General features: G+C 28.8%; 3 protein-coding genes across 6 annotated transcripts; 1 reads left to right on the forward strand and 2 right to left on the reverse strand.

Annotated features, from left to right (window-relative positions):
• Positions 1–2,614: 2,614 nt before the first annotated feature.
• On the reverse strand, positions 2,615–59,232 carry LOC129975107 (organic cation transporter protein-like). 3 transcript variants are annotated; one of them, XM_056088040.1, is made up of 11 exons: positions 59,129–59,232; positions 21,951–22,239; positions 16,427–16,639; positions 15,779–15,882; positions 14,751–14,905; positions 11,338–11,506; positions 9,667–9,814; positions 9,266–9,363; positions 7,650–7,864; positions 6,415–6,596; positions 2,615–4,965 (listed from the first exon to the last, which is right to left on the reverse strand). In XM_056088040.1, exons 2-11 carry the CDS (start codon positions 22,113–22,115, stop codon positions 4,798–4,800), a joined length of 1,617 nt encoding a protein of 538 aa, XP_055944015.1. In that variant the 5' UTR covers positions 22,116–22,239; positions 59,129–59,232; the 3' UTR covers positions 2,615–4,797. The 3 variants fall into 3 exon arrangements, with proteins under 3 accessions (XP_055944015.1, XP_055944016.1, XP_055944014.1); XM_056088041.1 differs by lacking the exon at positions 59,129–59,232 and adding an exon at positions 33,988–34,007; XM_056088039.1 differs by lacking the exon at positions 59,129–59,232 and adding an exon at positions 27,020–27,235.
• Positions 45,251–97,014, forward strand: LOC129975106 (organic anion transporter 3-like). 2 transcript variants are annotated; one of them, XM_056088036.1, is made up of 11 exons: positions 45,251–45,388; positions 74,407–74,648; positions 75,636–75,769; positions 77,157–77,260; positions 80,260–80,414; positions 82,740–82,908; positions 85,036–85,183; positions 86,140–86,213; positions 90,833–91,053; positions 92,691–92,875; positions 94,805–97,014. In XM_056088036.1, exons 1-11 carry the CDS (start codon positions 45,306–45,308, stop codon positions 94,907–94,909), a joined length of 1,620 nt encoding a protein of 539 aa, XP_055944011.1. In that variant the 5' UTR covers positions 45,251–45,305; the 3' UTR covers positions 94,910–97,014. The 2 variants fall into 2 exon arrangements, with proteins under 2 accessions (XP_055944011.1, XP_055944012.1); XM_056088037.1 differs by lacking the exon at positions 45,251–45,388 and adding an exon at positions 55,512–55,697.
• A 1,154-nt stretch (positions 97,015–98,168) lies between these two features.
• LOC129975108 (iron-sulfur cluster assembly enzyme ISCU-like) lies at positions 98,169–121,301 on the reverse strand. Its single transcript, XM_056088042.1, has 6 exons — positions 121,153–121,301; positions 106,538–106,646; positions 104,714–104,827; positions 102,824–102,934; positions 101,436–101,514; positions 98,169–98,384 (listed from the first exon to the last, which is right to left on the reverse strand). The coding sequence occupies exons 2-6, from the start codon at positions 106,634–106,636 to the stop codon at positions 98,314–98,316; spliced, it is 474 nt and encodes a 157-aa protein (XP_055944017.1). The 5' UTR covers positions 106,637–106,646; positions 121,153–121,301; the 3' UTR covers positions 98,169–98,313.
• Between the last annotated feature and the right edge of the window lie 595 nt (positions 121,302–121,896).

The following is a 121,896-nucleotide window of genomic DNA, read 5'->3' on the forward strand; positions in this document are numbered from 1 at the left end:
TACTAAAGTTTTGGAGGAAAGTTCATAGACAATTTTGTAGAAAAGCTTCGAAACTGGTATGGAATAGTCAAAATAAACAAAACAAATAACATAAACTTAAATTCATTGAAAAACTCTGAATAGATTGCATTTTTCATGCGTTTTCTCTTATAAATCTGAATCAATACCTGGTACTGTCAAAAGCAAAAATATAAAGATAAACTCAAAAGTTACCAAAAATCATAATGTATATATCAAAGATTGTATAGATCTAGTTATTTACATGATTGCGAGTTTTAAATTTTTGTTTATATTCAAATTGAATAAAAAATTACAACGAAGTTTTCAATGGACTCATTTGAAATTCCGAATAAAAGGTTTGTGAAATTGCAAATTCAGAAACTGTGCAATTGTAAATTTATAAAATAGCAATTACACAGTTTTAAGAGGCTTTAGTGGATTTAAAACTTTAATTTCAGTGTCAAATAAATAAAAAAACTGCTAGTGAGTGTATTGTTCTTTATCAGACGAGAGTGAATGAATAGAAGAGTCCTTTCATTTCCTGCGATAAAATTGCTCGGGAAAAAAATAAGTAAACTAAAAAGAGTAAAATTAAACAAAGGAGAATGAAGAGAGTGAAATGTATAAACATGATGAATTTTAAATGAATCGTTCCATAACTTTATAGTAAAAAAATTGGTTTTTGTACTTTAAATGCATTTTTTCTCAAAGTCGATAATTTCATAAAAGCTCCATACCGGTGACGGGATTTTTCAAATTCTTTCTGTACTGCAATGTCAAAACTTGATAAGTAGATTTTGCATATCATTCCCTAAAGAATGCTCTAGAATAACTGCAACTTAATCACAATTTGGAATTTTATAGCAGTTATTGTGTTAAATATTAAGGAAACTCTATGGCATTAACTTCAAAAATTTATAAAATATTTACTTTTGAGAATTTTTATTAGATTCTAGTACATCCTCTAGACAAACGTATTTAAAATATTTCAATTTTCTCTATTTATAGTTTTATCCTTTTAGTTTTTTTAATATATTTGTGAATTTTTTTCAAATTTTATCATAAAATTTATCTATATAAAAAAGTTTTTAATAGTTAAAAAGTTTGTATTGCTTAAATTGAAATTTTTATAAAATAATTATCACAAAATGCAATTAAAATGTTTATTTGAATGATATTTCTCAAAATGGTCTTTGAATGTATGCGGATAGTTTAAAGATTAGATAAATTTTCATGTAATTACCAGAACAAATATTTTAACTTCAATTACCTTCTAATTATTAGTTTCAATGGAATTTTTGTGAAATTTTTCTGATAATTTTTATTAAACATCTTTATTTAACTTTATTTGATTCATATCTGTATGTAAAAGTAAACTTCGTAATCGGTTTTTAACTCACTTGCTGATGCGCAGAAATCTAAAATTCTACACATCTAAGTGTTCACAATGACATCATATTTTAATGTATCAAGAACATAATTATCATTTTATTTCTTATTTTATTTTGTCCTAATTCAATATAGTATGTGTCATCTGGCGGTGAATATGAGAATACCAATATCCATAATATTTTTAGTAATGAATTATGAGATAAATGTTGAAAACTATAAAATTATAGAAATATGGAAATTTTTAAAACGTGCACATTATTGTTACACTAAAATGTACAAAATACTCTTGTATCAAATAATTCGAAGACTAAGCAAAAGTTACATAGACGAAAGACGCTCCTTTATGATAATACAAGGATGATTGAATTCTTCAAAGGCGCTTAATTCTTGAGGTTTTAATTTCTCAAATCGGAATTTTTGTGTTTATGAAATAAGAATTTTCGTGTTTATAAAATCGGAATTTTTGTATTTATGAAACCGGATTTTTTATGTTATAGTTCCATTATCACTTTTAAATTTCGTCTCAAAAGTCATGTAGATATTATAATTGAAAATCAAAATTCTTTAGGCATTAATAGCTTAGAAGCTCTGCAGAACATAATTAATTTTTATTAAACAAAAAATATTAATTTTTCGGACTAAAACTTTTTCCCCAAAGGCCAAAGAAATAATTTATTATGATTGGGCATCTTTATGAAAATTCTTTGTATTTCACAAACCGCTGTTTTCTTGGTATCTGTTGATCGATAGTAAAATCTTTTAATACATATAGTATAGGTCATAATCCAGTACTTAATTGTGAAAATCTATTATCCATATCAAAATGACTTGCTATAACATTGAAACTTTATTATCAAAGGTTAATACTAATCCAGGTGTTTCTAAAAATTTAACCTCGCACCTAAGTTAAGGTAAATTTTTGTAGTATTTTTGAAAATTTCAAAAAATTAAAAGTAACAAAGCTTACGAGAATACCTAGAAAAAATAAGCTATTTCTTATTTTTTGAAAAATGAAAGAGAATGACGCTTAAGAGAATACCTAGAAATATTAAATTATTTTTTTTTAATTTAACAAAAAAAATTAATTCGCTACTGTGTGTGCGTGCATGCGTGCGTGTGTGCACGCGCGCGCGCGTGTATCTGTTTGTAGGTAAATTTATACTTATGTAAAAAACAAAATATAACGATATAGTAATTTATAATTTTTTTATTACAAAGCACATGCTTCAAATATAAATACAGTCGTTCCTATATACATAATTACAAACATTTTGCTGTTATTTAATAAAATATGTTGGCACCTCAGTCACATCTTATATCAATAGTCTTTACAGAAAGAGAAATATTGTCTCTTCTATTTAAGACAAGAATAAAAATTACAGAAATTTAGAACATTGAATAACACAGAATCTGTGAAATGAACTATAAATTGCTTAATTATTACAATTATTTTGAATAAAATATCCTGATAATATTTCAGATTTCCGAATTCAGTACATAGCAAATATTTAAACAAAGTATTCCATGGTTGAATTTAACATCTATATTTATGATAAAGATCCAAAAATCAAAGTAGTCGGAGAAAGTTAATCAAGTCATCCTCATGTTAATTAGACAACGTGCTGATTAACTATTATGTCTTAAAAAGTTCACGATGCGTAAACTCGCTTCTCGCGACTTCCATAAAAAAAACATTAAAATGCAATTGTTTCATTTATCATTATAATATATAAAGTGACCTTATAATATAATATAGTATAATATAATATAATATAACATAATATGGTATAGTATAATATAAAATAGTATAGTATAGTATTATATTATATAATATAATATAGTATAATATAATTGTTTTAATGTTAATTTTGATATAGGATGAGTCATACATTTTTGAAAATTTCAGAAATTCATAAAAAATCCATTTTAAGAAAAAAAAAAAGTAGGTATGCACGAATATGATCAGCAGGACTTTTGATAATGATTCCAAAAGCAATCGAAAGAGGACATTCATGCACCATCCTGAGACCTTTTATGCAAATTAGGCAGGCAATAAAACACCTGGCCGAAATGGATTCGTCATTCCATCCCAGCAGCATTTTATCGTTGATAGACTGAGCATTCGTGTTACACTTTTATACAAAAATGGTGAATCCACAATTATCATATAACATTGCGAAAGTTACGGACGGAAAAAATAGACTAAGGAGAAAGAAATCTCTATTTCATTGAAATACTAAAATTACAACAAACTCTTTGAGGAAACGCAGAATTTGAGGCACATGGTAGACCATCCTTAAGAGAAAACCGCATTTATGTTGTTAAAAGTGTCATGGAAGAATTGGCAGCTGAAATCAATGAGGAGTCGTAGTGCTCATGAAATTGGAAGAGCAATAAGTATTTCGAAATCGTCGATTTCCATCAAGCCTGATTCGCATGAAACGTCTCAGTATGAAGTGCAAGTGTCCTCTTGTGGTTGCTTTTGGAATAATTTTTTTACATATAGAAAAAATTAAGTATCCCACTGATTATATATGCGCAAATATAATTTTTTTTCAAACTTAGATTTGGGAGAATCGAGATTTAATTCCAGCATTAATTCTTTTATTTTGAGTTTAAACGAACTATGTACATATTCGATAATCGCAAGAGGTCGAAGTTTCTGTCTTTGAAATATTTATCGCATTCTGAACAAGTAGTTGTTTGGGACTATTGATTTAGAAACTATTTATGAGCGATTTGTTGCCTACTAGTGTATTGATGATTTCTAGAAATGCTGTTTTTGAAACCAAGCACTATCGTTTTCAATAATTCAACATTTTGCATCATACACCCACCTGATGATTTTTCCTCACAATCATTTCTGAAATATATTTTCAAACCCTATGACTATTTTGTAATCAACTTGTTCGTAATATTGTCATTCGACTGATTATCGGTGCACGAATGAAGAAGAATTCAATAGTCTGCAATTTCATATTATTTTAAAATACAATAGAATCTGAGAATTCAAACAGCTTAATATTGAAGCTTTGTTAAAAAGATAATATCAAACTTCACACATAGGATTGAAAACAGGTGCGGTATAATACTTCTGTTAAAATCGTAATAGATTTTATCTTTTTTTTTTTTATTAAAAGAGATAGATCTCAAAAAGTTTTATGCTTTTAATATAGCCTAGCCAAGTGGAGTGCAAAAGACTTATCTGCTATATAATAACTCATTATGGCTTTGGAAAACATCCAGGTAATGCTGATGCCGATATATTATTTGTTACTTAAGAATAAAAATGGAGACCTCTTGCGTTTCTAAGGAAATTCTAAGGTAGTTTCTAAGAAAATTCGTAACATTTAAAAGGTATTTTTTTCATTTCGAATTGTGTGAAAATGTCCTTCTTTTTTTTTTTTATTTCAAGGGATAAGAAATTTTCTGGAGTTCTTCTTCTTCTTCTTCTTTCAATGTGTCTGAAAGCGGCTTTCCCTTTGTTTCCGGAAGTAGAACCACCAAGAGGCCACTCAGAATAGACAAGGCTCCGGGAACCGCTTTGGGTACCCAAAAATACGTCACATCCGCCTGGAAACGAAATTTAAAAAACCCAGTAAATAACAAAATATCTATATAGGAATTAAAAATTTGAATTTAAATCAATTTTAATGTTTTATTTTTATTTATTGTTGATTCCAAATTATGATTAGAAACGACCTACAAGACATTTGTAAGCAAAAGGGCATTTAATTACCTTATTTTAAAATCAGCTTAATCAAATATAAACGTTTAATTTTGAATTTAATAATCAGATTTTTAATATTATCATTACTGTCATATACTAATTATCTATAATCAAAGTCAGGTCATAACTTTACTGAATTTCACTTTCAAATAAGAATTGTGATCGTTACTCTCGATTGTTGTTGTTGCTTCTGACACGTCACAGACTTCGTTACTGCCGAGTGTTAGCTTCTCTTGTTTCAGTAGCGTCTTCTAAGGACAAGAATGCCTCTTAGCTACTCATGCGTCACAGCTCTTTTCACGAGGCGGACTTCATTCAAACGTTTCATTCCCAGATCATAATTTGGACCTGAATAAGAGAATTATCCCCTCTGATACAGTACCCCCCTCCCCAGTGATATTGTCTTGACTTGGAAGTATTTGTGACTACAACCGATTTATACGTGCACCAGCCACCATGTACACGGAGAGTTCTCGGTCGACGGGGTTGAAACTCTGAACTGAAGGGGTGCGAATCCAACGTCCTACCAAATAGACTATCCCGTCTTTGCTCGTTTTTTTTTCTAAGTGCCTCTTATTAGATAACGAATATTTCTTTTTTAATTTTTAGTTACTCCATTCATATTTCTGTTATATAACAAATGAATCATTTATATTGTAATATTAATGAGGTCAAAAAATAAATCGGAAAATTATGAAATTATTCAGAACAGAACTAGCAATACAAATCAGAAAAATTCATAAAAATCTAGAAATTGATTAAGTAAGCTGCCCCGTTAGCCTCCGTTCGAATTGTCACATCTAAAGGCTAAACTACAATTTGTTATAAAATTATTACAAATTTACTACCAAATATTCATCAATTCTTTTATGTTTATAGATTTCTTCAATTAAGATATATCTTCCAGGAAACATTTCACGTTATAAGATTTTGAACTGATTATTTACATAACAAAAGTTTTGTAAAACGCTCCCAGAAAACCGCCAGAGAGGGTCAAGTGGGGAAAGTGTGTCCCGTCTGAAGATTCACTAATCGTTGGAACACGGCTTTACAGGCTAATTCTATGGCCCTGCTAAACATTCAGTCTCAAAGTAACGTTTTTGAAAAGGCAATTATAAATTCTTTTGGTATAAGTTTATAATCAAAATTCAAATTCGTGAAACACCATTATGATACTTCTTTAGGCAAGAATACAATTTTTCCCCCATACTTCGTCCAGTTTTCATTTATAATGGAACTAATATTTAAAATAAAACATTCTGCAATCCAAACTGAATAAAAAGCTACATTACCAGTTGATGTACGAAAGGAGCGAGAAGAGCACCAGCTCTCGCCACAGTGGAGCTAGACCCCAAAGCTACGTTTCTCATGACTGTGGGGAATATTTCAGGAGTGTAGACGAATCCTGTGTCGAAAGATGCAGAGGTGAAGAACTTGCCAAACACGGAGAAAAGGATGGTTAACCAGACCATATCTGAAATGATATATTTTCCATAATTTCTTAAATAAATAATTCAGTATGACAATTAAAAAACGTGAAATACGAAAATAGCTACATTGTTAGCTGCCCAGATTGTAATTAGATAGACTGTCTCTATGAATACAAGTTGTATCATTTTGTAAAATCTGCAAAAGGCAACGATTCTTATGTGCACCGTGAATTAATAATAATCATTAACCCTTTCGTGACGGGGCTGTCATATATGCATCACCTATAAACCTCTCTCGCAGACGGACGTACCACCCACGCATTTCGGAAAATAAGACTCATGGGACGGTAGTGTATATGTATATTTTAAACTGGAATAATTTTTAATAGCCACTAGATGACTCCCTGTGTCCATTACTTTTGAAATAAATATAGTTTTAGTATCTTAACTTTCAGTTTATTGATATTCAACCTGACTTTTTTTTTATTTATTCATCAGCTGTTACGGGGAAGGAGGGGTAAGAGTAATAGAAATAGATCTGGGTTGTGTAACTTTCCACTTGATAGAATTTTGTGTTTCTTATTCTTCTTTCTTCTTTTCTGCGCTATTACTGAACTGTAGCATTTCGGGTTTTACCGTCAATTCTGTTGTATTCTGCGTTCGTATTATGAATGAATAATCTAAAAAGGTAGCAAAAATGACGACGTTAGGACTTCAACTTTATATTTTGTGACTTTTTTTTCCAAGTTAGGCTTAGCACCGCGATATCCCCGTCCTGTGCGATGATTCTTTTCGCGTACACCCCGTCCCGTGTGCTGCGTCTAGAATAGAGGCCTTCCGTCACGAAAGAGCTAAAAAAATTTAGTAACAAGACATATTTAAATATATTTCTTTTAAGTTCTAAGTAATTCAAAATATATTAAAACAATATAAATTTCCACATTAGTTTTATAGTTTAAAAGTAATGAGTATACGTAATTTTTCAAATTGTGTGTCGTCAGTCAGTAATGACTGACGAACTCTGTTATATAAAGAGACTCTGTTGTATAGAGATCTCAAATGATCAAACGATTTTGAAAATATAAAATTTTTCTCACCAGCGGGAATGCACACCAGAACAATCAGGCATATGCCAGACATGACATTAGCTATAGCCAGACCGCGACGATTTCCGATGCGCCTGCAGAGGAATATGTATATGATTACTTCCGGAACTTCCACTGCACCGACGAAGAAGAAATTCCAGTAAGGATCCCCACCGAGATCATTTGTATTCCATACTAAGACATAAAAGATGTATGAATTGATGAACCTGCAAGCAGTAAAGATAATTACTTCAAAAAACAAACAGACTTTAAATTAAGTTCAGGTATAAGTAAAATAAAATAGAAGCATTCTCGTAGTTATAATATTGTACTGATACAAAAGCTTCTAATTTTTTATTAGAAGCACTAAGTGTATTGTAAATAAATTGGTCGTTGTATAGCATCAGGTTCCAATTGATTAAAGAAAAAATCAAGCACTAACATTTATGAAGAATTTTGCATTCTAAGACTGGGGCAAATGAAGTATTTACTTCTTATGAGATGAAAAAAAAAATGCTAAAATTTAGTGGGTTAAAATTTAAATACGCTGGAGAGTTAGTTCAAAGTGAAAAATATTGCGACTGCTGTAATAAAAATCAATATTAAAACATTCTGTAAGAAAACTACAAATATAAGATCTGCTTTTTGTTCAACATACAATGAAGACTCTTTTCCTATTTTCTTTTGCACATTATTCATAACAAATTAAAGTATTCAATCGATTATATATTTTAAAGTCGTTTCATAGCATTTAGCAATTTTTAGAGAAAGTAGAAAATATCGACAAGTGGATGCCACACAAAATGAAAGGTGAAAGCAAAATGCCGCATTTTGGAAACTGTAAGAACTATCTCTTTCTATCTGAGAAAAACGCTTCAGAAAAGCATTGTGTTGATTTTCTGAATGAAGCTTATGAGTTTCTCATACCGCCGTCAATTGAATTTAAAAGAAAAATAGCATACAGTTTATAGAAATAATTTAAATTTGTAAGCTAAAATAAAAACTATTGAGATTATTGTAGTGTCAAATACGCAATAACATTCGAAAAATTCAATAAAAATTCCATTATTTGGTAATATTAGACATTCTAATAATTTATAGATCAGCATTTGCACCACTATAAAAACTTTTCTTAATTATTTCAAGACATGTATCGATAAAAATGAATCAATCGATAAAAAATGTGCCATGAATCAATCGATAAAAATACTAATCTTCAAATATTCTTAAAGTTAAATTGATACTTTTTTGTGAATTATATTAAATTAATTACTCTTTAGATTTTTTCCACTTCATGACTTTTGCTTACAGATGAATAAGAATAACAGGCAATTATTTTATAAAATTTAATTTACTCAGTATTTGTGAAATTAAATTTTACAAAGAAAAAAATTACGCAAATATGTGAATTCTCCACTTACTGACTTATAAGTTGCTTACTAAATCAAGGATTTTATTAAAAAAAATTGCACATTTTTCATAATGATTTCAATTTTTAGTTTTATTTGAAAGTTATGTTGATAGTATATGTTTAGATAAGCGTATCATAGCATACATCGCAAATACACCAAAATAATCTCATACAGTATAATCTAAATAATGCGAATTCTGAAAATTTTTCAATTTACCAAGAAAGAAAGATGATGAGAGAGTTTTTAATCAATTTTGGCCGTACAAGATCTAGCACTGTCGCTTTCTCCTCTTTTTCCACTTTTTTCAACCTTTCCTAAAAATAAAAAAGAACAAGAAAATTAAATGAGTAATTATTGAGTTAGCCTTTTCAATAAAAATTCGTAAATATTGTTCAACTTTGCATTAATCCGAAAATCCAGAAAAACGAACACTTTTCTGAATGTTTCTCAGGTAATAAAAAAATATCAGAGATTTCTGGCATCCGGCCAATAAATGCATCGACCCATCTTTGCTGTAATGTGATCATCAATCCAAAATCCCTCGGTTCAGAGGCCGATATTCTGTCAGCATCACGCGTTGACTTTTGAAAAGAAAAATAAATAATGAATAGCAATACCTGTGAATGATAAGCGATGAAGTCCCTAATTTCAACCGTCGCTTTCTTCATATCCTTGCCGTTCTTTTTAGCTGCATATAACAGAAGTTCTTCAAGTTCTTGGAATTTGCCATTGACCAATAACCATCGAGGAGTTTCTGGCAGAACCCTTGAAAAAGAAATACGAATCTAAACCTTTCTCAAAATGAAACGATGATGATTTAAAATAGTTTTCGCGCACAAATTGTTCTTAGAAAATCTTTTCAAAACATTGTCAGTATGCTTAATAATGTTATGACTTCTATAAAATTTTAGCTATTTATTTAGTCTACAAAAACTTTAAAAAAAATAGGAAAATTAATTTCAGCTGAAACCAAAATTCTGTGACTTCAGTTTACATGCAATGAGCTGTAATTTCAAATTTTAAAAGGATAAGGAAAATATTACAATGCATAAAAAGGACACAAAAAGCGAGTTACAATTATTCCAATATACTAAGTGAACTTATATAGCCATCATATTTCAAATAACATATACAATATGTTTCGAAATTCTATCCACGAGCTTAAAAGCGTTGAAATGTTAAAACAGTCCCAAATCACCAAATGGTTCAAAAGCACGACTCTTAATCGTTGTATTTTCGTAAAGCAGAAGATAGAAAGTATATAATTCGACCTATAAGGCTTTATGCGAAACTTTTCAGAAACTTCTTAAGAGTACAAGTACCAATAATGACACAGGTATTATACACGGCGCAGGTATTTCTCGTATGGCAGCTGTAGGCATTTAAGGAACTGGACTCTTATCAGAATTTACAGAACTATTGAATTTTAAGGGGGGAAAAGTTTAGGAATTAGTTAATTCAAACAAGCTTTTCGAATGAATGAACTGTTTTTATTTGGTAGGGCTATTAACTTTCTCCTTTTGTGTTACGTATGCCTTGCAACATAAAATGATTTCCCCAATTTATTTTCGTGTTTAAAATGTGTTCTATCTCATATTATTGTATTTTTAGATTCCGGACATACCAGGTTCATCAAGCTGATATTCGGCTCTACCATTTATTTAATACGTTATATTATATTTATATACGTGTAATTATTGTTTCGTTTGGCACTTGTCACAGAAAGCTCGCTGACGACAGCAATTTTAAGCCGAGTTTTAGCTCTCTTGTTTCAGTACTGCCATCTAACGCCAAGAGTGTGTCTTAGTTACTCATGCGTCACAGCTCTTTTCACGGGTCGGACTCCATTCATACATTTTATTCATCCATAGATCGTAATTTAAACCTGAATCAGAGAGCGATCACTACTGATCCGGCACCTCCAGTGGTATTGTTTCGACTTAAGCACTTAGTGGCTACGAGTGCACCAGCTACCATGTACATGGAGGGCCTTCGGCAAGTGGTGTTCGAACTCACCACCCGAGGGATTCGAGTCCAACGCCCTTCCAACCTGGCTATCATGGCCTATATGTAACATTATATTAATATATTATAAAAGTTATATTAAATATCTAATCATTGATATTGAAGTAATCGTAACGATTGGGTTTTTAGTTTCTTATTTTAATCAAGTCTTCGTCCATTTCATACGAATAATAATAGCTGTTAAAAAAGCAATATATTATAAGTACCTTTAAATCATGCAAAAGAATTATTATTTTTGTATAATATAAAGCACCAACTCTTACCAGAAAACGCAAAGGAGTGCAACAAATGGAAGAGTAAAGATGAGGTGCAACCAGAACCAATCAGGTATTAACCACGCTATCAAGGGCGACAACATGAAGGCAGATGTGAAGCCGTACTTGTAAGTGAAGCAATAAACGGATCGATATTCAAAGCCTACTGTTTCAGCAACTAAGGAGAAAAAAGGAATAAGTTTTAATTAGTAATAAATCATGTATCCTATGGAAGTAATTTAAAGTGTAAATAGTGAAAATTAGCTGAATTAATTTTGTATCCGGGAAACTTTTGGATATACTGAATACAGCTAGATCTAATCACAAGACTAATTTCATACTTCGGCGACTGATGACAACATAATAAGAGAAAAACTGCAACAAAAACGGAAAAAGTAGTTCCAAAAGAGTCCTATAGGATAATTGTGTTTTTATAACTTATATTGTGAAGAATTTGAATCGAGTGAATATAAGGATTCCAAATACAAATAAAGCTCTTAGGCCATAAAATTGGTTGCTATTCAGATATAAATATCCTTAAAATCTTCGGAAGAATTTCCAAAGCCTAGATGAACCTCAAAGTGCGTTACGTTATGATAGGGTGACTTCGTGTGTTTATAGCTTTACATTGGCACTGAAACCATATAAACTTTTATCATCTCGAACTTCATCGTCTTAAAGAACATTGTATCAACAACTGCGATGTGCAGTTTTTATTATACGCTGCATTTGGTAGTAGAGAAGACTATTTGAGAATATTAAATTAGAATTAGAAAAATTAAATTTGAATTAAAATTAGAAAAATAGGTTACACTTAGGGATTGCAATACCGGTATACCGGGATACCGAATACCGGTATTTTGAGCCATTTGAACAATTTTGTGATACCGGTATTCACAAATTTAAATACCGGTTTTTCGGTATTTACAAGAAATTTTTAAAATTGTCTCCCCTATATGTTCAGGGATCGCTAACACAGCAAAATAGTTTACGTTTTTGTTTTTATGTCTCCCTAACAGGCGAAATTAATTAGCTAATTAAAGGCTTTATTAATTGCTTAAATCTAAATTAGCGAAACATGGATTATCCCTGAAAGAAAATATTGTATCCATAACGACGGATGGAGCAACAATTATGAAAAAAGTTGGAAAGTTGATTGGTGCAAATCAGCAGTTGCGCTGTGCACATGGAATTCAATTAGGAGAAATAGATGTATTATACCAAAAAAATAAAGAACAGAAGAATCCAAATACTGTGGATATAGAAACTTCAGATTCCGACTTTGAAGAGAGTAAGAGGGAGAGTGATATTGACAATGAAGATAATGACAATGTATTTGTTGAAGAAGATATTACTAATGACGATGAAATATTAACCTATCAAGAATTGCTTCCTATAATTTATAAAGTTCAAAAAATTGTTAAGATATTTAAAAGTTCCCCTATAAAAAAGGATATATTACTAAAATATATAATAACTGAAAATAAAACAGAATATATGTTAATGTTAGATTCTAAAACACGTTGGAACAGTTTATTCCTAATGATGGAACGATTTTTGAAACTGGAAAATTCAATCCAAAAAGCAATAATCGACTTAAACCTGTAAATTAATTTTTCAGATAGTGAATTCGACTTAATATCCAGAACTATATCATCTCTAATTCCAATAAAACTGATTATTGAGGCATTATGTCGGAGAGATTCTAATTTATTAACAGCTAATGCAACAATAAATTTCATGTTGCACTCACTGAAAGAACAGCACACATCACTATCTGAAGAATTATATACAGAAGAAAGGCATACCGAAATAGAAAATATCTTATGGTATTTACATAATTAAATGATATTAAAAATGGAAATGAAAAAGAAGAAAAGAAAATAACCAATTCAAATCTGATTAAGTTTAGAGTAAATTTTCTTAAAATTCTTTACCCACAAATCTATCCACATTCAGAAGAATTCGGTTCAGTTATCGAAGATTATGATGTCACTACTGTCGATAGTGAAAAGGAATTGCATCTTGAACAAAAATTAGAATTAGCGATAAATAAAAAAATTTCAACAAACCAAAATACAATACAGAAATCAGCTATATCCAAAACCATCCGAGGAGGAATCGATTTATTTGAAGATGAGGGATTTCGAGGTAAATACTTCGAAAAAGTATATCGCGCATTGCTAACAGTATCACCAACTAGCGTAGATGCCGAAAGAGCGTTTTCGACAGCTGGTCATTTTTACACAAAATTACTTTTCAGGCTTAATGACAATACAATTGATGCATTATGTTTTTTACGACCACGTTTCAAAAATGTGTAATAGTACCACAGACTGAATAGTGATATTTACACTTTTTTTGTGATTTAAATAAATAAGATGTTCCTTTACTTTTTTGTGATTATATACTGTTATAATTTATAAGTTACAAATTATTTTTTGTGATATTTGCACTCTCTAACGAAACTGGCAAATAAAACAAAGAAACACCTGTGTTTTCTTTCTTTTTCTAAAATTTCTAATACCGGTATTAATACCGGTATCCCGATATTAAGATTTAAAAAATACCGAATACCGGTATTGAAATTTTGATCCGGTATTGCAATCCCTAGTTACACTGAATACGGCATGATGCTTTTCTATATTTCACTCTTTACCATTGCCATAAGCATGTTTATGATTTAAAATTCTCCGCTGTTTTAATTAGAAGAAAAAAGACAAATAAAGATTATGTTGTGGATTAATTCTACGTTGTTGTAGAAGAGAGAAAACGGGTCAATTGATCTTGTAGTTGTAGCTGGAGGTCAACTGCACTGATAAAAAGGGGTCGCCTAAACAAGTGATAACAATGGGCACGGGACTCTTTCGACGTATTGTGTCCTCAGCCTAGTGAGAGGGGTAAAAAGTCTAAATGAGACTGCTCGTCAGCGAAAATACCTATAAAATGGCTGTATAGAAAGATATACAATGGTCACAACATCAAATCCTGTCTTATAGTTTGGTGGGATTGTGACTAAAACACCTATTCTTGTCCCAATAAGAAACATATGGATTTTGAGTTGATTGAGTGCGAAGTTAATTGAATCAATTTCATATGAAAATATATCACAAAATGAAAGAAAAGAATTCTGGAAGACTGAAAAGAATATTCTCTATAATGAACATAACATAATAATAGTCATTAATGGGCATGCTGAAAAAAGCTGAAGCTTATTATAAATATTAAATTTAATTATTATACTTAGACTGTTTCAAAACCATAACAGCACTGAAGTTTTACTTTGCTTAATTCTATAACTGTAAACGTTATATGTATACATATGAATTTTTTTGTTAAGATTTTATGCTTGGAGATTATCATCACACATGTCAAATTCCCTCCCCCCTCCTTTAATGTAATAATAAGAAAACAGTACTTACGAATGACTGGAGAGTTGACGAAGGCAGAAGTTATTCCGAAGGCCAAGCCGAATCGGCATATGAGAAACATGATGATGTTTGGAGAAAGAAGAGTAAGAAAACCAAATATGAGGAACTCGATTAAACAAAAAATAAGTACTTTTCGTCGACCAAACCTGAAACAGGAAAGTAGAAAAGAAATTGTAATGAAAATAATCAATCAGACGTAAATTTAAAATACGCAACAAAAGAATACCGAAAGTTCGAATGCTATAAATACTGTACAAATAATAAAAGTCACACTAATTTATATGCTTTCTGAATTTCATAGAATCATTTAATGTAATTACTTTTTTTGCATTTCTTAGAATAATTAAAAGCTCAATAAAAATTCAGTAAGTCAGTGTGAACTGTTTATCAATTCTTTAAATCAAACATTTGTTGATTCCATTCAACTTAGTAGTAATTCGAAAAAGTAAATCATCAAGGGAAAGGTTTTTCTATTAATGGACTTCTGAATTTTCCATGGAAATGCAGATTTATTCAATTTGATTATAAGCTAAAAAGCAGAAAATGTTGCAGTTGAAACTAATTATATTTTAATTAGAAACATTGAAGAAAGCAGCAATATTATTTAGGTTCATATATCTAACATAAGATACATTTATATGCATGCATATATCAATATTTTCAAACATTTTCATTATTGAGCTTTATTTTGTTATATAGCATAATAATGTTTACAGATTTATAGATTGGTTATATGGTACGCATGAATCAAAAATCGTTCACAAAGCTCTGCAAGCCGCATAGTAGAATCTGGAACTATAAAATCCGACAGATTCATGGGTAGCAAGCGTTCCTAAAGGAAAGGGTTTTTCAAAATCTTATTTAGATCTTTAATTAAATGTTAAGTTCAAAATATTTCATTTGCTTAAAACTCTTAATGGAAATAAATAGCATTTGAAAAATAATCTTCTAAAAGAACTTTCATTCAAAATGTTACGCATCGTACAAATGATAAAAAAATGTATATTGAGTGGCCATACCTGTCTGAAAGCTGTCCGTTAATGACAGATCCAAAAAGGAAGCCCAACATGTAAACTTGTTTGGCCATAGAAACCAACCACTCACGGTCGCACACAAGATCCCACTGTAAAGAAAAACAGCAGCCGTTTAGAAATTGCCAAAATTTCAGCTTTAAATTACAAATTTTATTAAATAAATTAATAAATGTTTATAATGTATATTTTTTGTTGACAATGATTTAATAAACCATTTTCCATCCCCATTTTATTTTAAAGCAAGAAAATATTTAAACATATTAGCAGAAAACAAAGCTAAATACTCAGTAAGATTAAGGTAAACTTACATACAATCAAATATAAATTTTCAAACTGTCTAAGAATTTATTATAGAGTCAACTCGATTTTCCGCTAAATTGGTTTGTGCTATAGCTAAAGATTACCGAATTCTATGGATAAATTTATGGATAATAGTAGGAGGACAGAAGTCAATACAAATTTTTTTAAATAATTATTATTTCCCGAAGGAAATTTAAGCAAGAATTTATGTTTTAAATAAATAATAGATTTCTGTATTATCCCGAACAATATCACATACTTTAACTTGTACTACATGCGTTTCCCATCAGGTTAGGTGAAAATATTAATATTAGCAAAACAGAAATTAATTACTTCATCTATGATTGTTCTCTTATATGATGAATGATCGTATTCCCAAGAATTGCACCTGATGGCATCGGAATCGTTCCGGTGGTACAGAGAGCCATTCACAATGGAACTATTATAAAAGGTGCAATGATTATATTCATCAAAGCCTCTGCGACTTTTCGTTATGGGTATGCTTGAATTTTTCCATTTTTCAGCAGAAATGTTAGATTTAAGAACCTAGAAAAATTGAAAAGAAAAGAAATATGAAAAAAAAATTATATTTCGGCAAGAAAGTACACTGGTGTAAGAAATTAAGAGAATTTTCATGTTTGATCTACGATATCCAGAACTACTGTACAGATTTTAATAAAATTTGGTTTGAACAAAAGTTGATATAATGCAAACAAAATAAACATTCAACAGCTATAATAAACACGCATGTTTTTGCGTAAACTCATGGAAATCTGAAGATCTGAAGCAGCGGTTCCAGAATACACAAAAGAAATGGGTTAATAGAGGGTATGGTCCCCTCTTACAGCTATACACGCCTTACAACGTGATGTCATACTGGAAATAAGGCAGTTTATCAGTGCATGTGGCAATTGGTCCCACTCATTCACCAATGCTGTTTTCAGTTCCTAGATGGTTGTCGGAGGGGGGTTGCGAGTTGCAATTGCCCTCCCCAGAGAGTCCCAGACATGCTCTATAGGGTTGAGGTCTGGAGATCTGTCTGGCCAATCCCTCCAGCGAATATTCTCACTCTCGAGAAATTCGTCGACTAGAAGAGCTCTATGTGGCCTCGCGTTATCGTCCATAAGATGAACTCGGGGCCTACTGCACCCCGGAAAAGCCTTATCCCTATACTTCACACCAGTCACAGAGCCTCTGTCAAAGACGTGGAGAGGTGTGCGGCCATCTAATATGATACCTGCCCAGACCCACCGCCATAACTGTCGATTTCGTGGACATTACAGGGTATGTAGTGGGTCCTTGGAGCTCTTCATATGAAAGTATGGCGAGAATCGGTGTTTAGGCTAAAACGGGACTCGTTGGTGAACAGAACGGTTGCCCATTGCTCCATACTCCAATCACTATGTTGCCTGCACCATGCTAATCGGACTCTCCTGTTCGTAGATGTGAGCGGGACGCAAACAGCCGGTCTTCTGGCAAACAATTCTCTCTCATTCAGTCTCTTCGAACAAGTCACCCTTGATACACGAGTTCCTGTGGCTGCATCCCGACAGAGCTGAGAAGCTTAGCCCCTCTGTTACGCCTTGCTAAAATGGACAAATGGCGATCTTCTCTGCCCGTCGTGGCTCTTTGACGACCTTGCCCAGGCTTTCTCTCGATGAATTCAGTATCCTGGAACTGTTTCCATAGGTTACACACGACGCCGGGCATTAAATGAAACTCTCTGTATATCTGGACTTGCGATTGGCCTGCCTCTAACATGCTCACAATTTGCCACCTCATTTCAACATCAAAACGTTGGTGGTTTCTCATTTTTACTGTTCCGATGTGAATTTCACCGATTGCTGCAAGATAACACCAAGAAATTCACCGATGTGTGCTAGCGAACGAAATCCGTCTTACCCTCCACGCGCTTATAAAGCCTGTTTTTCTGCTGGCTCCACCTGCACACACGTGTTCGCTTACATATTAGTGGTACAACATTTGCATTTTTATCTAGAAGCAGTGGTTTTTCCTTTAGTTCAGTTCTTTTCATGCAATTTGATAAAATATGCAAATTCTCTTAATTTCTTACACCAGTGTATTTCATGTATGTAAATTCATATTATGGTCAATGTAATCAATCGATTATTATTAGTAACCAGCTGGTTTTGGCAACCTTCCCGGTCGCCGGGAATAATGCTAGCTAAAATTTTCAATTAGATATTTTATGTAACTTGATCTCTAAATAGCTCCTTCAGTAAAATATTTTTATGCCTTATACTTTGATAATCATATAACTCGTATTATTATTATAAAAGCCTTACGCCGTACTGTTCATTGTACTATGTACTTTCTAATTATCTGAGAGCTCTCATAAAATTTAACTTCACATTGAAGCATAAGAGATTAAACTTCAATTAAAACTAAAACATTTTTAGCTGAAAATATGCATGAGTATAGTAAACAATATCGTTCAGCATTGACGTCTTATGTTTATTACAATACATTTTTTATTATTAATTTATACAATATCTGAAAGAATTATTTAATAAAAATTTCTTTATTCATCATAAACATCAATTTTTAATTGTATTTTCAAAAAAATTAAACGACTTAAATAATAATATTTTGTTTTGTTTCAGTCAATAAATGTATTTTCGAAAAACTGCGAAGTCTAAATTTTATACAGTCCTTTGTCATAAGGAATTATATTCAATAAAATATTTTTGACACTCCAACTTTTAAACAAGAAAAGTTTCCATCTTCTGACACAAAATCTAATTTTACGAAGTTTTCGAATATTACTAATTTAGAACAATCAACAATTTCAAAATATCAGGAAAGTCAGTCTTGGGGAAACTTCATCACTGATTGGTGAATCTTCCTTGAGACGGTCAATGGAGTGGTCTAAACATCGCGCGTTTTTATGAAATATTAATATTGAAATTTTCATAACTGTCACAATTTCAATCGCAATAGAATGGACATTTCCTTTTATTTAAAATGTCAGTGTACTCAAGAATATTTCTCTGTGATTCATAGGATAAAGTATCCACATTAAAATATAAAATTCGTTATTTATCAGAACTTTTATTAACTCAAACTGCAATAAATCTAATATATAAAAATCTCGTGTCAAGGTGTTTGTGTTCGTACTCCTCCGAAACGGTTCAACCGATTTTTATGAAATTTTTTATGTGTATTTGGTAGGTATGAGAATAGGTCGTAAAGTATATTTCATAACACTAATTATTAGGGTGCCCCTATCCCGTCATTGCACGTTCACCGTACGCTGATGAGATCAACGATTGCTTGAAATCATCGCCACTGTGGCGTAATGTTGAAAAAGTCCAGCTGAAAATAAACATGCGCGTCCAAATACTACAAGATCCGTCTGTTGTCACTTTATTGGACCAATTATTAGATATCGGCGATGGAAAAGTTGCTGTCTATAAAAATACTGGATGCATAAAATTGCCCACTCATTTCTGCACTTATTGTTGATTCGCAAAATGTTGATCGCATTGACCGCATATTTCCCGATGTACGCATACAATACATAAATCATGCGTGACTGGCAGAAAGAGCTATTTTGGCAGCAAAAAATGTGGACGTCAGCGATTTAAACTTCAAGAAACAGCAGTCGTTGCCAGGCGACTTAGTATCATACAAATCGATCGATACAATTTGCGATGCTAACGAAGCTGTAAATTATCCAACAGTGTTTTTGAACTCACTGGATTTGCCAAGCTTGTCACCACACCTTCTACGACTCAAAATTGGATTTCCGGTTACTTTACTTCGGAATTTGAACCTACCAAGGCTGTGCAATGGCATGCGATTGGTCATTAAAAAATTTATGAAAAACGTTATCGAAGCCACCATTTTGAATGGCGAATTCTGAGACGAAAATGTTTTGTTGCCACGAATTCCAATGATTCTCACAGACGTGCCAAACTATTAATTCAAACGCGTTCAATTTCCTATTAGATTGGCATTCCCAATGACAATCAATAAGTCGCAAGGCCTAACGATGTCTGATTGCGCTCAGATTTGGGCACATCATGTTTTACACACAAACAATTATACGTGGCATGTTCTCTTGTGAGCAAACCATCGAGCTTATTTGTGTTGGCTAAAGACGGACTGACAAAAAATATCGTACACTCAATTGCACTTCGAAATTAATACTGATTTTCTTTATTTCATATTTATACTTTAGGATAAAAATATATTATTCTTTTTTCACTTTACGTTTAACTTTTAAGAGATCAAACAATGTATATATTCGTTACGTTAATGAAATACATTGCATTGAGAAAATGAATGATTGGTGTTTTTTTTTTGTTTGTTTGTTTGTTTTTATCGTCGATCATCGTCTACAGCACTCCATTCCTCTTTCTGCCATAGATCCCATCCCCACACATTTACAATACATTCGTTATTTTTTAATTAACAACCAAAATATTCACTAGAAATAATTTATATGCCAGAACAACGTTTGTCGGATCATCTAGTATTTTAATAATATACAAATAATTTTTATTTAGATCATTTTCTTTATTGAATGTGTATGCTTATTACTCACTGTTAAGAAATTAGCCATTGAACCCTGATTAAAGTGGATATTGTTTGTATATTAAACCATGCTTGCCTTAAACAATACAGAACTAATGAATTAATAATGTGGAATTTTAAGAGTCACAGATATTTCTTTATTGCGTTTATTTTTCCATAAAATATCATGTATCATGTTAATTTCATTTCTTATAGGCATATGCTAAAAAATTGCATTTCTCTAAGATTAAATTTCAGGGAGAATTAACTTAATCTTTTAATCTGGTCTTTAGTCAGCGTGATGGCAAGACGTTGGAAAATGCCAGTTTTTTTCATTGTAAGCGTAATGTGTTTTTACAGGTTAATTTTATTTTTATCTTCTAGAAAATAAATTATTGAAACTTTTGGTTACAATATTTTTAAGAAATTCATTAAAACTAGAAATTTAATTTATAACTTAAAACGTTGATATCCTTGGAAAGATAATTTTTTTAATTTTAAGATGATGTAGAAAATCTTTCATTTGCTGCAATATTTTTGGAAGTTTTCGCGGGAAAACACTAAAATTTTGTTTCATTTTAATTAATTAAATTTTAATAAAATTTTAAAAACTCCCTCCGAGGTGTGCATTTTCACCATCCAAATTATGTATGAGCTAAGTTTCGTAGCTCTGGGCGAAGCGGTGATTTATCGCTGTTTTCACTCTTCTGTTGAGTAGATGCATCACATGGCATTATCTCCTCTTTTCTGTATTGAAAGCTAAAACTTTATGAAATAACGAAATTCAGTTTTAATAATAATGTAAAACGTTTTCTTTTATCCATTTACTATAGGTTTATATTTTTATATTTTTCTTTACAAACTCCTTACATCTTTGGCGCACAGCCTTTTATTGATGAAAACAATAACTTCACAGTTTTTAGAGAAATTGAAAGCTGACAGTAATGGTAAAAGGGAGTACGCGAATTTCAGCTATAAAAATCTTTTATTTTCAGAATTAAATTACCAATTAATGAATAAATGTAATTACGTTTTCGTTACACTTGCATTTTGAGATGGTATATGCTGCACAATTTCATTCATGCAAATCTTATTTTTAGGGATGTAAATTTCTATTCCATTTTTTTTTTTTTCATCTGTTATATCCTTTTATTTTATTTAGTTTACCCATAAAGAGTCCTCAACAGTGCTCGTCATTTTGAGTTAGAAACCGCATCTTCTGATGCAATAATAACTTTTTTTGAACATGTCTGATCTAAAATTAAATTTTGCCATTTTAGAGTCATTTAAAAAATGCACTACATTTTAAAAATCTTACCTCTTCGGGTCTTGCACACCAGTAATCAATATTGGGAGCGAAAAATGTGATGGAGAAGTCGTGCATGCAGTGAGGAGCAGCACAGAAGAAGCAGAATATCAAAATTGAGAACTGAAACCACCCATGGCCTCCGATGATATCCGTGTAGTCCTTCGCTACCGCCATGGCATTGTTAACGTCAGAAAGTCTTTAGTTACAGTAAAAGTGATAATTAGAATGTATTCTAACGCATTTGCCGTCAAAGACACAGTGACATCATATTTGCTATTTAGAAACAAAATAGAGTAACCTGAAACAAATAAAAGATTTTGAGTAATTTAATAGAAAGCTAGCAACATTTGTTTAAATATGTCGATTCTCGTTCCAATGTTGACATGTCAATGAACAATGTAGAGTACGGGTTTCAAAGAAATTTCCGACTGTGAATCTCATTTCAGCTATAGCATAAGTACTTCGCATTTGAAGCATGAATGACTTCGTTTCTGACTTTCAATTCCATTGCAAAAATGATACGAGATCATTCCTGTGAATTATACAATGAAAAGTAAATATATTGCTTAGTGTACGAAAAAGGTATGTTTCATTTTCTTAATATAAAAATCAGTGTTCTGCTAGTATGCTTAAATTCTACTCATTTTTGTTTTTAAAAATATGCGTAAATAAAGATACTTTTTAGAAATATGGGTAAATTAAAATACTATGGATGTAAAGATATTTTTTATATAATATAGATACTTTATGGATAAATAAAGATACTATGGATGTAAAGACACTCTTCATACCATAAAGATACTTTATGGATAAATAAAGATGGAGAATAAAAATACTTTTAAAGCGTGAGCAAAAATCAATGTTTTGTGAATATACTTAAATGCTATTCATTTTCGTTTTTAGAAATATGCATGTATGAAGATACATTTTTAGAAATATAGATAAATAAAGATACTATGGATGCAAACATACTTTTTACACCATAAAGATACTTTATGGATAAATAAATATACTATGAATGTAAAGATACTTTTCATACCATAAGGATACTTATACTCTATAGATAAAAGATACTACGGATGAAAAAATACTTTTCATACCATAACGATACTTATGGATAAATAAAGATACTATGGATTTAAAGACATTCTTCATACCATAAAGATACTTTATGGATAAATAAAGATGGAGAATAAAAATACTTTTAAAGCGTGAGCAAAAATCAATGTTTTGTGAATATACTTAAATGCTATTGATTTTCGTTTTTAGAAATATGCATGTATGAAGATACATTTTTAGAAATATAGATAAATAAAGATACTATGGATACAAACATACTTTTTACACCATAAAGATACTTTATGGATAAATAAATATACTATGAATGTAAAGATACTTTTCATACCATAAGGATACTTATACTCTATAGATAAAAGATACTACGGATGAAAAAATACTTTTCATACCATAACGATACTTATGGATAAATAAAGATACTATGGATTTAAAGACATTCTTCATACCATAAAGATACTTTATGGATAAATAAAGATGGAGAATAAAAATACTTTTAAAGCGTGAGCAAAAATCAATGTTTTGTGAATATACTTAAATGCTATTGATTTTCGTTTTTAGAAATATGCATGTATGAAGATACATTTTTAGAAATATAGATAAATAAAGATACTATGGATACAAACATACTTTTTACACCATAAAGATACTTTATGGATAAATAAATATACTATGAATGTAAAGATACTTTTCATACCATAAGGATACTTATACTCTATAGATAAAAGATACTACGGATGAAAAAATACTTTTCATACCATAACGATACTTATGGATAAATAAAGATGCTATGGATTTAAAGACATTCTTCATACCATAAAGATACTTTATGGATAAATAAAGATGGAGAATAAAAATACTTTTAAAGCGTGAGCAAAAATCAATGTTTTGTGAATATACTTAAATGCTATTGATTTTCGTTTTTAGAAATATGCATGTATGAAGATACATTTTTAGAAATATAGATAAATAAAGATACTATGGATACAAACATACTTTTTACACCATAAAGATACTTTATGGATAAATAAATATACTATGAATGTAAAGATACTTTTCATACCATAAGGATACTTATACTCTATAGATAAAAGATACTACGGATGAAAAAATACTTTTCATACCATACGATACTTATGGATAAATAAAGATACTATGGATTTAAAGACATTCTTCATACCATAAAGATACTTTATAAGATGGAAAATAAAAATACTTTTAAAGCGTGAGCAAATGCCTAGTAATAAAATTTTAAGAATGCGTTTTGGAAAAGTTTTTTTTTTAAATATTATTATTATTGTGTTAAACATTTAGCCTACTAATTGATTTTCCTGTATTCAGTATGTGAATCAATAATATTGTTTTTAACCTTATAAATTAAAATTTAACTAACTAGGCATTTTAATTCAATACTAAACTTTCATAAAAAATCAATATTTAATACAAAAGACAGCATAAGTCTAAAACAGACATAAGGTCTATTTTGACAAAAACGAAAATAAATTGTGACGTGGTATCATTTTGGAACCCTGCATGAGGGTTGTAGTAACCTAGTTATAAGTTTTCCGAACTGTATTATCCTATCGTCGAGATTTGATTCCACTTAATATGAAACCGGTGCACATTAAACTCACTTTCGTAGAACAATCGTCCGCACCGCAGAGAAGTTGGGAGTGCCGGGTATGATCTAACTACGCATAAGGGGTGCGTAATGTGAAACTGCTGGAAATATTAAGTACTTCTTTACACTTTTTATGTATTTTAGTGAAAAAAAATTAAGCACCTATGTGCATGTATGCATTTGAAACCTGCATATTTTATAAGCATAGGAGGATCTCCGTTTTATAACAATGCATAGTTTTTATTGAATTTTTTAAAATTAGTTTTAAATGTGTATTTTCTTGAATTTTAATATTTATTTCTGTACTTGTACAAAGTCTTTTATTAGAAAACAAATAAATTCGTTTTAGTTTTAATAAAAATAAAAATGACCAAACTATCAATAGCAAAAAAATTAAGTCAACTTTTATCAGATTAACAATATAGATCTATATTTTTTTTCAATATTTCTCAAAATTTGAAATTTATTTAAATGCTGTATTATTTTTGAAAATGTCGATAGTGATGTAGAGGATAGCATTACTTAAAATTTTGTATTTGAATTTTATACATTCTACAACAAATAAGATTTGACGGGGTTGAGATGAAAGAAGTAAATTTTCTCCCGCACAAGCACACTATATTTAATAATTTTATTTGCAATCCTGTAAAGCTTAAAATTAAGGTATTCCGGAATGGCTACCAACAAAAAATTGGCAAAACTGTCATGAAATTGAGGATAAAACAAAGCTATATTCTAAATGTGTTTATGTTTTGTTTTTTTTTAATAGAAAAGAACAGTAGAGCTCAGAAATGGTCAGACTATAAAAAAAAGGTCATATCACTTCTTACTTTTGAATTTTTATAAAGGCCTTTTTTCAACTTTTAACGTTTCGAAAATTTAATAAAATACTGCTTTTTACCTATAAATAAAAACTCTTACTTTAAAAAAAATTACAGTAAAACGCGATTATATGTTTTATGAATAAGTTTTTTCCAATATTTATGAAGTCATAGTTTTCATAAATATTGGAAACTAATCCATGAAGTAAATAAAGTCAACTATGCTGCTAGAAGCAAAATGAAAAGTGCCAGGTGAAGTATTTTTAAAAAGTGATTTTTGAAGCTATTTCATTGCATTATACCGCATTTCTTTAAAATTAATAAAATTCATAAAATGAAAAATATTATTGAAAGAACAGTTTAAAACTTTTTTTTAAGTTTAAATAAAAGTAAGAATTTTTTCCCTTTTTTCCCACGATTTTAATAGCGGCAAAATAAAGTAACTTAACGATTCAAAGGAGAAATAATATCGTTTGGAATTTCATTAGAATAAAAGTCATTGTTACTATTTTTGTCCAAAACTAATTTTTCAAAAATTATTAAAGAAAAAAATGCTTTCATTTAAATAAAATTTTTATCTTTGAAAAGCTATTTTATAAAATCTATAAAAAGGTGTTAAAATCATTTTTGTGTGATAATATGCTTTCACGTTATGGTGACAACACTCAAAAATTCTGTTATTATTTTTTTAATTAAACATCGAATTAAATTTTTGAAAAATCCGTTCTTAATGATCAATTAATGCCATGGTCGTTTGGCAATTAACTTTCGATTCGAAATCAAAAGATTCTAAGTTTAAAATCCAAATATGTCGTAAATGTTGATTTCGAAGTCGAGGGTGAAATGCTTTCCTTCTGGTGCGGGGAGAAGATGCGGACTCAGGTATCATTCCCGTCATCTAACCAAGGTTCAAAATGACAATCCCGAAACAGCCATTGTGTTGCTTATAAACAAAAGATAATTAATAAACTAAATTAGCTATCCCAGTGTCCTTATAATTTTAAATGATACGATTGATTTCTTCCTCTAACTATTTTAGTTCAAAACTTGATGTAGAACAATCAGTTTGGAGTTAAAATCATACAATATAATGCATAAATTATCTTTTCGCGTGCGTATATTATCGAGGTAATATTCTCAAGAATAGATATGTAGCCCAACTGTCAACCTCTGAATGGGTTTTTTTCTGTATTTCATACATGAAAAAGTAAAAAATATAAATAAATAATTAGAGTCTAAACTTTAACAATTATTATTATTACTTATTAACAAAGTATAATAAATAATATTTCTAAATCGAGCAACGATGGCTTTAGTCATGCATCTTGGAAACAATTACTATTTTATAGATTTCGAATGCACTATTGAAAACTATATATACTAGCATAAAATAAGTCATGCAGTATAGAAATAATTTTAATTCGTTTCATTACCATAGATTAGAGATTGAAAAAAAGATGTGAAATTAGATATTTTTGGCACTATTTGGCAAAACCCTATATTTAAAAAAGTTATTTAAAAAAAATTATTTCTTATATTTAAACAATATATTAGAAACATACCTTCACTTCATCTTCAGGAGCCTACGGTCTACTTCAGGAAGAACGAGTGATATGCTGAATTTTTTATTAACCCTGTCAAAACTTAACTAGAATGTATAAATATGTTTATATTAAGCAGCCAGATAAAACTGCGCAAATAGTTGCGCGTAAGCATTTTCCCTCTGCCCTCTACCATATTTGATTACTCCACTTTTATCGCTATTAAAATACAATGTCAAAGTTGCAGCTAGAAATGCGATACAGTTTTATTGGCCTTCAGCTGTTTCAGCACATTTTTTTTTTTTTTAATATTTTTTCTATCTATAAACGTCTGCCATCACCATTCCTTCATATTTTCACGCTAACTTTTCTGAATGGCGACGTCATTTTTAATCTCATGATTTTACTCCTATACGCCGTTATCTTATCGCATCACCAGTTATACTTTCAGATCGAATAAACGCAATTGATATAAAAATAACAGAGTTTTTTTATATTAAATATTAATATTGATACTTTTCAGTGTTTTCTGTGAGCGACAAAAATAAAAATATTTTAATTTTATTTAAAGTTTTATTAAATAAATGAATGAAGCTTTTAAATAATTCAGTGCGCAAGTACGTAACACATACTTTAAAAAACCGCAATCATATTTTGAATTAACAAATATATATTTGTGCAAACTGCGTTTTAAATTTTAACTCTAACTTCGCGAATATTATCGAAAGCATAGTAAAAATTTAACTGAATAATAAAATAGAATATAACTTGGCATTTAGATTTTGATAAAGTGTTATTAAAAAAATATTCTATTGAATAAAACAATAATTTAAATAAATAGCGATAAAATCATATTACCTATTTATTTTCTATTTCAATAAGTCTGTCCAATAAATATAACACAAAGAGTAATATTATCTATAGGATGACAGGAAAGGAACTTTAATCAAACATTGTAGAATTCAGAATGTATTTATTTTAATTGATGATGATTCTGTAGACAAAAATAGGATGAAATTTGCAGAGGAAATTTCAACACCAGCTTCGCATTTAGGCGAAAAAGAAAGCCTAAGCAACATACTAAATTTAATAACTAAAATTTTGTGCCAAACCTTAATATTGCTACTAATACCGAGAGTTGGTGCATAGATGAAGAAAGCTGGTTAATTTCTCCTCAGAACGCGCATATTCAGGATAAGTCACTTTCATTGTGTTAAAACTTAAAGTTAGAATATCTTTTTTGAGACATATCAATAAACTTGGCAACTTTCTTTCAGATATTGAGCTGGCATAGCGTTTCCTTTTTTCTCTCCATTTCGAGATTTTCATTCGAAAATAATGTTTTCTTTTTCATATCACTAATAAAAGAATCTGTTGATTTAATTATGTTTGCTATTTTTTTTTGTAACAATTAAAAATGATTTTTTTAAGTAAATATTTTAATTCTCTTAGTTATAGAAATAAAGCTTCAGTCAGCGATGCAGTTGCGTCTTGAGTATCTGTCTTCCTTGTTGCGTCTGTCTCTTTTACTTTGGGTGTAATTGAACTAGGAAACAAAGGAGATACTGCAGTTTTCTTCAGCCAAATGCCTCCCACTTTTTTCCTCAATCGAAAGAATTTGACCTAAAAGTGTTTGGAACATATCTTAGCTCTATTTGATATGAAGAATTTTTTCCGTCTCAATTCTTCTTCCTAAAAAAAGCTTGAAAATTTTCTTATATTTGCATTCGTGTTCACAATATAAATTATCAAATTAAGGAAATCTTCTCTAAAAGAATATTTACAGCTAGAAATAACTAGTATTTATTTAAACTTATGCTCATCATCAGAGCAACAAAATGATGCCATATTTTGCTAAACAAACTCTGTACTAAAGGAATATTTACAACTAGAAACTAGTATTTGTTTAAACTTATATTCATTATTGTAGCAGCAAAATGCTGATGCAGTCTATAAATCAGTATTTCAATTATTATGTATATCTGTCATTAAATTGTGAACCTTTTTTTTTTTTTTTTTGTAAGTCACTTTTTTATGGAATTGATTGAGGGAAACTGTCTTAGATGCTAAACATGAAGTACAAAATTTGCTTTGCAATATTTAGAGACTGATTGTAAGGTAAATGTAATGACATTTTGTTATTATCAAGGTAAAAATATAATGATAACTAGAAAAATGTTAATATATTAAGGGAGTTCAGAAGAAAAAAAAATTAAATATTGATTAAATAAAGTAAGCATAAAAGATCTGAATTATTTGCCAATCGAAATTAGAAAGTAGATCATCAAATTAGAAAAAAGATATTAGATCAGTAGGCCAGAAATGCCTAAACTTATAGTAAACAAATTAATCTGTCCTAATTCTATATTTTAAAAGTAAATTATACGTTTACATTGCTTAAAAGTGAAAAAACAGCTTTTTAGACACATTTTTAATGTATCTATAAGTTACTTTCGATTGTTAAAAATTCACTTTAGGTTTATAATTTTGTCAATTACCTTGCTTCTAACAACCATAAAAAACAAAGGCAAACAATTTTTGAAGTCGTAAATATGTAGATTTTAATACAAAATAACAAAAAAAAAATCGAAAATTTTCAAGAAAACGCTGATTGTAAGGTATTTATATCGTAAGTTATTGATAAAAGTTGACATTCAGATAAAACTTTATCTTTAAAGATAACATTTCTTTCCTTTTGTATTTTCTTTTAGACCTTCTCAACATGTATTAGTTTCTTTTTGGATCTTTACAGTACGGATCTCTTTTTAGACCTTACATATTTCTTTTTAGATTTTTCTGTAACTGAAATTTATTAAAACACATACAATTACTAATTAAATATTTATAAAATTTTACTAATATTTCCAATAACACATACATTTTAATTTCACTACTTCATTCACAATTAACTTAATGTCGCTTATAGACGCGTTTTTCCTTACTGATTCAAACGAAAATCTGATACAGAACTTCGCTTGCAGCCACAAATTCCTGTACCAAATTAGACATATTTGAGTCATTGAGTTTTGAGTTATCGCGTTTACATGTTTCTGAAAGTACAGACCGACAGACAGCCAAATCAAATCGTAGTTGGATTTAGCTCGAAATCTGTATGCTGTCTACACTATAGGTGTTAAATCTGCATACCGAATTTTATCCATCTAGCTCTCTTCATTTTGCAGTTATCGTGTTAACTTATATTCGAACAGCCGGACAGACGAAAATTCTTCAGAACAGATTTGACTCAAAATTTGATAGAAATCTGCAAATTGGTGTAAAGACCGCATACCAAATTTCAAGCATCTAGCTTAAAGCTTTTTTTAATTATCTTTCTCACAGACAGACAGACATTTTTCAAAAATGTGTTTTTCAAACTCAGGAAGGTTTCAGAGATTTGTCAGAAACTCGAGTTCGAATTTTTTTGACAATTACTATACTTTCTCTATACTACATATATGAGCAAGTAAAAATGTTTAAAAAAAAGTGTGGTTGGCAATGTACATTTTAATTAATTTCTATTATTTTACATTACTTGAGCAGCCATTTTATTACATGCTTGTCTCTAAATATATGTCCTTATTATTATTGATGAATTTATAATATAAATATATATTTTTATTTAAAATACATAATATATGTTTAAATGCAACAATCTGTATTTTTGCCGGACCGACATAACAGAAAGAACGGGCACTGGTCGCATAGAAATGATTTTAGAAGGGTTTAATGAATATGAATGTATTTTTTTTCTACTTCTCGATATTGACATATTTTCATAACACGTGTTATGAAGGCGCACGTATCCAAGTCTGCCAAACTTAGATACGCGCCCATCTACTATCAAACAATTCGACTGATATCACGCAATTCTTTCGTCACACTCATCAACTCTTCAAGGCCATCGTGCATCATCTTTAGCAAATAAAATGTTGCGAAAAAAATTTATATGTAAATCTTTTAAAGAAAAGGTTAAAGGTTATTAAACTAACATTAAAAAACGCTAATATTTTGTTGCGCTATTTTTGCATTATAGATTTTGTTGTTTTTTGCCTAGTCATAGAAGATTTTGCTTCTCTTGGAATTATAGAATCTAACTGAATAATTAATAATTCGCTTGGTTAATTTGATATAATTTTAAACTTTTGTGTAATTCAGCATAATCACTTACATGGGTTTTGCGTCCAGGGCCTGAATAATTAATAATTCATTTGGCTATTTTAATAGATTTTTAACCTTTCGAGTAATTAAACGTAATCAATTACACGGCTCCTGCTCGCAGAACTTGAATACTTAATAATTCCTCGGCTACTTTGATATAATTTTAACTTTTTGTGTGATTCAGCATAATCCATTAAGTGTCTCTTGTGCCCAGGATCTGAATAACTAATAATTCGCTTGGCTACTTTTACATAATTTTAATCTTTCATGTAATTCAGCATAATCAGTTATATAGCTCTTGCGCCCAGGAGTGGATTAGGCACTTTAGAGACCCTAAGCCAATAAAAATCCTGAGTTCCTTTTCTTTCCAAATTTTTTAAATTCAATATTTTCATCTATTAAACTTAATTTTTATGCAGTAGTTTCAAGTAGCGAATTCTGACAAACTGAAATTGCAAAATGCTTAATCAAAAATCAGTTTTAATACATAAATAATCAGCTTCGGTATATAAAAAATGCACAAATAAAATTTAAAAGTAACTTTAAGCAAAATAGTAAAGAAAAAGTCTTCTTAACACAATCAAATTAATACTATAAAAGGATGGAACTTTTTATAAAATTAAAGAGCACCAATTGCTCTAGAATTATAAAATAACATACTATATAACATGCAAAGTTAATAGGAACATTATTAAAATATATAAACTTGCAGCAATATATTTAATTTTAATTTATAGTATCTTATATTTAATTTAAAGTATTATTTTGCTAACATTTAGTGATATATTTCCTAATAAATTTATTGCTAAAATAGTAATACTTAATACTATTTAGAATAGTAATAGGAATATTATTCTAAAATAAATTTAAACATTACTCGATTTTAATTTAAATAATTCGAATCGGCCTCTATAATTAAGTGAAAGCGTAAAATTAAATGACTTTCAAAATACCACAAAAAATAATCATGGAGAGCTAGGATGGATGCCCTCTAAATTTGTCAGGCCCCTAAGTATGCTTATTTAATAATCCGGTTTTGGTTACGCTGTAAAAAAACACCAAATAATGCGCTTGCAAAACCGAATTCAAGTTTTTCTTTTCTTGTTGATATCTTCTTGAAAGTAAAAGATATTAACTTTAAATTTGGTCACTTTTAAATTCATTTTATTTACTTGTTTATATATTTATTTCGTAAAATTGTTAATTTGAATTATTTTTAGCATTGTGTCACAATTTATTTTTGTAATTTCCTCAGCATATTCGCATAAAATTCGCTTTTATATCGCTTCTTCCTTTTTTTTCAATTATTTTTCAATGACACCAATTTAAAACAAAATTTGATACAATATTTTTTGATTTTATAATAAATATAATTATAAATAACTTTGATAGTTCATCAAAAAGTGCACTCGCATTATTTGCAAATATTAAAATTGAGGGAAAAAAATTTTGAACTAATTCGAAATCAGAATTTTTACTTTCATATTTATTAACATATTAGTCGCCTTAAACGACAAGCTAGATAGCAGGGAATTTATCTTTAATTAAGTGAAATCGTTTAGACAGAAGTCCATCTCCATAAGTCCGTCAAAATTCCAGACATTAACACCTTATTTTAATTGTCTTACTTAATTTCTGTTTATTATGTTATGAACTTTTCTAATGGAAACCAGTCCTATGATATCATGGCACTATTAAAAATATAAATGTGCGGTTTAATCTTCTTCCTCGACTTTCAACAGTGGAAATAAAACATGTGATCAGATTGGTGATGAAACGAAGAAAACGGTTTGAACTTCAGGGCAACATTATTGTATATTGTTAAAAATTATTTAAAAATATTTTTTTAAAAAAATCTCAAAACTTAACAAAATTCGTACCACTATTAAGTTGATACCATCAAAAAGGCTATTTTTTAAATTTTCAAACGATGCAAAAAGTATATTTTTTCGTCAATATTTTGGAAAATTATTGCAGAAAAGCGCCAAAATTCAGCTTCACTTTTAATTAGTTAGAATTATAAATTAAATTTCAAGCAAATCGCTCCGAGATGTAAATACTCAGCCTTGAAAGTATAAATGTACAAAATTTGATAGCCGTAAGTCAAGTAATCTGAACTGTAGAACGCCAAATTGCACATACATTCATCTTCATTAATAGTGTTAGCCACCTTTGAAAATCAGCTGGTTCGCCAAGATTATTACTCGCGAACATTTTCAATGAAATATTTTTATGTAACTTGATCCCTTAATAGCTTCTTCAGAAAAACTATATTGAACTTCAAATTTTGATAGTCAAATAACTCACTCAAGCTATTACAGAAACATTAATTCGTTTTGTTCTTTGTGCTATTATTCCGCTCTCATTTTTTGTCCGTTCCCGAAAAATTCCAACTTTAAAGATTAAGCTTTCATTAATTCAAAAACACTATTTTGTTAAAAGCAAGCATGTTTTTTTATGCGAAAGCAGAAAACTGAATCGTCTGGCACTGAAATCTTATGTGCACTGCAGAATAATTTTTATAGTTTATGTAAAAAAGTAGTCATCTCGGTTAACGAGCAACTTACATAACGAGTAATTCGCATAACAAGTAAAAAAAAAAAAATGACTCCATCGACGAAAAGCACCACGACGTCACATGCAGGATTAATTTCCATCAATATATTTGAGCTTGTTTGAAAAGAGCTCTTATATCTATGCGGAAGAAATTTCGACCAGATAGCGTTGTCGAGTGCGACCCAAAGGGGTTTGAGCAAATGCTTGTGGAGCTTAAACAGATGAGCCTTTCTCTGTGGTCAAGATTATGGGCAGAAAAACATACCCAGAATTACCAAAGATCTTATGAAGCAGCATTGTCTGTGGCACCAAAAAGCTGCGGAGTAGATTTGGTTTGGAGAGGAAAAAGTAATAGGCGCAACAGACCAACCATCTTCGAATGAAATAAAGGGGATGCTGAAAGCATATGAAATTATTACATTTTATGTTGAGAAGTATCACTTTGATAAGGCATTAACAATACATTCTATAAATTCCTTTAATGATAATATTGTATTTCATATTCGCAAATTTTGAAGCATGGTAAAAAATGAATGTCTTTATGCAATTTTCTTGTTTAAAAAAGCATGCATTATAAGTAATAAATTATGTTATTATAAATTTGTGTGAGTATTTTTTTTCGGAATAAAACCTCTTGTTCTATTTTATATGGATTCCTATGGGAAAAAAAATTGTTTCGTTTAAGAGTGTTCCGGATTACGAGTAATATTTCAGAACGACGTTCATTAGTTCAATTCATTAGTTCCATTTTTCCATTGTATTCAATAAAAAGTTTCTCTGATTCATCACAAAATGCAGTTTTTAGATTTATTTTCAATAGTATCAATAACTTAAATAATAATATTTTATAAATAGGCTTCTAAAAATTATGAAGTCTAAATTTTATACAGTCGTTTGGTCCTAAGGAATCATATTCATGAAATATATTTTTGACATTTCACCTTTTAAATAATAAAAAAACTCAATCAAATCTGACAAATACGATTATTACAACTTTAAAACGATCAACACTTTCATAATCATAGGCCTTGGGGAAACCCTGAACGCTGATTGGCGCATCTTCTTTGAAGAGGTTTATGAAGTAGGTGAAAATAGCGTGTTTTTACGAGATAGTAATAATCAAATTTTAGTAACTCACTTAGTAACCCAACAGAATGAATGATCTTTATTTTTTCATGAATGAACTTAACTAAGCGCCTTTGGCTACCAACTGGCTCTTGGTAATATTGGTGTTATATCTTTTTTGTTTTTGTTGTGTAGATATACATATCCATGATTCCGCCAAATATTCGGATATTAAAAGCGTGTTATTTTAATTGCCTCTTACATATGCTCGGTTTAATTATGAGCTATTCTAATTGAAATCAGTCCCATGGCATCACGGAGCTATTAAAAATGCAAATATCCGGTTGACCTATATTCTGAATTTTGAATATTGTATTCATTTTTCTATATGTCTCATAAACTGAATAAATATTAAACAGAATTCATCTTCCTGAATTTTAAACAATGGACTCGATGAGATAGATGATGAAACGGTGAAAACGATTTGATTTTCAAGGCAACAATGAAATCTACTGGTGGAAATCAGCCAAAAAGAATTTTTTTAAGTTGCCAAAATTTAGCAAAAATACGCCAAACTATTAATTTGGCGCCATAATTTCTTTTTAAATTTTGAAGTGGTGCAAAATTTATTTTTATGCCAAATTTTCGGGAGTTATTTACAAAGAAATGCGAAATTACATTTAATTTTTAATTAATTAAAATAATAATTGAAATTTCAAAAAATCGCATCGAGGTGTACTTTTCCTGACTCCTAGGTATACATGTGCCAAATTTGGTCGCTGTAGATAAAACAGTCTAGTCTGAAGAGAGCTAGCACACACACACACACACACAAACACACACACACAACACAAACACACACACATAACACAAACACACATACACACATATATTATTAGTAAAGATAGTTTACGATGTTTATAGATTGGAATTCTTTCTATAAACTATGTAATGTAAAGATCGTTACACGTAAAATATAACGACTGACACAAACAAGACTATGAATTTTCATGCCTCGCTGTTTTAGATTAGAGGTTTGAAATTTCAGATTTTTATTTTATGTATTTCATATGGTCTAAATTCTCCAAATTTATCAAAACCTCAAAGCGAAATTTTTATGATTTCAAAGTTTCTGCAAGCGTAATTTGAGTAAGAAAAGGTAAAGAAAAAAATCATCGTTCATGATATTTATGCGCTGATATTTTATTTTTTAACGCTTGTATATTATATTTTTTAAATATAATATACAAGAGAATAATGAAAAAAATTTTAACTCTCTTTTAGCTTAGACAAATATGGAAAAAATATATCTGAAAATAAAAACTTATCTCAGACGTTACGACCAATAAATCTTCAAACATTTCCTCGTCGCTTCTGAGGCCACGTGTTCAAGTTCACGCGCCGGCAGTGAGTTTTATCTAAATTTATCATAAAAATATTTTTCCCGATGCAATATAATACAATAAATATGAAAATCTGACTCCCGACAAACCGTTTGAAGAGTACAAGATTTTATTAAAAACTAGTTTTAACTGGTTTTAAGGCGAGTCTATTGCAAATTGTTTTCATGACCAGACCTCGGGGAACTTTCAGCACCATTGCTCCGATTATGAGAACGCGTTGAATGATGTGTTGTATAAGGGCCGAGGGCAAGGGGTGAGGTGAAATCTCGGTCAAGCTCTTGGATGGATTATCCAACTCAAAATAAATATAAAAGCCGAAATAATTTGTGGGAAGTGAATTTTTAATTTGTTCACATACATTTATGGTTGAAGATAGAAAGATAAACTATATTAGATGAGATATCGCCCAGACTTTTATGCAATAAATATTTTGCTAGCTACAGTTTTTTTAGATTCCAACTTTAGATTTTTTAAAATTTTTCTTTTTAGATTTTAATTACGAAATTGTTTTTTATCGCTGTTAAATTATAAGCATCTGATATCTAAAACTCCTTATATAATAAGGACAGAAAAGTCATTTTCACTGCTCATTTTTTTTTAGGGGCAGAACTTCAAATATTGCTGTAGTTGCCTATTGCCTTTATATTGACCGGAGGGTACATAACGGATTTGGGAAAAAAAACATTCTCTTTTGAGTTGCCAAACAAACAAATCTGTAAAAGCAAATTTTGTGAAAACATTGTATTATTAGGATAATATTAACATTTAATCAAATACAATTAGTCAGGATATTATACGTTTCATTGTGTTTGGTTTGTTTTTAGAATATTTGTAACTATCTAACGTTTTCTTCAATAACATTGTATACGAGAGCAAATCTGTAAAAGAAAATTCTGTGAAAATAGTAAATTATTAAGATAATATTAACATTTAATCAAGTATAATTAGTCAGACTCGTATACATTTCATTATGTTTATTTCGTTATTAGAATATTTATAATTACCTAATCTTTGATTCGATAATATTATGCACAAATGTAGATGCGAGCAGTCAAGAATAATAATAATTCAATAAAAATATATTTCAACAAATAAAGTAAACAAATAATCAACTTAAAGTAAATCATTAACATATTATAAAGCGCTGAAATATGAAACTAAATTGATCACTTTTTTTAAAAAAAAGACCTCATGATGTATACTGAATAGAATCGCAAAATACCTAATGCGCCACTGAAATTTTTAAACCAAACTTGCGAAAACTGATTGGAAAATCCTATTTATTAAAATTCTCTTTAATCCTCTTTCGTCTTCATAGAGACTATCCTCGTGAAATTAGAGGAGGAAACGGTGGAGAGAATGAAAAATTCTTTTCCTTATGTCTCCAGAAAAAAGAAATCTATTTTCGCTTTCCAGCTTGAAACAAAATTTTTCTGCTTTCCCGCATACGAAATATACAAAGAGAAAAATATTGTAGCAAAAAAAAATCGAACTATAGATTGTGACATTTTTGGAATTATATCTGAACATAATAACTCAAAAATGAATGAATTTTGGTATATATATTCTTTGTACCAAATCTATGGGTATCTATAAAATTTTGTGAAAATCATTCATAGGAAATCTGTCTATCTGAATATTGCTTAACACAATAACCACAAAACGAAAAGAGCTAGAAAAATAAAATTCGGTACACAAATTTAGCTTCTAAAGTATACATATCTATCAGACTTAGAACCAAATCAATCAAGGGGTTGACTGTCTGCGAGTTTATGCTCGCACAAGCATTTACATGCTATAGATTAAAAATGCAGTGACTTATACATACGACATTAATATATGATTCTGTGATTAAAATTATGGTTCAGTATTAATTTTGGTTTCTGTCCAAAGCTATATGTCTGCAATCTATCCAAAAGGCACACTCGGTTTTCTCGTGTTTTTGTGTTGACAACATCCCGTGACTAATCACCAAAGATCGTGCATTAATAGACTCTTTCGTAAACACTGTTTAACAATGACATGCAATTAACAATAAACAAATATTTTTACTAGAGAATATGCTAGAAATTTTCCTCCTTCCCTATTTTCATATGCATTTAGTGAACTCTCACCAAGACACATACATTTCTGAAACTTTATTCAAAATATTGCACCTACCATCCCAGTGCGTGGGTTTGATGTAAAATTAATTCGGCTCTGCATTGGTCATACACGCTTCAGCCATAAACATCTTTTATTTGGTCAACCATGTCCAAAATGCACGACATGCCTTACAGTTTTAAGTGTACGTCATGTTTTAATCGATTGACCTGTTTTTAATAATTAACGGTTACGATTTTTTAATACAGTGTCTATAGACATGCTTGAACTACTGGGTGAGAAACCTCACTCTAATATTTTTATATTTCTGCAGACCATTGGTTTGATGCATTTTATTTAAGTTTTGTTCAATTTGGAATCTTTTTCGTGTGTCAGCAATTTATGAACTTTTACTTTTTTCATGGATATTTTTTAAATACCGTTTTAATGCATCGGCTTGCGATTGGAATTTTTAACCTCGCCTAGTTTTTAATCGGAATAACCTCTTTAAATATCTTTGAAATGCTTCTTACCATTTGATTGGCGCAGCATGGCCAGATATGGCTTTTGCGCCAGAAAACCTAAACAACCAAACCATCAAAATATTGCACTCTTTCAAATTTCAAAATTGAAATAGGAAACAAAAGTTAGCAGCATAATTTTCAGAGCTTACTTCTACATTTGATTTTTTTTTAAATCTAATTTATCAATATTCAAGCAAAAAAAATTTAACAGATAAACGTATTTAAATTATATTATTCGATTTCTGTTTAAAAATTAAAGGATTGGAAGCAGCTATTAGAAAGTATGAACTATTTTATTGTTATATTGCTGTAAATTTGTAGTATTGCTGCTGAGTAATTGCTAAGGAGTAGGTCCCCTGGTAAGGAAGATAGTTTTATGTATATATAGTAATGGCTATTGAATGAATGCTGAGTCAAAGATACTCAGCCGTGACGAATTTTAGGACAAAATTGATGAATTTAGAATATTCAAGAACCTTGTCGATATCTATTAGTATTCGAGTTCTGCCATTTGTTCTAGAAGCTCCTTTGCCCTTCATGGAAACTACAAAAAAGCGAGCTGAAGAATCAGTCAGTTGGGTGATGGCTTAAAAGAGAATAGTTGAATAAGGTCACTCGTTGGAGTTCTTTGCACTGTTGGGATTGCGCTGTTTAATAACAATTTACTATTTCTGTGCTGCTATTTACTGTACTATTTACTGCTATACTATTCTTGTGTACGCTTTGTCTGTGTTTTGCTACTGTGCATTTGCATTTTTGTGTATTTTCACCGTACTATCCACGAAAGGGAATTTGAGGATTTTCGGTGACAATATTAAATGACGAGTTAATCACTTTCGAAATTTTTTCTGCTGCGCTTAAAAAAAATCGCATAGCTTCTTAACTGATCTTTACAAGCCTTTCGCGTAATTTCTTGTGGCGCTTTTTACATTTTATTTACTTTTATTAGGTTTACATAATTTTTTTTACTTATATCCACTTGCTTAAGAGATTATTAAAACAATAAATACAGTTTTATATTGAGATAAGAATCCTCACCATTTGGTTTTTTGTCAAAATTTTTTTTTAATTATTATTTTATCAGTATTTTAATCAGTGGCAAGTTTAGACTTTTTGCAATCCTAAATAGTACACATTATGACGTTTTTCTTTCAATAATTTTATTCAATAACTAATCAAAAATTTAATTTCACATTTCAACATATTCTTAACTTAAAATATAATAGTTACTTATTTTATTTTAATTTCTTTTTTTATTGTAATAAATATTTTTATATGTATATTTTTTTCTTTATTTCTTTATTCATTATGATTTGCTACTCGTAACCCCGTTTAAGCATAATATTAACTAGTAGAAATTAAGTGTTTAATAATATTATAATAACGAAGTTAGTGTGAAGAAAAGGATAAGAACTTTAATAATATTACTTGTTAAAATGCTAATAAAGTAATTCAGAAAGTCAAACAAATAATTTTATAGATTATATTTTATAAATTTATATATATTATAGAGAGTTTATTAACTTTTTACTCAATCTGTCCCTTATTCCAGCGGTCCTAGGTTGCATCCTACTCGGAAATTCGTCACTGATTTCAATTCTAAATTCTAAATTGCAGAATGATTTAAAATTCAGTAGATTGCTTTTTGTGAATGTTATCACAAAAATAATTGTTAGCTCTAAATATGTAATCGCTTAATAAAATATAAATTTCCTTATTATTACAATTTATCTCATCAACTTATCATTGATCTATTGACTGCTTTGTGATATGCCATTTTAAGGAAGAAAAACATGCAAAAGACAGTAGTTTTCATGCGAGTTGTAAAATGCAATAGAAATTCTTTAAAGCAGCTGCAACGAGACCTCTCCGTTATCGGATATGGAATTTTCCAGCATTTATGAATATATTTTCTAGAATTTATCTATTTATATTATGTGCTGCCATCTGTTGAAATTTAAGGATATCAATTGGTCATTTAATTATTCATGCACCATATTTAAAAAGATAATATCGGAAATAGTATAGATTATTTAAAATTAAACTATACACTTAATTTAATACTTCCCAAAAAGAAAATTAAGCAACTTTGTGAACTTATCTATTATATATTATCATATAGCAACTCTTATTGAGATGCAATATAATTTTAAATGTGTATTCGAAGTAGCTTATAAGATTGTTTAGTGCAGTAGCAGTTTATATTCCTTTTTGAAACTCCTTTAATTCAATACTTCTTATTTTAATATCTTAGAAAATTATATAAAATGAAATTTCTTTGCATCATGTGCTGACACAGATAAATTTTTCTCTGCAAATTTTATGAAAAATTAGCGGTCCTTCAACGCATTTTCCTTCATCTGCTTGTCATCATTTTCATACGTTCCAATTTCGTCAGCATTTTTCTGCTTCGCTAATGCATATTAAATTGTATCCTTATCATCAAGAGAGAGTGTAAGTGGGACAGAATTGTCGAATTCAGCTAAAGCATCCACGTCTCTTTATTTAACCTATAACAGTTTTTTTTACAGAATCTATTTTATTTTGTTCACCTTATTTTGATATTTCCGAGTAAATTTGCGTCTTAATGAGTATTAGCAGAAACGTTGTATAGTCCTAAAAGTCCCTCACATATTAAAATTTTACCATACATTTTTCTATGGGGAGGGTGGAAATAAAATATTTATTTTTTAAATATTTTAAATCACTTCTTGAATAAAAATAGAATAAACTTACATTTGAATGAACATTTTTTGAACTTACATTCAAACTAAATTGCAGACAATTCAAACAATTTTGTTTTGGCCTGGATTTTAATGCTTCCGATTTGCTTTATTATTTGTGTTTATCTATAAGGCGAGATTATCAATTTTTTTTAATATAAATTTTAATTCTGCCTGTTAAGAAAAACTTTTTTTCCAATTGGAATCAATTTTTCGCTAACATTATTTGCTTTTATTTGATTATTGAAAATTCTTTTATCTCTAGTAATCAACAGTAGATGGCATCACTATAGTATCTTTGTTACCTCGAATGGATGTCTTTTGCTATTGCTACAATTTAAAACTGTTATTGTCCATTTACATATATCTAAATAAGTATTCTATACAGAATTTCATTATTATAGAAGTTTCAAGGTTTGAAATTAAATCCATCCAAATAGTAGTTTCTTTAATACAGAATAGTAATCTCAAATTGAATAAACAGTCGATAAAAAAAATTCCTGCTTGTTCAAAATAAATTATATATATACATAAATAAGTGACAACCTGAAAGACTAATTACTTGAAATTGAACCCCAGGAGGGATTTTGTGAGGGTATATGGATAAATAATAATAATAAATATAATAGTGCATTCTTACATATATGTAACTTTACAATTTTTTTTCATGGTCCCAATGCTACAAATAAGTGGCGAATGCTCATTATCATCCATTTTGTGCCAAATATTTGGTACAAAGCTGACTAGTGTCACACACACACGAATATATATATATAGAAAGAGAGAGCGAGATTATCTTTTTTTTTAGCATGTGCACATTGTTACAAAAATGGGAATTCCTGATTTTCTTGAATGAGCCCAGAGTCACATGTACACGAAGGTCGTTCGATATTAATTTACGATAATTATACCAAATCATGCTGCACAGAGATGAGTTGTATTATGAAACAATAAAATTTATTTTCAATTTTCAGATGCCCAACATTTTTTTTTTCATAAATGTCGTAACAATTATGAACATTATTGTCAAATTGTACCATAAAAATATGTCGCACATACCAAATCGGTACCAAATTTGATATATTTAAATCATGGCGTTTTTCGAACTATCATGTTTACATGTTTTTGAAAGTACAGACCGAAGTCAACCCATAGTTGGATTCGACTAAAAATTTGATAACTGCCTATATATATAGAAGTTAAATCAGTGTACCAAATTTTAGTTATCAAGCTCTCTTCGTTTTGTAATTATCGTGTTAGCTTATATTCGAAGAGCCGGACAGACGAACTTCCTCTGAACAGATTTAACTCAAAATTTGACAGAAATCTTCAAATTTGATGTAAAGACCATATACCAAATTTAAACCATATAGCTCAAAGCTTTTTTTCTATCTTTGTCACAGACAGACAAACAAACGGACTGAGATTTTCCAAAATTGTATTTTTCTGAGCTCAGAGAGGTCTAAAACTTGAAGATTCATCAAAATCTCGAGTTCGCATTTCTTGAAGAATATATAATTTCCTCTTTGTATATTTCGTATATAAGAAAGTAAAAGCCGGCGTCCTGGCCTAGGGTTAGCGCGTCTTTCTCTGGGGTTCGAGTCCCGGTTCGGGCATGGTTGTTCTTCATCTGTACTATCTGTGAGATGTGTGAATGTGCCCCCCCCCCTGTAAAAAGGAGTTGTTCAAGCGAATGTGATGCGTGAGTAGTTAAGATGTACTCTGAGCCCTAGTTGGCACTGCTAAAACAAGAAACGCTCCCTTGGCTTAAAATCGCTACCCTCGTCAGCGAGCGTGTCCATAGCAAGCGCCAATAGAAACAACAAGAAAATAAAAATCAACTTACATTATAAAATTCAAAAAATAGTCATTTTACTGATGTTTAAACTCACTTTCAACGCCAGAAACAGTGGAATGGCAGAAAATAATAGCAAAATTAAAAATTTGTATCCATAGGATTTCACGGAAAACTCTCTCTTCTTCTACTCAGAAGATGAAATCCTTTTTTTTAAATAGACATGAAAATTTCATCGAGAGATATGATTACACTTCTCGAATTAAGTGAAGTTAATATAATTTTCTAATAATCCTTTGAATAATCAGATGGTAAATAGTTAAATCATTTTTTGTAATACTAATGTTGGTTTTTATAATAAATTATTAAAAATGAATACCATCTACCCTTTATTATTTATCTACGGACATCTGATCGAAATTTAATTAATTTATAAAATATTTTAAGTATATTTTGCAACAATACTTTTCTCTTTTTTAGTTACTATGTATAGAGATAGGATGCTAAGAAGATAATAAATATTTAATGCACATTGAAATTGCTATTATTAACAAAATAAATTTAAAATAACGAAAACAGACAAATTAAGCCTAAAAGTAGTTTAACGATATTTTGAGAAAGTTTAAATCTCACATAAATTTTACTCTAAATAAATTTTGTTGAAAATATAACTTTTTAAAAAACTATCAAATATGTTCACCAATTATTTGTATTATAACGTATTTGCTACTTTGATATATTTAGGCAAATTTATATTTTTATTCTTTATAAAAGTAATAGAATATAATTTATCTTAAGAAAATTCTTCTTACTGTTTTTATGTAAAAGATACACAGTCTCAACACTTATCTGGATATGTTTTGCCGCCCATCGAGTTCCCAAATTTTCAGAACCAAACTAAGACTTCAAATGTAGAACTTAGTTGAAAGATTATCTTCAGTAAAGTGTTATTTTACCTATTTTAGAAAATAATGAACACATTGTTTTTTTAATCATTGTATTGTACACAAAAAACTAAGACATTATTCCATTTTTAACTTCGTCATGAAATATAATAAGCTGAAATTTCATTAATTTGTTTCACAACATTTACACTATTTGTTCTTTTCTAAATTCACAATCAAACTGTAAGAAAAAGAAATCTTTGGAAAAATTTTTGAATATTCAGTTGAATTCTTTGATTATCGGAATTAGAGCCAATTTGGTGTAAGCGAAACATAATGAAAAAAATGCTTTAATGAATTTTTACACATTTTTAACATTTTTATTTCATTTAACTTCATGATTGTTTTTTTAATTTTTAATACTTTTGTGTTTGTCTTCTATTGTATGTATTTGTTAAAATTTTTTTAATTTTCATTGAAATTATTTTCTGAATTACTTTTTTAGATAAAATCTGATCTGAAGACAATCGTTTGATGTTTTTTGGGGCGAACTCCATATTTTAAAAGCCTTACTATAAAAAATTAATCTGATTTCAATTCTGAGAACAGTTTATATCGAGAAGAAAAAATAATAAGAAACTTTAAAAAGTGAATTATCAACCATGAAAGTTTTTAATTATACAGTTAATTATAAACCACCTTATCTTTTTAAAGAAAATCTGTAATTAAACTTTGACAACAGGAAATTTTATGCACATTAGATTTATATCGTAATAGGGCTGTTTTCGTAATGATACTTTCAGAATGTTGATTTTCTTTTTTACCGAAACTGGAAATACTAGATCTTCCATTAATTTTTTATTTCACGGGTCTTATTCCCTTTTATAATTTAATCGTTCCTTCATGGCAATTCTATTAAGAATTAATGCATTTCGCAGAGATATCATATCAATGTTTTTGATTCTATGTTCTAAAAGTATTTTTTCTAAAAAAATATTTTTATCTATGTCTATTTCCATCGTATCAAAAGCAGCAATTTAGAATGATTTAGATGGAATACTCTAAATTAGAAATCTTTTAAGAATCTGCAATAGAAGCAAAAAAAATCTAAGTAATCATGAAAGAAAATCTATTCCCTTTGAATACATTTAAAAGTCATTTTTTAGGTATTGTTTGTGATGCCTGTTTCGAATCAAGAAAGTAAGTAATTTTATCTTCGTTACTTCAAATTACTTTTGCCTCCTTACAGAATTATTAAGCTTTAACTTTAGTTAATTTAATTTTTGTTTTTAGCTTTAATTATTTTCCAATTAATTCTTCTCTTTGTGTAACTTGGCAAAGGTATTTTATCTGGATAAAAAATGCTATTTTAATAAAGTTATCAAAATGTTTAAATCGCGCTTAAATGCCGCGTTAAACACTTTAAAAAAATACATAATATTTTCTCAATAAGTCACCCTTAGTGTGTGTGTGTGTGTGTGTGTGTGTGTGTGTGTGTGTGTGTGTGTGTGTGTGTGTGTGTGTGTGTGTGTGTGTGTGTGTGTGTGTGTGTGTGTGTGTGTGTGTGTGTGATAAATTAAATTGATTTGTGTTTTTCATTCTAACTATTTGAATTCAAACTTCAAAGCTTCCGAGTTATTCTTTAGCTTAAAAGTTATTCCATTTTAATTTCTAAGTTGTGGGCTTTCTGGTTTTTTCAAACCCTCTCTGGGCCTAACTTTAGCAGCTTTACATATCTGACATTGAGATGCCGTACTACATGAAAATCGCGCGCCCCCAAAAAATGCTAGGTATCTATAGATGTCTTCAAAAAGTTCTTTCTTAAATCCGTGACTGGTGGGTGATACACTCCTATTAGGAAAGCAGAAAATAGAAAGATGTGGAAACGCATTCAGAATTTATATTGCTTTAAAAGAAAGTTTTACCTAAATCTAGCCGATGTAGCATTTAAGATACACAGCATGCTGACTAAAAAGTATGAAAAGGTTGCACACAACTCAGAAATTAAAATGGAATTTGAATTCATGGAACAAGAAAATTACGTGATTAAATAGAAATTTTTATATACATGTGTAAGATGAAAAATTACAAAAACAATCGATATGTATGTATTAGAAGAAATAAAATGTATGTCTTAAGAAGTTTGATTCCAAAGTTGATACGAATCTATTCTTTAGATGATAAATGTGCTAAATTCTATTTAGCTAGTTCTCTTCGTTTTGCACTAATCTTGTTTAATTATATTCATACAACCGCATAGATTCTTCAAACTTTCTTAGGAATCTATAAATTCGATGTAAAGTCCTTGTACATTTCAACCTTATATTTCAAACATGTTTAGGGCAAGGACAGACAGACAAAATTCCAAAAAGTATTTCCCAAACTCATGGGAAGTCTGAAACGTGGTGATTCATGGAAATGTCGGGTAAAGTATTGTAATTGTTTGATAATTATAAAACTTTTTTTTATTTACTTCTCATACGTAAAAGTAAAAAAAAAAAAAAAAAAAAAAAAACTTTAGTTCCCAAATTTATTTATGGAAATTCAGAATTATTACTTTACAATGCAATAATAAAACAATTAGTTTAAACGATTTAAATCGGAAATTTCTATCTAAACAAGAGCTGTAAGAACACGGTATAAAGGATAAAAAAAATGTTGGTGCATAAAATCATAAGAAGAAATATGATATCAGTTTTTTGAACTGGATTTATAATAAAATTAAATTCAAAAAAAAATATTCGACAGGAAAATTAAGAACAAAATATTATCAAGTTAATTTAAAATCAAAAATCTTTTTTAAGGAACTCCACTGAAGTGTTACAAAATATAATCGGTATTATGAGTTGCAAAAAATTATTTTATCTGATTGTTCCGCTAACATATCTTGCTATTGAAACATAAACTGAGGAGAATAGATTACTGAAAATCCGACTAATATGCGTGATTCAGAAGAAAAGGGAAGCGCAATAACTTTTTAACCAATTAAAGAACCGTTTCATGTGTGTATGTGTGTGTATTTAATCTTCAAGTCATTTTCCCCTTGAGCAGTTAATTTTAATTTTTTTTTTTTTTTTTTTTTTTGAATCTGCTTAGATAACAACTTAGAAGCATGTTTCATTGTTGTTTATTAAGTAATAGTAATACTAATGCAATTTTTTTAAAATTATTCAAGGTGAAATAAATATTTCCTAAAACTGCACGGTAGGAAAAAGTGTATCAAGCATCTTTTGCAAAGCATCTTTTATAAATTATAATTATAAAAAATTAATGTGACAAAAATATGTGCCCGAATGTCAATATCGTGATAAAATGAAATTTTGATATTCCGTTATCATTATTGAAACAATGATGGATATATAAAGAAAATACTCATAACTGAGAAATCTATCAACGGATTTATCTGTCATTATCTCAAAAAACCGTTTATTAATGCTTCAATAGGCAAAGCCTTGAATTTATAGCTGAAGGAAAATTCATTCAACCGTCCAGCATTCTATTTTCCGTCTATTTTTTTAAAATTGTATTTTAAATAATATATTCTCACTCTAATTGAACTAAGCATCAAACTGTGTTCTTGGATTTAACTCATTAAATTATCTAATAAGAATTCTATTCATTCGAATGAGATAAATTAAATTAATTTGAAGAGAAAAAAATGCATTGTAAAAATTGAAGTAAATCAAAGAATAAAATGAAGCTTAATATTTTAGCTCTATGTGTGTGTGTGCTTGGCTATAAACTGCATTTGGTGTTCCTGAATCTTTCTTTTCCACTGCGTATGTATAAATATTATAGATATTTACACAAAAAAACATGGTGAAATAAAAAAAAAGGTCAACATACTTAAATTTGGAAACTATAAAAAAGAAATGGCGAATAAAATGAAGAAAACACACACACACAGCCTCGTATTAGAAATAACAAAGTGCAAAAAAATGTCGGAATATATCTATAATAAGTGGCCAATTTTTTCATGCAAAAAAAAACGCCAAATTCTACAAACACATGCGCAATAAGAAAAAAATACAATACAGCGGCATGTTGTTGTCCCGTCGGGACAATTACTTGCCATCGACCGAACAGCTTTTTTAAGTCTTCCTACGCATGCGCTGAATATTGACCGTCTTATAAATGCCGAGTATAAACCAGACATTAAAATAATTTAGATATGTGCATTGTCTCAATGCGCGAGCTTCATTAATATCTGATTGTTGGAACTCAGAAAATAATTAGTGGAAGTTTCTTCTTATGCTGGTGGTTTAAATTTCACTTGCCCTAGCATACTTAGCCAAGCATCCATCAATCAAGGGCTCATGCTGAAGTAAAGTAGTAGTATCTCGCATTTATAAATACACCAATGCATATAAATGCTGGGTGTGTCAAGTGACCTTGGACCACCTAGGTCACCTAAAGTGAAAGTCGACCTTAGTTCGAATAAGGGAGTGTATTGCCTATATATGGAAGACACTTTCAGAGAAAAGTATCCCATATTTGCTCCATTAAAAGGAAAAGCAGCCTATGACTTTCCATATATAGGCAATTTTATACTTTCTATGTCCTACAGCAATTTCTCCGATAAATTTCAGATGGACTTTACAGTGAGAATCATTGCATACATTTCATTGAAAAATGTTGAAACAAAAAAGTATAACAATAAATTTATCACTATTATTGCTTGATTTATTTGACAGAAAAGAAAGATTGCATATTTGTTGGGAATTAATGTTCGTAACTGTGTTTTGTATCAGACGGCAAGATAGCGTAAATAGTAATAAAATGCCTTTGAAAATCAATAACACTTCAATAAATAAATTAAAAATAATATGCATTAATAATTCTATTATGTTGTTTTCCTACTTATAATAAATTGTAAACATACTTTTAAAATTGTAACATGTAAAATGGATGTAAACATGCAGCCTCCCTAAAATTATCCATTTTTATATGGTGGTACTATGGCTAATGAGTACTTTCTGAGTAGATATGGCACTCATCATCTTGTTTAAATTCCACAGTTTTTAAATGGAAGAAAGGAGATAAAGATTTTATTAAGGAGTCTGCGAGACAGTTTCGGGGAGACTACTCTATATGATTAAACTAAGGTCAATTGACCAATGATATTTTTTCTCCTTTATAATTATTTACAATTTCGGAATTACATTTATTTCTGAATCAATCCAATACTCTTGCAACTTGTTGGATGCACTTAAGCATATTTTTTTCCAATCTTATATTTTTAAAAATCTGAAATTGCAAGAACATTACAATTTCTCGAAGTTTTTTTTTTACTGTAGGAAAAGGTAATCATAATACATTGATGGCGGAGTTTCAGATTTGGAACAATTCTTTGGAATTTAATTGTGAGAGATAGAAATTCGAGATCCATTTTAAGTAAAGCTTGTGGGCCTGGTATTCGTTATAGCATTCTAGGTTTTTGTTGTTGTGGTTTATATTTTATATTTTTGTTGATGTGGGGTGGAAGTTTTAAATGAAGTATCAGCTAAATTATCAGGTTCAAATTGACGAAATCCACTTCCAAATGCTCTTGTGGAGCTACAATAAATATTCAGACTGCTTAACTAAACAAAGTCTTTTTAAATAAAGTGCAATGGAACCAGTGACGGATTTAGATACTTCTCAGACTTAAGAAGAGCTCATTATGAGGCCCATCTTTTAATAAAATGTTTGATTTGGTTTCACATTTCTGAACATTTTTAACATAATAATGGTTTATTTTAAGTTAATATTTTTTTAATTCATGAATATAAATTGTTTTTATTTATCTATTATGATTCCAAACACCCCCACATCTACGTTTGTACACAATATTATTGTAGATGGTGTTTGACTCATTAACTATTATAACAAATAAATGTACATAACGAAACTGGGACAGAATAGCCTGATTGGTAGGGCGTTGGATTCGAGTCCCTTGTGTTGCGAGTTCGAGCCCCGCCGGCAGTAGACTCCTCGTTAAATCCTTCTCCAACTAGCGGTTCTAGACAACCGCCTTGTAAGCCTATTTATAAATCCGCCACTGAGTAATTCGATTTCACCCAATGGTGAGTTTCACTTTTCATTATGAAGCTAAATTGAAACAGTAGACCTCATTTTAAAATAAAACAGAAAATTCTCTTTTTTTTTTTTTTTTTTTTTTTGAAAATGAGGGGAGAAGGGGGGGGCGAAAAAGTGTTCTAAAATTTCTGTTCCAAGTACAGTTCGTGCGTGGATTTTGGTTAAAATTTTTCTTCTTTAGCGTCTGGGGTTTCTTAGCGCGTGCGTTCCCTAAATAAACTAGACAGAGATATTTCAAAATAGGTCAATATCAGTTTATCATGGCCTTAGTTTTTTTTTTTTTTTTTTTTTTTTTTACTTCTTCTTTCTTTCTTTTTTTTTTTTCTGAATATGTTTGTTCAGGGAACAGACTCATTCAAGTAAAACCGTGAAGTTCATGAAAATAAACACGATTCCTATCTCCCGCTGTGTTCTGGTTGGTTGGTGTGGCATTTTATATTCAAAATTGCAACACACTTTTTCTTCCATGAAAAAATACCCTCTCGCGCACAGTTATCATAAATAAATACGATTTAATAAATTTTCAACAAAAATAGATTTCAAAACGTAATTTTATTAGCTCTAAAATGTATGTTTTCTTTAATTTTAATTACTTTTTACTCTTCAATTTATAATTCATTATTAAAAATACTAAAAGATATTTCAGTCTAGACGAGCTGTTGTTCTTTCATTAATATCACATATATGATTGTAATAGATTAACTAATGGAAGTTATGTTAGAAAATCTCAGCCACGTTGGTAAGATGCTTAAGAAAAAAATTATTTGTAGTATAATTTATATATAGATATATAGTAATTTTTAAAGTTTTGTTTTCTTGCATTTGGTTCTTTTCCGTTCACCAACACCATATCATAGCTAATCATTTAAATAGGATTGAAACAATAAATGACTCCTTTAAAAAAAATTTAATGCCAAATACAAAATAAAAATAATGTTTTAAAAATATTCAGGAATAATCTCCAATGAATCAGTATGAAAATTGTAGACTTCAGTTCATTGACCTTCGCTAACATAAAAACATAAATATCTAACATAAAAAATATAAATAACATCCGAAGTTCATGATCCAATTACTGATTTTTATTCATGCTTAGCTTTATTTACATTTTCAATTTAAACATTAAAAGAAGTTAGTCTGAATTGTCCGACGACAAAACAGAAATTGGGATTTCGGCATCCAATAATGACGCGGGCCAAAAGATATATTTTTAACTCCGCACAGCGTTGCAACGTAGCTGATTTATTCTATTATAGATTATAATGAATTCTTTTTATCGATTTCCTCATTTCGACATCCAATTTGCATCATAGCCATGTAAATCAAAATATAACAGTTAACTATTGCTCATTTCTGAAATTTTTCGAATAGTAAATTGTTATTTAGAAACAAATGCAATAAATTTTAAAACTCGAATGCAGTGATTCTTTTATTGACTACTAAACTCTAGTAAGTTAAGAAAAAAAAATCAGATGCAAAATTGTATCTTCACGAACTTAAAACAAGAATAATTAAATAAAAGTATATAAGAATAATGACAATGATTAATGATTTACGATTTGATAAAAAAAAAAACATCATAGAAATAAATTACATGCTGATTCAAAACGGAGCCTTATGGATAGACTGAAACATACTAATGTAATTATAAATTTTATAAAAATATATTCAACATATCTTGTATAAAAATCTATTGCTATTTTAGAATGCAATTCAAAAGCATATGTGATGAAAATTAGTTCGTTTAAAGAAAAACATAAGTTGGAATCATTCAATTGAATCTAAGAAATGATTTTTTTACCAAGAATTCTGCAAGAATCCTCTTGTTAATGTCATAAAAGGTTTAGTTTGAAGAGCAAAAACTTGCCTAATTGTAAATTGATAATGCACTAAAACACTGTATAACCTCTTCATCCTCGGCGCGATGAACTTTTTATTTTATCTTTTTTTTAATCAATTTTATTTCTCAAACAAATAACAAACATTCTTTCCGGAAGAGGTTTTATTGCGCCCTCTCTCCCTCCCCCTCAAAAAGGAAGAAAAATGAAAAAAACTTTTGTAAATAAAAAAATATTTATTTTTAAATAAAATTTCATAGAAAAAATATTTCTTATATATGGATTGAAAAAGATTTTAAGCCCAACTCACAAAAATTGTAGAAAGATACATACATATTTTAGATATTGTTATTGACTAGTGACCCACAGTTTGAAAGACCTTAGTCAATGGACAAATATGAAATATATATAAAGATATATATACAAATATAAGGAGGTTTGTTTCAAGAATAAGAATATTCATTCCCTTCATAAAGTATAGTTTTATAATGTGTATATAAATAAATAGTTGAGAGTTAAATATGATTCCTTGAGTTTGACTACATGATCTTCGAGATTGTTGAAAGAGATGATATGTCGAATCATAAAGGATAAAACAACATTTAAATAGTTTCTTTTTAAAGTGAAATTCACTATCTAATTTTTAATAAATGAAATCTCTAACAAAAGTAAAACCAATTTTTTTTTTTTTTTTTTTTTTTTTTTACTTAAACCCAAAATTATTATAAAATCTTCCTTTATTTTGATTCTTTAAAACTGAATTTTCAGCTTATAATCAAAATTCTGAATCCTTATTCTTTAAAAAGAAATCGTAAAAATTCATCAGTATTACAATAAATCTTTGTCTGCACAACAACATCAAAATATTTAAATGTCTACTAGTCTAGAATTAATAGCAAACCAGTTTATAAATTATTTTATTGAGGAAAAAAATCTTCACTTTAATTAATTCTGAAAATAATGGAGGAAATTCTAAACACTCATGTCACGAAACATAATTGGATATAGTTGTATATTTCAAAACGCACATTTACCTTGTTCTTCATTTCAAGTCCATTTTCTGTAAAATATTATCTTTTCGTAAAGCTAGTCATTGAATGAATTGGAAAAAAGATATAAGTTGACAATAAATTTTTTTAACTTTTAATCGCTTACTTTTATCTTCTAAAATTGAAGTACTTTTAGAAAAATGCATTCAAATTTTGAAATCGAGTTAGCGGCTAGAATTCTTAGAATAAATCACCAGTTTCTATATGCGATTTCTTTTTATATTCATTCTTATTTTTTTAATTTAGACTCTCTACAAAAACTCCTTTTGTGCCAACAAGTATAACACAAGGCTTACAAAGTTAAGCCAATACTCAGTTGATAATTCTTCTTATTAACATAAATTCTTATAAGCACAACTAAATATCGATATTTTCAAAATCGTCAGCTTTATTTAATAAACGTAAATTAAAAGTTTTTGAGATGCACTTGAAGACGAAAATTTCTTGCCATGTGAAAATCGCAACTTTTTTTTTCTTAATTTTTTGCTGTTGAATTTTTAATTGCCTAAAGCAAAAAGCTTGCAAACAATGCTTCGATTTCAGATTGATTTTATTTCATTTGATTCATTTTTTGATATTAAAAATAATTATAAAAAATATTTAAATATTCTAAGGTCTGGAATATTTTTATTCTGTTTTAAATATATTGCTGAAACTACTAAATATAGAAATTTACGAGGGTAATTTTTCAGTTTAAATTTATTATTACATTTTTAATACTTCTGTAAAAAAAAAAAAAATCTTTTATTAAGATGAAATGGAAATGCTAATAGAGTCGCATTGTTTTCGGTTTCATACTCAATCAATAATCAATTTAAACAAATTAATAATTATTATTATTTTAAAATCTCTAGTAAAAAAATTTACGATAATGAAGTTTCTCGTCAGTAAAAAATCGTTTGTTGACTGAATTTGATGTTATTGTTTTTTTTTACTTGTCAAATCGATTAACTCTATCAGTTACTACAAAATTTTAATAACAATGAGGATAATTCCAAATATAAGCCATTTTATATATTTTATAATCCTTTAAATAAAAATTACGTTTTCAGTAATATATTCTATGATGTTTGTTTAAATTTATATTTTAAATGGAATTTTGGAAAAAAAAATATATTTTCTTATCACTTTTCTCCACTTTCTATGTAATGGGGTTAATTTTAAACGAGCGTCATATATTATATCATTACCAAAAAAAAAAAGCCATCCTAGGCAACAGGGATTTTCTATCTACCTGTCCGGATTTCCAAAAGGCAGATTAGGTAGCTACCTAGAGACGCCAGGCTGAAGGAAGATGCAGACAAATCAATTATAAAATATTATTTGCCTAATTGCTAAGTAAACAAATTTTTAATTCAGTGGATTATAAAAATAATTAGGATTATAAATTACTAATTCAGTGGATTATAAAAATAATTAGGATTATAAATTACTAATTCAGTGGATTATAAAAACGTGCGTTTGCACTGAATTATTAAAATCATTAAACAAATTAAAGCACAATTAATTAATTGCTTAAAATATATTGTATAAAATATGATTAGTTATTTAGTTTGTAATATATTAATTGTTCGTTTAACTGGTCATGCTACATTCTTCTTGATAAGTCTTGTAAAATAATAATTTTTAATGTTACATTTGTTTAAAGTTAACTATTATCTTATATTTCCATATAATAATTAAATATTTTTATTTGTAAGGAAGAAAATAATTTATCTAATAATTACATAATATTCTAAGAATGGTATTATTTTAGTCATTTTTTCCCCATGATATAGTATTAAAAACCGATAATAAAAAAATTACATTTTCCAAAAGTTAACACAAAACAACTAATCATTAGCATGTTGATTAAATCGGTAATGTGAATAAAATGTGAGATTGAATTGAACAGCCGCAATATGCATAAATCCGCTACTAATCCTATGTTTAGGTAGTTTAACTTAACAAAACTTCTTCTACATATTCTTGCATAGAGCACTTTCTATTTATTAAGAATAAATTTGAATACAATTCTTCCTTCGCCTCAAAAAATAATAGATTATGCATTTTAAATAACACCCATTACTACTTTATATGATTCCTCCATTTTTAATTCTACAGAAATTGTTTGTTCCATGTAGAAAATTTTTCTGTTACCCAGAAGTATGAATTTATTTTTATTTATTGCTTCGCGAAATCGTCAACTCTTACAATATAATTGGAGTATCCACCGTTTCAAATATAACTACACATTACGAAATTCCACACACCGAAATAACAACCCTCAGGCGATTTTTCCACAATATTTAGACGAAATAGCTTCGGCTGCTATCGCCGGCCACGTGACCTGCTGGCGAAAACTGAAGTATCGTTTTATATTGCTTACAAGTGACGTCACACGTCATGGCGTTTCAGCTGTATTCTACTCTTAATTGCAAAGCAAGGATAGGAGGAAGATGACTTCTACATTCGATGTATTCGGGCGCGCGAAAAAAGCTCATTAAAATATGAGTCGTTATTCTACCAACTTTGTGAGTCGAACGTAGAGACTTCATTATTCAGGTAACGTGCTTTCACTTCTCTTCTCTTTTGTCACAGTTTATTTTATGCAGACGAACCGGTCTATGTTTATCGTCTGCTGGGCATTATCTTTCTTCTAGCAGCAGCGATAAATGTAGCGCGGAGTTCGTTTTTCTTTTTGTTTACTTTCGATTGTGATGGAATGCTTTCCACGAAATATTTTCCTAACTATTTTATCTCAAAGCGAAATGTCATTTATTTTGTATCCTTGTCATTTTGATTTAAGATAAAAAGAGTAATTAGTTCTTAAAAAATATGTATTTGTGTAATAAGTATTGGTTTCTGCATTTCTATATATCTCTGGATAAATTTTTTCGATTTTACAGTCAATACATTGACATTTTTGACCCACCTGTTAATTTTATACAAAAAAATTTAAATGATTTTATTTGTATATTTTTTCTGTGTTTGTAATAGCTTATACGTATAAACTTAATGTGATAAATATAAATTCACTATAATTTATGGTAATATGAAATATTTATTTACTGAATAAAGCATAAACGTTTAATGTATCCAAAAAAAATCGCATTATTTTTTAACTTTAACTCTACTTGCGTGTTGAACATATTTCATACTTTATTAGAGATGCTTTTATCTGCCATTATTAAAATCATACTTTTCATGGAACGTGCATTGTAGTATATTGGAATTTTTCTGTTGAATTATTAATTATTTTTCTTTGTTTGTGACAAATAAATATATTTTTCGTCTTCAAATTCAACTGTTACTTTGCGTTTACAAACTTTTTTAGTGATTGTATTTGAAGAATGAATAATGAATAAATACCATCAATTAAATCAAGCGTTTAAATGAAACGAAACCCTGAAACTAATTATGAAAATTACATGAAATGAATTAACAACATGAAAAAAAGGAATAATAAAATTTTAAAGCGTTTAGAGTAATGATAATATATACCAGGAATTGCAATGGACAATTTTAAAAAGAGAAATGCTTCTTTGAAATATGTCTGCTCTGTTGCAACACATGACTGAAATATGCTAAGGAAAATTCTGCTTCATTTTTCTAGGAAAAAAATATTTTTTTTTGTAAGTTTAATAACCAGATGCTTCATAAATAAAAATCATAATCACATAAATCACACTCTCCTTCTAATGTCGGAATTTTCGGCAATACCAAATTAGGCATGAGCTTTCTATTTTGGGAAATGTTTAGTTTCTCTCTTGAGATAAAAGATCGTTAGATACTTGAGGTGTTTAAGTTTCGAAATAATTACTTCCTACATTGTTTGCTTATAATAATTTGGATTCAGCTTTTAAATATCTAATTTCACAATTGCTATGCACGTATCGATTGTACTTGGAAAAAACTGCATTTTATTTATTTATATAAACTTTTTCAGATTGACGATTTGCGGATTGCATGATATTTTTAGTAATAGTTTCTTTTTCAAATCATAGTAAGGAATTAAATTTAAATATTCCTTTTCTTTTTTTTAAAGAATTCTGTAATTCAAAGGATTGTAAAGAAATAATCAGACAATTCAGCTGTTTTTAATACGTTTTAGAAATTGTTCTGCGAAGATTCATATAATTATCTTGCACAAATTCTTATGAATTGTTCTTTTAGAAGTTTAACTTCTTTTGATATTTCAACCTTATATTAAATTTTATTATTTAATTATTTTTGCATTGAGTCTCATTCTTTTTTAATTTCTTCATAGGGTTTCTTTATTATATTTTAATTTTATATTTAATTGGTGGTTATCGCTACCAATCTCCTTATAAATTCATTAGTGCACTACGCCCGTCCCACCTGTCAGACCAAGCCTGGGAGGTAAACAGGACGCTTCCAATTAATCGTCTGCTAAACTAAATAGTTTTGCAATACGGGAATCAGATCGTTATCACTTATAGGATGCTACTCATGATTAAATCCCATGAAAAAAAAAAAATTTTCGCAGTTTGTAAATTTTAAAACAGGGGTGGGCATTAAGTCGATCTTGATCGACCGGTGGACCACCAAAACATTTTAGGGTGATCGTCTTTACTAAAATCCAAGACACGCATACTAAAAAGAAACCAATTGTTACATTCATGTGTTACTCATTTGGCAATGTTGGTGTAAACAAAATAAAGAGAATATATAATTTATATTTTCAGTTATCTCTTGAGGAAAACGAAGTTTTTCTCCTTCAGAATGAAACAATTTTAAAAGCACCTAGTTCAGTACCCAAGAATAACTTTTGGAATCTAATGCACAAAGTAAAGTATTTTAATTTGGAAAAAAATAATAATTCATTTCCTACTTAGCTCGACAAAGAAAAATCTTACTTTAGTTACTTTTTATTAAATAATTATCAAAAAAATCATCAAGTATCAAAAAATTATTGATTTTCGCAAGAATTGAACTCGCCTTCTTCACCTTCAAGTGAAAAATACTGAAATCCTTGCATTTTACCGATTGCGCTACTGCCTGTTGATTTCAATTTTCATTACAAACTGCTAAAACTCTATTTAAAGTATTAAAATTAATTAAATTTAAGTAAAGAATTAATATTTGAAAAAACTGTATTAACATAAAGTGTCATCCACTACAAGTTTTAAAAATTGTATTTGAACTTGAGTGGATGCATAAAAAGTATTTCATTAACAGTTGAAAATTTGAACAAGATATATAAATATATATAGGGAGAGAGTGAACTAATAGTAGGAATTGAAAGAGTTGCGTATCTTTTAATATCGTTCTTCGTCTCTACCCATCTGTTGAATCTGAATTTCAAACAACGAATATAAATAAGATAACATCTCGTTCCCGTCTCACAGATGACCACTTAGAATCCAGAGCAAGATTAGCAGTTAATAATTACATACCGAGATATTCAAGATTTGTGGACAGTGTGCAGACTAAGTCTTTTACTAAATAGAACTACGAGTACTAACTTTCGATGCAAATGATTTATTTTTTAAAGTATTTTGAATGTCTTGATATTAAATGCATCATTTGATATTATATTTGTGACAATTATTTTGTTTGTTACGTTAGTAAGTACATATTCCGTATTTATTATTAAGTTGTAATAAATATTATAGACACTTTTTTCTAGCTCACCACACCTACTCCACTGGGTGGACCTTGAAAAAATTAGCAGTAGCACGTACCCTGGAAAAGTCTGCCTACCTCTGTTTTAAAAGATAATTTTCGGTCACAAAATAATTTTAAAATCCCTCAACCGCCATATTAAAACTTGATAAATTCCTACCGAGAATGATGCCCTATACACATATATTTGTATAGAAATTAACTGAGTCCTGTGTGTTTCATTTAAAAAAACGTAAATAATTTTTTTTTTTCTGTTTAAAGCGAGTTGATTTTCCTTGTATATGAGGAGACACTATTTAATAATAAATTTAAATTCTATATGTTTAATAATAAGGTTATTTACTTACAAGGTGGGTACTTAGAAGGGCTAAGAAAATTTTATAATGAAGCGATGTCCTTATATTGCTGTTGAAGATATATATAAAATCCCATTACCGTAACAGACCCAAAGAAGATGATCAGCCAAGGGAGCACAATTACCTTCACCTGCAGTACATATTGAATAAAATATGACTTTCCTTAAGAATACTTGATCCAAATATGAATTTTGATCTAGAGATCACATTCTAAATATCATTTCTACTATTTGCTCTCTGACGCGAGCAGACACAATCACACACGCACACATATTAACATTTTTTCCCCTTGAACCTTTATTCCTCTTGAAACACCTGCACTCACGAAGAACCTCAGATCAAATTTTCTAAAAATAGAATATTCCTTTTTAGTAAATATGAAAGCAAAGCAATGTGATGTAGTAATGTCAATAGCAGGTGTATTCATATCAAATGAATAAAATTTGGTTTGATTTTTCTTCCCTTGTTGAAAAGAAAATACTTTTTCCACTTGATTGACAGAACTGTGTCAACTAGGTAATGATGACATCAGCTTCTTCTGTTAAAATATTGGTGACACTTTTCTGACTACAATAGAACTGTGATGTCGTAAATTTTTTGTTCCTGTTCTTGGTGGAAACAAATTTAATTACTTACCAATTAATTCAACCAATTACTACCAATTACTTCATTACTACCAATTAATTCAATTTCCTTTTATTAAAAATTTTTACTAAAACTAGCTAGCTTTTTTATGTGATTTTACTTGTTTCACGTTACTGATGATGGAATTTTTTTAATCGAATTTTTCATTCTTCTTGTGCTTAAATTTTGAATTGATTTTTATATTTGAATGACAATACACAATTTTAATATATTGTGAATTTAATTATTAATTCATTTAGATCCATACCAAGAATAAATGAATGAATTATATATTAAAATATAAGATGCAAAAAATAATTAAAATAAAGATATATTCTTACACTGATATAAATGAGTATTTAAAAATTACTTTTATTAAAAATCTCAATTGATTATGAGTTCTTAAAACAGTTGCTTCAGAGTCTTAATAAAATAATGAGAGTGGGTTTCTCGAAACTTTCTCGCTCACTCTCTTACAAAGGTGTTATCATCACCCCCACCCCCCGCTTAAAACTGTGGACCTTGGGTAAGGGTCGAATGCCTTGCTTGGCATTGGAGAACAATAATTAGGAAATATAGATCTTTGGCGGGATTCTCACTTTTTTACTGAATCCATTGTGCGATCTTTGACAATTTTTTTTGGAAATAAATATCTGGTATGCGGTTAATATACAATCATCCGAAATGTATTTTGGATTCCTTTTATTTTCAACTGATTGAAACAAATTTCGACATAGAACTAGAAGTCACAACAACATAGAACTAGAAGTCACAGAATCACGTTCCTTCATTTATTTAAGCCATTTCTTTATGCGTGCTATGGATTAACAGGCAGCCAAGCTGGTTCAGAATTTGATTATAATCTTACATTTTAGATGCTTAACCTGTTACCAATTTTATCGATCTAGTTCTTTATGTTCTGCATCTATCATCTACTCGGACTGCCGAACAAACTTTCTCTCCCTCCTTCCATTCAAAATTTGATAGAAATTTTTAAATTTGGTATCCATATATCAAATTTCATCTGCGTAGCTCAAATCGCTTCAAAAATGCGTTTTTCGGTTTCAAAGAGATCTGAATCGTAGAGATTCATAAAAATTTCGATTTTTGTTTGTCAATTGCAAGATTTTCTCTTTGTACACGAGAAAGTAAAAAAAAGTGAACAAGGTTGTAGTAAGATTAAAAGATGTCTTTGCATGATATTTTATTTTCATCCCTTCAAACCCCCGGGGGGACACCTCGAAATGAGGATGAGATGCTTCCGGCATGGTTGTTGGATCTCGCCACCTTGGAGTGTACAGAAATAGGTGGGGTATCTGACTCCTCCCATCGATGGCGGGACGTATTTCCTTCGGGGAGAGTTGTACCGTGGTCGGTGATGGCCCTTAGGACTCAGCCACAGTTCCCACCAGTGTTGCTGTTGCGGGTCCGGTCATTCAGCCTTATGATTTAAATCCTTGCGCTTAGGAAATTATTTTTCCTAAGCATTTTTTTTTGTGTGTGTGTGTGTGTGTGTGTGTGTGTGTGTGTTTAATAAAATTCTTTCTTTCTTCTAATCACCTCCCTTTCTTCTGAAGATGGATGCACAAAATATCATAAAGGGTGAACATTTTAAGAAAACAAAAAAATATCTACACTTTTTTTCTTTTTTTTTTATTCCTTCAATTATTTGAGGGGGGGGGGGGCTAGGATCTTGAGAAAGGAAATAAAAATCCTGCTACTTTCTTTTCGCATGATCGTGATTTTTTTTTATTGAACTTGGCTAAAAGCACTGTTAAAAACATTGAATGGCAATAGAAGTTGGAGCAGAGTGAACAGGAAATATGACTTCATACGCTCAGAAGTTTTTAGTCAATTTCATATGAATCTGCAGACATTAGAGGTGAAATTGTTATTTTTTGCTTGAAAAGTAATTATTTACCACTCATTTGTTTTTCTTCTAAAGTATACAATATTAGCAATTAAGATTTTTGCGTGCTACATTTGGTATTTTGACGTTAATGAGCGTATTCATGAGAATATGTCTTAATTTAATATTTCTGGAAAAAATGGAATAAAAATGGTATGACGGCATGTTGGCACCAGCGGGGCAAGTTGTCCTTGTGTTTTGAATGATGTCGACGACTAATATTTTTTTTTAGAGTCATGGTTAGAAACAGAAAGAGTACGGCAAATCGAGCTTCAGCACTCGGGAGGCTTTTTTCAAGCAATAAAAGAGATATTTCATAAAGAATTGTCGTAGTCAAAGCAGCTAAAAGTATGGGATACCTTTGCTTTCCCTAAAACGCTACTGCCAAAAGGTTCAAAAGCCGGGATTGCATATCAGCTACCTGCCAGCACGAAACTTTTTCAGCTGTCAGGAGGAAGCATATCTCGCAGAATATGTAAAACAAGCTTCAGATATTTATTTTGGTCTCAGATCGAAAGAAGTACGCAAATTCACTTACCAGTTTGCTCTTTCATCATATGAAGCCTGATTCGTGGAAGTTTAGTTATATTTACTTCCCATTTCAAAGCAATACTTGGGCTGTTTGGGTACGGACCTCGTAATTTTGAACCGCGGTCAGATTACGAGGACGATCCCTGAGCTGGCAACCCTTTCTCCACAGAATGACGTCTGGCCCCGATGAATTTAACGTGCACCAGACCCAGTTACATGACAGTTTTTCGGTTGAATCGGGTCTCGAACCTGAAACTCCCTGGTTCCGAAGCCCAGACCTTACCACCGCCGCTGCAGCCCTCCTGATTCGCGGAATTGGAAATAGATAAGTAGGCGAAGACTGGGTCAGCTTATTTTTAAAAAGAAACTCTTCCTTGTCCATTAGAAAGTCTGAAACAACGAGTCTCAGTCGAGCTTACCTCATTTAGTAAAACAAACGTTGCTGCATTTTTTAACGCAATATTATAACAATTTCAGACTTGCAGACATATGAATATAGATCAGACATATTCCGTATTATATAGCCACTACTCTCCTACTGTCTACCGCCGAGATCAATATAACAGCCGATTTTGCAGCTGCTGGAATAAGTCTACTGAATCCAGGCATATTTCTGCACTCGGAATTTCTTCCAAATTACGTAACGGATCATCCTTAAGCCACATCTAATGTATCTGTGAATTTTGATATCAACTGATGGACGATTTTGATATCAGTTGTGATTTGATTGAGGACTCGGATTATTTGAATTTTAAAAAAGATATAAAGGTTAATGATTTTACATTAGTGAAACTGTTGATTGAAAATAAAAGAAATCAAAATTTTCGTGGCTAAAATTTTGAACCAAAAGATTCCCCAAGAATGGAAGTTGAATTTCCTCAAAAAAGGTTCTAAAATGACTAATGCATTTATTTTTCCCAATAACGCTGCAATAGCAGTTGTCTCAACTGATGTTAAAAAGTTTCTGCTTTTGCTTTTGAACATTGGGGCAACAAAGATATAAAAACATTTTTACAATTTGAAGTCGATCTCAGTTCATTGTATCTTGATTAAATGTTCTGAAATTCGAAAAAGAAAGTGCAATTTTTAGTTAAATTCAATTATTTATACATTAGTTCAATAAAAGTTCCTAGTTAAAACTTTTTTTAAAAATTTTTCTTTATAGATAAATACTTATAGATATTTAAGAAAAGCTCAAATATACAATGCCAACAGGCTCTGCGTATGGTGCCAACGTACCTGGCCCCGGGGCATGTTGACACCGATGGAGTTAGCTCATTCAACTTGATATTGCTCGCTCATTTTTTTAACCAAATTGTTATTAATTTTATTTTATACTAGCCAAAGGATGTAAGAATGTGTTGGAATACATATCAACTATTTAATCATTACCAAAAAGATTTAAAAATTTCGCAATCAAAATTGATGTGAACCTGCCCCGGTCTCCCCTACAATCCGCTTCAATATCCGTCGGTCTTTTTCACTGAGCTTCTCTTTCCGCCCACTATTTTGCTTTGCCGAGTTTGTCTTGCCGCGCTGTGTGCATGCTGTAATGACTTTAGACACCGTACCTCTAGAAACGCCTAAAAGGTGGGATGTTCCGGTCACGCATGCTCCAGTTAGACGGGCTCCTATAATTGGATTTCTGAAAATTTGAGAGGTCCGACATTTTTTGCTTTTGAAAACAAATCCAAGAATTACAGAACTTTAATAAAGCTAACACTTACTACCAGAATATATACATTGCTATTTATAAAAAAAACTGATGGCTATTATTATATTTTAATGCTTACGAAGCGCATTCAAAAATGTCACTTTTATTCACAGGTGTTTCCATTATTTTGATAACCATCTGTATGTTTTCCTTCGTTGTAAGTGAAGAATATTTGACAGCTGATGATTAGGTAAGGATGATTCGAGATTCGATAAAACATATTCCTCTGTAGTTTGTCGATATACAAAATTTGGTAATTTGATGGTGGCAACCATTTAGTTTCAGACGATACTTTGCTCGTGCCAACTTGAAATGTTTATAGTCCATCTATGAAATTACCAGCGTTATGTAAAATTAATTTCTAGAGCTATGAGAATCGTAGAATACCTATAACATTTCTAAATTCTGATCTGCTTTTTAAAAATGGAACTGTCTATTCTTTAAAAATTGTTAAGGAATTCTTCGATAGCATTCATGACTGATTTTCTATCTAATTAACTATTGTATCCTACCATAATCAAATGATTTGATTCTATAAAAGAAAAAAAAGACGCTTTGTAACATTCACTACTGAAATATTTCAAATATTCTTATATAAATATGATACTGCACCTGATCTATAAATAAAACTGGTACTGTTCCAAAGATTCTGCGATTTCCAGATCATTTAAAACAGCTGGTACACCATGCTTTTCATGTCATCGAATGATTATAAATGTTTCAAACTGATACCAGTGGCTTGTCGGCTGAATTTGAATGCCCTCGCTATTCAATATTCAACTTTTATATTCCATTATTGTGATGGATTATTATCCATTATTGTGATGGATGACATTATTCGCCGCGCGTCCTGCAGCATTCCTCATGATATGAAAGATTTTATCCAGTAAAATTTAATTTTACTTTCTGTGCGACTTTGCAATAAGTTTCTAGATTTTTCCTGCATTTGCCGAAACAGAACAAAGTAAACGTGACATTTATTTCTTTTCTAAAGTAAGGCCGCCTTTTATATGGATTTTTAATGCATGTGAAATCGCCCTCGAAGTTCAGACAAAATAAGTTTGGAGAAGGGTGTAGCAACATAAATGTCGACTTCATCATCAAACTTTTGTTCAAAATTAGGAGAATATGTCTTTTGCCCGAAAATTCTAATTAACTGAGTTCAGTTCAGGACCGTGCTTGTAATTGTGTGCAATTATTTATCTATGATTATTTAAATATTATTAGTTCCATTAAGTATTTTTAAAAATAACAATTTTTGCTTGTCAGTTTGATGTGTTTGAGTCTGCGTTTGAATTTGTACACAGTGATGACCATGGCACCGATTCAGAACGCAATGTCATTCCAGCCTTGTTGACAACAACCTGAAAATTGTTCGTTTCCTGTGTCTGCGTGATGGCTAATTGCGACGCTGCGATTCATTGACTTGGATTGCGCCCCTTTTAATTTTTTTATGTTCGTTCTTGGCTCATTGAATACAATACAATTGAAGAATTAATTAAAGCCGGCTAATTAATGTTGTTGATGTTTTTGTATTCGTGATCTAGGTAACTTAACAATAAAATGAAAGGTAGATCACACAAATTATAACATTGTAGTTTTGGTTACTTTCATGTAAAATTGTAGGCATATACCTTCCTCGATGTTTTAAAAATCTATTTCTTCGGTATGGATTTATTTTCATCATAAAGAAATGAAACTCGGGTAATTATTTTGGAAAAATACATCAACTCTGAGATAAATTTTGCTTAAAATTTGAATCAGATGTATGATTTTGGAATGAATTCCCTGCGTATAATTTTTTTTCTTCTGTTTTGTTTATTTATTTGACCATCAGTATATAAAATCGCTCATCCTCGTCTATAACATTGGGGAGAGTTTGAACTATCTCTTCCTTTTTGATCTCAAATTCGAAAATCCCAACTTTTGTTTCGGCAACTGAGACAGTTTTTTTAAATATTTAAATTTATTCATTTATTTGTTGGTGTGCGAATAAAGTTTAGCCTGAATTAAAAGTTATTGGGTTTTGAACTTCACATTTACATTTTTTATGCTGAATTGTAGCAAAGTTTTATGAGCTGAAGTCTACACTTTTTATTCTTTTATTTTAAAAACGATTTTTTAATTAGTTTTCATTTGAATGTTCGTGAACGTTATGGATAGAGAAGGGCAGACTGCATGGAAACAAAAGTTTTAATGTGACTTTATATGTATGTCTAATCATTTTTAAACACTCTGTGAATGCGCTAGTTTTTTACTAGAACTTTCCGTAGTTAATCTGTGACAATCGTATCGAGATATTATTAATAGGATAATAGACCGTCTAAACAAGTACGTCTTATAGTACCATAAATAAAACAAGATGTGCTACAATATTCCTATGATGTCTTTACGATATTTTACAGCTTTCTGAGTATCACATAACTTCGTAAAAATGTCATACATCATTGTGCTGATAGATATACATGAACGGATGAAAAGCAACAGACTATCTTTCCCGTGAAGAATTTAATCTAAAATTTGTATCGAATATTATTGTTACGAATCTGCGACGCGGCTTTCCAGCATATTTGGTTCCATGGGAGACCCCAGAGCTTGGCGACAAACTTGGCGACCATTTGGTGACTTGGTGACGAATTTGGCGACTTTGGCGCCAAAATAGATTATACCCGAAACATCGAGAATTTTCCCGGTCCGTCCAGTAGGAATGGGGATACGCCTCGAACGTTCCTGATTGGTTGAGAGGCTTCTAGCCCCGCCTCCTGAGACCTATAAAAGGATCAGCCTGTGGTGAATTGAGTTGTCGGAAGCGACAGAGAAGAGTGGTCGTAGTTGTGAACCGACGGTGAATTGGAGTCGTGGACCAGTGTAGTCGAAGAGTAGTCGGAAGCGACGGTGAAGAACTCGTCTTCCAGGGACTAGCGGAGCAGCGACGGAGTAGAGCTGCTGTGTATACTGTTGTATGCTGCACGTCTCGGCTGAAGATAATCGTCTTCTGTGATGTATATAGTTGTCGTCTTTGCGCTGTCCTGTGTGTCTTCGTGTAAATAAACGTCGTTGTTTCATTTTCTTCTGCCGCCCAGTGATTGAGCGTTCTTCACACCATATAACCTCCACTATCCAAACCCCCGGAAATTTCGTAACATTATTTTCATGATAAAACAATATCTTTATGATGTTTTACAGACTTGTGAGTATCAAACAACGTCGTTCAATATTTTTTTGTTTATAAGAATCACAGGAAGGAAACATTAGTTGATTAGTCTTACATGATGGATTATCGAAATCTAATATTTTTGTGATAAATCTTATGTGCCGAATTTTATTCAACTTTTTTTTAGCTATCTTGTTTTTATTTAAATATAAGGATACAGATTTTCTGTGTACTACATATTTCGCTTGTAATTTTATGCAGATATATTGTTTAGACCACCAAATCACTCTTTTTTTTATTATCTTGTTCATATATATACAACATAACATAACATAAGCCCATACTGTGCTCCCTGGTGCCTATAATACTGAGTTAGCTAACCAGTTGGATGAGCACAAGATGGAAGTAAAAAAAGAGGAAAAAAGAAAGAAGGAAACGACAAACCATCCAGGTATCTCCACAAAGAATCCCATCGATGTCAAATCTTACACGACTTATTTAATGTTTTGGTGAAGTAATAACGAAATGGAGGGAACAAGAATACTTAAAAACAAATGGTGACAATGAATTGAACCTACAGGGAAATGAAACTACTGATTGAAAAGGAAAAAAAAGATAAATAACATTGTAAACATCTATATGACCTGCATAAACATATAAGCAAACATTGTAGAATCAGAAATCTGTAGCGCCCGTCAGGGTCCTGTGGTTTTGATTTCCTTCGTGAGAACGTTGAGTTCGTGGGTTCTGTAGGGTATTGTACTTATAAAGGAATAATATCGGCTGATTTTGATGAGTGTATTCATACAACAGACATATTATTCCAGAAATGAATTTTTCGAATTCCAAGAGGTCTTAAACATGCAAATTCATCTATGTAGTTAAATAATTCATGTCTTCGTTTACGTAAAAAGCCTTTATGAATTTAAAGAAATATTATTACAAGTTAAAGAAAAAGGTTGGAAACGATTTTGAAAATTAGAAGAGAAAAAAAAAACATAATGAAACATTAAGAAAGGAAGCATACTCGATTTTGCCTTTAACATAATTTCGATTCTTTGTAAAAGAAACGTATCACTTCCGTTTGTTTTCTCTAGAAAAATAAGAAAAATGCTTTGACGGAAGCGCTGTTGTTTAATGTTTAACCGAGCAACCGGAAATCTGCCATCATCTATTTAAGACTTGAATTAATAGGACTTCATATGAATGAATCTTGTTTGCAACCCTCGAATTGCTTGTGGTTAAGTGGCGATTGCAAGTTGACTCATGATTCACTGAAGAAAAGCGTCGGTTAAAGCAAATCAAAATGTCATTAGCGCGTGCGCAAAAAAGAAATTAACCCGCACTATTCTCTTTGAAGTCAGAATAATGTTAAATATTGTAGCGAGTGATTAAAATGAAACTATTCCTGTTCAGAACACTTTGATCAGCGGCAGATTTCCAGCTAAGTAGTTACTAAGGTTCGATTAAAAGAATAGTATTAGTCTTTTTCATAGTAAATAAATGCATAAAAATACAAATTCTGTATATTACGAGATAATAGTAATATTTTGTCAAATACAATTAACCCGATTTCATATATCCAATCACGTTTATTTATGTTATTACACTGTATTTACAAAATACAAGCTCTTGCATAAACGTTATAAAACAAACATAAATTCCGTGCAGTGATGGTTCATATTAACATAAATAAAAGTCAATGTGACTATGTGACTCCACATCTCCTCTTAAACAACAAAAACGGCTTGAAATAAATGCTACACTCTTATTATTTAAGACGAAAGGAAGAATCTTATCAACATTTCGAGGTGCAAAGGACGTGAGGCTTTGTATCAACATTTCGAGGTGCAAAGGCTAATTAAATATTTAGTAAACATGTACCGAAATTTTGCTTTTGTTCCATGGTAACTTCAAAAAAATTACTCCAGTAGGAATATTTTTACACTGTCTTAAATTTCGAAATTTTATCATTTCAAATGTATAAGTTCCATTTTTGCTCAATATTTCTTTCAATTATTTAAATTTTTTATAAAATTAAAATGCATTAAAATTAATATTGGCTTTGAACTACTCCACCACTATTTTTTAAATTTCCGTTTTATTTTAATGTTTTTTTTTTTTTTTGTTTTGTTTTTTTGCTACGATTTCATTGGTTTTAAAGTGGTGATTTAGCGATAAAAGCAGACTCAAGCGAATCGCTAAAACTGATGGGAGAAAAGTATTGTTAGTGAGTGATCGATCATAGCGGCAATATGAGGCTGAAAGAAATTAACTATTATTTTGCCTTCTTTCAGAAGGAACTTATTCTGAAAATAATTTACACCATCTTAAAATATTTACATTTTCAACAATACAATTTCATTGTGCAGTTTTTCCTTCAAGTGTTATTAAGTGTTTAAAAAATTTAACTCGGATAATTTTTGAATAAAAAATTTATAGGTTTCCTTTGCAAAGCTTTGTTAAGACTTCGAAGTGCTCTACCACTATTTCTTTAAATTTCTTTTTTATTTCGATATATCTGTTGTGAAAAGAGGAATTTGTGTATTACAATGTTTTATACCAGAATAGGATTTATATTAAAATCGTTTGATAATTAGGGATTTAATCCCTAGTAATGCTTAGTTTATTAATCTATACTTATATAAAGCTCAATGTGTGTGTGTGTGGGTTGGCGCTCTACAGAAAATACCATTTGACCTACAGCCACCAAATTTGGTACATGTATACCTTGGAGGTCGGGAATGTGCACCTGGGGTCCCTTTCTTGAATTTTTAATTAGAATTTTAATTATTAATTAAAAACTAACTTTCCCGCCAAAAAATCCTTTCATTTTCCCCACCGCCAAATGAGTAAAGCTTCAGGTTTTTTGTTTTTTTCCCCCAACACCAATGAGGCTAGGGTTAACATTTTTCGGCCGATTATTTCAAACGATTCTGTTTATTTTCTTAATGTTTGATGCCTTTAAAATTAAACGTTGTTAATGAATCGATCTTTCCGATTCATTCTGAAGTACTTTTGAATTAAAATAAAACAGATTAAAGGAAATTAAAAATTTCTAATCTGCATAGTGTTAGCCCAACTGGCGTAGAAAAATTCACGCATTTGCATTACCGTAACTGGCGTTGAAAATTCTCGCATGCGCATTGTATTCTGATTGTTTGCATCTAATTTCAACGGAAGCGGACTCAATTTAAATTATTTTTAGGTTAGTTGTATGCTTTTGTAATTAAATTGTATTTATGTTAGTTTAAGTTCATCGATTATTAAGTATTTTTTTACCTGTTTTCGACCGATTATTTTAAATTATTCTGTTTATTTTCTTAGGGTTTGATGCATTTAAAATTAAAGATTGTTAATTAATAGACCTGCTCAAGATGAATCTGAAAAAAATTTGTTGACAAATTCTTGAAATATTACATAAATTAAGAAAGATATTCTTTAGTGCCCATAAAGTTGAAACGCTCAGTGACTCGGTTATCAGTAATCATATTATAAAAAAATGCTTCGTTTCAGTAAAAAATATTATTATATTAATTGCAGATTAATGCTTTCCACTTTAATTTAAAGCATAAATTCTACGGGAACTAACAGAAAATTGGAGATATACAGATTACGTTATGACTGAAGATTACGTTATGACTTTATAATATTATGAGTGAATTGAAATTTGAAGTTTTAAAATATTTTAATGAAGAAGCTATTAAAGTAGGAATTACATAAAATAGTTAATTATTAAAATTTTAACGGGCATTAAGATTAGCGAACTGGCTGTTCGCCAAAGGCGGCTAGTTTATAATAAACGTAAAATCCCTTACATTTTCTCAAAATTACTAAAGTCAACCTAAAATAACATGTTGTTTAACTTAAAAATCTTCTGAAATATGAAACCAAAATGACTAGTTTATTAAAAAAGGGACCTCCCAACGAGTACTTCTTAAAAGCCCCAAAAATGCTTAAATCTGTAAGAAAAAAAATCATGATAGATTTGTATACCAAAAGGTGCGCATTGCAGAATCTAAGAATATGAATAAAATTAAAATGCTTTAAAAATAAATTATAAGGGAATTATTCTTTGAAGGATTATAATTTAGTCATTATTGTATAAGAAAGCACTCACACTATTGATAGGTATTAATGAAATTTAGAAGTAGTAAACAAGTGCATTTGATAATAACATAATTTTACTATGGCCCATACCAATTGCCAAATGCATTGCCTTGTAACATTCTATCATCGTAATTTTGCTAACAGGATTAGTTCATCAAAATGAAAAAAATAATTATACATTGATTTCTGTATAAATATTGACATTTAAATCTTAAATTATTCAATTTGATCCCCTGATTTGCGAGACACGTATTTATAGATGCAATTTAACCAATTAACTTTTCAATCCCTTCGGAAAATGCATATCTAAATTGTGTCAGAGAAATTTAGCTATATTTAGTACTTATTATTCCTGAAAAATAAACTCGCCATAACGCAAAGTAATGTACTTTTTCCATGACGAGTATAAACAGTTAGCTGGTTAAACTGTTGAACCAGATTTTACTTGTAGAGTTTTATTTTAGATGAATTTTTATGTGGTCTATAAGCTTATGGTGGCTTCGTAGTAAGATCTCGGCTTCATGAATGTAGATTCCTTTGCTCGAAACATAAATATATAGGCAGACCCGGTGTGGGAATCTAAAGTGAGAGGCGCTACCTCAGGTTAATGATTGCGACCCAAAACAAACACGTTAATATAATTAAACTAAGCGAGACAATGTAATATATCTTTTTATCTACGCTTCTTACTCGAATTTACTTCAAGAAATAAACATTTTATCGAAACTCCACTACAAGCAAAAAGTATTAAACTGACTGGAATAAACTTCAACAAATTGAAAAACATTTGCATTTTCTTAATATTAAAAAAAAATGCATTCATTATTTAAATGTTCCATTATTTTACTGTGATGGAATTCGCTTTGGTATTTTTTTCCCCTCTCGTAACAAAACCCAACACGAAATAGCATCTTAAATCATATAACCTTGGGAAAAAATTCAATAAGAAAGAAATGTCAGGCTTGGTTGTCAGACGCCATTTATATGATTGATGAATTACTTTCAAAGTTTGCCCGTGCATTCGAAAATTTAAAAAGATTGATAGCGCTGGAACTACATGCTTTCTTTCAGTCACGAGATCATATGATCTCCGTTTAGCCTGAACCATATATTTAAAAATTTCTTTTGTGAAGGATTTTCGATACTTAATTAAAAAAGAAATGGATCATCATAAGAGACTCGGAGGCCTTTCATTTTCCCAAACGGTGACTGGAGGACAAAATGTTGGCACATTGCCACTGTTAAATGCCTGATAGAGTAAATTAAATTAACAATGAATAGGCTGAGAATATTCATGTTTGGATCTAGTGTTACTTTCGTCTAGAAATATTGTATATCATGATTACGAATATGATTATGCAAATGAGTAGGCCCACATGATTACGAATTCAAGTTTTGGTCTCTTAATATAAAATGATCAGATTTTTTGGATAATCCTAATTTTCAACTCATTGTTCTGCATTTGCCTCGCTTTGTATAAATAATTGTGTAATATAAATACTCTATTTGTAATATAATATAAATATTCGATGTATCATTGTATAATATAATATTTATATTATGTGCCATTCTTTTTCCATTTGATTTTTATTCTAAGAGCATATTTTTAAAACTTAATGTAGCACCTTAATTAATAATACGAATTCTATTTTATAAGTTTGTTTCTTTTGTTTAAAATATAAAAGCTTGTTTAAAAAAGATAGTATTTTTTATTAATTTTATTTTAAACATTTAGTTATGATCAGTGGCAAATTTAAGCATTTTGTAGCCACAACAATACACAGTATGAAAACTCTCTTTTAATAATTGGTCATTTAGTTTCGCATTACAACACATTTTTAACATAATCAACATGTTAATTATTTATTTTAACAAATTAGAAACCTTAATCAGTTTTTTTTAATTTTATTTTAGTAGCTTTGTGAAAATACATGCTAATATCCATTTCTTTTTTAATATGTATATCAGAGAAAAGCAACTAAAGTTAATAAATTCTTAAAAAAATAACCATAATTATTAGTTAATAATTTCCTTACTTACAAATATAAACATTTAATTATTATAAAAGATTGGAAAGAAATAATAAATTTCGAACAAGTATAATATGAAATATTATTAATTTACAGGCGTGTCAAGAGGAATATAACATAACCACTAAATGAATAAATTTTCTTATATATTATTAAGAAATAACTATTTATGCATTAATTAATGATTTTAATAATTTGCTATGTTTTATAAAAAAATATTTCGCATTTCGAAAAGTCATTTCATCGAGCTACTTCTGTTTTTGATTATTAAGCTTTTTGAAAAATGATTGCTAAATTCAGTTTCATTTTTCAGGTGAGGTTTTATTTTAGGAATTACCGCGTTACGATTTTCTTTGCTAACAATAAATATTGTTGAAGCACTAGGTACAAATTTTGATACTGGCAGTGTTATGTCGATTTCCCCTGCATTAGTTTACAACCCGATAAAAGCATATTAACGGATTGTGAAGAAGGGTAATAATAGCAAAAAGAAAATAATTTGTGGAATGTAAGAAATTTTGATAAAACAATCCATCTGTTTATTAAATGATGGCTGACATCTTTTCTAATATTGACTTACTTTATCAATTAAAATTTTTGATTGTGATGCCGCAAATATTGACATATTGAATCTGCAAATTTAAAATTTATATAACATCTACATAATATATTTATGCTAAAACAAAATTTGTGAAGGATAGTGAATCCATATTTTACAAATATCGAACTCCTGCTGTATCCTCTAAGACTTTCACTTATTTTCTGGCTCGTGGTGAACTCAAATTTTAATACTATGAAGCAACAGGTTTGTAAACAAACTGCCTTCGCTTTTAGCTATCTGATGAAAATGATTACATCGTTCAAAAGAATGACGTCCTTGTTTGTATTGATTGAGTTTTCCCTTACTTCCAACTTTATCTTTTCTTGTCCACAGTTCTATCTTCTTCGCACGTTTATGTGTATACACTGATTCAATGACTTTCTTAAACAAAGAATCTTGCATACACCAGTATCATGTAAAATAAATCTATATCTTTCAAAATGAAGAAGATCCTCCAGTATTGTCAGAAATAATGATATTGCACGAAGCATATTATTTCGTCTTTCGGATAAATCGGTTAAAAGTCTACAAACGAAAACCAAACTTAATTCAAATATCTTTGTTAGTTGTTATTAAGTCTTTCTCTTTTTTTTCAGGATGCTGTCTTCAATCGACGAAAGAGTTGAAGACAATATTGAAAGACCCGACAGTGCGGTACAAAGATTGAATATTGTAGACTCTAAAAAACACACGTTACCCGAATTCATAGGAGGACATGGTCCATGGCAGTATCGTCAATGGCTGGTATACTTCGCCGCTTCCATGTGCAGTTCATTATATTTATTTTCTACTTTTCCATTGTCAGCTCAGGTTTATTGTCCATGCAGCAACTTTTCAAGTACGTATCTAGATAATGATAATTTTTCTAAATTATTGTATTCCCATTTATTTGTATAATGAATCAATGGAGGGACATTCGTAGAAGATCCTGGAAACTTAAGGTTAAGTCAGACTCAAAACAAATTAATATTACAAAGGAACAAATTGGAAAAATGCCTTATTAGCTAAACGTTAATTGAGGATTTAGAGCTATCATTATTCAAATCAAAAATTGGTAAGATAGATTTGTATAACAATTCTGAGATGCTAGATATGGATTTCGAGTTCGAATAGAAGACATTAATGGTAATAAACAACAATCGAGGAAGTTGGGAATTACTTGCTTGGGATTGGCAGTGTCCCAAATTCCTCTGTTGATATTCTTGCATAAAATGGGTTTAATCATTTTTAATTTACATTTTTTTATATCTTTTGTTAATGGTAAAAGTCAGTTAGTCAGCTTTTTCTTCAATGTGTGGAAGAACTAGATATAACATATAGTCTATTAATATCTCTATCTGTATGATAAAAAGGAATGTTTAGTTAGTTGAAAGTTACTTTCTAAATAACCATTTAATAATATATTAAATATTGTTATAAAAAGATACTAATAATTTGCATTTTTAAAATTGCAAATTTTTTGTAAAAAGAATTTTTAATGCTAATCATTAAGATTGTTTGTCTATAGACTGCTATCATCTCAAATAAACAAATAATAATTGTCAAATGTTTATAATTTATTCACTTCCAAGCGCAAGTATATTTTTGAATCAAATTTACAACACAAATATACTGGTTTTTTTTTAAATATTAGCCAATGGAACTCGAAAACATTCAAGAAGCAATTTCAAAGAAATCGTATATTCGCTGCTTCACACCGTGTAGATTAAAAAGCTTTCATTTCCTTTGTTCTTAATAGCATGATGTAAGATTCTTTGTTCCTTTATTTGTGTTAAATTTATATATGTGTCACGTCATTATTTATACAGTTTATGTTCTCTTTCAGATATATCAAGTCCAGAAGCAAATTTATTTAATTCAGTAATTAACTGCGCATTCACAAAATGCCGGAGAGGTCCAGTTTTACCTGGACAAGTAACCAACTTCTCTTGTTCCAATTCCTTCAGGAATTCCGATCAGGTAAATTGAATAATATACAAGACTTCTCTGCATTTTTTATTATTTTTCGAAATAAAGAAAAAGAGAGAGTGATTAGTACAGAACAGGGTCGATAATATATAACATCAACGCCATTCTTGCATAGTTCCAGAAGCATAACACGAAACCTGATTAATTGTTGTAACGGCACTTAACGATTATTGTTTTGCAACGAAATTGAAACCTGGGCACATTCATCCATTTTTGGAATTATTGGAAACATCAAAGGCATATTGTGATGATAATATTAGATGCCATTTATGTATACAAGGTGTCCCAAAATGGATTTACAAACTTTACTGACGTTTTGTCAGATTATTATAAATGAGTTTCACATAGAAATTTGTGTCCATAAATTATATGATGCTTTGGTTATATGACAGATAGAAAAGGACATCGGTAGAGATGTTAATTAGATTTAGTTATTACAAACATATTTGTAGGAAACTTTTGGTGCGCGATGCATTGCACTTAGCACTAATCTTCATCACCAGTACAAAAGTTCCGTAACATTTGACCAATTTAAACAGGTCCGAGGATCCCAAGATTCGACGTTGTGAAACTTGCACAATGGCAGTTGGAAGGATTTTCAACATCTTTTATGATATAATCCCTTTTAATGAAACATATATGTAAAACTTGGGTTAAAGAAGTAGTCTTTGAGTTTTTAACGCTTTTTATTCTTTAGAATTTCGTGGATACTGTTAAATTTTTAGCTTTTTTCGAAATTTCTACCCCAATTCAAATGGAAAGCTGAGTTGGTAAGCTGAAAAGATGAAAGAGCGAGCGTGTGAAGAAATTCGAACTTAACATAGCTTTAGAAAGAATTTGCAAATCTCAGCGTTTCGATTCCGTGGGAAAATTAATGACTCTCGCAATTCCAAAATTACAGTGAAGACGGATTTCGAGAGATTAGAAGATTATTTTCAGAACATAAGCAGTTTAAAATTATTACATGTATGAACATACAAGCCTACATATTGGGTTCCATATTTGCCGTTACTGATTCTACTGGATGTGTACTTAATATTTGTTGATACTTCTTATATCGATCCTTCTTCTTTCGATGAATGACAAATATGGAGAATAATTTTCTATTAAGTTTAATGGATTAAATTTTCTGAATGTGGGGAATTTCGATGGAGTATAATTTTCTATTTAGTTCAATGGATTCAATGTTCAATAAAAAATAATATTCGGTTTGCTATGTGCCGTCTTTTCTCACTTTCCGTTCGAAGAGTTCTCAAATATTCTGTAAATTAAACAAGAAATAATTGTCTTTAGAAAAAATTTTAATAATACTTTCTAAGTTGTCTTACGGATGTAAATTTTTGTGTTTATTTTTAACAATTTTACTTTTTTTTTATAGGACGAAGTTGTATGTGCTAATATGAAAGTTGTAATTTACGCCAAGTATATTTACGTGTTGGGGATGTTGCTTTCTGGTCTAACAGCTCACTTTTTGTCATTTAAGTAAGAAAATGTTTTGCTTCTATTTATGTATTTTATTTCTTTATTTTTTTTATATTTGTAGAGCATACCTTCGTTTTATCTTATTTGTTCCTTGCTTTTTGCCTTTTTTTTTTTTCTACATTTTATTCTATATTCTATTCTGTATTATAATATTTTATATTTCTAAATTCTATTTTATTGAACTATTTGCCCTGAAATTTACGTTTCATAAGCTTTCATATGTCTCGATTTGTACGTATTTTTTTTTCTCTTATTATATTCATAAAAAATTCTGATTTTGAGATTTTATTGTATATCTATCCATCGTACCATCCAAAATCCAATGAAAAATACTATTTGGATTTCATATATTAATCGCGATCTGTTTGTATGTTAAGAACACGTTAAAAAAGCAGTGCATAGGGATTGCAATACCGGTATACCGGGATACCGAATACCGGTATTTTGAGCCATTTGTACAATTTTGTAATACCGGTATTCACAAGTTTAAATACCGGTTTTTCGGTATTTACTAGAAATTTTTAAAATTGTCTCCACTATATGTTCAGGGATCGCCAACATAGCAAAATAGTATACGTTTTTTGTTTTTATGTTTCCCTAACGGGCGAAATTAATTAGCTAATGAATGGCTTAATTAATTGCTTAAATCTAAATTAGCGAAACATGGATTATCCTTGAAAGAAGATATTGTATCCATAATGACTGATGGAGCAACAATTATGAAAAAAGTTGGAAAGTTGATTGGTGCAAATTAGCAGTTCTGTTATGTACATGGAATTCAATTAGGAGTAATAGATGTATTATACCAAATAGATAAAGAACAGAAGAATCCAAATGCTGTGGATATAGAAACTTCGGATTCCAACTTTGAAAAGAGTAAGAGTGAGAGCTCTATTGACAATGAAGATACTGACAATGTAATTGTTGAAGAAGATATTGCTAATGAGGATGAAATATTAACCTATCAAGAATTGCTTCCTATAATAAATGTAAAGTTCGAAAAATTGTTAAGGTATTTAAATGTTCCCCTATAAAAAGGATATATTACTAAAATTTAAACTAACTGAAAATAAAACAAAATATATGTTAATATGAGATTCTAAAACACGTTGGAACAGTTTACTCCTAATGATAGAACGATTTTTGAAACTGAAAAATCCAATCCTAAAAGCAATAATCGACTTAAACCTGTAAATTAATTTTTTAGATAGTGAATTCGACTTAATGTCCAGAACTATATCAGCTCTACTTCCAATAAAACTGACTATTCAGGCATTATGTCGGAGAGATTCTAATTTATTAACAGCTAATGCAACAATAAATTTCATGTTGTTGAACAGCACACATCACTATCTGAAGAATTATATATTACATTGAAAAATCGCACAGAAGAAAGGCATACCGAAATAGAAAATGTCTTGTGTTTTCTTTCTTTTTCTAAAATTTCTAATACCGGTATTAAAACCGGTATCCCGGTATTAAGATTTAAAAAATACCGAATACCGGTATTGAAATTTTGGTCCGGTATTGCAATCCCTAGCAGTGCAGCTGAAGAGAGCGCATTCACTGTAGTCGAAAATTTGTATTAATTGTCCATTGTTGTTGTTTCTCTTGGTACTTATCATTGACAAACTCGCTGACGAAGTCAACGAATTTAAGCCAAGGGAGCGTCTCTTGTTTTAGTAGCGCCAACTTGGGCCTAGAGTAGGTCTTAGCTACTCACGCATCACATTCGCTTGCACAACCCCTTTTTGCAGAGGGACACATACACACAACTCGCAGATAGAACAGATGAAGAACAACCATGCTCGAACCCAGTACGCTAGTTCACGGGGAAGACGCGCTACCCCTATGCCAGAATATCGGCAAGTATCCATTGTAAACTTATTTTAATACTCTTGGTTATAATGCGTCCTTTATTAATAAGTTCAGAAACCACAGAAAATATGGATAAATACCTTGAATATCTATTGTAGTTTTTAACAATATTAATTAATTATTGTTATTATTTTCATATATTTATGTACGTGGTTCTGATATTTTCGCCAACTCTAAAAATGAAGGGCAGGTTTAAAATCTTTGCCAAATTTTTCCGATAAAACAAAAACTTAGATATTCAAATTTCTTATGTCAAAACTTAAAGAAGTGTTTTGCGGTATTAATTTGCTGAACATTTTTCAAATTAATTAACATGTCTAATAGGCTAATTAATTTCTTTTTTAAAAACTCACTTTCTTAAACGTTCTTTCTCTCAGTCTCAAAATTATTTTTATATCCTTTACGAGAAATTTTATTGTTTAAATGAATTAATTACTTAACGGTAAAAAAAACTATTTGCGTATGCTAGCCATTCTATTTTATGAAACACGATATGGCTTTTTTTGTGCTTAACCTAAAGTACGTTAAAGAAAATCAAATAATACGATGAATTTTTTTTATTTTGATCTATTAGGTCCAAGATGGGTTTTCCACCCATGAATTTCTTCTCAAATTTGACAACAATTTACAATTTTTATGCAAAGACCAAATAACAGTCTGATATCTTAGTGTATCTTCTTTATATAACTTTGTTATTTTTTTTAAACTATAATCTTCACAAAAAGGTATAATTCCAAGAACGTTTTTTTTTTTCCCTCGAATTTAAAGAAGTCGAAAATTTATCAAATTCTAGAAGTCGAATTCTTTGCATTAAAATATTTCCCATTTGAAAACTTCATATGCTGGAAAAATTAAAAGATTTTATATGGGATATTTCATTTAAAGTTGTTAATGAACAAGGGATGAAGATTCGAGCACAGAGACTACTTCTTCTAATGCCGGATGTCTAATTAGTTTAGTTCTAAAATGGATTGTCTCATATGTTTTATGTATTGAGTAGAAATTGATTTTATGTACGTAAAATATGTATGCTTTCAATTGATGTTGCATTTTTAAAAAAACCAAAATGAGGTGACGACAAAAATTAACTTTGTTATCTTATTGATTTTTTTTATTTCCAGGTTTGGTCGTCGAACAGTTGCCGTGATCAGTGGTTTTCTGCTTTTAGGGTTCTCCATAGCCACAGGAATGTCGTCTTCGTTAGTCAATTATCTAATTCTGAGATTGTTTATAAGCATAACAGTAACGAACATCTACTTAGTTTCGATATTTTCTTGTAAGTATACTTATATTTTACTTACCTATTAATAGCAATATCAAACAATAATGTTAGAGTTTTTAAAATTTTTAGCAAAATGTTTAATCTGCTCTTTATTTATTTATTGCAATTTATTCTATCTGTATTTGAATATCTGTAGTTGTAGCAGTTGCATTACTCTATTTTCTCTTTTGGATAATAGATGGCAATGCCTGATTAGCTACGCATTCCATAATGCATTGCGATTGTAAATATTGAGATGTGATGCTGTTTTGTTAAGGTGTGCGAGTATTAATGTCTTGTCTTGTCTTTCGTGTTTGTGTTTGTTTCGTATAAAATGTGATTACCAAAGAAATGTTCCTGAAAACATGGATCCTCTTGCTTCCACTGCACGGATCGTAATGATCTTTAATCTACCACATAGTTTATTATCTGCTATCTTCTTCTTTACAACAGTTTAACTTTTATATCCAACATTTACTGACTTTTTTTATACCAACGATTAAATCGAATGCCTATGCTTGATTTTGATAATTTTTTAACAAAAATTTTTCTGCAAAAGAACCAGTTCAAAAATAATAGTTTTTATTATAATATTTCAAAAATGTTCTTATTGATTCAAAATTTTTTTAATATTAAAACTTTCTTTATAATTATCTATGATAACATCTGTGACTTTTATATCAGTCTATATGACAGTATCGCACTGGACCAGACGTTATGATTTAATTATGCATACATTATATAATAAGAAACTCATTAGAAAGCGATCTAAACCTACTGGACACAGATAAGGGGACTGATTTATCAAGAGAGATGTTTATCGTTTCGCAATATCCCCCCTGGGGTGGCACCGCGAAATGAGAATAAGATGTTTCCGGCATGGTGGTTGGATCTCGCCACCCTGGAGGGTGCACGAAAAGGTAGGGGTCTGGCTCCTCCCATCGGTGACGAGATGTACTTCCTTAGAGAAAAGTTGTACCGTGGCTGGTGATGGCTCTTCGAACTTAACCACAGTTCCCGCCAGTGTTCCCATCAGTCTGTTGCGGCGGCCCGGTCATTCAGTATTAATTATTCCTGTGCCTTCGGGCGGGTCGGAACGTCAGTGATATGACATATCATTTCGCAGCGGAAAATATATTTTCCTTATGTTATCTGCTTTACTTAGAGTATGAAGATAATGAAAAAGTTCTCGAGCAGTGGAAGTGAATGCAGATGCCAACGAAGAGAATGTAAGCATTATTTATTGATCGTACCAGAAATTTCAGCATGACGGTTAGTTTTTTATTCAGTGATTCGGTGATATCATCAGGTTTCTGCGTGAGTGTTTATTTAATCAAAGGAGAATAATATGTTTGATCATAATGGATATTATTTCAATGCATTATGTATGTTATTTCAAATCATAATATATGTTATAATCAAGTAAGTTATCTCAAGTGTACATGAGAATTTTTAGAAATTTGATGTTAGAACAAAAATGTATGTTTTCCACATTTCCTCACCTATCTTTCATTTTAAAAACATCATGTCTCTTTAAGAATTTTACTGAGATTTGGTTTAAAAAATCGAATGTTGTTTAAAAATGATTCGTACAGTTGATAAAATTTGTTAGATTTCAGTGTAAATTCACACGGGTTCGAAGTGAAATGATTTTTTCAAGATATATCAAAGAACTTCCAGATCTTGATCTAGATATACTTTTGCATTTATTTTAATAAAGATCTTCTTTGGTAAGTGAATAAACGAGGAGCTTACCAGTGCAGGAGAAACAATGCTTTAGCTGATTTTCAGTTTTGTTTCTCATATTTTTCGTCTTTAACAATTCGTATCTCCAAGTATACGAATATATCAGATTGAAGACAGGCTTTAGTCTTTTGATAGATAGACCTCATTAAAAAATCAGACATAATTTAAGATGAAACGTTTTCCTGATTAAAAGTTTTGAAATAGTATTAACCGAGTACTGCACAATTTGACTTTCTATTATGAGAAGAAGAGTACAAAGAAAACCATTGAAAAAGTTCGGCCTTGAGAGTTTAATGAATCTTTATGTTATGTTTAAGGCCTCGGTGATCCCGTATTTTTATACGGGAGGAGATAACTTCTTTATTAAGGAGTATGCTAGAAAATTTCGAACTGATCGTTCTCGCTAGCTGATCTTAACTGAAAGCGATCTTAAACGTCATTCTAATTTTACAATTACTACAATTCACTAAAGATAAAGAAAATACCGAATGCGGAACTTCATTTCAAATGAAAAATGTTATTAGGCATTATAAGTAAGTAACGTATTAAGTAAAAAAAGATATTAAGGTGTCAAAAGCTTAATTTTTCTTTCAGTGGTTGAATGTTTGGGGGAAGACTATAAAATACTATATGCAATGAGTGGTCATCTAGGATGGGGAGTTGCACATTTCATTCTTCCCCTGGTCACGTGGCTGACAAAAGATTGGTTGCAGTACAGTGGAGTCATAAGCGGCATATCCATTCCGATGATTGTGCTTTCCTTGTAAGTTATTTACTTTTGGGGGTGTCATGTTTACTTTCTTGGGTGTATTTCTTGTTTCTTGAGTGTATACCTCATGGAATCATGTCCCCCAAAACAAAATTCCGGGCACCACCATTTGATCTCTGAAATTCACTGAATTGTTTGAAGATGGGCTATGTACTTAATGTCGCAGCATTACGTGCATCGCAGTCATGTGACTGTGATATTATGTAAATTGACTCCTTTCAGGTCCCCCCCCCTTGTTCTAAAATGATTGTACAAATAAATATAACTGATCATTTGAAACTTTTATCAATATTTATTTTAAATTCCAAAAGTTATCTAAAAATCAGTTGTCAATGTCTCTGCCAATTATTTAAGTACGCTTCAGACATTGAAGTATGAAATGTTATGTATCATTCAGTTTTTGCTGAAGAGCAGAATTAATATTTTCTTTCATATATTTTTCTAAAGTTGTGTCAAAACATTTATGTTTATTACAAAGATCTTGAGTTTCAATTCCTTATTACTTTATTAAATACCTGTTATTGATTTATTAAATACAGAAGTCAAAACTTTATTAATTAAAATTATTAATAAAATATTAAATATAGCTTAACTTTACTATGGATTTCCTAACATAATAAACGGCACAATAATAATTTCGAAATTAAGTCATAGGAAGAGCTAGAACATCTTGAAATCCCATGACTGGAGATCTGGGAACGAACAATGGGAGAGTCATTTCGCTGTCCCTTCACCGTAATGCTGGGGCCAGAAAAGCACATTATTTTAGAATTCGTTATCTGTGAACACCCATGATTTTACTGTATTGCTGTTCTATTCATTTCTTAAAATTCCGAAATATTTCAAAAGTGTAAAACACTTTCGTCGGGCTGAATAAATATCGAAATTTTAAAAGAAATTGATAAGAGTGCAAGATTAATATAAGTAAAAATGGCAAAGAAATAGAAATGAATGAAAAAATAACCGAGGGCATTGCAAAATTTTCATGTACGCGCATAAAAAGGCACATTTCCTGAAATAAATATTTTTATTGACATAGTATAACTTATCTAATATCCTCTTAAATGAGGGCATTCTTATGGAAAAAGCAAAATTGCATTAATTTAGAATATAAAAAAATTCATACCCTCCCCCTAACAAGATGGCTTTATAAATTCAAAATGCGATAAGGAATTTCAAGCCAAATGGTAAGCATGAAATCTAAACATGTGTTGAATTTCAATTATTTAAAAATTGATGAATGGTTAAAAAATTTGTCGTTCAAAATGTAGAAATCCAGCGAAAGGACATTTATAATGACGAAGAAAGTTATTCATAATGTCTTTATCATCTCATGAATACAAGAAATTTTACATATAATTATGGTAACTGCCATAGTGAAAAGAATTCTTAAGATGTTCTTTGTGCCAATCTTAACTGAATTCATCTAATAAGACTTCTTTAGCTATATGGAAATCAAAGTGTTTTTAAAATGTTAAAAATATAGCTGCATGTTTAAAAAGTGGATAACTCTTAATTTTTTTTTTACTTAATGGCTAAAAAGATTAATAGAGAGATAAAAAATGAAAATTTAAAAGTTTGCTCTTTATTAATTGATGTCCTGCCTAGCATCAAGAGACTGGCTCTTTATAAAATTTAAGATTTCAAAATACAAAGGAAAGTGTGTATAGAAAATTGTAACTCTTTGGAAGAAACTAATTATAAAACTCAGTATTTAAGTGTTGTTTAACCTTTGAAGTTCTCCACAGTCTTAAATTGCATAGAAACAGGAGCTAAGTCCTAAGTAAAAGATATATAAGTCCTAAGTATAAAGATAAATATCCTCTTAAATGAGCTCGTGCTTATGAAAAAAGCAAAATTGCATTAAATTAGAATATAAAAAAAATTAATCCCCCCCCCTAACAAGATGGCTAGTGTTGGATGGATAGTGTTGCTGTCGCTTATCAACTTAAGTTATTATTGCTTGTAGTAAATTGCAAACTTGTGAAGTCTGAAATGTGTTGTATTTTCAAAATGAATTAATAGATATTTTAAATATATCATTCCTTAGAAAGAATTGATTAATTTTTTTTTACTTAATACTCTTTTCTTTTAATCTTCTTAATCACATATTTACTTCAGCTTTATTCCAGAATCGATTGAAATCAACATCGCTAAAGGCCTCAGAGCCAAGTCTCAAAAACTGATCCGTATAGCAGCATGGAAAAATGGCTACCCGACAGAAGACCTCGAAGAATTCACCCATGCACTGTGCCATAAGAAGAACCAAGTTAGCCTTGAAAATATATTTGACTATTTTTCTTCAAACGTTTGCTATAAATATGTATAGTTAATTTAAAATCTAATACGAACATCATATTCGAAAAATTAAATAATTTATATTATTTGGATCTGAATTTCTTATCATTTTTTATATATTCTTTTTGTTCGAAGTAAATTAATCAATCAAATAGGCTGTAAAATGAAATGAATTTTTGTGAAATAAATAAATTTATATTTTCATTTTCATAACTAGTAGTGATGAAATTTAAAATAATGAAAATAATATCAAGGTAAAGATAAATACTTAATTTTTTGAATTACCAAAAATAAATACAATAAATAAAAGTAATAGACTTCAATTCCAGAAATTAAGGTGCAACTTATTTATTTCACCATTATAATTCACCATGTTATTTATAATGGTATAATTTATTGTTTCTCATTTATAAACATGGAATGGTGTAATCGATTTTTGTCTTATTTTCTCACATACTATAAAGTTTTGAAATTTTATGCACTTACATTTTTATACACTGAATGATGACTGATATTTTCTATACTAAATTGTTAATGTACCTTTTTAATCTCATTAAATTTTTATTCTATGCTAGAAGCACAATCTGATAGTGAATATGAGAAAAATATTTCAAATGCCTATAAAAATTTTTATTACAAGTTATAAATTAAAGGCTAAAAACTAATAATTAAAATAAAAAATACTCTTTAATGCATTAGTAGTGTAATTAATTAGCTAATTATACAGACATTAATAAGTGTAATTAATGGCTGTGGTAACGTGCAGATTAACTGATTTCAGTAGTAACACACACACACACACACACATATATATATATAAACTATTCGTACCTCTTAAATAAGAAATAAAATCTAATAATTACATGTACTTGTTTCTCTATGATGTCGTCATGATGGCTGATTGACTATTATTTGATTTCATTCCAGGAAGAGATTAAAGAGGTTTGGAAAACCGCTAATATTAAAAGAGCTTTTGAACTTTCACTCCTTTTTCTGGTCGGGTAAGCCTAAATATCATTTTCTTTCGTAACCTGGTATCTGCATGTTAATATGAAATTTTGTAGATGCTTGTACAAAAATGCGCCAATTTGCATCCTTATTTTAATTATTTTACATTTCTTTTAGATCTAGGTAGGTTTGATCATATTGTTTAAAATATTCAGTGAGATATGGTCTCCCCAAAACATGCTCGCGTATTCAGTAATAACTGTACTTGTGTACTATTAACTGCATGCCACTGGTGCACAATAATTAAGAAAGAGCCTTTGACCTTTCGATCTTAGGTTCACTGAGATGTTGTTAATGCACACATTTTTAAAAAATTCTATATATATATATTTTAAATGCCTTCTTTCCGATCGATTAATATCAAAACGATTACAACTGTAGTCACAAATTCATGCTGTAAATTTCATATATTTAAGTTGTTGCATTTTTGAATTATCGCGTCTGCATTAAAGTATAGACTGTCTGTTAACCTTTTGACAGATTTGTTGCAAATTTTGATCAGAATTTAAACTTTAGATGTTAAAACTATCAATCAAATTTCATTTATCTGAATTGTTCCGTTGTTTAATTATCGTGTTTATATGCATTCAGTTTGTATATTCCACTGTTTAGATAATAAAGAATGTAATATTTATAAATAGTATTGAAACATCCAGCAAGACTGATTTACTTAACCATAATATTTGCATGTCATCAGTACCAATTGACTTCTTGATTGCTTAGCTTCTCATTATTTCATGGTTTCTTCTCTCAACGTGTACACTGTTTTTTCTCGGAAATTACCCGACAAGAAGACAATATTCTCCTGCGCAGAGCAACCGAAGCATTGAGCATAGTAGTAGATGAAGGTAATTAGTGCATGAAATGACCTCCACACCTAAACCACCTACAAGGTGATTCATGGCCCAATGAATTTGCCGATAATTCCGAAAATGCTGCGCATAACTGATCAGAATTTCAGCATAACTAATCTGTGACCTTTGCTTATTCAAATAATATGTAGATGATACTCCAAGTTTCAAAATTGTTTGATGATAATGCCGAAATTTCGCTTTGCACAAATATGTGGTAGAATATGGAATTGGCTTCAGAAGTTTTAATGACGCCTAGGCATATGGAAATATTTTTTTTAAAAATGGAAATAATTTTCTCTTCCAAATTTTTACTCCCGGTTGTGACAGATATGAGTAAGTGAAACAAATACATTCATATTTAATATCCGCATATGATTTAACACTAAAAATGCCTTATCCCGTCCGATCAATTTAAGGTGCATAAACAAATGAAGAGAAAAGGAAGATCTTTAAAAAAGTTTCTAAAGAAATTAGAATTTTTTTTTACATCTCAGGCATAAAAAAGAACTTTTAAAAAGCTGACTCATGACAATCATAATAAAATATATACGAAAATAGCAATCTTTGGCTGAATTTAGAGTTTATCTTTACTGATAGATAATTTTTCTTCGCCTTAATTACTGTCATCCCACTCCTCCCGGCTTCTGTGGAATGACAAGAGAAACCGCGCATCAGTCACTCCAGAAGTATCAGCACTTCATAGAGAACCCTGCGCGGTCGGCTGAGAATTATCTTTCACCCCTGTATTTATTTATCGGGGAGATTTAGGGCGAATCCGGGCTCATGAAGATAAAGAGTATCGAAGCCCATCGGCGAAGCCCAATCGGTCTTCCTCCTCCCAAGATACTTTAAAACCCAAATATTTTGTATAGATTTTAATCTCAAATGAGCAGTTTTCAATTTATTAGTTTAATGACAAACTAAATAACAAAACTTTTTATTGCTGATCATCTGCAAGCGAAAAGTTCACGTAAAAGGTGAAAAAAGACTACAAATTTATTACGGTAAATTAAATTTTCTAATACAAAATTGTTAAGAACTTTTAACGTAAATCAATCGACTAACTACAAAAAAAATAAAAAAAAATCCGTAAATGAATTTTGAAACATAAAAAAAAAATTAATAATATTCTACAATTTAAATGATATTCTGTTTGTGGTGCTTATAAATCAAATGAGAGGACAGACTGAGATTACTCTGAAAATACCTCAACTCCGAAACCCTCCGATCATATTTGATGATTTGGTGTTGAATTCAGTTGTTAATCATTCTTATAATAAAATTTGCAACTGTTCAATAGGACTACAGTTTCTGATTAATAAAATTAACTTATGCCTTTTATGCCATTTAGATCGTCTATAATGGAGTGTTTTGATAAAGAGTAAGATAGATGATGCTGAATTATCTAGATTAGACATCAACATAAGTTTTTAATTATATATATATATATATATATATATATATAACATTATTTGTTGTGAAGCATGATGCAGTTTGAAGACAGTGAAGATACTTTTTACATTTTTAAATTCTTTTTAATCCATCGGGAAAGCATAATTATTTATAAGCAAAGACACGGACATTGCGCGTCTGCCACAGCGCGTTGCAAAAGCAGAAGTAGGGAAGAAGGGCCGAAATCAATTATCCCTCGCCTTATATAACCTTAGGTTTTGATAGGGAAAACATTTCTTCACAGTGCTAATGTATTATGAGATTTCGATAGGGATTTTCATTACAGGCGCGGAGAAGGTAGGGGAAACACAGGGAGATTTTAAAAAAGAATTTGCCTGATCAGCGGTATTTTATCTCTTCACGCGCAGTGCGGGAAAGTTAGATTTTAGCTGATTCAACAATTTAACAAAGCTTCTCTTGAATTAATTAAGTAGAGACAGTGGAATTGGATCACGAAATAAGAGAATATTTTAGAATGAAGTTACTAGGGGCTAAATTAGGATAAAATCTTGGAAATTAATTAAATTGAAATTAAAAGTTTAAAATATCATTATATATATATATATATATATATATATATATATATATATATATATATATATATATATATATATATATATATATATATATATATATATATCAGGCGATTATGGGATTTCTGAAAGTTGCTTGAAAGTCTTAACTTCTTCCGTTGATAACTTGGCCGTGGATACCGATTGCATTGTTTATGGTGCATGTACTTGGTGTGGACAGCATTTCCAGGTTGTCTCCCAAAGCATTTACACTCACTCTTATCTTTCTGTCTGCTGCCCACTGATAAATATGAGTAATGAAAGTCTTAATTACTTCCAAACCAGATATGGCACCGCACATGCACTCCTTTTACAATTTACATTAATACGATTGCTTCATATATGAATTTTCAGGTCCCTAAATATAGAATTACTGGGGATTTATGCATCCCATTTGGTAAAATCATGGTCCATATCTAAATAAACGAGTATCCAAAATTTCAGAACTGTCTGAGATAAATTTTGTAACCGACCATTCACATACTGCTTTTGGTCTCTTTAGCTGCTGTGCTATTGACATTTATACTCTTCTTAGTTATTCTTTCCATGAAATTATTAATGCAAGTAAGTAATTTCCAAGTCTTCAAGTAAAGACACCGTGACCGTCTCTCAAAATTTCACACACCTTTTCTCAAGATCAAACGATTGCCAACTAAGAAAGTCAGGGACGGAAGGCGAAATAGTCGCAATCTACTGAAACAGGTTGAAAGTCAGGAGGAAATTAATGTTATTGCTGTTGTTTCTTATGGCACTTTACAAGCCCGCTGACAAACTGTCAGCGATTTAAACCGAGTGTGCAGTAGCTTCTGAGGGCAGAAGTCTGACTTCTATCTCATATGAAGATGATACTCACATACCCCCCCCCCCCCGGTAAAAGGGGTTGTGCAAGCGCACAACCCCTTTTTACCGGGGGGGGGGCTCTTTCACACACCTCACAAATAGAACACAGGGTAGAGAACAACCATGCCCAAACCAGGACTCGAACTCGGGTCGCTCAGATCACAGGGAAGACGCGAGGAGGAAATTAATACCAAGAATAATTAATTAATACCGATCTTTGCATATTACTGCGAAGTCTTTATTTTTGCCAGTGTCCATCTTCAACCTATAGTTCTCATGGTATTTATATATCTCGAACAAATGCTAAATCTGGGAAGAAATATATGCCCTCTTGCAAGACAATCCACACATGTACCTGCAAATTAGTTAGTCAAATCACTGACTCTCCGACCCGCCCGAAGGCACTCGGATAAAGAAAACTGAATGACGGGCCGCTGCAACAGCAACACTGGTGGAAACTATGGTTGAATCCTAAGGGCCATCACCGTTCACGGTACAACCCTTCCCGAAGGAATTACTTCCCATCATCGAGGGGAGGAGTCAGATCCCCCACCTTTTTGTGTACCCTCCAGGGTGGCGAAATCCAACCACCATATCGGAAGCATCTCATCCTCTTTTAGAGGTGCCCCGGGGATCCTGCAAATTGGTTAACTTAACCTCAGTATAGTTGACGTATGTCGACAGTGGAGGTATTTTGTGCAAAATACTACTTGCTAAACTAAACTATTTGCTCTGCCAGCGAGAACTGTCAGATGTTGTGATTGAAAAGCAATCGCTGAAAAGAAAAATATCTACTGCAAAAATGTAAATTTCTTGATATTTTCTGTAATGTGTATTAATTGCGATATAATTTGAAATCTTTTTACAAATAATTGAACTTTTTTTTCTTCCTAGTTTTTCTGCGTCTTTCTTATACTTCACATGCCTAGGACTATCCGACTGGGTAAACAGAGACAGAGGTGGATTTTTTGCTCTAGCAGGAACTACAGAAATATCTGCCACAATCCTGTGCCTCTTTTTTGTTTGCTTTGTTTCGAACAAGATTGTTTGGTCTATGGCAACAGTAATGGCGTCTGTTTTCTTGCTCGTCTTATATGCAAAGGCAAGCCAAATTGGTATGTATCGAATATCTTAACAATATTCGTGTTATGGAGGGAAAGAAAAAAAAACCTAAAGTCATCATTATTGATAATATCGGATTAACTTAAAAGTTGGTGCCCCAGTATATGTGTAATTTAAAATATTAATATAATAAACCATAAAATAAAATATAACCTTTCGTTTAAAAATATTTTATTCTTTTTTTTTAAAGAATTCTAAAATCTTTGTTACGATACCCAAAACTAATATAACACATCTGCTGTTTTTTTAAGTTAAATTTCGATATGTTACATAGATTAAGAAGAATTAATTAATATACACATTTCCAACACTTTTCTTATTTAAAAAAATTATTGTTTTTAGAACTTTTTTTGTAACATTCGGTGTCATTTCCCCCCCTTAGATTTTGAATAATATGCAATTACAGATAAAATCACTGTTAAATTACAACCTATAATTCAATTTTGTTCTGAAAACTTGTTGCCAACCAGAGAAACTTCAACCAGAACTGAAAGATCGCTTTGAACTCGTACTTGCTGTAGCTTAAAAAAGTTGGAATGTGCCTTGCGTTTTATAAAACTTATATTTTTCCCGAAATAGTTTTTCCAATATGCTTCCAAAACTTTGCATGATTAAAAAAATTAATGATAATTTACACATCGCTCTAAAAATTAAAATTATCTCAAGAAATATATAAATAAAATATAATATAGTGGAACTGGCTGATTCGTAGCAAATGGGACTACTAAAAATTCGATTTGTACAAAAATTCGAGTTCAGAAAGAAAAAAAAAATGTATTTAAATTGAAAAGAAAATGACAAATTTTAAGCAAAAATATATGAGCAAGAAATTTTTTAAATAGTCAACGGTTTTAACAATGAACAGTAAGAACATTCTTAAAATGAGCAAATAAATTATATGAATTCAATAAAAAAATAAATGATAATAATATTATTTTTTAAAAAATTAATAATTTTAAAGTATTAGTGATAATTGTAATAAATAAATTATATTCAGTTAACAGAGGCAACAATTGCATAATGAAATTTCAAAATTATCTGCATTATTCACATCTAGTTTTAACAAATAAACAGTAAGCACATTCTTGAAGTGAGCAAATAAATTATATGAATTCAATACACAAATAAATAATAATAATAATATTTTTTTAAAAAAATAGATAATTTTAAAGTATTAGTGATAATAGTAATAAATAAATAATGTTCAATTAACAGAAACAACAATTCTATAATGAATTTCAAAATAAACTGCATAATTCACATCTAGCATCTTCAAAATAAGTGCGATTTTTTTTTATTACATACGTTACCACATAAAATTTAAAAAAAAAAAACAAAAAAAATTTTAAAAAACATTGTGAATACGTACGTAATTACGTATTTAACTAACTCAAAAAATAAATTAATAGAAATTAAAATATTTTTTGTAAAGTTTTTAATTCCGAATTTGAATTAGGCAAAGTAAATCCGAATTATAGATGACATTATAACGATATATCAATAAGAAATTTAAGGAACCCGTGATAAAAATTCCAGTTAACCATATTTCACTATATCCATCACAAAGAGAGAAAAAAATACAATGAAATAAATTTTACTATCTTTATTATATTTCAAACGATTTTTTTAGAACATTTTCACATTTCAACTGGCACGTTTGTGGTCACAATGTTTTTCACATCCGCCAGCTGGACGATAGTGTTAATGAGAACCCTTTTCCAACCTTTAATAACTGCTAATTCAAAGTGGAACGCTTTCATCTCTGGATTTGCTATTTGTTGTGGAGTTTTAATTGCATCATTAACTGACTTACAGGTAAGAAGTTCTTGTCCTGATCATGAAACTAAAATGCAACTGAGCTATCTATTTATAAAGTCTTAAAATTTCTAATATAGCCTATCTCGTTTTTATGTTCACTAAAATAATAATATAAATAGGAGTTTCATTACCTATTGCTAGTTTCAGTTTTTAAAAATTAATATTAGATGCAATGTTTTTTTTTTTGTTTGTTTGTTTTTTTATAAAAATGCGGGCATTTAGAACGTTTTTAGATTTTTTTTTTTATTATTATTATTATTATTTATAGACCGCGTGTGAATGTGTGTTTTAGCATTTGCGTGGCCGAATAGAAGAAACTTTTGAAATTTTAAAACTTCGATTTGTTTCACCACGGGAGGCATAATTTACATACAATGAATAAGTGGTAAGAAATACGTCAATCTACATTGCGACACAAGAGCAGAAGAGACCAAAATTTTCCCTACAGTGGTTTTAATATGAGATTTTGACAGGGATTTCTTTGATACGTGTCGATATAGGATAGGGAATCTTAGGAATCTTTGAAAGAATGTTGTAAGCGTAAGGAATTTTATCCCTTCACTCGGTGCGCGAGAAAATGCTGAGAGCACGTGTAGATTAATTAATTAAAAAGTGTGAATTGAATCAGGAAATAAGAGAACACTTTAGGATGAAAATATGGGCTAAATTAAGATAAAAATTAGAAAATTAATAAGGATATATATTAAATTAAGAGATACTGTTACACATGCATATATATAGCATAATTGAAATATTTATTTTATATGTATTCGTTTTCTAAATATAGCATAGAATATATGAATATTGTTCCGAATTACAAATTTTATTTTGGTATGGATAAAAAAAAACATTTATTGAAAAATGTATTTAAAAATTTGGAACACAAAATAAATATATGCAAAATAAGTATAACATTTTTCAGGAGTAAAAAAAAAACAATAAGGTATTTATTGTATCAAATTAAAATAGAAAGCCATTTTTGATCACTTTTTTTCAAATGTTTTTATATACTTTTATTTAAATTCAATTGCAAAATGTTTGCAAAGATTTAATTTTGTAATCGATTTTTTATTTACTTCCTAGTATGGTTAAGTTTTGAAATTTCATACAAATGTGTATTCCTGATGACTGTAGTACATTCCAATATTGCCTGAACTTACATCAGTTAATTGATCAGTTTTTTTTCAATTTGTATTGTGCTTGAATTTGTAATTTGTATTCATAAGCATCATCATCATCTATAAAATTTGATTTAGAAAATTGATTTTAAAATTTATAATATTTAAATTAATGAAATATATTGCATTCTAAAGAATAGAAAAATATAAAAGTAAAAATTTTTAAGCATTCTTTTTTATTTTTGTGCTAAAAAAATGGGAAGCATTTTTTTAAATAAAAAATATGGTTCTTTAAGAAAATCATGATATAAGGAATATTCTGATAAAGATTATTTGTGAAGTGTCATGTTAAATTCTTTCAAACAAAGAACAATGATGTTATGTACTTTGAAATGCAAAGAAAAAAAAAATTGGCTTGGTACAAAGTTTAAATGTTTCCTTCAAAAACATATCAATTCTTATTTTAAATCCTTTTCATTTCAATAACTTGAGCAGAAATCTTAATTGATTTAAATTAAAGCATGTTTGAACTTTAATAAAATATTATTATTAATACATCAAAAACTAAAACAATTCCTAAGGCATTAATTATTTTTTTCCTTTTTAGAAGTCAATAGTTTACATGTTAAAATATAATTATGAAATGTTTTAAAATACATGCTCTTAATAATTTTAAATATGAAAGTATTTTAACTATAATACTTTGAAATAAAATCAACAAACCAAAACAATATTATCCTATTTTAAATTTTTAAAGGATAAAATTATTAAACTTTATATTTATATATAATTTTTTTGTCTTTTTCAGAAATTTGATTCCTGGAGTCCAAAATTCTATGTGGTTTATGCAATTCCAAATTTAACATTAGGAGCAACAGTTGGTATTATACCAGAAAGATATTTTAAGTTCTAAAATCCCCAGAATGAAAGATTGTGTATAAAACAAAACATTTACTCATGAGTTAGTAATTTTGGAGGAATACCAAATCAACTTTACAAAAATAATGCAATCAAATCCAATAATATTTTTCTGAGAAAATGATTGCAATATTTATAAAGAATAATTGTTATTTCAAATTCTTAACAGTTCTTCATAATAAGAAAGGATAATATGAGGATTAATACATTTGATCAATATTTTGAAAGGTTTTATAGCATTTCCTCTGATTTGCATTAAACATCGAATGAATTTATATTAATATAAATACTCCATTCATATTTATATTTTTCTTAAATTATCATGTAACAAATCATCAGGAATGAATAATTGCTGAAGCCACTTCCTTATTTGATATAATTTAAAAATAATTTAGCCTCCTACCGGGAACATGATACAACAATAGGAAAAAAATGGAAGACAAAAACCAATGCAACAAAATCAAAAAATTAATTACTGGAATCATAATAGACAGACAAATATTACCTTAAATATAAATAAAATATATTTAAATATATAATTTTGAAAATTTATTCTATATTAATAGATTCTAGATAAAAACTATATACAAGATGGAAATTTGAGCCTTAATTGCTGGAAAGTTAGAAACTGTTTACTTGGAATATTATTTGCAAAATTCAAAGTACCTTAAAAAAATATTTCTTTTAGCTGGTAATTTTTATTTCATTAAAGACTAGAAAATTTCCATTTTGCTGATACTCTGAGAAATTACCCTTCATTTGGGGGGGGGGGGAGTAAAACTAAATATCATCTTCTAATTGCTGTTTAAAGAATAACTTAAAGGTTTGGTAGAACAAGCAACAAAATATCTCCATTAACTCTAATAGCTCTCCTGTTAAAATCATTTTTATGTTATCTTTTCCACATCCGTTTATTCTGTTAATTTCCAACTGCTCAGATGAGTTTTTAAAATTTATTAAAGCATTATTTTCAAATTTCCAAACACTACTAGCAAAAAAAAAATAATTCAGAAATATGATTGAACGCATTTAATAGGATCAATAAATAAATTGTATTTCATCATTTGCTATTCATCCATAACAGTTTTGATGTGCTGATATTATAAATGTCAAAAATTTAACTAGGATTTTCATCAGATGAAATAAAAATCCGAAATAAATCATCACATTTTGTATATATTTCCATTGCAATAATTTACATTATCATCTTCTCATAGTCCAAGAGATTTAATTTTTAATCTTATAAATTTTACAGGTGCATGGCTGTTTTTTTTTTTTTTTTTTTTTTCCTAATTAATGCAACATGCAGTTTATGTACAGAGAAAAGCCCATGAAAATATTTTCAGAGTATTTACATTTCCATGCTTATCTATTTATGACGGAAAACCCTTTCTCATTCTACATGAAATTTTTAATCCAGTAAATAAGCCATTGATTTTTATTAGATATCAGAGATTTCTTATCAGTTTTTCAGATTTTTAAATCTGTTTAATTTGTCTTTATTTGGTTGACCACCATCTAACTAAAAATTAAAGAGCTAACCCCAAACTGAAATTTCAAAATACTTTTAAAAAACCATTTTTAACAAAGATTACCTGGATATTGTTTTATAAATCAATGCAAACATACAATATATCTAGTTAATTACTTTATTGTAGAAAATAGTTTTATAAAATTTTGTGTATGATATGTAATGTTATGGCAGAATTTCAGAATTATATGAGACATATATATATATATAAATAGTGTAAGTTAAGTAATTTGCTTTCATGGATCAAACATTCAGAAGTTATTCATATTTCCTTAAGTAATGTTCATCGCTTCCATGTTCATTAGAATTTTACTGTACTATAATTGTAATTTTTTATGTATTTATGAGTGATAACATTCACAACTTTCTGTGAATATTTAGTGAACATTTTATACTACATTCTTCTGCGTATGTCTGTGAACATAATACACTGTAAAAGGAGTTATTACCGACCATAATCTTGTGAAAGTTTTTTTATCAATGCAGCAGTAAAATTTGTATTTTAATTGGAAATGAGTTTCATTTTGTACTGTTCTATGTTTAAAATAAATTTATTTTTACAATCTGTTTATTAATATCTATTAAATTGTCATTTGCCATCAAACTTAATTCTATAAAGCAAAAAAAAAAAAAAAAAGTTATACAAATATTAAACACATTACTACAGACCAAATTTGAAAGATATAAATCTTTTCTTGACAAATAGTACAAATACTTTACCAGTATTTATTTTTTTAACTTTTATTTTCAGGTTGGTATGTATAATACTGGGTGGCTATTCCTCATGGCACTAATTAAATTCCTAATGACCTTTAGAGTATCATTGCACTATTATCATATAGTATCGAGTTATGTGTCTTGAATAAGTTTATAGCTTATGAGGGAAATCGAACATAGCAAGATGCCAAATGATCTACATTAATGGTACATTTTATCATCATTCAAAGTGGAAAATGTAGGAAGTAATTTTTTTCCCATCTTTTTCTAAAACGCACATCTTAATAAGAAATTGTAGATTCCATACATATTCACCTTTTAGTTATAATCTAAAGATAAAGCTTTTCTTTATAAATCTCAAATTTTATTTTAATGCATGTAAGTAAAGAAAATGTGTACAATGAATATTAAAACATTTTTCTAACATTAGTAATTGAAGATTAATGTAGCAAAAATGCAAAAGCCAATAATGAAAATCTCCAACTGATCTCAGATCCTTACAGAAATATATATATATATATATATATATTAATGTGGATAAGAGAAACACACATTTAAAAAAATTAAACCTTCAAAAATATTACTGCTAATAATATTACCTTACAAAATATTATTAGCTAGTAACTTAACTTTTACTTAAACCTTCCTTTTTACTTTACATTTAAAATAATCTGTATGATAACCAAGTTTAAAATTAAAATAACAGTAACCTTATTTGACTTTTTCATTTCTCCTTCATCAGTTCGAACTAAATTTGATCTTAATTCTGTTTATTCATTTCAAATGTATATTTGTTAATTTGCGCAACAAATAAAAAAGAAAATTTTAAAAAATAAGACATGTTATACTGACAGAGAGTAAATATTTTGTTGCATAAAGGCAAATAATAATATATATTGCTTGACTGCAAAGTAGGGAGGAAAACAAAATGTTTACAAATAAAATGTATTTATTTAAATATGAAGTGTTAGAAAATAAACCAATATAATAAAGAGTAAATGCATCATATAGGATATATTTTTATTTACCATAAATTGCCAAAGTTTCTTACATAGATGAGAATTAAAAATATAAAACAACTGAACTATAATACAAAAAATTTACAAGCTCAATGTAGTCTATGCTTTCAATGGAAACAGCAAAATCATTGTTTAGGAACTCTTGTCAGACTGTTTTATCTTATAGTCCTTCAATGCAGCTTTAATAGCATCTTCAGCAAGCACTATGGGAGGAGAGTAAATACATTAAACATTTTAATGAAGCAAACTATTGAATATTGTTTTATTAATTAATTTTGAGCATAGTTAAATCACTTTTTAATCACATTAAAAGAAAATTTAAGAAATTTAAAAATACATTTTTTTTTGAGAAATTTATTTTTAAATTTAATCTAAAAAGGATAAATATTCAGAAATCATGAATCCATTCCATAAAAGAATTATCCTATATGTTAGCTTACAAGTTCTTATTGCCATAAAATGCTAATTTATAATGTTCTATTACAAAAAACAATTGAAGTTGTCATTACAGTACATATAAGAATATTTTTCTAATCATACTCTAAGTCAAAAAAAGAAAGAAATAAAGTAATTAAAAATAAGACATCAAAAACAAGTACATAAAATGAAGATAAAAAAAATAATGACAACTATTATCTCAAGTTAAAATCTTATCTCTTCACAAAATTTCTTAATGCAAATTTTGCAAAAATCATTTAATAACTGTGAGTGAATTCTGTGAATTTCATATAACTGGGAAAAAAGGAGAGAATAAATTGGAGCAAAATGAAAACCAATTCTTAAAGAAGAATTTATCAATTATCTCCAGGGATATTTTTTGTATTTTTCTCACTAAATTTCAGCAATATTTGTTATATATTTTATAGCAATAACTTTGAACAGAAATTTCAGAGCACTTTCTGCAATAAAATATGCATTTCTATAATATACTGTGCAATAAAAATGAATTGAAACAGGGTTAACATAGGAAATAAAAGTCTGATTTTAAAATTTTACAATATGTTTCTTATTTTACTTTTCCCTTCCCCTTCATATTACCTACTATTATTATACAACTAAAAGCAAAACCATTTACAGTTTAATAAATACTTAAAATGAACATTATGTTTTCCTCTGGCAAATAAAATTCTTGAAATAAGATTTAACATTGTAACATTATTATTCCAAAAATTGTATTTAACAATTTCAGCAACCAATAATAACAGAAAAAAGTAGATATAAGAAACAAACATACTTAAAAGAAAATTTATAGTAATCTATATCACAAAAAAGGCAGAAAAAAAAAAAAAAAAGGATTCCCATGAAATGTTTAAACTGGTAATACTGACAGCCTAAGTTCAGAAAAAATAAAACTCTTTATTCTGACAAAAAAAAAAGTGTGGGGGTGTAACAAAAAGTTTGAATTTGCATCATTAATAAATGTAATAATTATTATTTTTTAAAGATCACTGAAAATTGAGAAATGCAGTTAAGCAAATTAAAAAGTTCCTTAAGATCAATTTATTTTGCATCAAAATAAAAAACATCATTAAATATTATTTTATACAATCATTTTTTAAAATTAAACAGCTCTGCTGGAGTGTTCTGTTTACCTGATAAGCACAAAAGAAGTGTATATTTTTTTAGAATTCTACAAATAAGACATTTTGGAAAATCCAAATGTTTTTTATATAACTGAAAGTATAATTTGTCTACTTCTAATTTTTCATCATAGTCTTCTAAAAGAAACAGAAAAAGATTGACAAAAAAAAAAGCATAAATGAAAAATATGGCCAGAACAGATAAGGGGGGGAAGCAGTAATTTTAAAATTATTAATTTATAATGTTAGTTTTTATTTTTAGGTTTATGACTTTTTTTTAACATTTATTTTTAAACAACTTTTAACCAAGCAATAGTTTTTTTTTTTTTAATGAACTGACAACATTTATGATATTCAAAGTTAAAGCAAATTTGATTACACACACTAAAGTTACTATATAAGTTGTTCTTAATGCCAAAAATCATATTTTTTTTAATGCAAGTTATATTCATTTTTCATTTTTGAGTAGCTGAAATAAAATAGAGTAAAATTAGTTGTAATATGCCAAATATTATTTACCATTTTAGATATTTCTTATTTTGAGAAACACGGCAGATAGCTTTTTACAATGTTATATACACATTCTATTTTGAAGCATCCTGTTTTTGGCTAGTGTGGGAAGGATGTAGTAATTTTGAATGACTTCAAATGATGAGACATCTGAACTAGTAGTTTATAGTCTATTAGTGCACACACATGCATATAAGACATGAACAGAAGAAGAAAAAAAAAAAAAGAAAAAAAAAGGCCACCAGGTTAAACTAGATACATTAGATACACCAGGCATCCACTAGATACAGTCACTGAATCTAGATGGATGCAAATTCTACTCTTTGAATCTTGGATGAAGTACTTTTATATGTGAGAAACTTCAATATAATATGAATTTTGAATTGTTTTATTTTCCTGCCATTAATAATCATTTCCCCCAAAGATTGCTCATATCATCAAACATGATAGGGTAAAATAATCAAAAAAATGATTAATACTAATAAATTATTCATTTTTAGCAATTCTTTAAAAAGAGTAATGAGAGAGAGAGAGTTAAAAAAAAATATAAAAAAATACAAAATTCTCAGATAGTGCAATTAAAGCTGTTGAAAAAGTGTTATATAAGTTTTTGAATGCAGCTTAACAAAGTATAAAATAGATTATTTTATATTCTTCTTTATATGCCCCTAACATAATAATAAACTAGATAAAAACATACAAAGAATTAAATTTTACTTAAATTTCTTTCTAAGATGCAAATGAAAATATTAGGGAGAAAGAAGAGCTTTTGTTTCCAAGTGCCAAGAATTTTATAAATAAAACGTGTCTTCTGTTGTATTATATTACAAGATGAAAATATTTACTATACAGTTTAGACTGAAATTCAAGCATTAGAATTAACAAAGTAACTAACAAAATAAGAAAAATAACAAATAAAAAGACAAAATGTTTGAAATCTGGTTTAATTAATTATATATACACAGAGGTTAGAAAACAGTATGTAAATAGAGGCCCTATATAATGTTCTTAATAATATCAACTTAATCATATGGTAAAAACAACATGAATCTTAATTACACTTGAAACAATAATCTTGAAAATATACAAAAAAAAAAAAAAAAAAACTCAATCTAATTATAAAGTATGTACAGGAAAAATGAAATAATTTCAATTAAAACTTACTTGAACAATGAAGTTTCACAGGTGGCAAGCAGAGTTCTTTGGCAATGTCAGAATTTTTTATCTTCAAAGCATCATCAACCTGAAATAAATTATATTAATAATAGACATTACTCTCATTAATATGAAATTGCAGATTTTCAATTTTAAATAGATGTTTATCAAACTCTAAAAATATAAACTTGTGTTCCAATTACAAAAATGGCCTTTGAAATTACATTTAAGATTGTTAAGACACAAAACTGAAACAGTTAAACAAATTTTAACCAACTGAAATGTGGAAAAGGTTTGATAAATAAAAAATTTAGGGTGAATTATATTCATCTGAAAATACATAATACATACTCACATGATATAGCAGAGATCCTATTTCATTTTGACTGTATTTTGGTGATCTTAATCATTAAATTCCAATAATCATTTCAATATAAATTAAACAATTAACATTGAATAAATTAAGATATAAAGTTTAGATATTTCTATAAAAAATCTTAAAATATAACACAAAAATATCCTTGACACCTATATTACTAATAAAAATGAATGCAAGTTTGTGTGTGTTCACACACTGCAGTCTAAACCATTTCTCCTAGAAGCTACCAAATTCAGTACATTCATATTTTATCGGATAAAAATGTACTCCTTGGAACAATTTTTTTTTTTTTTTAAATTTTTTCATCAGATATTAAACAAAATTTGATATTTTTTTCATCACAACTTTTGAAAATATAATACACAAAAATTATCTTCACATGATGTTAAAATTTATTTCCTGTTCTTTTTAAAGATACAATCATGCTAAATTTCCAAATTTTAACAATTTTTTAAAAATATTTTCCTTTGCCTAATTTTTAGCAGTAAACAGTAAATGGATTGATTGCACAGATAATCAATCTATTTCTAGTATTTTATCAAATATTCACTCATATAAGTTTTTTCTCATTCTGTAAACTAAAGAAGAAAGATTATGTTTAAATATCTGAGCAATATTTTATGTGATAAATAAAAACTGAAGTTACAGGACCACAAAAATTACAAGATACATGAACCAGATAATTATGTTTATAGTGCTATAATGTCATAAAATGGTTTTTTTTTTATTTTTTATTTTTTAGAAAGCTTTATTTATACAATGAACAAAACATGCATAAACGATCAAAGCATGACTTTAATGTCTATGACAATTTGAAGTTTAAAAATAGTTTATAGATAGAATCATAGACATGAAATGTGACAAAGAGATTTAAATAAAATTACAAATTAAATACAGCCAATATACTTGATGAACTAACTGGTCATTAAAAACTATACAACAGAACTAAAATAAATTATACAATAGAATAATTTTAATTTTTTTTTAAATTCAAAACAAACAGTACAAGTTCACTTACAGATTTTCCTTTTACCCATTCAGTTGCAAGGGAACTTGAAGCTATAGCAGCACCACAACCAAAAGTTTTGAATTTAGCATCAACAATTTTTCCTTGTTCATCAACTTTTATCTGCAATGATAGTGGCATATTAAATATTAAAGAAATTTAAAAATAAGCAATTACAAAAGAATATTTTGTTAACCTCTACTTCTAACCTTTTTGTTTACCTTGATGATAAATCTCAATTATTAATAACCATTACAAATTAATAGGTGTAATACATTCACTTTACCTGAGACTTTAAAATAAATTCTTTTTTTCTATCTATATCCCAGAATTTAATAGCTATAATTTTAATAATTAATAATTTTGTGAAATGTAAATAAAAGAATAATAATCTGATTTTCCTTACTGCCAATATCTCAGTTCAGAACCTCATTTATACTTACATTCTAGTAATTACACACAACTTGCCAAATGAGGAAGATGTCTTGAACTGATGAAAGACTTCAATGTGATGCAAACTGTCTTTTTTCATCTTGAATACTTCATTAATAAACCTACCATTCTGTGTTTCATGGATTCGATAATTTTAATTACATTTTAAGAAAAATTAATTTGTCATCCTATTATATATCAAAACTTTAAATAAATTGATTTCTGGATTCAAATGAGAGCCGATTACTTTAAAAGATGTTTCAATTATACACTGAACATTGTATTACATATATTCAAAATAAAATTTATTTCACTTCCAATGCAAATTTTCATGTATGGACAAAACATATTTAATATTAAAAAAACAACTGTAAAACAGGAAGAAATCTAATATATTCATTTTAATTTTATAATATACTTTGCTTCCCCTTTCAAGTTCAGTTGATGAAATCTTGGGATAAATATATAACAGATATTTTTATAATCTTCTCACAATAAAATTTTTACAACAGCTTCATCAAAAGCTTACTAATCTTAAATATGGCAAATATTCTTAATTTAATCAAATAACAGTTTTATATGGTAATTTATAAAAACAATTGTTAACCCTATCGTTCATATCTTTACAATTATAAGTAAGAATTGCAAAACCTTCCTATCATGTCTAACATGAAAAATAATTTGAACAACCTTATTATATCAATAATTTTTTAGCAGGCATATATTTATCAGCTTTTCCCAATAACATCTACCATGAACTATTTGAAAATTAAAATAAACTTCCACTGGTATATAATTAGGTAATTCTATACAGATGTTTAAAAATTTATACATTAATGGCCAAAAAATTGTAGTTTTTTTAAATATAAGAATACAAAAAATAGCAATACAGCATAATAACAATTTCTATCAGTACCATTTTTGACTTACCTAAAAATTCAAATAAAGGAAAACTGGGTCTAAAAAATGCGTACAACATAAAAATTTTAAAATGGAAAAGGTAGTAAATACTTATTTTCACTATTTCACAATTTAAATAAATAAAATATTACTAATTTATTATATTAAATAAGTAATTATCACAAACAGGAGACAATACTTTTAATACTATATTTCTGCAATAAAATTTCACAGTCAACAGTAAAATTCCCAACTAACATATTTAAAGTGTTTAAAAAAATGAGAAAATTCTTATTTTTATTTTTTTTAAATATAACACACAGTAATAAATAAAAAGTATTAAAAAATTATTAATTTGAAGGCACTAAGCACAGAATAACTAATAAAAATAATTCCAAAACATTTTTTTTTTTTTTGAGATTTTAGTTCTGCTTTAAAATTAAAGACAATATTTATATTAGAAAATTCAAGAGACCTGTGTAAAATTGACATTACCAATATATTCCAATCTAATATTTTTGAAAAGACCAAATTTCATTGTAAAAAAAGGGAAGAGTGAGAAGGGATTACCTGTAATTTCATTACATCACCACATGCTGGAGCTCCAACAAGACCAGTTCCTACAGTTTTATCATTCTTATCAAGTGAACCAACATTACGAGGATTCTCATAATGATCTACAACCTAGAAGTAATATTTTAATTAATAGGCAAACTATCACAATTTAAAAAAGACAATAATGAAATTACCAAATTTACTTTAAGCTACTTAATTATAAAGTTGCCCCCAAAAAATCAATGCATATGTTATGACACATTTTCCAATACCAATACATTTATAATTTAAATACATTATTTCTTCTTTAGCATCATTTTCTACCACATATACATCAATTTTAATAATTCATATCTTCATCCTTAATTAGTGTGTATTAATTCTTTCAGAAATAAGAAAACTAAACCATTTCTTACTAAAAGGATTTTGCTAATAAAGCAATAAAGTATTTTCTTCTTGTTTCAAATAATTAGAAAATTAAGCCTGAAATTTTCTTCAACTAGCTAAGAAATTTATTTTTGTTTTATCTTATTAGCAGTAAAACTATTTCTCACCAAAGAGACACATGAACATTTATAATAAATATAGATTAGTTACATGTATAAATATAGATAAAGAATAGTTAAATAATTTTATTTATATTAAGATTAACAATAGTGCATTCCTTATATTAACATAAAACAATGCCAATGTGACTATATATGTATGTTTCATGCATTCTCTTAAACAATTAGTCCAAATTCAACCACATTTTGTACACTTATTATAAAAGAAATGAAAAAGAATATTACCAACATATCAAAGCAAAACAAATAACCAATTAATTAGAAATTAACAAGACTTTTATCTTTTATACACTTGAAGCAGTGATTTGACTATGCAATAAACTAAGCTGAAGTTAGATGAAGATAATCTTTCTTACACTTCAGCATTTGTAAATAAGATTTGAATATAAAAAAATAATAATTATGGAGAATATTAGCAATTGGTGGTTTTTAAAAATCATCTGCTTTAATTTATATTCTCATTTCAATTAAGAGCAGATAATAATAGACAAAGTATTTTGCATTTTATAACATTTTATATGAAGCTTGTTTTTAATTTAAAAATAATTCATGTAAAAAGATTTCAATTTCAGACATCGCCAGGTTATAAAGCAAATAAAACACATGCAAGCTAGTACAGCAAATGTATAAATCCACTATTAAAAATAGAAGTTCTGCTAGGACAACATCTGCACTGCCATTAACATAAGGATAACTAATGACATTTTGGATCTCCTTTCCAACTACTGTAGCTGTTCCAAAAGCTGCTATATTAAGTTAAAAAATAATTTGTATTAAGTATAAAAAAGTATCTTTTATGAAAAAAAAAAAAAAATGTGAAAGTGCAACAACATTTTTTCTATTTCACTGAACTAAGATCAATGTTAACATACTAATTAATACATTTCACAAGTAAATAATGATTAACAGATTTTGATGATTTCGTCATAACTACAAAAAATTTATGGATGCATTTTTTTTAATGTTAGTAAGACGAGTATAACCATATCAATATGTAATGCTGCATATCTTCTTCTTGCAATAAGGTTTCATTTTCGGCAAAAATTACTGTTACTACTTTTCTACTTAAAATTACAAATTTCTCCCTTGCAAAGAAAACTACGCAGTTAAAAAAAAAAAATAAATCTCAAATTAATAGCAAGTTAGCTACATATAATAGAATTAATGGTTGAATTTACGTGAACTGAAATTATTAAACATATTAACAAGCATATTTTACAATTTTTACATTACATAATAAAGAATATTTAGTAGGAATAAAACACTAATTTACTTTGTGGTGATAGAAGACTTTATCAACCATAGATGAAATAGGAGTCTGAATCATAGCAACTGGACTCATACTTCTCGATATGGAACGAATAAGAGACATGTTCTTTGCAAGTTTTCTCGAGACTCGTTAACCGGAGGACGCTTGAACCCCCCATTTGAAGTTGAAAGGGGGGAGCAGTGGGGGGAAGCAGCACTGGAGGACGGATTTCATTCCGCTAGTGATGGAAATGGGGGAATCGATGTATGGTTGCTTTCGGAAAAGCTTTTTTCGCCAAAATTTGAAAATTTATTTACCCGCCAAGAATGAAGCGCATTTTTGGAATGTATAGGGTGGAGTGTGGACGAATGTCGGTTGGATCTATGATGAAGGCAGACCTTATTTATGCACGATCTTTTTTAATAAAAGAATAATACCGTGTTATATTATATTTATTTTTGCTCATAATTAAGTTTTATGAATCTAATTTTTGACTAGAAATTAATGTTGACTGTGGCTGGGAACTTGGGAAAGCTGAATTTTCTACAGGCGCCTTTTATTTATAATTAATTAAATGGCAAGAAACTAATATGTTAACTCATAATTAAATTCTATCTTCTATTGGTTTGTTAAATGAAATTTAAAGATTTCACAAAGTAATGGAATGAACTTACAAGTTTCATTTAAATTCTTAATGGAAGCTAAAAATGATGCTTTATTCGGAATACAAATTCGATGTAGTTTTCATTTTATTTCTTGCAATTTGGCTGTATTCATTGGAAAGTATTTTAGTTTTTTATACTATTAATTTTAATGCCCATATTTTGTTTGTTTGTTGTTGTACAAAGCTAAATGTTTTTTTTTAAAAATTAGCTAAAAAAATTTTAAATGATGCTTTTAAAAAATTATATATATTTTTTTACCTAATTCAGTAATAAATTAGTGTTATAGAACATTTAAAACATTTTTTATAACTGCAGGCATGCTTTGATTTTGTTATTTGTTAGTATTTATAGTAGCAATAAAGCATTTATATTTTGTGGTCTAAAAATTGCAATAATAAAAATCTGTAATCTCTTTCTTGCAGTTTTGTCCATTCTTTTTTTCTTTTTTTTAATGTTGATAATGTGCATGATGAACTCTTTAAAATTTGTTTTCAAATTGAATAATTCATACTTGTAAAGATATATATATATTATTTTAGTTAAGTTTTTGATAAAATATGGCTTATTCTCCTTTACGAAAGTATGATAACCAAAAATCCTCAAAGGAATCATCAAAATATTCAATATTTTCTATTTAATAAAAACTAATTTTTGTTTTGTTAAAATAAGATTTATATTGAATTAAAAATTATATGCATAAGCTGATTAATATTACATGATTTTAAAAAGTACTTTTTCAATACATATATTTCTTATTCTAATTTATTAATTTTTTTCATAAATGCTTAATACATTTATTTATGCATACAGCAATTTAATTCTTCTTTTAATGTTAAAAATCAGAATTTTGATTGAAAGTAGCCAAACTAAATTTGAAAAGGTAATAGAATCAATTATTTCTAATTATACGATTGGTGTAATAATATTTTAAAAGAAAATTTGTATTAAAAATTCTAATATCTTGGATAAATTTGTTCTAAATGTTGAATTTTCTACTTTTATAATAATGCACAGAAGTTAAAACTTTTAAAGAAAATTTAGAATGTAATTTTTAATTTCAAAAAATAAAAATTATTTTTTAATTTAATATAAAAATATTAGTGTATTCTAAATTAGTCAATAGAATTTTCAATTAAATTGTAAAATATCATTTGTTAATTTTTGCATAATATTTAAGTCATATTTTATTCAACACTTATATTTTCTCAAGAAATTTTTCTTTTTCTTAGTTTTTTGAAGCTTAATTTCTTCTCATTTTGATTTTCAATAATAATTCATGAAATAAAAATGATTTGCTTCACAAGCATTCATTATTGTAATATACAAATGTATATTAGTTAACCAAACCATTAACAAAATAAACATTTACTCCACCTTAAAAAATGCTATACTAATATTGTTTTAACTTATTCAAATGAGTGGATAAATACCAAGTAATGAATAGTTCTGAGATATTGTGTAAAAAAAAATTATAAAGGATGATAAAAATCCTTAAAACCTTTAAAACTTATATAGTTTATATACCTACTTTATCTTTTAGAATTAAGGTTTTGACTAAATTATTAAAAAAGACAATTTCTATGAGGATATAGAAAGAAAAAAAAATGTTTTAGGAAAATAAAATGGGAAAATAATTTTTTTTGTTTTAAAGTAATGAATAATTACGATGGAATAATGAATTTTAACACTGTTTATGTTAAATTGAAAAAAATTATTTACAATTTAGAATCAATAATAAAAATAATCATAATCTCTGAATCAAATTATCTGCAAATTCATTTGTTCAATAGGAATTTAATAATTTGGAGAATATGACTTTAGTCGGAGACTTTAAATCAACTTCCATTGTCCCCATTACTAAAACATAAAGAAAGGCTAATTTCCAAAAATAATTTAGTATTGATTCAATTCACCTTCAGTAAAAATTTTAAATTACTGACACAAGTAGGTTAAAACTGTCTGAGTGGTTTAACTTACATATATCAATTGGATCAATAAAAGAAAATAGATGGCAATCAACTGAAGACAAATTTTATTCATTACAGAAAAAAGGATGGACAGAGAATGAATAATATCAGAAGGATCACAAAATATGTTCTGATCAGTGTTTTGATGAAGGAGTTTGTATGAAACCAGTATTTTAAAAATCAAAGTAGTTTTGTACATTTTAAATGCAACTGAAAGAACTTCCTGGGCCATTGTATTCACAAAAGAAGAAAAAAGAAATCTTTTAGCATATGAAAGAGCAGTTGAACTTGGATATGTATCATATAATTGGGGACTTCTAAAGAGATAAAGAGAACTTGACAGGAAAAAAAATAAACTTAATGAACAAAGAGAAAGCACAATCATTTACAATTGGAATATATGATATAATATATTCTCAAGATATTGTATCAAAGCTGATAATCAGTGCAACTCCTCTCAAAATTCAAATTCTACCTCTAAAACATGATTCTTATTAATGCTTAAACCACAGCCTGAAAATTGGAAGGAAAAAAACTGTAAACAGTATCTTTCACTTTTGTTTCCAATATCATTTAAAAAAAAAAAAAAATCTTTCTTTTTTATTTAGTTAAAATTACTTTTTAAAAAATCGTCTACCTCATTATTATTCATTGTAACTAAAAAGAATTTAAATTAAGTATGTTAAATGTATGATGTGTTATTCTTTGTTTTTTTATTAATTTTTTAAAAATTTTATGAAATAAAAAAAAATGATATGCTTCCCTCCCTTTCTCTCTTTTATCTTTATACTTTTTCTGCCTCTTTATAACATTAGCATATAAGAGCATACAGTTTTTTTATATGAATACAATTAATTGAAAAATAAATAACCATTGTGGATATTTATCCTTAAAATTAGATACCTGAATGCCATCACTAATCAACTCGCACTAAAAGAAAATTTTACTTTTGAAGAAAAATAATTATTTTGCGAATAAAAGAAACCTTGGTTAATGCTTCAGAAGAAAATTTCAGAATTTCCACATGTATTTTTTGAAGTTTTAAATACTAAATCTGAATGATAAAATGGTATTTTAACAAAATTTCGAATATGGCTGTGTTAATTTACCTAAGCATTTTTATTGAACAAATAAAATATCTTGAAGGGTACGAGAAATTGTGTTGTTTCAAGATGTCATAAGGAATTGTTTACCTCATTTGTAGATTTTTCAGCTACTACTGCAAACATAATATTCCATTTTTTTTTTCAAAGATTATTGTTGTCAAATACTATTATTGCTGTCATACTTTTTTTTTTTTTTGTAATCACTTTATTGCATACAAACAAACGCGTAATGTTGAGTGACAGAAAAAACAAGTTTAAATTAATGACAAAAGAATATATTCAGCTTTACTTGATTAGTTAAATTTTGATAGTCTTGGCAATGAAATGAATTTTATTACAATAATAAAAATTATTGTAGAAATACATTCTAAAATATTTTTTTAGTTTATTTATATTAAAAAGACAATTGTATGATAATGAAATTGATATCAATAAAAGGATTTTGATATTAAGTTTGGAAAATGGTATTAGTATCATTTTTGTACAATAATATATTTGGGAATTATAAGAGGAAAACATCAACATTTTGTTTAGTTAAAATTATAACTGGAAATTTTGATGCATTGCATCAAAGCGCACGCTTTCATCTTTTAAAGCATGTTTGATAGATTTTCAGTTTCTGGAGTCGGCAGTCTGTCTTATAATTCATGTCAAAGTATAGATAAATATATGAACAACTATATATTTCTTCAGTAAGATTGAAATTACAATTGCATATCTGTATTTTGACCTAATGTTATTCTTTGATTTGATATCCACCGAATGCAGCATCTTGTAAAATTTTTATTCATCTACTATTCTATTTAAAAGTGAAGGGTTTTTTTTTATCAATTAATTTTAATAAACATTATTTAGATATTTTTCTCTTTTTTCTTTCGCATTTTAATCATCAAAATAAAATTGCTTAAATGTAGTTTCTCAAAGAAAGCTTATTTGCAGAAAAGTATTTCTTAGATAGCGCAGTAACCGATGCTTTTATGAGCATAAAGAAAGAAAAATAGATACTTATGACAGTTCTGTAATTGATTTTTCCACTTCCATCTACTTATCTATCTCTGCTGCTTTTGAAAAGCTACCACAATTTGCTTACGGCAACAAAACCACCGGGTGGTGGTAAGCAGATGCGCTCTTATCTAGTATCATATGTGCTAAAATTGTAGGATTAACGGAATTTAATTAGCTTTTAGAGAAAACTTGGTAAAAAGTTAGAAAAGCTGTAGGGAATGCATATTTCTCATTCTTATAATGTGAGTGATTGATGGATAATGATTCTTTTTTTATGGGATAATCAACATTTTTCCCACGCGAAACTTGATAATTACACTTTAACCCATGCCTGGAGATGGGAAAATTCAGTAAACTCATGATCTAATTTCCTTCAAACAAATGCCTTCATTTTATAAAGGCAAATGAATAAATTTTTATTGAATTAAAAAAAAAGACAAATTAAGGAATAATTAAACAGATAGTTATTTGTTTACGCAAATGATATAACAAAGTATTTGACATTCGCATTGGTATGTGAATATCCATTTTGAACGGATGATTTTTAAGTAAAGTTGATTAAACTGAATCTATTTTTCCCTTGTAGCATATAAATATTACAAACACTTGATAAAGAATATTGGAATTATTATTACGATTTATTTCTTATTTAATACTTTTTTATCGATGTATTTTAGTCAGTTTTTGAGTTCGCTGTTTTGAGCTGCATTTTAATATAGTTAATGTTTTGATAGCAATAATGGACAAAACCATTTTTTATACAACCATGTCGAATGAGTTTTATTTCAATATATAGTATGTATAAATATATATATATAGAGAGAGAGAGATTAATTAAAATTATAGTTGTAAATTTTGATAAATTGCCTAAAAGTGATTAGAGGATAAAAATGTGATTTTTATCCTCTAAATCACGTTTGCTAAATGTTAAGCTTTGGTTCGCCAGTCTGTCTTGTAACTCATGTTAACATATAGATAAACACATTAATAATTATATTATTCTTCGGTAAGACTGAAATTACGAACGGGTATCAGCATCTTACTCTAACGTTATTCTTTTGATTTAATATTCATTAAAAAGGACCGAGAAGAGCTATTTGGAAGGCAGCATATAGCAAAATTTTTATTATTTTTATTAATCTGCTTAATGATCAAGATTTTTAACCAAAAAATTTTAATAACATGAGTTTTATATTTTCCTCTTTCTTGTTTGGTATTGTATTCATCAAAGAAAGAAATCGCTTAAAAGTAGCTTCTCAAATAAAGGCAATCGTTTGCAAAAATAAATTCAAGTTAAAATATCGATTTTTATTTATTCTTTCATTATTTTTTTTTATTGGGCTCAATTTTTCATTCGGTTGATATGTCTAATTTTTCTGAAAAGGATGTTGCATTATTTACAAAAATTTTAACATGATTAAATTTATAGATTGGATGTTGTCTCTGAATTAAGTTAGAACATTTATAAGGCAAAAACATATTCGAGATTTCTGAAGGCTAGACCGTTCGACCGAAAGTTGGTTCGTAATTTGAATAATAAATGTTCACTAAGAAAAGTTTTTAAAATTGCAAATAGGTTTTTTTCTTTAAAAATTTATTGACGTTTTAACCCTTCGTCTCAATAACTTCGGTGCGTATTGTTGCATAGAAGTCATTCTTATGCCATTTTAAAATTCAAAATATTAATTATTCAGTGATATCAATTTTATTTCTGTGTAATTTCTTTTCATATTTTAATTAAATATTGAAAATATTTTAAAGAATATTTTATAATAATACTTTCTAGTACCTTTGTTACAGGGTTGGTCTTAGAAAACGCGAGGCCCAATCAGAAACTATTTTCTATAATACTTATTTCCAAACAATTTTTACCAGTTATATAAAATAACTTTTGTAAAAAAAGATTTTTGAAAAGATATTCTAATTAGTAAATTAAAAGCAGATTTTAAAAAAATTAATTGATTTTTTTAATTTTTAAATTATTGTTACTATTCCCCTTTGGCAACTAGCTGGTTTGCCTAGAATTAACATTTGCTTTTCAATTAAATATTTTATGTAACTTGCTCTCTTAATAGATTCTCAAGCAAAATGTTTTTAAGCTTCAAATTTTTATAAACATATCACCGATACTATTATAGAAGCCTTTCCTTATTCTGTTCGTTCTTCGATGCCTTTCTCTAATTTTCTATGAGCTCCCGTAAAATGTAAACTTGAAATTGAAGCCGGAATTGATAAAACTTCAATAAATACATTTTTTAAAAACCAAACACGTCTTTAAAAAATGTATGAGTTCAGAATTAATATCTAATTTGTATTACAGAATATTTACATATTTTATGAATTAAATAAAAACATAATTCAATAATATTTTCTTTGGCCTCGTCATAAAATTTTATTTTTAATTTTGCTTTCTAAAAGATTTAAATGACGTAATATTTTATTTTATTTCAATTAAAAAAGTACTTCTGTAAACGATTATGAAGTCTAAATTTTATACGATCCTTCAGACCTAGGAATCCTATTCAGTAAAATAATCTTGACCATCTAACGTTTCCAACTTTGCGGCAAATCTGACCGAGTTATAAAGCCTTGAATATCCTTATTTTAGGACAATCAAAAATGTAATTATTTTAGATTGATCAATCTTGGGGAAACTCAGGGCACTGATTTTGTATCTTCGAGGCAGTCAATGGAGTTCCGCGTTTTTTATTATAAAACAGTGACATTCAAATTGTCATAATTCACTCAGTTTTGGTCACAAAAGGGCGAACTTTTTTTTATATAATATAACAAAATATACATAGAAAAATTATTAAAAGCATGCCTCATATTTAAGTCAACTCAACATGGGAAAATAAACCAAACCTTCATATCTTGGTCATATCAGTGGGAAAAGGCTAAGATGAGGTATTAGGAGCAACAATGTAAATGGTTTCAGTTTCTCTTCAGTAATAAAATACAATGCTGTAAAATAAACTTGAAAACTTTTAAAAAATAAAAAATAAATTATATGGCAAAAAAATTTTCATCATTAAAAAGATAATGTTTTGAATTTTAAGATGCTGTGCAAATTGTTTTTCTGCTATAATATTTTCAGAAATTATTGCAAAAACACCAAAATTTCACAAATTTTAATTAACTGAAAATTCAAAAAATCCCACCGAAATTTCAAATTTCCGCACTGAATATATGTGCAAAATTTGGTTGTTATAGATCAAACGATTTTCCCTGTACAGTACCAATACAAACACTCACAAATTTATCTTTATAATTAGTGCAGATTATATGCATTATGTAATTTAAAAATAAATTGTTTTTTTTCTCATATTCAGTACCGGATGACACTACTCATGTGAAATTAAAAATTAAGTAAATTGACAAGTTAATTTCTAGCAAAATTATGTATAGTCATAGAGAATACAAACGTGTAGTGCAATTTTGAACTGTGTCACTTGAGAGGGTGAATAAAAATTCCATAACAAAACTTCATCTTTACAAACATGAAATGCATTATCTACTAATAATAAAGCGTATTATTAGTAGAGCTATCTCTACTAATAATAAAGATGAATATGTGTTTGCGCGTCTGTATATCTGGGTGTTGACGCTCTATTAATCAAACCGTAAGACATATAGCTACCAAACTTAGTACGCACTTGCTACGTTGGACGGATAAAATGTGCACTTCGGAGCAATTTTTTAAAATTTCATTTAGAATTTTAATTAACTAAAAATTAAGCAAGTTCTTGATATTTTTTCCCCTCGATAACTTTAGAAAATATTACAGTATAAATGTTATTTTTATATATTCAGAAATTTTTTTTCAATGATTGTAATTTTTTGCAGTATAAATATTTTTTTCATATTTAATCAATTTTCTAAAAATATTTTAGACACATTTTCCAGCAAAAATCTTAAGAATTCTGAGCAAATATTAAGCGTATCAAGAATAATTATACAAAAGCATAAGAATTCTTGATGAACACCAAAGTTATAATTAAATTTGCAAAAAAATGTTCAGTTTTCGTTTTACTGTGCGAATTATTATTCTGTCCTTTAAAAAAATTATGACTGGCAAAGCTGATCTGAGGAAAGTAAGCAATGTAATTATCTAATTCTGCAAAAAAAAAAAAAAAAAAAAAAAATTACATTAAAAATATTTTTAATATGAAGAAAAATGCCAATTTTTGTTTTACTCTAGGTTAGAAATTAGATTGTATTGTTACAAGACTAAAAATATCAAAGTGCATCCACGATAGTTAGTGGCGTTGGCAGAAAATAAGGAAAATGCATAGTAAAATGAATAGAATCATAGAAGTCTTCTAATATAATATTTATTATAGACTATCTATCAAAATTTGAAGCTTATAAATAATTTGCTTAAGAAGCTATTAAGACCTAGTTAAGTAAAGTATTTAATTGAAAATTTTAGCCGCCATTAACGTTGGCTAGCCAGTTATTTAGTGACTAGTATTAAATAAAATGTTGTTATAGATATAACTCAGCAATAGAATTGAAATCACAAATAGAAATTAACGCTAAATAGAAAATGATTAAAGCGTGTTTTTCACACGGATTAATAAACCAAACATACTCGTAAATTTATATATACTTTAAAACATATACTTTAATTTTTAATTCATGAATGCACATAAGCTAGCCAACAAATGGACAAAAATTTGTATACTATTTGTAATAAGTAAATAGGTCACTATACTATTTATTTCAGTGACTTAACAAAGATTTATGAAAATTCTTTATTTGGTACAAAAAGAAAATTGAAATGCTAGAACATTGTCAGAAATAAATAATTTTTAGGACTTACATAAAAAAATAATTGAAAATTCATAGATCATTATTGTCGTTTATTATTAGGGAGCAATTTTTCTAGTTTTTATTTCCTTTTGCGAACTTTTTATATAAATCCGAAATCCAGCTGATTTCAGATCCAATCGATATAACTGCCCAACAATTTAAGCGTCCTTGCTGAATTAATGATCGCAAGTTTGTTTTATAATTAATGATTTAATGATCGTAAGTATGTTTTATAATTAATGATTTAATGATCGTAAGTATGTTTTATAATTAATGATTTAATGATCGTAAGTATGTTTTATAATTAATGATTTAATGATCGTAATTAATTTTAAGTTGGAAAACTTTCTTTCTACAAATGCTAAAGAAACTGAAACTGTCAAGAGAATCCGTAGATGAATATATAAATTTGAAATGCGTCTTGTTAAAATGGTGATTAATAAATAAAAATGTTGATAGAATATCCATATCTACCATAATGGAAAAAAGTTTTAAAAATTAAAAAAATTAAAAAAAAAACTTATTTTTGTTTTTCGGAAAAGCTCGGAAATGTTAAAATAAAATTCTTAAAAATAACCTTTCAGGATTACAGGAGAATTCGAATTAAGAACAAATATCTTGTTTTTGAATAAATTCAGTGCAGAATAATAATTTCATAAATTCACATTTCCTAGTTAAAAGGCTTTTATTTAAAAAATCCTTTATTCAAATTTTATAGAAAACACTACTTATATAATGAACCAGAATCCAATGCATAAAATGCTAATTATTTTTTAAAGAAGAAATGCCTTGAAATTTTTATTTTCTGCTCATGAAAAGTTTCGCCACAGATCCATAAGTAAATAGCATGTTAAGTGGACTAGAAGTTAATAATTTCCGTTGCTGAAGAGTTTTAACTTTCCGAATTCTTCTAAATTGTAAATTCTGAAAAAAGATAGAAACAATGATAGACAAAAAACTGGTAACAATGATGGAAACAGAAAAAAAAAAAAAAAAAAGCTGATACAAAATTAGTAGTAACATTGAAAACGGGTTTGAGCTTTTTTTTTCAACAGTGAAATATATATTGTTGCAAAATACGTTTAAAATATATTTCAAAAAATGTATTAAATATTGTAAGAAAAATTGTATGATAAACAAATTTGGTATCATTAAAAGGATATATATATATTTTTTAATTTTATAATGCTATAAAAACTATTTTTCTACTGTAAACTTTTAAAAAGTTATCCCGAACAAAGACCAATATTTCGCTTAATTTTTAATTAATTAAAAAAATTTTAATCACTCTGAAAAGCACATTTTTACCCACCAAACTAAATATTTGCCAAATTTGATTTGTCAAAAAGGCTGGTTTGTAAAGTCAGCACATGTACAAACAGACAGAAGCTTTTTCCTTATGTTTAAATATCAAAATTTAGTTAAAATACCAATACATTTTCTCACTAAACATTCTTGCCAGCAGGCTTATGCGTTTTAGCAAAGACTAATCACTCCCTAGCCCCTTTTTTCAATGAGCTAATAATGATTTATTGGACGTTTAACTCGTACGGAAATGTCTGGTCCCAATACCCTTCTCGTGTCCCCCTTTTTTCCCCTACTAAATAGACAAAGTACCTGTAAATTTTATGTTGCGAACATACAACACCCTTCGTAAAAAGACTACTAGGATTCTTTTATGTTTGTTAAGGTCCATGACAAGGCGGAAGAAAAATTAACCCTGTATGCAGGAAATATGAAAAAGACCTTATGAACGTCGCCCAACTGGAAGCAATCGACTAAAGACCGATCCTGCTTAATTCTTGGTCTTATACTCAAGAATGTGTTTGATATTGTCGATATTAAACACCATTTTTATTTACTTTATTGCTGTTGTAATTAAGGAAAAAGAACAATATAAAGATAGATTAAAATGATACCTAAAATATTATTATACTACGATATTTCGAATTAAAGGTTCGAATCACCTTAATATTTATTTTTTGTATAATTTCTGTGATAAATTTGAAAAGAGAATATAAGTAGTCTGTAGAAAATATAAGGATCTTTTTGATCTGCCGTCAAAAAATGATCTGCCGTAAGACATTTTTTTCCTTAATCTGTTCTCTCCTAGCAGATAACTAATGGTCAAGATCAATTACATGATGTTATTGATACCGGATAAGATTAATGTATTAATCATTGGAAGGAGTAATAGGATTTAAATGAACAAAATTAAGACACAGGGCCTGAAAATTTGCCATTGTAGGATGTCCCCTTTCCGAAAACTAAGAGAACTGCTCCACTTCGGGCTCCTTCATGGTTTTTTTCTATCATTTTTCCTGATAGGTTTTCCAATATCCTTCTATTGCGTTTGAAAAAGTCATAACAATAGTTTTTGATGCAAATTAATTGAATTTTTTATTTCTTAAGATTTGAAGTCTGATTGGAAGAATTTACTTGATAAAATCAAATATCATAAATCCCATTATGGGTTTGAAGAGGTTTATACATTCCAGCTTATTTTCATCAAATAATCTACAAACAAGTTCATTACATTTTCAGAGAATAAATGTAGATTATTCAAGGAATAGTAGTGGATTAGAAAAGATATATAGAAATTTATAGAACAATTAATGGTCCATGTTACACATTCAACATTAATATAACAATATAAGCACATACCCGGCAGCTGAAAATAAATGCTAAATAGAGAATTAGTCAATAAATATTAATTTTCGATTTTAAGAGGAGTCGGTGCATAACTAAGCAGGTATTCCATGTATGATATGGCTAGAGCCGAAGAAGAAACATGAGCTCTAATGTTAGCTAACTATTTAATAAATAAACACCGCGTTCCCCAATGATATAAGTAGACGGTTTTGTTTCACATTGAAAACACATTTACATTATAAGGATGATTATTGTTAGATGTATACTTTGGAAACGAAATCGAAATAATTAGGGATGTACCAGCTGCTTTCGGTGACCAGCTGGTCTGTCCATCATTCATTTAGTATTACTTTAATTATGTCAATTAAAGTATTTGCAATAAATTTAATTTGGTTAAATTAATGCATGAATTGCAAAAAAATAACAAGTTACATATAATTGTAAATTATTATAAAAAATACTGTTTATGAGAATTTTTTTGAGAATTATTTTTTTAATACTTAATTTTAGTTTAATTCCTCTTTAATTCTTAGTTTTTTTCTGTGAATTACTGTTTCAGCAAACTATAATATATAAATAATTAACATAACCTTCGAAAAGAATTATCTTGCAGTTGATAGAGGACTTATTTAATGATTGAGCTAAGAAGTAAATATATTAAAACTAATAGAATTGTTGTTAATTTTTAAAATTGCTTTTTATTAAATGATAGAAAAAAGCCATAAAAAGTTGGTCAAATAAAAAAAAATCAACTGTATTTTATTAGGGAAAAAAAAGAAAAGAAAAAAAGATGATAATCCAGTTATACCTAATTTTTAATTTTATGTTAACCTAAAATAAATGAAATAAAATAAATAAAAAATAAATAATAGAAATGAAGATAATAAAGTAGATTTGAATCTTCATCCAAAATATTATAGAAAGCCAAGATTGTAGATTTTAATTGTTTAGTTTTATATTATCTTTAAAAAATTAAAATGACAATAATATGCGCATAAAATTGTATTGAATATCATTGCAATGTGCTCATATAGAAGTATAGTTTACTAAACCAATGAAAAATATTTTTGAAAAATACTAAGATCAAAAAAGAAAAATATTGAATGGAATTAAAAAAAAAGATAACTGAAAAATTAATTTTTTTAAAATTTAAAATGTTTATGGTCAGTGATATATTTCGAAGTTATAAAGAAAATGCTGGAATTTTGTTAATTTTTTATTAAAATTTTAATTTAATTTTTGAAACAAGATTTCTTAATATTGCTATCTAAGAAATCGCTAATTGCCAGCCAAATTTGAAAGCTCTAAGTCCAACAACCTGCCTCGAAAGATGCAATTTATTGAAAGCATGCCAGCCTATAAATTTTATTATATTAAAAGTATGAATAATTTTATCTCATATTTTTTAACAAAGAAAAATTGTTCAGCTTTGATTGAAAAATGAAAATGATTTGTCTTTCATTTACAATATTGCTGAAAATCAAAATTTAAAAATTTGTTAAAATAAAGAATATTATAAGATTTTATAATTAAAAAGATATATGTCTAAATATACTTTTACTTTAAAGATGAATTAAAATCTTTTTTTTTTAATTTGGAAACATTTTCGAAAGTTATTGCAGAAAAACTTCAAACTTTTTTGCTGTTTTTAAATAATAAAAATTAAAAAATTGCTCTACCAAACATTACACTTTCCTACCCTCCTTTCCTACATATTTATTCTTCTCTGTATACACACGCGCACGTTCTCCTTTATTAGAAAAAAAATTTGCATTTAGTAAAAAATTTATATATATATTATATGGAGAGTCCTTGCAGCCAAATGTTATTTCGAATCGCAATAACATAAAGGCATTTATTTATTCAAATTTCGCATGAAAATATTTCTATTATTATCGACTGTTGGAGACGTTTTCTTTCAAATGAAAAATAATTATACAATAATAAAATAAATGAAAAAAATAATAAATAAATACATTTACATTTTCAATAAGTTATTTAATAAATAATAATTTTTAACAAATGACTTAAAATATTCTTAATAAATAAATACATTTTAATAATAATAAAGAATTTATTTACATCAAAATCAAATTAAAATAAAAAAGTTATCAGATGAATTTCTGAAAGAGCGTAAAAAAACGAGTAAAGTTTCAGAAAGAGTAAAAGAAACGAATCAGTTTGACGATTCCAAGTTTTGGCGGAATAAAATAAAAAACAAAATCGCGTAATAGGTAATGAAAAAGATTGGCATAATTCGCCACAAATGTGCTTATTTGCCAAATCTTATAACCCCTATTATAGCTTATCCTGCAATTGGGATAGTTCTTGTTAGCGCCTATAGATGGCTGTAGACTGCTGGCGCCGTCTACAGGCACTAATTGGAACCTAGCTTGATCCTCCAATACGTCCTCCGGTTAACTCTACCCAGTTTTCTCTGGAATTCTATCTTATTACAAAACACGGCGATTATGCTGCAACACGTTCCTCGGATCAAAAATCACAAATTACCGAACCGATCACAACAAAAAACTGTTGCCACTATCATTTCAAATACTGATGACCTCTGGAAAGTTAATAATGAAATGAAATTCTAGAACATTTGTGTAATTCTCTTTGAGAATTTACAAATTTAGCAATCATCTTAAAGGCTTTCTGATAAATTAGTTTTAGACTTTTGATGTCGTATTTATACCAAAAGATTGCAGAAGATGAAAAAAATACATATTCATTGCTTTTACATGAAATTCAAAAATAGATTTTTTTTTATTGGTTTGAAAATATTTTTTTAAGAATTACTATTCTATAGGTAATTAGGAATTTTTAACCAGAAATGCATTCTACATTTACAATTTCTAATGGATTCTTTAACCGATCATTGCTCTGTTCCATAGGATTCGCTTTCAATAAGTACTTTCGTTTTATTGTATTTAATCGGGTAGCGTTAACCGGAGGACGTATTGGAGGATCAAGCTAGGTTCCAATTAGTTCCTATAAATGGCGCCAGCAGTCTAAAGCCATCTGTAGGCGTTAACAAGAACTAACCCAATTCCAAGATAAGCTATAATACGGGTTATAGGATTTGGCAAATAAGCATATTTGTGGCGAATTATGCCAATCTTTTTTATTTCCTATTACGTGATTTTGTTTTTTTTATTTTATTTGGCCAAAAC

Source organism: Argiope bruennichi, chromosome 7, assembly GCF_947563725.1.
Source record: "Argiope bruennichi chromosome 7, qqArgBrue1.1, whole genome shotgun sequence".
NCBI classification, from domain to species: Eukaryota; Metazoa; Arthropoda; class Arachnida; order Araneae; family Araneidae; genus Argiope; species Argiope bruennichi.

Bases quoted from the DNA above. Each gene is read 5' to 3' on its own strand.
- LOC129975107 (XM_056088040.1), bottom strand. From the start codon at position 22,115: ATGGCGGTAGCGAAGGACTACACGGATATCATCGGAGGCCATGGGTGG. The intron at 15,883-16,426 runs GTAATTAATTTC...TTTTCTTTACAG, and splicing joins AGAGAACAATCATAGATGAA to TGGGATCTTGTGTGCGACCG. The intron at 9,815-11,337 runs GTAAGAGTTGGT...TTCTTTTTCAAG, and splicing joins GCACTCCTTTGCGTTTTCTG to GGTTCTGCCAGAAACTCCTC.
- LOC129975106 (XM_056088036.1), top strand. From the start codon at position 45,306: ATGAAAGAAAATCTATTCCCTTTGAATACATTTAAAAGTCATTTTTTA. The intron at 75,770-77,156 runs GTAAATTGAATA...TTTTTTTTATAG, and splicing joins CCTTCAGGAATTCCGATCAG to GACGAAGTTGTATGTGCTAA. The intron at 80,415-82,739 runs GTAAGTATACTT...TTTTTCTTTCAG, and splicing joins CTTAGTTTCGATATTTTCTT to TGGTTGAATGTTTGGGGGAA.
- LOC129975108 (XM_056088042.1), bottom strand. From the start codon at position 106,636: ATGTCTCTTATTCGTTCCATATCGAGAAGTATGAGTCCAGTTGCTATG. The intron at 104,828-106,537 runs GTAAATTAGTGT...TATTACTTCTAG, and splicing joins AAGTCTTCTATCACCACAAA to GTTGTAGATCATTATGAGAA. The intron at 98,385-101,435 runs GTAAGTTTTAAT...CTCCTCCCATAG, and splicing joins TGTGAAACTTCATTGTTCAA to TGCTTGCTGAAGATGCTATT.